This window comes from Schistocerca piceifrons, chromosome 3, assembly GCF_021461385.2.
Source record: "Schistocerca piceifrons isolate TAMUIC-IGC-003096 chromosome 3, iqSchPice1.1, whole genome shotgun sequence".
In the NCBI taxonomy this organism is placed as follows: domain Eukaryota; kingdom Metazoa; phylum Arthropoda; class Insecta; order Orthoptera; family Acrididae; genus Schistocerca; species Schistocerca piceifrons.
In genome coordinates, this window is record NC_060140.1 from 837444660 (window position 1) to 837588838 (window position 144179).

General features: G+C 42.0%; 1 protein-coding gene across 1 annotated transcript; it reads right to left on the reverse strand.

Moving 5' to 3' along the window:
- Positions 1–14764: 14764 nt before the first annotated feature.
- Positions 14765–107433, reverse strand: LOC124789103 (aspartate aminotransferase, cytoplasmic-like). Its single transcript, XM_047256392.1, has 8 exons — positions 107271–107433; positions 70583–70764; positions 57838–57946; positions 45507–45724; positions 34172–34322; positions 28194–28359; positions 15171–15313; positions 14765–15072 (listed from the first exon to the last, which is right to left on the reverse strand). Exons 1-8 carry the CDS (start codon positions 107431–107433, stop codon positions 14933–14935), a joined length of 1272 nt encoding a protein of 423 aa, XP_047112348.1. The 3' UTR covers positions 14765–14932.
- Between the last annotated feature and the right edge of the window lie 36746 nt (positions 107434–144179).

The window sequence follows — 144179 nt, forward strand, 5'->3', positions numbered from 1 at the left end:
TAATCTCAGAAGATTTCAATATTTCCGCGAACTGTACACATTCACTAGGGAAGGAAGGCTCTAAATTTGTGTCGTATGACGCTTGGAGTTTTGCTGCACGTTCAGCAATATCGTCAGGTGAAATGTTCTTCAGGTTATTGAAAACTGTGAAGGAGTCCAACAGTGTTCTATAGCTTTCCTTCCTCCTCACTAATTTGGCATACAAGTTGTCCAGTACTGGGAGAAATGTTTCGACTCTTAATTTTTCCCTTTCAGTTAGTCAAATTTCTTCAGAGTCCGCTTCTTCGACATCATGGTTCAAATGGCTCTGAGCACTATGGGACTTAACATCTGAGGTCATCAGTCACCTAGAACTTAGAACTATTTGAACCTAACTAACCTAAGGACATCACACACATCCACGCCCAGGCAGTAGCGCTTAGAACCGCTCGGCCACTCCGTCATCATGAAGTTTGCGTTTTCGTGATCTTTTATAGGTGCATTCATAGTCTATATCAGTCACAATCTCCATGGATTTATTTTCATAATAGTTGAACAAGCCACGAATAGATGCAATAAATCCTACATGTGATTCATATAATTCATGCACTAGTTTAGTATCAGTACTTACACTTTGCAATTTCAGATTTACACTGTTCAGTCTCTGGAGTATGTCCTTCCAAGCTGTCATCATGAATACTATTTCTAGTCTGCTGAGTTGATTCAATAAAGCTGAAGCCTCATTTCCCACAATTGGTTTTTCAAACGTATTATTGGTCGTCAGTGAAGTGTACCATATGCCATAAAATTGTGTTAAATGGATTAAGAATTTGCGCGTTCAATCATAAGTGGTGCCATACCCATTGTTTCTCACGATCGGAAGTTCAAATAAGTGCGACTGCGGTATGGAATGCAACGGGCGGGACAAAGCCAGTGAAATGCACAGGGCAAGTTTGCAAGTGAATGTAGAGAACGAACTTAGGAAAGAACTCGATTATATTATAAAATACGCAAAAACGCTTGAAAACTTGTTAATAAGTGTGAGAAATTCCTCAAAATCTAGCTTACAAGAGTTCTCAAATACCAGTCAAATAAGCAGCACACGACCAAAAACAAAAACAGCGGAACTTACTTTAAAACTAAGTAATAGGTTTAGTGTGCTTGAAAATAGCACAGAGGAGAAAGAACAATCAAATTGTACCATCATCCACACGCACAGTTCAGTGATCAACGCTAAATTGCGCTCACAAAGCAAAACAAATCGGCCTACTATTTGTAAACAAAACAAAAAACACACGTTGGAAAATAGACATGAAATCCTTATTCTAGCAGACAGCCATGGAAGAGGTGTAGCCGAAATTATGAGTTCTAAGAAAACGGGATTCAAGGTAACTGGCGTAATCAAACCAGGAGCGCCACTATGTGAAGTTTTAAATAGCTGTAATCAATCTATGACGAATGGCAGCACATGTATGATAATTGGAGGCGCCAACGATGTATACCACAATGAAACTAGACGTGCTAAAACAGTTTTAAAGCAAGTAATCTGTAAAATGCCTGAAGTGAAATTTTTTGTTGTCAGTATCCCTCTTAGGTATGATCACGTGGAAAACTCTTGCGTGAATACTGAGATTATTACCGCCAACAGACTTCTCGCTAAGATATGTCGAGGTTATCCTAATGCTACATATGTTAGGATAAATAGTGATTGCAGAGAGCATTTTACAGAGCATGGACTTCACAGAAACATGAAAGGGAAAGAAGCCATGAGTGCTGAAATATCGAATGCTATTAAAGACTCTAAAGTAGAACGAAACACTATTATACTGTCTGAAAACGGCCTTATTAAAGTATCAACATTAGTGGAAATAGGAAGAGCTGATGTCCCACAATCATTGGTAGCAACAGAAGATTCTTTGACGTTAGAAGAAGTAAAAACATCTGAAGTGTCGTCCAGTACAGCAGCCACATCAGCCAAATTGTCAGTAGTGTCGAAATCATCAAAAACAGCTGAACCATTATCATCAGCAGCAGATGTACCACCTTCCCCAGCAGGTTCAAAATCAAGTCCAGAATCTGTGACCAGTCCATCAATCAGAAGAACAGATGCAAGACCAGTGATACAAAATGCCACTCAGATATCATCAACAGAAGAAAAACCAACACCATCAAAGCATCATTTATCAGCTTCATATGCAGCTTCAACGTCCACAGTAACGTCAGTGCCAACTGTAGTTCAAGATTTAAACGAAAATACAGTTTCAGCTAAAGTTCCAGTATCAATTGGAACATCAGTTACAAAAATGGACTCAGCATCAAAACTGGCAGCATCTCCAACATCCACTGAATCATCAGCTTCAGAAACACCTCCAGCATCCACTGAAACAGCAGCTACAACTACAGATACAACAAGTATGGTGGCATGTCCAGGGGTAAGAAATACAAGGAGCAGGAAACATGTAATTATTAAGGGTTTTTGGTACCCAGCCTCAGCAAGGAACAACTGGTAACATTGGGAAACATAAGTACAAACTTCTCTCAATCTAATTTCAATAATTTAAAAATAATGAGCCTTAATGTACAATGCATTAAAAATAAAATATTAGAACTTGAGATTGCAGCCAGTGAAGCTAGTATAGATTGTATTTGCATTCAAGAACATTTGTATTTGCATTCAAGAACATTGGTGCATGAGTTATGAACTAGAAAATATTTGCATTTCCCCATAAAAATTAGTAAGTCATTATTGCAGGAAGGAAACAAGACATGGTGGTGTTTGCATTTATGTAAAACCTGAAGTAAAGGTTAAAAATATGACTGTAACTGAATCCTTGAGTGAAGAAAAACATTTTGAGGCTGCAGAAATACAGTTGAATATGCAAAAGAGTAAATTAATAATAATTTCAGTGTATAGATCACCATGCGGTGATCCTGAAATTTTTAGAAATAAGTTAGAGGCATTGCTCAAAATATTACATCATAAAAAATCAACAATAATTATAAGTGGAGATTTTAATGTCAACTTATTGACTGAAGGTGCATCCAAAGATCAGTTCCTGAATGTTTTACAGAGCTTCAATTTGTATCCACATATAACTAACCCTACAAGAATAACAAACTCTTCAAAAAGTCTCATAGATAATATCTTCACAAATATAGATGCCATAGATATAGATGTAATAAGTGTTGACCTAGGAGTATCTGATCACAATGCACTCATCCTTAAATTTCCCATAGCCCCTGTGACAAAAAATAGTTCATACCAAATGTACAAAAGAACCTTCTCCACAAATAGTTGCAGTCACTTCATAAATACACTGACTAACCAATCATGGGCAGAAGTACTGTTACAAACTAGCACAAACACTGCATATAATGTTTTTTCTTCCCTGTTTATGTTGAATTTTGAAATGTGATTTCCTAATAAACTTGTCAAAACAAACACATATGGGCATACATATGCTAACTCCTGGATCACAACAGGTATTAGAAATTCCTCCAGGACCATGATAATGCTTAACTATAGACTGAAAAGTTGGACTGACCCCAAGTTTAAAGAACATGTAACAAATTACAAAAAATATATAGAAAAGTAATTACAAAAGCAAAATTACTAAGTAATGATAAATCAATAAGAAAATCAGGCAATAAATCAAAAACTATTTGGGAAATTGTGAAAAGGGAAATAGGTAAGGGCCTCAAGGATCAGGAAATAGTACTCAAAAATAGTGAAAATATTGAATTGAAAGATGAAGCTCTGGCAAATTACATTAATAATTACTTTTTAAGTGTACCAGTGTCATTAAGTAAAAACTTTACTAAACATGAGAAATTAACAGCCCCAAAAGTAGACAGTAGTATGTTGTTAACTCCCACAAATGATAATGAAATATTAAAGGTGATAAAGAGTCTAAAATCAAAAATGTCTGCAGGTGTGGATGAAGTGCCTGTGTCAATAATAAAAAAAGTTGCCCAACAAATTATAAAGCCCCTGGTACATATCGCCAATTTGTCTTTCAGTGAAGGTGTTTTTTCTGAGAGGTTGAAAATCTCTAAGGTTAGACCTCTGTTTAAAAAAGGAGATCCATACAAGGTAGAAAATTGTAGACCAATATCCCTTCTCCAATCATTTTCAAAAATTCTAGAGAAATTAATGAAAAACAGACTCATAAATTACTTAGATGCTCACAAACTACTAAACTGCAATCAACATGGCTTTCGCTCGGGCCGCAGCACAGAATCAGCTATCCATGCCTATACCAAAGAGATTGTTAGGAGTCTCGACACTAAAAAATGTGCAGTGGGAATTAACTTAGATTTATCTAAAGCTTTTGATAAAGTAAATCACAAAATTCTGTTAAACAAGACGGAGGCAACAGGTGTAAGGGGAGTTGTGAAGCAGTGGTTTGAATCTTACCTTCAAGATAGAACTCAGGTGGTAGAAATCATCGCAGAACATAAAAATCAGAAAATCAAGTGGGTCTCAGATGCAAAGAAATTGGAAAAAGGTGTCCCACATGGCAGTGTTCTTGGTCCCTTATTATTCTTCCTTTATATAAATGACATAAAAAATCCTAATATTTCTATCAAAATAATGTTGTTCGCAGATGACACTAGCATAATTATAATCGATGATAACAAATCGTTAACCACCACAACTGATATAGTCCTGAAATATATTCAACATTGGTTTAATGCTAATGAGTTAACACTTAATCTAAGTAAAACAAATTATATACAGTATGGCAAAGCAACTCAGTTAAAACTAATGGATAAGAAGATAGAGTGTGTATAATCCACAAAGTTTTTGGGCATGCACATTGATCAAAACTTAAGCTGGAAAGACCATCTCAAGTACTTATCCCACAGGCTCAATTCTGCATGTTTTGCATTGAGGATATTATTTAGAGTATGCAGCACAGACTGTACTAGACTAGCGTATTTTGCTTACTTTCAGTCCATCGTGTCTTACGGCATAGTGTTCTGGGGTAAAACTAAATCAAGCTTAACAGATATCTTCAAATTTCAGAAAAGGGCTATATGAATCATAACACATAACTTTCCAAGAACTCATTGCAAGCCCATTTTCAAAGAACTGCAAATACTCACAATACCATCACTGTATATTTTTAAAAGCATTCTGTGTACAAGAGCACATATGAAAAATCTACGTACAAATGAGGACTGCCATAATTATAATACTAGAACTCGTAAGAATTTGTATATAGAAAGGGTAAGGACAAGGCAAACCCAAAAGCATGTAAGTTATTTTGGAATAAAACTTTACAATGCTCTGCCAGTGTACATGAAGGAAATAATAGATTAAGTAAAATTTAAGACTGAGCTTAAAAGTTACCTTTTAAGCAAAACTTTCTATGACGTAGATGAGTACTTTGATTGTGTGTAAATTTATTGCCAAAAATTTTTATTTATATGTCTAAATTTGTACTTTTAAAAAAATGCCTTGAAAGTGATATTCCATTATTATGTCTGTAGTACTTTTACTAGTATGATAAGTTTGTTGTGACAATTCCTATATCATGTAAATGATTTACAGGAAGATAATAAAATGAAATATGTGTGAGGGCAATGATAACGCCCTTCCAGTTTTCCTATAGACTTACACACTCTTCCTCTCTTGCTGACCAACGTGTTTTGGATAAAGTTTTTACCGTTTTGTTCCTGGTTTCATGAAAGAAAGAAGTGTATCCTAGCGCTGTGTAGAAGCAGAGGAAACATTATAAATGTTTTGCACTATATTTAAAAATGAAAATGCTTCCTGACAACAGCTTGCAGCAGTAGTGCCGACTAAATTCAAAGAATGCGTGCCTGCAAACCAGAGCAAGTTCTTGACATATTGCTTGCGTTGTCACATGACTGGCCTCTACAGTCAGTAATACCAATGGAATTTGTAGACAAGACTTGTAGTACGACCTCGGCTAAGTTTTCGGACTTGTGTCCAGGGTTTGGTAAAAGCAGAAGGAAACGTTCAACAGGTTCACCATTCTCGTTCACATATCTTAATATTAAAGGTAATTGGTCAGTATGTGAAATGTCCGCAGAAGAATCTACTGTTATAGAGAAATATTTGGCCTGTTTTATTTCACTTACGGTAATTCTTTTTATTCGTTCAGAAAGAAGCTCTGTTATTTCATCACAGATTGTTGAAGGAAGATAACTTGTATGTTCCTGCCCCGAATTTCCATTTCAATTATATACTGACTGGAATGTTTCAGCGTGTCCACGTATGGGAAGTCCACGACTTGGTTAGCTTCTTCACTACTGCAAACAAATTTTTCCAAATACTATGCCAGTACATTTTCTCCGTCTCAACATATGACTCGAAACGGTTATCAATCGTTCCAAATGACTTTTTTCTTGTTAAGAGTGGTAACTCAGAATTTTTGTGTTCAAGTAAATTCTCATGATGAGATAAAATATAAGAAATATTTTTCCAATCTACAATACCATTAGTAGCAATCGCGGCTTACCTCCGACCAATTTACATGGTGCACAAAAAACAGCACTGGTGCTACAGGAGTGTACTAAAAAATCACGCAAAGTTGATTCACCATTTAAAAGTTTACAGTAAAATACATTTTTGTTCAAATATCTGGTTTGTCGCCTATTAATGTTCTTGGATTAGACAAATCACCGTTACAATTTTAATTAATGCCACTTTGTAAGAGAATGTCGATTGTTGATTCATTGACACACAATTCCGCAGGATCAACACTAAGGAGGTTATTTCTTTTTGTTATTTCTGTCTCGACAATTAGTTTTTCGTGAAACTCGAAATCTGGGACAAATTGCTTTTCTTCATTTTTGTCTTTTGTTTCGTCTGTATTTACTTCTCTTACAACAGCTGCACTGGCAGAAACATCATCTGTACTACTTGCACTCGAAGTCGTACAAGCAACATTTTTTGCGAAAAATTTATGTACTCTGCCAAGCGTTTTTATAACATTGACTTCTCATTCTCGCCTTTCCTTCAATAATTTTCGAATGCCGCCCCACTTCATTTTACACGCTTCATTTTTTCACTGTTATTTATGTTAAGGCACTTAAAAATTGTTAACCAACAGTCAAAACAAAAGAAAAAATTGTAAACTGAAAGAAAGAAACACTGTATCCAGTTCCAATCGTACTACACCGCACATGAGCACAAAGCTTTTTACTTTAAACACGGCACATGAGCACAAAGATTTTTCCTTTAAACACAGAGCGATTAACTGACCAACTCGGATTACTCGACGTAACTCTGCTGTGAAAGAACGACAATTCAGAATAATTTAATTCCATTGTCGCCTGTTTTTCTGTTGTCAGTGAACACTAGAAGCACACCTGCCGGCTGGAATTCGTCAAGTAAAGAAAACGAGACAGTCCCTTTTTTTTACTTTTGTTTTCCGCGTCGCCGGAATTTTAGCTGGGACACAAATATGTTTTGAATATTCTAAAGACTGTCATTCTCATTTCAAACGCAAATAATTTTTGCAATTTCTTGCAATGAGGTGTGCTGGATCGACTCTTATCGCACTTATTGTTATAACGTTTTAGCGGTTTCTGTGGGCAGAGTTTAAGTAGTCCTGTTGGCTGTTGATGTGGTGTGTCGTTATAAACTAAAGTTGGTTTCTTATTCTTTTTTCGCCAAAAAAAGTAACTGAGTAAATAAATAAATAAAATTTTTAAACTGTTGTGAAGTGTATTTCACACATTATTAGATATTCTGCTAATGTTCTTTTAGTATAAACTTGTTTAAAAATGCAGAATATTCCCAATATCAACATGTTTTGTTAAACTGGTGTCATTAAATCAAAGCTCAGATATTGATAAAATCACTTACCTTGGTTCAGAAAGGGGTCCACTACTCAGGAATACACATTTTCAGTGAATTGCTAGCAACCATAAAAAACTTGGTTTCAGATAAAGCACAGTTTAATCAGAATTTGAAAAACTTTTTGATGTGTGATTTCTTGTACTGTATAGATGAACATCTTAACAGGGACTGTTAGACCAACTTTTGTACAAATGTCTGTTAGATTTCAGTTTTGACAGCATTTGGTCACAACATTCAAGATTAGGTAGTTTGTGTATGATAAATGTATGAAAAGTGCATAACAATGTTTCATTCTGACAGTGTATTAATTCTGTAAACATTAGCCATTCCAGTTTACTGTAATGTATTCACATATTTTGAAAATCTTTTCACAAATGATCACGGAAGTGAGTAATATATTCAGATGTTCTGTGTTTGTTGTGTTATACTTCCTAACATGTTCCACACCTACGAGAATGATTTCATTTTTGAGTCTATGGAACGAAATCAACCTAATCTAATCCAATCTGATTGGGCAGTGCATCTTTCTAAACAGTTGCACATGAAGTTTCGCTCCCAAATTCAGTATATCTTCAGACTTGTATCACTCTTGGTATGGAAGACTGCTGTGAGAAAATACAACGATGTAGCGCCTCGTCAATAAGCTTTAGTACAACTCAGAGACTATTTGATTGTATCAGTAGTCGAGACTATTTGTTTCTATCAAGAACATTACTTTCCTTGTACACAGGTTGAACACTAATATAACTGACAAACTGCGGGGATGAGTTCATGATTGGAAATGCAGGTGTCCAGAAATGGACAGAGTCCATGCAATGACAACAAATTATCCTGGAACACAGTACAGAGCTGCATTGCACCCATGCCATAATAAATGTTGGAAGTGTCCTCCACGAGTTGCAATTCACATGTTGCATCATGGGTAGCTGCACTCTTTCACACATTCCTGCCTCTCTCCGAATAGTGTCACATGCTTTTCAAGAGTCAGCACATCAGTAACAGGTTCAGCATACACTTTTTCAGATTCCCCAGAGGGAGAAATCCAGTAGGTGTAAGTTTGGTGGTCTAGCAGGCCATTCTACAGGGCCTCCGCATCCTATCCAATGTCAGAGGAAGATGATGTTGATGTGTTGGTGAACTGCTCCACCATGCAGAAACAACATAATCTGTTGTACTACCAAATTCACACTGTCAAGCAGCCCAGGATGAGTACTGCACCAAGTCCAGATATGTTCGACATGTTGTGGAATAATAACCAGTCCAAGCATGTGGTCACCAAGAATCCCTGCCTACACATTGATGCTAAACCAATGCTGATGAGATGCCTCAACCATTCCCCAAGGACTGACTGTAGTCCACAGATGACGATTATGCAGATTGATGATGCCAGTTCTGGTAAAAATTGCTTGATCAGTAAAGAGCACTGATGACAGAAATTCCATAACTTTGATGCTCTGGTGCAAAAACCATCGATTGACTACTTCCTGTCAAGGGAATTCCGTTGCTAGTAATCCTTGCACTCATTGCAGGTGATAGGAATATCAGCAGTTGTCATGCAGGATAAACATGATAGCACTTTGGCTTACACCGTGTTGGCAGGCCACTTGCCTGGAACTTGTAATAGGGTTTATCTCAGTATCATGTTGAATAAGGTCCTCTGAATCTGGTGTATGCACAGTCCACCGCCTCCCTGTGCACTGGTCTGTCTGAAAGGACCCATGATCACACAAACACCCATTAACGGCTTGAAGTGTTGTATGATATGGTTGGTGTTGAAGTATAACATGCCGTTTAGGCAAACGACATTTCACACTCCTTGTGTAGTACAAGGAAAGATAATCATGACAGAACAATATTACGTAGGGAATAAGTCGCAAACATATACTGTCTGAGTGTGTTTGTTTTTGTATGTACAGCCGTTAAATGGCAGGTGTGGACCATGAGAAAACAGCAAGAGGTGGTGACAAGTAAACAGCTTCACCTGCTGTGGGTGGAGCCTTTTATGTTTTGGTATTGCTGCTTGGCAGTGGCTTGATTTTCAAAGAGCAATCACACTCTCCAAAAATGAAAACAAGAGGCAAGATGGTCTTGGGAAAAATGAAATATATTGTAATCTTGACTGTCATGTTGAGCCTTCAAGGAGTATGTTGTGTTCTAGTCTGATTCACAACTCACACTAATGATCTGTACACCCTTTCAAGGAAGTATATGTCTGTAAAAGGAAAGTGGAGGATGTGCTTTTTCATGATATGACTTTTTTATCTTCTTTTGCTCAAATAACAGTTACAGAACATGAAAAAGTCTAGTCTTTTCTCGGCTACACACAGGATTTCAGAGGCACTTCAAGAGAATCAACTATGGCAGCTGGATTAAATGGAAAAGCTAAATACGTCAGATAGTACATCAGGTGATAGGTCTCATTAAGTGTTCTGACTCAGCTTCAGCTACAAGGAGCGAGGCAGCAGCTACATAAAACCCTAAACCGAAAGAAAAATATTTCATTGCCCGTGAGTGTACTTGCTTTTGGTATAGTTGTGTTGCCTCTCGATCATTTCCATCTGCTTGGCTGTACACAAACACCATATTGGCTTGTTCCTGATGTGAATACTGAACCATTCTGCTGCTTACAGTATGCTGCATCAAATGCACAGCCGGCAACAAACAAGGAATACACAGCACATAGTCAGAGGAATTTTCATTCGTCAGTGCCATCTACTGTGGAACAATACATCTCCAGACACATGTTTATAGGACTACTTTCCCTCCATTTCCAGTCATAAATCCATCCGTGCACCCTATTGGTTTTATTAATGTTAACTATGTATAACTCTGAACTACAGCAGAACTCACAGCATTAAAATTACATATACTTCAATTTTTAAGCGTACATATTGTAAATAAACTTATTAATCTTTTACCTTTGTGCAGATGTCTGACTGTCTTTCTTGGCCGCCTGTGATTGTCCTTCTTGGTCACATACTGACGCATCAAACCATGTTAAAATTCTTGGATGTATGCCATTTGTGGAGGGGGGGCAGAATGTTGTTACATCTCGAGGGGTGGGGGGGGGGGGGGGGGGGGGCAGAATGTTGTTACATCTCTGTTGCCCTCTGCTCGAATACCTTTGCTTAGTGTTCCCAAACCTAGATGATTACTGGGTTATGAGACTGCATGAGTGGAAGCCAGCAACCATGTGCATACAGCAGGATTAATACAATTCTTCACTGGAAATTCTCCATGGCCAACATAGGACCATTAATGGTAACAGCTGTTTTCAGTGGCTCTAGCAGGGTGTCCAAGCTTGGCAGTTCCAAGGATGGACTTGCAGTATGCTGAGTCTCACAGAAAGAGCGTTTGCATTCTGCCCATCTACAGTATATCAGTTCATGCCTCTGATTTCACTTCTCATTTTCTCCCACATTAACAGTGATGGCTGTTGCCAACACACCATAACAGGACACCTCACTGGGTGTCTACAGACAGATCGAAAAGTAGTGTATTGAAAAACTATACCTAGATGCTAACTCCTGGAAGATAAGACATGAGGATGCAGGATGTCTATGACATATAGTTATGATTGGCACCATTCACTACAAATGATGTGTTTTGTCCTAAAGTTAACAGTTTAATCAGTGTTGGTAAGTAGTGCACAACATGACAATGCAACAGAAGTTTTGTCAGACATGGTCAGAAACTTAATGAAACACATGAATAAATTTGTGTCCATTGAATCCAAAATTATTCCACTGTGGCATTAAAAGACTGATATACCAAAGCAGTTACACAAATCAAGATTATTTTCATGTTTTACGACTATAAATACAGTATACAAATTATAAAGTAAAATCTTCTATGTATTAGTTGTAAGATAAATTTAACATAAAACATTTTCTTTATTATTTACTCATTCAGCATTTACAAAACCAATCTACAATATTCTTGTAGTTCTGTACAGAATTACAATATTCTTCAGAAATGTCCTTAGAAATCTGTACTACACAACACATATTCTTTAGTCACTTTGTTGCTGAGTCAGAGAGTCTGTCTATCTGCTTCAGTTCACCCTAATCATTCGTGCACTTAACACACAAATGAAAGATCCATTGGTTGGATTTCATACACTCACATTCAGAACCGTCTGTAATGCTGTAACATAACAGAGTGGTGAAAAGTCTATGCAACTACAGGAACTGTATACACTAACAGCTCCTTGTCAGTGGCAAAGCATGCATATAAGTGCTGGAAGTGCCACTTCTCCGAGAATTTCAGACGAAGAAGAAGAAAAACAATATTTATGTGAAATGATGTTTTATTTGATCTGGACACATTTTAAAATTTATTCGTGAATATCCACCACGCAGCAGACAGCAGAACCACTAGCTCATTCAATACTGAACATTCTCATATTCAAGCTTTCATAACATCTTATACTTGATAAATTTCTGAAGCAACTGGGGAGCATTGAAAGAAATTGTTCCATGAAATCTCTGTTGGGTACAAAGGAAAGATTATTGTTTTATTTTATATGGCACTTCCCTCACTTTGAAAGTCATGCCTTGCCAGTGCTCCAGTCCATGCAAAGCAAACAAGCAATTTTAACTTAATACTTGACTATGTACAATAATTACACTTTTACTTTTAGTGCAAGAACAAATAAATTCTTGTATGTATCAACAAATTCTTGAATGACCTATATACAGTTACCTATGAGACAAAGATGGGAAATCTGTTGGAATGAGCGATATCTTTGGGATAAAGATTGTGGCATTATACACTTATGCTTATATTTCACCGTTTTCCCATCTCCACAAGTAGATTGAATTGGGGGGGGGGGACTAAGGGGTCTTACAGCCATAGAATGTTTATTTTTTTAAGTGTGGGCAAAATTGCTCAAAATGTTCCACAGTTATGGTTTTTGTGTCGCACCCATCCGTGACATAATGTCTTATATGGTAGCATATATTTTGAACTATCAAAAGTTCAATGTACTAAACAATAACTTGTAAAAACTGACTTGTTCTATATCCAGCAGTCTACTCATATATGGTGCTAATGAACTACTAATAAAATAAATAATAAATAAATGTTACGTACGCTAAAGTCCCAAATCCAAACAACAAACTATGTTTATTGGCACATGCTATTACTTTGTCGTACAGTGCCTTCTCCAACCTTTGAAAACACTAGTGGCAGAAAACTGCCCTATGATTGTCCACATAATGCTCTTCTACCTTGTTATAAAGTGGTTTTACTAAGGAGTACTTTAATGCCTGGAAGCTGACTGCACTTGAGACACACTGCGTAGGTGCCTAAAGAATGGTGCACTAGTACTCACAATACTGTTTGATGCCTCTTTACACTAATTTGTTTATTTATTTATAGTGATTTGATAACAGAGTTGATGACCTCCTTGATTTCTTCCTGTGGTATCACCGCCAGACACCACACTTGCTAGGTGGTAGCCTTTAAATCGGCCGCAGTCCATTAGTATACGTCGGACCCGCGTGTCGCCACTATCAGTGATTGCAGACCAAGCGCTGCCCACAGCAGGTCTAGTCGAGAGAGACTCCCTAGCACTCGCCCCAGTTGTACAGCCGAATTTGCAGGCAATGGTTCACTGTCTACATACACTCTCATTTGCAGAGATGACAGTTTAGCATAGCCTTCAGCTACGTCGTTTGCTACGACCTAGCAAGGCACCATATTCAGTTACTCTGAATGTATTCTGAAACAGATAATATTGTGAATCATGTACCGTCAAGAGCGACGTTTATCATTAATGGATTAAAGTTAAGTATCAAACTAATTACATCCGCTTTCTGAATTCTAATTCCTTGTCATGTTCCAGACCTCACGTCAGTATAGTTCTTCCCTCCTCATGCCAGCCTGCGTGAGCTAAAATGCGTGCATTTCGGCCTCCACTAGTAACACGGTGTTGGCTCTTCTGCCAACACAACACTTTCTGTAGCTTCATGTGACAGGATTGACTCCAAACAACAGTTTTTAGTCATTTTAAATACTTGTCTGTACCAGTAAAACGTTAATTTAACAATCAACTGTTGACAGAAAGTTGTTATCAAATGTTTGAGACAGCTCTGGTGGATCAGTAACAGTTCCATTATTCCACAAAAGACAAAATTATGTAAGATGTTGGGCATCCACCTCTTGTTGAGACATCTTTCACAGCAGATCATGTTATTTTAGTGTTACTTTGTGGGTTACCCATTATCTTATTATAATGAATTCTTCTAGCTTTTCTGTATGCATTCTGCAGCACTCTGCAATATTACAAATGGCAAATTTTTTTAGCTTGACTGTAACTGACCACTGTCTTTTGTTACAATTACCATTTCCTCTTGCATAATGTTCTGATGTCATTCTTTGGAATCTATATTGCCCAAAACCAAGGACCAAGGCCTCTCATGATCCAAAATATAAAATTCTTTATTCTACAATGTTGTTTTCTAACAAACTGAGGTCACACTGTCACCTATTACATAATATGCAGTCCACAAACAGTAGTTTTGAATGTGTTCTTTTGGTATTGATAGGTGATAACAAAATTAAATGTGGTATACATTTGCATATTTATAATATATAAAAATCAAAAGATTCTATTGTTACTATCTTAAACCACTTACAGCATTATGATATAAAAATATTACTGAAGGAGACATTTACAGACTCCACAATTTAGTGTTAATTAAACTTGCTTGTCCTAGAAGGCAGATTGTATGAAAATATAATTTTTGAGTTGGAATGAATTTTTGTGCAGTTGTTATAGTTACATTTTATATAGGGCCCAAATTTTGTTAGTTGAAATAAAACATTGTTTAAAATGTAACTTATGGAATAATGGTCAATTCACAGATTAACATAGTAGTCTGCTACTTAAAAATAAAACAATAAAGAAATAAAATGAATGTAGTATTTCATACTTTTATTCCTTTTGATTTGATAGCACAGCTATATTAATAAACGTGTTTCCATAACAAATTTACTTGAGAGCAATACACATGTAACAGGCAGACTGGTCACCATTCACATTAAAAAGGAACAATCACTGTAACTCAAAACAACACAGTTCGCTCTTGGATGAGTGTTGAATTTCTACCTTTATTTTATCTGTGTCACTGTATCATGGATAGCACTTGCAACATAATCCAGATTTTTGTTGTTGAGTCCACACATGTTGGCTCTTCCACTGCTTAACATGTATATGTGGTGCTTTTCCTTCATGTACTGAACTTGGTGTTCTGCAAAGAGAAACAAATGAATACTATTAAATTTATTTCACACATCCTTTTCTAAAATAAAAAGCAAATTTTACTTATTTTGCTTAAGTGTCATATACCTGTAAGACCTGTGAATGAAAACATCCCCACTTGTTTAGTTATGTGCTCCCAGGTGCCTGGTGTTTTCATTCCTTCAAGTTTCTGTCTCAGACTGTGTCTCATGTCTCGGATTCGGCCAGCCATTTCCCTTAAGCATGCTCGCCTGTAATATAATTATAGCATTAGCATTAATGTTACCGGTACAGACTGACAGACAAAACTAAAAAATTACAGTATGTATTTGTATCTAAAATTAATTTACTTCTAGATAATTTAGAGCACACCATATTTACACCAAAGTCAGAAATCCAAGTCTACAGTGAAACATGAAACCAATAGAAAAAAATGTTTTTTTAACATACTCATAATTAGGAAGAAATGAACAACTGGAGTTAAAAATAAAACTTCTGAAAAGAAGAAAAAGGCAATTTAAAGCTAAAAACTATGCCACAATAAATCTAGTATAACAGAGAAAATATACAAGGAAGGCAGAGAGTAACGAGACAGAATAAAAACAATCACTTACTGCAGCAAAATATGACAATTCACTATCTACTCTTATGTTTTTTAGGACCAACAGATGAGGCAGAAGAGAGAGGGCAGTTGTAAGATGAGAGGTATTAATAATGTAAAGTAAGAACAAATAAAAAATGAGGACAGACAAGTGATTGATATATGGCACATATACACACTTACAATGTTGGAATATAGCACTAACCTTAGAGCATCTTGTCCTGCTAGAGCATCCCAAGTATTTGGATTACTACTGAAATATCATACACTGTAATCAACTGTTTCTGATTCTTTGTTAGCTCACACACAATTTATTTGTTTGGCTTTGGATTCTGAACTAACCTCATTGTACTCCTAATATCTTTCTTTTTCTGTTTTCAGTAAAGTTATTTTCCAACCTTATACTTAGCTTGTCGGAGTTGGTAACATAAAGACAGCTATTCTTTACATGAGTACAAAGTACACCGCTTGTCCATTCATATTATGATAAACGGCATGCCTGCTTGACATTGATTAACAGCTTTTGGATTTCTGTATGATTATTTTTTTAATGTTTGAACATTTCAGTTAGGAGTAATGCTGCACACCTGGGAAAAACGACTCCTCTGTTTTATGTTCCATAAATGAGGTATGTAAAACACTGTCCGACTGACCTCAACAGGGTCACCTTCCTCTTTCATACTCATACTCCCAGACACACACACTGCCAACTACCACCACATGTCATTGACCTCAGATGTACTCAGCTGCTGTCAGACAAGCCATCAATGATCATGCAAGTGCTGTTGCTGGTGTTGATGTCATTCAGATAAGTGTGACATCACAAGAATGGAGCAGTGGAAGTCCCATGGTTACAGGCCCAATAGTCATTTGTATTATAATGCTTATCCGCCACCATAAATTATGAGCTTCTTTTTGAGGCGAGGCAAATAAAACACTTTACTAACACTATCCTTCAGTTTTCGGCATTCCTTCAATCTGCCATTCATAACAGAAATACGTCTGCAGAATACTATGTGGTACACTACATTTAACTGTATGAAATCAATTTTGAATACTATGCACAACATGTCCAGGACACTGAAGCAGTTCAGTTGTCATGGGGCACTCCATGGCAATGAGACACACGATGAATTTCAAGGAAACAATGATGCTGATATAGACTACTCACTTATGGGATACCGTCATAAAATAGTTCATTCAAATCAAAGTCATGAAAATTCTTATTAACTGTGGGAGGTTTGTTACCTTAATGTGCTAAAAACTGCGGAAACCTAGTCCAGTACCTGGCCTAGGTTAAAACAAAGAGCATTTGGTGCCCTGATCATGCAGGAGCAACAGCAAAAATGGAGCAAACTGAGAGAGACTCTGATGAGATTGTAACAGATTGGTAAAGCCCATACAAAAGTGTACACGGATGCTCAAAGAATTTAAACAGGAATCTTTGCATGAAAATTGACATTGTCCTCACAAAACCCTGTTGGGTAATTTTAGAGAGCTGGTATTCAAGGACTGCAGAAATTCTGCTGTGACCATTATACATCAAACAGAGATGATGAGAACAAGAGGGATTAGAGCTTGAATAGAGGCATACAGATCCCACTAATTTTTTCTTCATTCACTATGTGCACAAACAGTACAGCATCTCACTAATACTGGTACAAAATATCCTTTGCCACACACTGTACAGTGGCTCTTGTAGTACATACATAGATAGACATAGGTATTCGCAAAGCACTGATCAGAGCAGTAATGAACCAATTGTGGCCCTGATGTGCAAAAATAAGCCATAATCCAAGTAGCCATAGTGCAAAGTATATGAGAAAGGGAAAGGCATATATGTTTATAATTATTTGTAATTTTAAATAAGGGTACAACAGGTATAAAGAAAGATCACTCCAGCTTACTGGCATCACTTTGTCAGCATGCCTGATGATGAAAAATCAGATTATTGTCAAAACATTGTGTATGCTTGCAATTATAACTTGGTCATCTGCCTGGGAATGTTTAAGTTGTGGGAACAACAGCATTATGTGTTCTCTCACAATAAAGTGTAATCTATTCGTAACCATGTCGACTGATTTACAGGTATGTGCTCCAGTATCCACAGTATAGAACTACTACATTGGTGACAACAAGTAACCTGACAACTGTTCTGGTCAGCAATTCACTCACTTTGTTCTGCTATGCACTAACAATGCTGCCACTTTCTGCTATGCCACAAGTGTCTATTGCTCTACATGAGGGCATCATATTGATCTCATCTCAAGTACCATTAGTTCAGTGATAGCTTTAATCAACAAACAGTGATTAAAGCAGCCTCAAGCTATTGCAACCTTCACACCACAACAATGGCTGCCATCATCCGACTTATTATATTATTAGACTTTCCACAGGATCCAGCATCAAGCATGTTAAGCCAGGACTTGATTCTCAGTCTTTGAAGATTCTGACCGTTTCCAAGCTGATTGTGTCAACTGCATCAACCACACCCCAATTTTCAGCCACAAACATAGCCATATTGGACAAGGTACAGTACCACTGTTCTCATCTACCAGATACCATTACACTGGTTCTATATCAACACTGCAAGTGCTCCAGGACTTTTCTGCTATCATTCTGACTTATGCATTTAACAGTATTTCACAAACAAACAGCATGCTCACCCTTTGAAGACTTTCTCATCAGCTTAAACTGCCTCCAATCCATACCGAGCAACCAGCACTGTGGTTCACATTGGCAGAATGTGTGTTCAAATCACTGGAAATATTGGTCAACAATTTGAAATTTGTCACATTGATATGCCGCCTCTCTGAACATGCTGACATCATTAATGACATTATCTTCATGCCACCTGTACATGATAAGATATACCACAGCAAAATCAGCCATACCCCAGAACAACATTTACAATAGGTCATATACAATGAACGGTTTCAAGACACGTTTGTAATTCTGACTGTGAGCTCTCTAGGTACAAATCTCTTGCTGGACAATATGCTTTGGACTCTCTGGATAGTGAAATTTCCTCAGCAACAGCAACTTACTTTCATTGTGCATAAGGCAGAGCAGATAAGACAGAGAACTTGCCCTAGTAGATAGATTACAGATGGCCCTACAACATTACTGTGTAAAACTTCCAAGATACAGTACAACCACAGCACATCAAAATGCTGCAACCCACAACACACTCCAAGCCACCCTGAACAGAGTCAAGAACAGCTGACAGAGATGTCACCGCCGTGACTCTGGGTATACCCTGGTTGGCTGCATATGGCAACTCTGTGATGCCCAATCCTGTTGCCACTACTAACACAGCTGTGCTGGTACCACACACAATTCAGCAACATTGTGCACAACTGTTGGGTTCCCCGCTTGCATCCAAATGCCAAGTGTGCACCGAAGTAGGCGCATTGGGCCACATGTGGATGATAAGCCACCTTCACACATATCGAGCCAGATATGCATCCATTCTGATGGATAGCTATCACACGACCAACTGTATATACTAGATCACAACTTGGGACATGCTTCCTGATGGACACTGGTTTTGATGGTAGTATGATTCCCACAAACATGTTCACAAAGTCTAATGACTCATTATCAATTCAGCTTGGAGCTTCTAATGACTCTGTGCTCCCACTGCATGCAACTCAGTGAAAATCGTCACTACCCACTGACCTTCCTTCCCTAATGACATTATGAGCCAGTGTTAAGCATGGAATTTCTTTGAAATTTCCACCTCTCACCTGACCTTGAACAAGCAACTCGTATACATCATTTGAATCAACAATTCATCACTGGACTTTTCCTCCCAGTATCAACTCCACCAGTGCACTCCAGTTCACAAGCCACTTGTCTAACTAACAATATTGACAACAATCACTCAGCTACCATCAAAGAATGCACAACAATCATCAACACAATTGCGATGACACAGCAATAATACCTTGACACATCAACAGGTAGAGATTGTTTGCAGGGATAATGGAAACCAACAGCTTCACAGTATTTTCTGAGATCTCAAGCACACTCTTGAACAACAGAAGACACTTGTGGCTGCCTACCCACATGATGGCCCCAACCTGATGTATCACTGCCAAGCAGATGTGCCACTGACACAACGCAACTCGCCATTGCAAACACAGGTTACTCTGGTGCTTTCAGCCCCACATTCCAGTACACTGACTCAGCATTCCACTCTCTCCATGGCACACACACTCACTTGTCAATGAGCAATTTGCAATGGAACAACTCACTGCATACTTACAATACCTGAACTGCTGGTGCATCACAAGGTACTCCCATTAGCTACTGTTCTCCTGCAAGCAACAAAAATGATGATTGTAACCTTCAGTCAGGATTGTTCTCCCCTCTGACAGCTCCTGGGTGTCACCTTCTAAACTCCCCTCTCACTTTGGAATGCCTACAAAGTGCTCAGTTCTCGACTAATTATGGTAGTTACCCCATCCCCAACATACAGCATTTCACATGCTCATTCGTGGGTATAAGGGTCTTCAGAGTAATAGACTGCAAAACAACATACCTGTAAATATGGATGCACCTGGAAGACATTGATAAAACAGCAGTCACTACCCCATTCAACCTGTTTGAATTTTTGTTCATGTCCTACAGTCTGAAAAATGCTACCCAAATTTTGCTGAAATTCATTGACAGTTCCTCCTTAAATCAGACCGTTGTTATGCATATCCCAACAATATCTTAATTGTCTCCTACAGCAATCTGGACCATGATCATGACCTCAAAACTAGTTGTCACTGCCCTCTGAGAGGCTGGGGTCATCAAAAATGAAGAAAAATTTCAACTAGAAAAATCAGAGGTGACCTTCATCGGACATACTCCAAACACCGACATCACTAAACCCACACTAGAATGTACAGAATTCATGCAGCAGCTACAGCCTCCATAAACGTATTAATATGTACAATGATTTCTTGAAGTTCTCAGCTTTTATTATTGCCACATGTCACACACAATTTAAGATCCACTCACCAACCCTCTTGCAAGACCAGACACGTATGGAAAGATGATATTAGTATGGACACCGCAAATGCAAACCGCATTCGAATGAACAAAAGCCTGCCTGACAAAAACAGCAGCACTCATCCATCCCCTCCCACATGCACTCCTCGTGGTCACAACAGATGCAAGTGAGATGGCTACTGACACAGTCCTTCAGTAAGTATTAGATGGTGAGATGCAACCTCTTTGTTTGTTCTTGAAGAAACAAAACATCACAGCCAAAGTGGTCCATGTTCAACCAGGAAGTGTACATCATGTATGAAATGATGCAGTACTTCTGCAAAGACAGCAAAGGAAGACAAATAGTGACATACATGAACCATAAACCAGTAGGAGATGCAGTATGCAACCTGTCCAAGAACAACAATCCTCATTGCTTCTGTCACCTGAATTTCACCTCTCAATATACTATCAATGTAGATATTTGAAAGGAGCTGATAATATTGTTGTGGATTACTCATCGTGCATTAGCACCATCTCCTTCCATATAGACTACACCACCCTCACTCACGACCAAGTGCTTGACCCATCAACCACTGACATCATCAACAACAATACATCAAGATTATGCATTGAGCACCATACTATACCAGGCACCAATGATCACTTACTGTACATCTCACAAAATAGAATGAGAACCCTCATACCAGCCTCTATGTGCTGCACACTATTTGACCAAATTCACAACGTGGCTCACCCAGATGTATGATTGATCATACGGCTGGTTAGTGGCTTAATATCAAATGGGACTACTGTGCCCAGGTGCAGGGCTGTCTGACATGCTAGTGCAGCAAGATCAGGTGCCAAGTACAACTGACACTCTGTTACATTGATATAACATGCACCAAATTCTGCATGTACATTAGTATCTGACTGGTCCACTTCCTGAATCAGAAGGCTTTAAATATATATTATCAGTCATCGATCGTGTCTCTTGATGGTTCAAGGTGGTATCTATCACAGATATTGTGGCTGATTCCGCTGCCTGTGCATCCATGAATATGTGGGTATGCTTCTTTGGTTGTCCTGACACAATCACTACCAACCAAGGATACTAACTTGAGTCAGCTCACTGTCAACTCCACAGCACAAAATGAAATTGAATGACATCGTACCATCTGTGAAGTAATGGGCTGGTGGAACACTGGAACCGAATGCTTAAGATCATACTCTTGTGCCACACAGACAGCTGGACAGAGGTACTACCCTGGGTCTTGCTCAGCACCTGTACAGCCTTTAAGGGGGATCTAATGGCCTCTCTGACAGAAGTACTGTATACAGAAATGCTCACCCTTCCAGCAGACTTCAAACTACAAGCAACCACACCTGTTCTGACTGAACTCCCGGCTCTGGTACAATGCGTGAAACAACACAACTGTGCCTCTCAAACTGTACCTCTGACAGCACATACAGGGTTATTACAAATGATTGAAGCGATTTCACAGCTCTACAATAACTTTATTATTTGAGATATTTTCACAATGCTTTGCACACACATACAAAAACTCAAAAAGTTTTTTTAGGCATTCACAAATGTTCGATATGTGCCCCTTTAGTGATTCGGCAGACATCAAGCCGATAATCAAGTTCCTCCCACACTCGGCGCAGCACATCCCCATCATTGAGTTCGAAAGCATCGTTGATGCGAGCTCGCAGTTCTGGCACGTTTCTTGGTAGAGGAGGTTTAAACACTGAATCTTTCACATAACCCCACAGAAAGAAATCGCATGGGGTTAAGTCGGGAGAGCGTGGAGGCCATGACATGAATTGCTGATCATGATTTCCACCACGACCGATCCATCGGTTTTCCAATCTTCTGTTTAAGAAATGCCGAACATCATGATGGAAGTGCGGTGGAGCACCATCCTGTTGAAAGATGAAGTCGGCGCTGTTGGTCTCCAGTTGCGGCATGAGCCAATTTTCCAGCATGTCCAGATACATGTGTCCTGTAACGTTTTTTTCGCAGAAGAAAAAGGGGCCGTAAACTTTAAACCGTGAGATTGCACAAAACGCGTTAACTTTTGGTGAATTGCGAATTTGCTGCACGAATGCGTGAGGATTCTCTACCGCCCAGATTCGCACATTGTGTCTGTTCACTTCACCATTAAGAAAAAATGTTGCCTCATCACTGAAAACAAGTTTTGCACTGAACGCATCCTCTTCCATGAGCTGTTGCAACCACGCCGAAAATTCAAAGCATTTGACTTTGTCATCGTGTGTCAGGGCTTGTAGCAATTGTAAACGGTAAGGCTTCTGCTTTAGCTTTTTCCGTAAGATTTTCCAAACTGTCGGCTGTGGTACGTTTAGCTCCGTGCTTGCTTTATTCGTCGACTTCCGCGGGTTACGTGTGAAACTTGCCCGCACGCGTTCAACCGTTTCTTCGCTCACTGCAGGCCGACCCGTTGATTTACCCTTACAGAGGCATCCAGAAGCTTTAAACTGCGCATACCATCGCCGAATGGAGTTAACAGTTGGTGGATCTTTGTTGAACTTCGTCCTGAAGTATCGTTGCACTGTTATGACTGACTGATGTGAGTGCATTTCAAGCACGACATACGCTTTCTCGGCTCCTGTCGCCATTTTGTCTCACTGCGCTCTCGAGCGCTCTGGCGGCAGAAACCTGAAGTGTGGCTTCAGCCAAACAAAACTTTATGAGTTTTTCTACGTATCTGTAGTGTGTCGTGACCATATGTCAATGAATGAAGCTACAGTGAATTTATGAAATCGCTTCAATCATTTGTAATAGCCCTGTACTATATCAAAAACATTTGTTCACAAAGCGCTGTAAGGGTGTGGATTTGTGGTGCTCTGTGATGACACCATTCACCCACAATTACAATTTCCTTACACAAGACCATTCTGAGTCATCAAACAAGGGCTGTAGACCTTCAGCATCACCATCAAGGCCAAAGTTACGACAGTATCCCTTCACAGACTTAAGCCAGTGTGGGTATTGTGGGAACCTGTCAACACTGATGTGGAGGATACAAACACACCACCACTTAACAATGCTGACACAACTTTGTGACCATTCCCTTCACTGGCAATCATCACTACTGATGTTTATGAATTTGAGCCAGAGCACCTCGTGAAAATAATCAATGATGAACTCATTACTGATGCATGTCAGGACCTTCCAAGCATGCTAACAACTTCATTCATCCATCTGCTCTCACATGCCTATCGACTACCCTCTTATGTCAAGTGTGCAACCCTTTCACTGCACACACTTTCGAATGGCATCCTCACCATCACCACACCTATCCAAATCCCCTATAGGCAAGCAAACCCCATGATTCCACCGATACCTCTCCTTTCATCTACAGCATTTCTAATGCTGCAGCAACATCCGCTGACAGCACTTGACTATATGCCACCTCCACAACATTACAGACTGTGAGAAATGGTCCAGCCATGCCCTGTGCAGGAGCCGGCCACAGCATGGTTGGTCACACGCTCCTACATTCTCACTGCACTGCACCACAGTTGATGAGGGTCAATCACCTCTCCCTTTAGTGTTCCACACTCTGGGAGGGGGGGGGGGGGGGGAGAGTTGTTTGTGGGAACAACAGAACTGTCAGTGTCAGCAACTAAAGAGCTGCAGCTCCAAAGTGGAACATCTGTGGGACTGGAGATCAAAGACAGCACTATTCAACCTTAGTATTGTGTAGACTTATTTTATGTGTTCTATTGTAATAAAGTGTAATCTCTTCGTAATCATGTCAGCTGACTTACTGGTACATCCTCCCATATCTGTAGTGATCTACCACAAACTCAATATATCACCATTCTGACATTCAAAATGTGTTGCATATGGAGCTCATTTCAATCCATTGAGTTAAAGAAATTAACTATGCCTCAAACAAATCATCAAAAAATCAATCAGTCATGGAGCTATAAGTGGTAAAAGGACAAATAAATAGCAAAGTAAGTTTAAAATTGCCCACATGGTTACATTGTTGATCAATATCAGCTTGAAAATTTTAAAAAAATTGTGTTAAGAGTGAGACTTAAAAAGATTAATTAGTAAATGTAAGGATCAGCTATAAATGTAAAATTTACAGCCATTATGCAGTAACATATTATATGTGCTAGTGACTGGATTATCTCAAGAAGTAATAATCATAATTTCTTGAACTGTAGGCCATGCTGAAAAGTAATACTTTTGAATTTGTTAGCTGAAAAGTCTTAAAGCTTTTTAAATAAAACGCCCTTTATTAACATTCTACATCTTTATTCTTCGTCTCTGAATATTTATTTCTCCACATAATCACTCTGGTGATGAAGACATTTCTCCCAATATGAGACCAGGTAATTGATACCATCACTGTAGAACATTTGACTTTGCTGACAGAACTACAACCCCACCTCTGGAAACAGACGAAAATTGGATAAAGCCAAGTCAGGACTGTATGGAGGATGGCTGATGACAGTGAACCCAAGGTGTCAATTTATTGTGGATGTTGCAGCACTCGTGTATGGTCTGGTATTGTCATGCTGAAAGAGAGTGTGCTCCATGTGTAGATGAACTCTTTAAATTCGTGCTTTCGGTCTACTGAGGGTCTCACAGTACCTTGCAGAGTTTATGGTGGTGCCTTTAAGCATGAATTCCAAATGCACCATACCTTGAATGTCCCGGAACACTGTGGCATGACTTTGCCTGCTTATGGCATGGTCTTGAACATTTTTGGCATCGGTGATTCTTTCTGGCAGAACTCCACTGATGCTGTCTTGTGTTGGGGCACCAAATGCTGAACTTAGCTCTCATCACTTGGCACAGTGTTGTTAAGGAACCTTTCACCCTTACTCCCAAAACACAAAAGAAAATGATGACAGATGTCCAACGTCCTCTGTTTCATGTCAAGAGTGAACATTTGAGGCACCCACCATGCACTTAGTTTGCTGTACTGCAGTTCTGCAATGATGGCAAGTACACACTATCATGATATGTCATACTTACCTGACAGCTGTGCCTATGTCCTCTGTTTCATGTCAAGAATGAACGTTTGAGGCACCCACCATGCACTTAGTTTGCTGTACTGCAGTTCTGCAATGATGGCAAGTACACACTATCATGATATGTCATACTTACCTGACTGCTGTGCCTATGTTATTCAGTGATTTCCTCTGATGAGTGCATCAGCCTGCTTCAGATGAGTCTCATCAGTTGCTGTAAGCAGTCATCCATTCTGAGCTCTGTCACACACACACCCTCCATTACAAACATCAACAACCCGATGTCTCACGTTACTAATGTTGATACAATCATCACCATACGCAGCTCTCATTATCCTATGTATTTAAATTGAAGATATGTTTTCTGCAGTGAATAGCATGCTCGAACAGTCCACGGGTGTACTGCTGGTCCATAGTGTCCAAAGGGCACAATATTTTGGCGATCAGACATGTTGCCATCGTCAGGTGTGCTGACAAACTGAGCTCCTGAGGGTGGGCGGCCATCTTAAATCCCCTCCTCTCACAAGACGTTCTCTCCACGGTCCGCACCCATGTGTCAGCAGTCTGTGAGATGCTAGAGTCGGCGTCTGTGGTGGCGTCGGTGTAATTGCCTCATCTGCCCTAGCTGCCCATTCGTTTCCTTTGCTGTGCATCTTTTTAATTAGACTCAGTGCTGGTTACCTTGCCCTGCTGAGGTTGTAGCCGCAATCTCGATTGATGCGTCTGTCCCTGGTACAAATTTCGATAGCCTCTCTAATGACAATGTCCCAGTATTTAGATGTCTGGGGCAAGACCGTAGTATGTTGGTAGTCCATTTAGTGATTTTTAGACAAACAGTGCTCTGTGACCGCCGACTTGTTGGGGTACCCAAGTTGAGTGTGCCTCTGATGTTCTCGGCAACAACCTTCGATGGTGCACACTGTCTGTCAATATAAGTCTGCCCACATTGACACGGAATCTGGTATATGCCGGGGAGCTTGTCCTTCCCTGGGGCCAGATCATGAATGTGTCATCCACATAACATAGAAATCGAGTAGGTTTCCATTTGGATAATACCAAAGCTTCCTCCTCAAAGTACTCCATATAGACTTCGTTACACACCTGAACTCCACACATTCAAACATCAAATTCACTAAGGTGACCGAAGCAGAAGGAAGGTTACCATTCCTGGACGTCATGGTCAAAAGAAGAGCGGATGGCACTCTGGGCCATGGGGTATACAGGAAGTAAATGCACACCGACCTGTATTTGCAAGCAGATAGCTGCCACCACCCTGCGCAGAGGAATGGGGTGCTAAAAACACTGGTGCACAGGGTGCGCACCATCTCTGATGCAGAGAGTCTACCCCAAGAGCTGGAACACCTCAAAACTGTATTCCGGAAAAAAACGGTACTCCAAATGGCAGATCAGACATGCTCTCTGCCCCACCTCTACAGTACAGCATGTGGGGATGGAATAAGTCACGGAGAAAGAGATAGACACTGCCTATATACCATACACTGGCACACTATCGGGGAAAATAGGACGAATATTGAGGAAACATCGAGTAGGAACTGTCTTTTGCCCACCAAATAAAACGCAAGCATTATTGGGAAGTGTCAAAGATGATCTCGGTTTGGGGATGGCTGGCATATACCAGATTCCATGTCAATGTGGGCAGACTTATATTAACAGATAGCACGCACCATCAAAGGTCATTGCTGAGAACATCAGGAACACACTCGACTTGGGTACCCCAACAAGTCAGCAGTCACAGAGCACCCATTGTCCAAAAATCATGAAATGGACTACCAACATACCAAGGTCTTGGCAAAGACACCTAAATACTGGGACAGTGTCATTAGAGAGGCTATCAAAATTCATACCAGGGATGGACTCATCAATCAAGGTAGAGGGCTACAACCTCAGCAGGGCATGGGAACCGACATTGAGTCTAATGAAAAAGATGCTCAGCAAAGGAAATGAATGGGCGACTAGGTTGGACAAGGCACCGACACCAACATCTCACCGACCACACTGACGCGCAGATGCAGACCGCAGAGAGAACACCTCGTGAGGGGGAGGGGATTTAAGACAACCGCCTGCCCTCAGGAACTCAGTTTGTCAGCACACCTGACGATGGCGACATATCTGATCACTAAAATATTGTGCCCATTGGACACTATGGACTGGCAGTACACCCGTGGACTGTTAGAGCAAGAAATATGCTGGGAGAAACTGATGAAAAGCATGCCGTTTCTCATGCACTGACATAGTTATGTTACACACTGCCTTGTTACATGCTAAAATTCAGAGCCCTCCCATGGCAGAGGGTTGTAGCTTGCACCAGCAAAGTGGGAAAGCTGACCAAGTAACAGAAGACTATATCACACAACATTACGCTAGAGTAGACACAGTCAGCAATCAAAAAATTTGTGTTAACTGTAAAAGCTTAAAAGCAAAAGTTAGGTATGCCTCTAAGTATGATATGGAAATTCCTTAACATTATATACTCAGAACACAGATTTCATGTTTGGACTACTATCCCTTACCATTCCTCCTGCATATTTGGGTCTTGAAGCATTGTGGAAACGATCTGTGCACCATGTCTTGGAGGACTGCAGTACAGGGCTCTCACAATAATACGAAACTGTGATCTCATCTTCTCAATCTGATCTGGATCATGCAAAACTACTGTTAAGTTGCCAATTCGTTCACCTAGAACAGTGATAAAATGTTTATTTGCCTACATGAAGAAGCATGCATGCATGAATCAGTCGCAACTAATTAACTAATTAATTGAGGATCAGGTACTAACTTATAAATCAAAGATGCCCATTTTGCAAAGCTTGGTTCTTATTGGGATGATGATGTATTTACAAACTGAAACAACAAGGACTTCACCATCAATGATGTGAAATGCCATACAAATAAAACTATTTGGCAGCAATAAGAGTACAGCCCTCCAACAACTGAGTATTGCTGGAAATGATATAAAATGGACATCTTTATTTAAATAAAGACAATCAATGAAAGCATTAATGAGATAGTTATATTACCAGGCATTCAGTGATCAAAGACTTTTGAGACAAAAACAGCTCCACAGAAGACAGGACTTTTATTATACAAATAGGTCATTTGTGAGATACGAGGAAGAGAAACTTCTCAGCATCAAACACAATTTTAAGTGTGTACAGAGTGAGTCACCTAAAACTTACAGCACAAATATGGTGGAAATGAAAAGTGTTATTGATGTGCAATTTTCACAGAATGGATTGGTAGTCAGTCACTCATATTAACATCCAATAAATATAATGTAATAACGATAGAAGAGGTAGAGGGTGGTCTGAAAATGGAAGAAATATAATGTGGATAAAACTGGAGGAGGCCGTGCAGAACATGAAAGAAAGAAAGGCAAAGGGCATGGATGAATTAAATGAGGAAATTGTCATAGCAGCAAAAGGGATTAGGACCTAGTGGCTGTATGGAATTATGAAAACTCTTTGGAAGGAACTGAGAACTCTAGAGAACTAGATGAAGAAAATAATTGGACCTGTCTTCAAGAAGGGAAGCCAAACTGATTTTTAAAAACTGTCAGGCCATTACCCTTATGTGGCACAATGCTAAAAAGTTTTACAAGACTATGGAGGGATGAATCTGTAGATTAGTGGAAAAGCAGCTGAGAAAAAAACAGTATGGCTTCAGAACAGGCAAGTACACAGTTGGTATCATTGTTGCAGAAAGACAGCTACAGAAATACTACAATGAGCATGGGAGATATACCGATGCTCTTCTTGATTTAGAGGCATCATATTATAAAAAAATGTGTATGTATGTAGTATGTACGTTCCACATCTCCTAAACTACTGGACTGATTTCAACCAAATTTGGTACATGGATCATTTACTGTCCAGAAAGAAAGGCTGAATAGGTATTAACCACCTACCTATCAAAGGGGTGGGGTGGAAAGGGTGTTCAATCCATAATGGGCAAATCGCAGACTTGAGAATGAGTTCACATAGCCATTTGCAACAAACTTTATACATAATTGCAAGCCTTCAGGAAACTTTTTCTTGCTGACACTCCCCCTCAAAACAATGAAAGAAAAAGAGTTTATCATTTACTACATTTCTACTGTTGGACAGTAAAAGTGCCACATCAGGCAAGTAATTTTAGTTTACTACTATTTTTACTAGTAACTCTATTCACAACACATTTTAGAGATAGTATTCACAAATACCACTGAATATACCAAAATTATACCATTGTGTGTGACACATAGTTCAGGAGGTACAGTGTCATAAATAATGAGATGTGTGAAAAACTGCTGCATTATGCATGAAGTTTTAAATTATGACTGCTTTACTACTAACTCTATTTTGATAGCACATTTGGCAGACAGTATACACATATGCTCAATGTAACTGCAAAATTATCTCATTGTATGACACATAGTCCAGAAGATAAGACATCATGAATATTAGGTGCCTAAAAACGAAACTGCAGACCAAAATTCACTAGAGTTATGAGTGAATGTGTGAAATGTGTTAAACACATATCAAATATATGTGACATATGTGTAAATGGATGAAGCCATGAGTAAAAAGCTCCTCCTAAACTCCTGGATGAATTTCAACCAAACTTGGTACATTTCTTACTTACTGACTGGAGAGAAATAGTTTGTGGCTAACAATCACCAACCCGATGGACAGAAAGAGTGGGGGAGGAGGAGATGGAGAAACAGAGAGAGGGGAATGAGGAATGGATGCAGACTGGGATGGAGGAGGAAACGAGCAGAGAGAGGGGGAGGAGGAGACTGTCAAAAAATGGAGATGAGGAAATTGTCAGAGAAAGAGGGGAAGAGGAGATTGAAAGAGAGAGGGGGGAAGAGTGTATTAATAGATGAGATGTGGAGATGGACATATGAGATGAGAAGATTGACAGAGAGAGGGGGAGGAGGAGATGGACAGAGAGAGGTAGAAGGAGGAGATGGGCTAACAGAAGACTGGAATAAATACATAACCAGGTAGTACCAGGTACTCAGCTAGTCCAAGAATAAAGTTTGAAATGCACTAAGAAAGAAATGGCTAGAGAAGGTGACTTTTCTGATGAAAGCATTGCACCAGGGAAATGTAAGTTGAGTGAGAGGGAAGGATGTCTGAAGCAGAGAAACAGCCTTAAAAAGAAGTCCACTGTCTGAATTATTACTTGTAATAGTGGCAGTAGGTGGTACAATGACACAGATGGTAAAAGAGGTAGAAGAGAGAATGAGCCCAGTGTTCTCTGCTGATGATTAGATAGTGTTACGGATGAACAAGTACAAAGTAATTGATGTTTGACAAGAAGGTGTTCAAGAGTATGGCCTACAATTTAATGCAAAGAAGTGTGAGCTGTCAGTCACAATAAGAAAAGGATACATCTACAGTAAACATGACCTGAGAGGGGAGCAGTTGAGAATGTGAAAAGTTTCAAGAACCTGGGAGTGTATTTTAGCTAAATGGAAGAAACTATAAAGAGAAATATGAACATGCAAGATAGAGATGGCAGGTAAGTGGAAGGCCAAGGGAGAAGTGGCTAAAACCAGCAGAAGGAAGTGTTAGGAAGGGAGAAGAAGACTGTGCCAAGTTACTGATGGAGGTAGCTAGGTTTTCTATTTAAATGTTTTTGTAGCGGTTATCGACTGCAAGAGTCAACCGCCTCATCTTTGAGAACGAACTTCTTTGAAAACTGTTGATCTCAGTATGTTCGGACTCTGTAATGGAGCGGATGTGTTTGTACCGACATGATCAAAATAAAGTTAATTCATTATAAACAAGAGAATACTTAATGTTGGGTTCGATATTACCGTACGTAATATCTCGATCAACATACTGGTGACCCCGATGCTCATGAACGCCGCTTACGATGCCAGAAATGTGTACTGGAACATCGCCATGGACAAACAATGCAGCAACCCTTTGTCGGATTTCTACGTCCATCGACTTCGCATCGCGCCGCATCTGGATGCAGTGTACAGTAAGCACAATTAGTGTGTAAATTCCCGACTCTTGTGTGAATCGTTCTTTTTGGTAACTTTCGTCACCTTCTCACACATCGACAATGCGACCGAAGTGTACATGGTGCCCGTCAAAATCCACTCAACGCGTCGGTAATTTCACTTCCGGACAGTGCAGTGCTCCTTCATCGATTAATTTGGACAATTTTGACTTGCTTTTGTGTAATGAATTAACTTTGTGCAGTGCTTCGACATCACACAATCATGCCAAACAATGGATTGCAACAAACAGGGACTATGTTGCAAATCCCAGTTCGCACGAACTACGGCCAAATCGCATGCCTGGTCGAATTCACAAACGCCTGTCACGGCTACTGCATCTTCTGCGCCGCGTGAAAATTCATTCAACCCGATTTCCGCACAACCCACCTTCCAGAGTTCGAATGTTCGCGCCAACTTTTCCACCACTTCTCCGCGCTTGTCCCTCATTTGCAGCATTCAACTACCAATATTTCTCTCGGACCAACTTCCAATGTGGTTCATGGCTGCAGAGTATATATTCTCCTCTTATGGCATCACCGACGAATGTGAAAAATACCTCGTACTCTTCAGGCACCTAAAGGACTATCATTATATAATTACGGACATTATCTGTGACAATTTGAGTGACAAGTATACCAGAGCAAAAGCCACTTTAATTCAGCATCTGTCACCAACATCACAGGAACAATTTCATCAAGGACATCCTACCGATCAACGACAATTCACCAATTACACTGACAACAATGCGGGCTGTTCCTCAGTGCAACACTGCACGGGCCACACCTCCCTCTACACAGCATCCGAGCCGCACTGACTCTGCTCGACCGCTACCGACAGCAGCATCACAGCCACTGCCTGCTGGCTCACTGACCTCGACCCAGTCAAAACAAACAGCTGCGTGACATATGATCCCGCCATGACTACCGCACCCGCATCTTGTCAACAGCTCGCCGACACTACGCATGCTTACCACCCGGCCGTTCACTACTCGAACGTGCCTGCAACTTGTTCACCCATCCCAGAAGACGATTTTAGCCGTATCAATGCTTCATACAGCAGTGAATGTGTTCTTACTCCGCTGCCGATGAGTACTGAGTTTTACATTCGCGGTCACACACACGATCTCTTCTACTCGAACTGTTACGTCAATACTGTGCCGCTGACCTCGTCTTGTATGCCAGGTTACCCTTTGATAGAGACAGATTCTAATTTCGACCCCATCCTACTCAGTGATACACAGCAGACTGCTTCATGACATACATTTTTGCCTGAACAACTGCAACAGCTACGTGAGCAAATTGCGACATACAACTTGTTGGTACAAGATCAGTTACACAGGCTGCAGCTGACACCGACCGAGCACGACATGCAACGAGATGCTTCATGACATACATTTTCGCCTGAACAACTGCAACAGCTACATGAGCAAATTGCAACATACAACTTGTTGGTACAAGATCAGTTACACAAGCTCCAGCCGACACCAACCGAGCATGACATGCAACGAGATGCTCCTGTCATTGTTCCGCCTCCAACTGCTGACGATCCTTTGCCGTTACTACCAGCTACAACTAATACCCTGCCGATCACGCTACATGGATCTATGTGCCAGATGGCACAACTGTCATCATCACGCCACCTCAAGTGGAAATTCTACGTTACTGATGTGATACGAGCAATTTATTTACGCCGCTGCCACCTTTCCTTGGTAGTTCCAGACACTTTGTTTCTGTACCACGGCATAACCAGCCGCATTCCAGTGCCACTTGCTTTGCCACCCTCTTCACTACCTCCGCAATGTACGACCAACACATCTGCCATTTCTGCTTCGACAAGTGAGCACCTTTCCACTCTGACACACGACCATGCAGCAGTTTCGTGCGAGCAGCTTGTAGCCTTACGACTCAACTGCAGCGCCAACAGCCACAGCACACACGCAGCTCCAGTTCCATCGAACTGTGTCGCCTCTCCGCCACGGACTAGTAGCTCATCCGCCGATTCGACTTCTTCACGTTCACATTACGTCTCATCGCCTTCCTGCTCCGCCCATGGTTTCGCTGACCACGTCTGCCTTCCACCACCTCTCGCCGTCGCCATGCCTCATGCACGGGGCCCTCGGCCACGCCCCCCAACCTTCGATCACGGCTGTTTCTCACATCAAAACACCGATCTCGATCCCCACATTTTGATTGGCAGTACTACGGATTTTGCCTTCCAGATGCAGCTACTGGCCAGCTATACTGTTTCTCTGTACTTTTAACAGAGAATAATGAATACAGTCAATTCTAAAATATTCAGTGAAATTCAATGCCATCAGCTTCAGCTTCTACATGATTTTCATTGACTTAAGTATATTTTGTTTCTTTTTAGTTCTATATATATTGAGTTTTTCTAAAGTATCAGATCAGTGATGTCATGAAGGTGTAATCCATTCACTTCTTCATTTCTCAATTTTAGAATGAGAAAAGGAAATATTTTAAAAAGTTTACTCACCATACAATCCACAGGACTTGGAGAAAGATTGAGCACAAAACAATTCAAGTTCCCTTTTAACAAAATGACGAACAGCCCATGCATCTTGGTCAACATCACCTGAAGCCAGGCCTTGGTAGGCTGTGTCAAAAAATGGAAAGAGTTTTCTTTCCTGTGGAACAGATGATGCAATCGTCAGCAAGAGTCATGTAGACACTCTAATTCATATACAACCAGTTTTGAAACAGCAACCTTTTGCTCTATCTCTTTCAGTATTTGTTCTCTCTATTATGGTTTACTGGAGGACAGAGTTGATGACAGTGCATCCATAATTTTTTTCTGGTATTGAGTAAGAACTGTTAAAAATATCTTTTTCGCCTTTTTTCACACCAGATCTCCAGTTGTTTTCCAGTTCACCTTTATCTCTCCCCATATATTTATATTTTTATTTTCATTTTCATTTCAGCCTCATGTTACACTTTCCACCTTCTAATACCATGTCACCCTCACACCATCCCCACGACGACCCCATTAAGTTTTATTTACATTCCCTCCACAAACATGCCTTCTCCCTAGCCAGATTACACTCCCATATTTTATTTTCTCAAGCTTGTCTGACATTTGGCATTACCCCCAAAGGCCTCACACTTAAAAGTTCCCATCTCTGGCTGTAACCCTTCTTTCCATCAGTCCCTATACCAGTTCCAAACTTTTTTCACACCAGATCTCCAGTTGCTTTCCCGTTCACCTTTATCTCTCCCCATATATTTATATTTTTATTTTCATTTTCATTTCAGCCTCATGTTACACTTTTCACCTTCTAATACCATGTCACCCTCACACCATCCCCACATCAACCCCATTAAGTTTTATTTACATTCCCTCCGCAAACATGTCCTCACCCACCTAATCCTTCACCTACACATCAACTCAGCCAATGAACACACCCGTCAACTCCTATCCTTAATAAAAGTCCTCAGTCTTTCCTCTCCCACATCCACACCGGCTGTTCAGAGCATCCTCCTACAGGCCAACCGTAAATTAGAACAGCATGCCACCCTCCACCTCAAAAAACTATCCAATCTCCTGGTTTCCCACCTCCGGAAAGGCAACTCACTCACCCTTCACAACCTCTCCAGCAAACCTCAACCTCCTCTCACTGCACACAGACCCAGTCTCTCCCATCTACTCAATCTCCCACTTCCAGCGCCACTCCCCCCAAAACCTCAAAATTCCAATCAACACAACCTGGAACCACAACACCCTAATTCAGTAGTTAACCTTTCCTCCAAACCTCTCTCCCAATCCGAAACCTCTGTCCTATCCAAAGGCCTCACCTTCAGCCCCACTCCCAGATTCAACCAAACAGCCCTTGTCAAAGATTTACTGTCCTACACCCATACTCTCTGCTGGAAATATCACTTTGCCACAAAGAAAAATGATCCTAATCCTACTCCTAATGATCCAACTCCCCAAGACACTATCCAAATTGAACCCTCCCTGGAACAGTTCCGTCCTCCGTCACAGCGGGACCCTCCTCTTCTTCCTCAAAATCACCCTCTCCAAACCTTCCAGGAATTTCTGACTTCCAGCCTTGCCTCTCAATCCTTCTTAAAAAAACCTTAATCCTACTCCCAACATCACCACTGCTGAAGCCCAGGCTATCCGTGATCTGAAGGCTGACCGATCCATCGTCATTCTTCCGGCGGACAAGGGTTCCACGACTGTGGTACTTGATCGTCGGGAGTATGTGGCTGAGGGACTGCATCAGCTTTCAGACAACACCACATACAAAGTTTGCCAAGGTAATCCCATTCCTGATGTCCAGGTGGAGCTTCAAGGAATCCTCAGAACCTTAGGCCCCCTACTAAACCTTTCACCTGACTCCATCAACCTCCTGACCCCATCGACACCCCGCACTCCTACCTTCTACCTTCTTCCTAAAATTCACAAACCCCATCATCCCGGCCGCCCCATTGTAGCTGGTTACGAAGCCCCCACAGAATGTATCTCTGCCTATGTAGATCAACACCTTCAACCCATTACATGCAGTCTCCCATCCTTCATCAAAGACACCAACCACTTTCTTGAATGCCTGGAATCCTTACCCAATCTGTTACCCCCGGAAGCCATCCTTGTAACCATTGATGCTACTTCCTTATACACAAATATTCCACATGTCCAGGCCTCGCTGCAATGGAGCACTTCCTTTCACGCTGATCACCTGCCACCCTACCTAAAACCTCTTTCCTCATTACCTTAGCCAGCTTCATCCTGACCCACAACTTCTTCACTTTTGAAGGCCAGACATACCAACAATTAAAGGGAATAGCCATGGGTACCATGATGGCCCCCTCGTACGCCAACCTATTCATGGGTCGCTTAGAGGAAGCCTTCTTAGTTACCCAGGCCTGCCAACCCAAAGTTTGGTACAGATTTATTGATGACATCTTCATGATCTGAACCCACAGTGAAGAAGAACTCCAGAATTTCCTCTCCAACCTCAACTCCTTTGGTTCAATCAGATTCACCTGGTCCTACTCCAAATCCCATGCCACTTTCCTTGACGTTGACCTCCATCTGTCCAATGGCCAGCTTCACACGTCCGTCCACATCAAACTCACCAACAAGCAACAGTGCCTCCATTATGACAGCTGCCACCCATTCCACATCAAACGGTCCCTTCCCTACAGAATACGTCTTTGTGGCAAACGAATCTGCTCCAGTCCGGAATCCCTGAACCATTACACCAACAACCTGAAAACAGCTTTTGCATCCCGCAACTACCCTCCCGACCTGGTACAGAAGCAAATAACCAGAGCCACTTCCTCATCCCCTCAACCTCAGAACCTCCCACAGAAGAACAACAAAAGTGCCCCACTTGTGACAGGATACTTTCCGGGAGTGGATCAGACTCTGAATGTGGCTCTCCAGCAGGGATACGACTTCCTCAAATCCTGCCCTGAAATGAGATCCATCCTTCATGAAATCCTCCCCACTCCACCAAGAGTGTCTTTCCGCCGTCCACCTAACCTTCGTAACCTCTTAGTTCATCCCTATGAAATCCCCAAATCACCTTCCCTACCCTCAGGCTCCTACCCTTGTAACCGCCCCCGGTGTAAAACCTGTCGCATGCACCCTCCCACCACCACCTACTCCAGTCCTGTAACCCGGAAGGTGTACACGATCAAAGGCAGAGCCACGTGTGAAAGCACCCACATGATTTACCAACTGACCTGCCTACACTGTGAAGCTTTCTATGTGGGAATAACCAGCAACAAACTGTCCATTCGCATGAATGGACACAGGCAGACAGTGTTTGTTGGTAATGAGGATCACCCTGTGGCTAAACATGCCTTGGTGCACGGCCAGCATATCTTGGCACGGTGTTACACCGTCCGGGTTATCTGGATACTTCCCACTAACACCAACCTGTCAGAACTCCGGAGATGGGAACTTGCCCTTCAGTATATCCTCTCTTCTCATTATCCGCCAGGCCTCAATCGCCGCTAATTTCTAATCTCAATTTGCTGCCACTCATACCTCACCTGTCTTTCAACAACATCTTTGCCTCAGTACTTCCGCCTCGACTGACATCTCTGCCCAAACTCTTTGCCTTTACAAATGTCTGCTTGTGTCTGTGTATGTGCGGATGGATATGTGTGTGTGTGCGAGTGTATACCTGTCCTTTTTTCCCCCTAAGGTAAGTCTTTCCGCTCCTGGTATTGGAATGACTCCTTACCCTCTCCCTTAAAACCCACATCCTTTCGTCTTTCCCTCTTTCCTGACGAAGCAACCGTTGGTTGCGAAAGCTAGAATTTTGTGTGTATGTTTGTGTTTGTTTGTGTGTCTATCGACCTGACAGCACTTTCGTTTGGTAAGTCACATCATCTTTATATATATATATATATATATATATATATATATATATATGTGTGTGTGTGTGTGTGTGTGTGTGTGTGTGTGTGTGTGTGTGTGTGTGTGTGTGATCTGTGACTCAGCATCTCAGCTGTATGTTCACTAGTAGCTATCCCTTTCATAATATTGTTACACTTAACCCTATACAACATTGGGCTACGTTAGTAATACACAGCTTGCTACTGTTAACAGTTCTCTGCAAGCGTAAAATGCAAGCGTTAAGTCCTGCATTAAGCAAGGCGAGTGCAATTGTCATTTATGCAAAACAGATAGATCAGCAGTAGCAAATCACCCACTGCGACCAGGGGACCCCCAAATTTGTTTGAGGTTTTACCAAGATATAATTGTTGCTATGATATGATGTACAGGAGACCATAGAAATGCAAAAGCACAAAAAAAAAATTCAATGGAAAAGAGGAAGGACTGAAATTATTCATATTGTGGGCCTTAGTGCTATGTACAACAGACAGCACCAACTTTTCTCCACTAAAAGCTCCACAGCGTAAGTCGGCATGACTACATGGTCTTAGCAGTGGTCTGTTGATGTCACAACATGACCAGTGCAAGGAAACATATTAACAGTTTGGCTTGCTGAGCTTGCTTGAGATTGCTACTCCTTTCTGGGGTGTAAAAAAGTCTGATGAAGTCTCCACCATTGGAAGGTGAAATGGTAGGTAGAGAATTATGTCTTTGACCATGGCCTAAGGCTCATAAAACAAAAATCACAAATAATTCTCTGCAACTTAAGAGCAAGATATTTTAGTATACTTAGAATTGTGTGGTATACTGATATTAACATTACTGGGGGTGAATTCCCTAAAATCTGACATGATTCATTTGTTTTATGGGAAAGATATGCACAATAACACAGTCATTAGCACCTTTTTCATGAGTTAATATACAGGGCGGTGCACAAAATACGTAACCAATTGTTTCTTTCACAGTTTACGACGTACATTAGATATCCCTCTGGGATCTCTACAGCAGTACCAGCAGAGCTTGGAAAAACAAATGAGCTAAAAATGACGTTTAATTCACGATACTGCCGCTAGGAGACTAGTAAGCAGCAATGGCTGACAATGGAAGACTGATGACACAGCAACGATCGGCAATTGTGTTACTTTTTCATGAAATGAAAAGCCTTGTTGTGACTCAGAGGCGTTTTCGACAACAGTTTAACACACGATGGGTCCCTTGCACGAAGACCATCCACAGGTTGTAAATTAAATTTGTACAGGAAGGAACAGTATTGGAAGCAAAGTGACCTCGGCCTAAGCCTGTTTGTTCGCCAGAGAATATTGAAGTGGTACGAGTTGCTGTACAGAGAAGTCCCGGGAAATCGTGTAGAAAGACAGCAGTGCAACTGGGAATATCCAGACGCTCCGTTCAACGCCTTCTTAAAAGTGACCTCCATATGTACCCATACAAGATGACCTGTGCACAGAAGCTCACTGAAGAACACAAGCAGCAGAGACTACTGTTTGCTCAGTGGACGGGGATAGGGAAGAAACGCCATTACACTACAAGTCAACTCGCCCAACACGAAAGAGGAAAGAACCACAACGTTTATTATGGCAAGTAATTCCAGAGAAATGTTGATTTCATCTTCTAAAACATCGCTCTGGAAAGAAAATTTCAACTGTAAAAGTGTTAAAAATGATATGTCATGTGCAGCTGTTGAACATAAGGTAGGCCAAAACAACCTAGTAAATAAGTCATCGTCGAAATTTATGCTCCTGCATCAAAATGTACAATCCTTATCAAATAAAGTTAGTGAGATAGAAATATTGTTATCAGATGAACTAAAAGACGTGTCAGTTGTATGTGTTAGTGAGCACTGGTTATCAGAAAATATGTTACACCACAGAAGGATAGAGGGCTTTACCCTTCCATCGTTTTTTCTTCTTCTTCTTCTTCTTTTTTTTTTTTTTTTTTTTTTTTTTGTAGGAAAACCTTCATGCATGGAGGAACATGCATATATGTTAGAGAGGACGTCAAGCACGATAATTTAAAGTTCACTAACCAGCTAGGGGATGAGCAAAACTTCGAAATTTCTGCTACACAACTGACAAATTTAAATATAATTGTTATTTGCTTATATAGAAGCCCAGATGGAAACGTAACTACTTTCACTGAAAATCTTGAGAAGGCACTTAACAGTATAAAAATAGTTAGTAAAACAACCATCATATGTGGTGACTTTAATATAGATTTCAACAAGAACTCAAAAGACAGATTAAACCTTGAGGCCTTATTAAAAACCTACAATATACATACAACTATCAAATCCCCCACCAGAGTCACCAAATCGTCAAGCAGTGCTATAGATCAGATACTAATAAATACAGATAAATATTTATACAAATCTGGAAATATGAATATAGGTTTCAGTGATCATTATGCACAGTTTATTGAATTCCCAGTAGAGACTGCAGGAAATACTGAACAACAAATGACAAGAAAAGGTAGAAATTTTAGCAAGCACAACCTAGAACACTTACTAAAAAAAGAAACATGGAATGATATAGACAACTATGAGGACACATGTAAAAAGTTTGACATGTTCATGGAAATATTCTCCCATTATTTCAACATTTCTTTTCCAGTTAAAAACCAAACATTAAAAACTAGAAAAAGAAATGTTACATGGCTGACGAAAGGCATTAAAATATCATGTGCTGAAAAGAGGAGACTTTATGAAATCTCAAAAACACAAAATGTTACAGAAGAATTTCTGGTGTATTTCAAGAATTATGAGAGAGTGCTTCACAAAATCATATAAGAAGCTAAAAAAGCAACAAATGATCACCATATAAAAATGGCCAGGAACAAAATGAAAGCCAAGTGGAAGATAGTCAGAGAACAAGTAGGAAATGAGACCTCCCAAAATGTAAATCTCCACGTAATCCAAGATGGCAAAAAAATTACAAATCCAGACGAAGTAGCCAATGCTTTTAATACATACTTTGCAAATATTATTGAAAAATTACTCTGAAATAAAATCTTCAAATAAAAATCCTGCTACAACACCATCAAATCAAAATAGAAACTGCGACTCCCTATATCTTACTCCAACCAACCCTAAGGAAATTATACTATCAATTAGAGAGTTAAAAACAAAATTTTCAACAGGTGTGGATGAGATTCCAGATTATGTCATTAAAAATGTGGATGACCTCATTGCAATACCTTTAGCCCACATTTTCAACAGTTCATTAACAAATGGAGTCTTTCCTTCCTGCTTAAAGACAGTGAAACTGAAACCACTGTTCAAAAAGGGTAAGAAAGAAGACACAGCCAATTATAGACCTATTGCCTTGCTATCTACATTTTCGAAAATACTAGAAAAAATTTTTCATAAGAGGTTGCTAGATTTTCTAGAAAACTGCAAAATATTATTCACAACCCAATATGGCTTCCGGAAAGGCCGATGAACAGAAACAGCAATATATGAATTTCTGGGTGAAGTACTCGAAAAAATTGATAGTGGACAAAAAGTAACTGGCATATGCCTTGATCTGTCTAAGGCTTTCGACATCATAGACCACACCCTATTGCTGCAGAAGCTTGAAAGAATTGGTATCAGAGGTATGCCTAACAACTGACCACAAGCAAGTAGTAGAAATACATTTTCACAAAGAAAATAAATCAACAAGACACTATTCTGATTATAAAGCAGTAAAATATGGAGTACCACAGGGCTCGGTACTGGGCCCCATCCTATTTTTGATATACACTCCTGGAAATGGAAAAAAGAACACATTGACACCGGCGTGTCAGACCCACCATACTTGCTCTGGACACTGCAAGAGGGCTGTACAAGCAATGATCACACGCACGGCACAGCGGACACACCAGGAACCGCGGTGTTGGCCGTCGAATGGCGCTAGCTGCGCAGCATTTGTGCGCCGCCGCCGTCAGTGTCAGCCAGTTTGCCGTGGCATACGGAGCTCCATCGCAGTCTTTAACACTGGTAGCATGCCGCGACAGCGTGGACGTGAACCGTATGTGCAGTTGACGGACTTTGAGCGAGGGCATATAGTGGGCATGCGGGAGGCCGGGTGGATGTACCGCCGAATTGCTCAACACGTGGGGCGTGAGGTCTCCACAGTACATCGATGTTGTCGCCAGTGGTCGGCGGAAGGTGCACGTGCCCGTCGACCTGGGACCGGACCGCAGCGACGCACAGATGCACGCCAAGACCGTAGGATCCTACGCAGTGCCGTAGGGGACCGCACCGCCACTTCCCAGCAAATTAGGGACACTGTTGCTCCTGGGGTATCGGCGAGGACCATTCGCAACCGTCTCCATGAAGCTGGGCTACGGTCCCGCACACCGTTAGGCCGTCTTCCGCTCACGCCCCAACATCGTGCAGCCCGCCTCCAGTGGTGTCGCGACAGGCGTGAATGGAGGGACAAATGGAGACGTGTCATCTTCAGCGATGAGAGTCGCTTCTGCCTTGGTGTCAATGATGGTCGTATGCGTGTTTGGCGCCGTGCAGGTGAGTGCCACAATCAGGACTGCATACGACCGAGGCACACAGGGCCAACACCCGGCATCATGGTGTGGGGAGCGATCTCCTACACTGGCCGTACACCACTGGTGATCGTCGAAGGGACACTGAATAGTGCACGGTACATCCAAACCGTCATCGAACCCATCGTTCTACCATTCCTAGACCGGCAAGGGAACTTGCTGTTCCAACAGGACAATACACGTCCGCATGTATCCCGTGCCACCCAACGTGCTCTAGAAGGTGTAAGTCAACTACCCTGGCCAGCAAGATCTCCGGATCTGTCCCCGATTGAGCATGTTTGGGACTGGATGAAGCGTCGTCTCATGCGGTCTGCACGTCCAGCACGAACGCTGGTTCAACTGAGGCGCCAGGTGGAAATGGCATGGCAAGCCGTTCCACAGGACTACATCCAGCATCTCTACGATCGTCTCCATGGGAGAATAGCAGCCTGCATTGCTGCGAAAGGTGGATATACACTGTACTAGTGCCGACATTGTGCATGCTCTGTTGCCTGTGTCTATGTGCCTGTGGTTCTGTCAGTGTGATCATGTGATGTATCTGACCCCAGGAATGTGTCAATAAAGTTTCCCCTTCCTGGGACAATGAATTCACGGTGTTCTTATTTCAATTTCCAGGAGTGTATATAAATGACCTAACATCAACCAACCAGTACCATAGCACTATCCAGTTTGCAGATGACACAAACATATTAGTCAGTGGGAAGACTGCAGAGATACTACAGACAAGACTGTCTGAGGCATTAACAAATGTTGTAAACTGGTTCAACCAAAACAAACTACTAATAAATAAAAGTAAAACAGTAGCATTAAATTTTCATAATGTCAAGAGAAAGACTGAAGAGGATATAAGAATTCAGATGTCAGACACACATATTGCAAGTGTGCCTAATACAAAATTTCTGGGAGTCTGGCTACAGGATAATCTTAGATGGGAAACTCACATTGACAACACATTAAAGAAGCTAAGTACCATGTGTTATTTAATGGGAGTGCTACAAAACTGCTGTCATAAGGACTGTCTAATGACAGTTTACTATTCTAATATACATTCTGTCCTAAAATATGGGATCACTTTCTGGGGTAACTCGCCATCCTGCCTAAAACTCTTCAGGATGCAAAAAAGAATAGTGAGAATCATGGCTGGAATAAAAAGGAACAAACCATGTAGACCATTATTTAAAAGGATGGGGATTCTTCCCCTTCCATGTATTTTCCTATTTGAAAGTGCAATGTTTATAAAGAAATATACAATAACAAATCCTAGTATCCTCCCCAAAAATGAAAATGTTCATCATCATAATACAAGACAGAAAACTGACTTTCATGTACTAAAAAGGAACATTACACCATGGAAAAAATTATCTACAATAAATTGCCAAGAGAAATTAAAGACTGATGTAAAAAATTTTAAAGCAGCATTAAAAGAATATCTGTTGACAAATTGCTTTTATAGCGTGGAAGAGTTCCTCCAAAATCCTCGAGAGTCTAAGTGATGATTATGCAAACACTGTAACCATTAATACTGGCCTATAAATACATTCAGATGTAATTCTCAAGTTTCTAATGGGGTTCAAGTATAAGTTGTATACCGACTTGCCCAGTATATGAAGTAAAATTCTGTGAATGTAATTCTCTAGTGTACATGTCCATTCATAGTGTAGAAGAGCTCCTCAAAAATCCTTAGAGCTTAAGTGAGGATCACGCAAATATTGTAATCGTTAATATTGGCTTATACATGTATTCAGTTGTAAACTTCAAGTTTCTAATGTGGTTTAATTATAACTTGCACATTGACTTGCCCAGTATATGAAGTGCTGTAAAATTTTGTGAACATAATTTTCTAGTTTCTAAAGTGTTTTAATTGTAAGATATACTTTGACCTGTCCAATATCTGACGTGCTGTACTGTACATGTAAGATTTACTGGACCAATAAATACAATACAATACAAACTCTCAACAACGTTCGGTTTTCAGACGAAACACATTTTCATTTAGACGGTGTGGTTAACAAACAAAATGTACGCTTTTGGGCCACTGAAAATCCACAAGTGCTTCATGAACGACAACATTATGCTCTGAGGATTACAGCGTGGGCAGCAATTTCCAGTCACGGACTTACTGGACCCTTTTTCTTTGAAGTAACTGTGAATAGCGAGCGTTATTTGAGCATGCTTCGCAATAGCTCCATTTCACAGCTTCTTGCTATTGCCTTGCCCTTCAACATGCAGTGGTTCATGCAAGATGGAGCAAGGCCACATACTGCAAACACTGTGTTGGAGTTTTTACACGAACATTTCGACATGCTGATCATTTCACTCAGGTTTCCAGGTCACTTCAATGACGGACAAAATTGGCCCCCGAATAGTGCAGACCTCAATCCATTTGACTTTTTTCTTTCGGGGTACCTAAAAGAAAATTTTTTTCCGAAACGTCCATGTGATTTAATGGAGCTCAGAAGACTTATTCTTCAAGCTTGCAATGAAATTACTGAAGACATGTGCCATAGGGTAATCACTAACTTCAGTGTTCATTTGAAGGAAGTTAGGAAATGGTGGACATACTGAGCATGTGCTGAGTTAGAACAAATCTCCATGGACGGCTCTTCATTGTAGTATATGTTCCTTTCAGACTGTATTGACAATAAAGTTTATATTCAAAAACAAAATAGTAACACATTTCATGCGCCACCCTGTAAATTCATGGAAAGCATAGCAACTAGAATATTAAATAGTTAAAAATATTAATAACCATAATAAGTAAAAGAAAACTCTGAAAATCGTATCTGCACAAAAAGATGCTCAATATACTATAGCAAGAAAAAGTTGTTGGATGAATGTTATAGCTCCGTGTTATATAGATCTGTGAATGACTAAAATATACGTCAAAGAATATGTTACGCACCTGAATAATGTCAGCAATCCTATCCCATTGTTCTTGTGTTGGATCACAGCCAGTAGGATTGTGGGCACATGGATGTAACACCACCACAGAATATTTGGGAGCAGATGACAAGTCTTCAGTTAGACCCTCAAAATCTAGTGCCTTATTCAGAGGATGCCAATACCTGTACTCCTTCAAGTGTGTGAATCCACTTCGAGACATAACTCTGTGATGGTTATCTGAAATATTATGCAACAGTTACAACTATATGGAAATTCAGGCAATTTCAGTAAATTTGAGAGAGGAAATCTTTTCAAGTGAACAGCTGAGTTGTAGTGTCATGTTACCACAATGTTTCCAAAGGTTTCCTACTGATACCTGTAGGGCTTTTGCTACATGTTTTGCCACCCTGACAACTGAAAACAACAGCACAACAATGGAAATCTCCTGTTACACTATCAATCATTAAACTATCTTATTTACTCGAATCTAAGCCGCACTCGAATCTAAGCCGCACCTGAAAAATGAGACTCGAAATCAAGGGAAAAAAATTTCCCGAATCTTAAGCCGCACCTGAAATTTGAGACTCGAAATTCAAGGGGAGGGAAAAGTTTTAGGCCGCACCTCCAAATCGAAACAAAGTTGGTCTATTGTAATATGAGACACAATTTAGGTCGAATGAATGACAATACAGCTACAATAGTTTGGTTCGAGACGTAGCAGTTAAGCTTTACCAGGTAGCCATTGCTATGTGTCAGGAGCTCCGTCCGTATTTATACGGGTACCCTTCCCTTTTCATTTTCACGTGCTTCGTCTGGTTTGAATTGATTGCTTATTTTTCTTTGATGTGATAAGCGCAGTTTTCTTTGTTGTAGGTGTTTACGTCACTCTAAGCTGAAAATGCATTACTGTACTGTGTCATGCATTGTTTGTTGCATTCTGATAGTGCGTGTTTACGGCCTGTCGAAGCTCGCGGCATGGCTTGCTTTTGTGCGCGCTACCGCCGCTAACAATTAAAAAAAAAGAAGAGAGGAATCGTCTCATTAGCGAAACAATGGCAACAGACTGCTATTTGTTGTTACTTACACTGCTGCTTTCTTTGATAATGATCAACAAGAACCAAATAATAGACTGCTTATGAAAGAAGATGTTCTGAACGAGAGTTTAGCCAAACATTTTCTCCGTTTGAAAATCTTTGCAGACGCCTCTTTAGTACATTACATTCTGCACAGAAATTTGAGTCATCTTAGATTTAAAAATCTAGTCAATTGCCGTGCTTCATTTCTGACTGTATCACTATTACGCATAAGAATAATACGAATATAAACATGACATGATATGTATATTCTTCCGCATTTGCTGTTGTCTCACTCTACTTTCGTAGTTTATTAGGCAGACAGAATTTAAATGAGATAGCAGCAAACACGAAAGAATACGTGGCAAAATGTTTATATTCGTATTATTCTTATGGGGAAGAGAATACTGCATGTGATTCACAATTCATAAAAGTTCCTATTAGCAACCATCTCTTCTCACAGGTAGGAAAAAATTCAGAACGTAGAGTTGACCATATTGACAAACTTCCCTAACAGTCTTTCCAGTCGGATTTTCGTAGTACATTGAAACGCTGCAACATTCGAAGATGAACAGTACGGAATTTGTATTTACTTCGATGGATAACGTATGAAAATGCAGTGGTCGAAACTCAGGGCGGAGGAAAAAAAGCTCGTTTTCCACCTTTTTTTAAAATTTATTACTGACGCAGAGGTTTTGGCGCCAGTATTTATCTTTGTGTCTGCAAAGCACGCCTGTGTACCGCTACATATATTCGATGGCAGAAGTTAGTTGTGGCGGCACCTACCAACATTTTTCAGAACTTCCGCTTACTTTGCACTCGATTCTAAGCCGCAGGTGGTTTTTTGGATTACAAAAACTGGAAAAAAAGTGCGGCTTAGATTTGAGTAAATACGGTAAGGTGATCAGATGTTCTTATTTTCAGGAGCTGGTCCTACATTTTCATCCTATGACCTCACTTCCTTTAAAACTGATTGAAGACAACAAAATTCCTCAATTTCCGATCTTTTGTCCTCAATTTTTGAAATTACCCAAAATAATTGAAAAGGAAGAATTTGATGAAGATTTTAAACTAGAGCTAAACTCAACTATACCAGTGCAACCAAATCTGGCATAAATTACTTATTTTATTTAATTGCAAGAAAATCAACTAATAAAGACATGGACCTGTTTTCTGGTGCAAATGAATTTTTCCTTGAATTTTGAACTTATGCTGTACTGATTGGAGATGTGCTGAAGCATCAAACTAGGTCATCTGGAGAGCTATGGTGTTATTTTGTTTGTGTTTTAATGGAAGTATTTGTAGAATGAGGAATAAATCTCATCTTCTTCCGGAGGTAGAGAGGTCCTTGTGATTAAATAAATAACTCTTGCCTTGTTTGTATTTTCTATTGACCGTTCTACAACTTTAATTAATCAGCCCAGTGGCACAGTGTTCTAAGTGGAAGGTTTTTGAGCACTCGTCTGAGCTCTGTCTTTATTCAAATCCGGGTGAGGCATGGATGTTATGATTGTCTCAAGGCACTGATTCTTGCCCTTCCACGAAGTCAGTGGCGCTAAATTGGGGACAGGAGACTGCTTATAGCCCAGTGAGTTGCTCACTATGGTAGTTAAACCCAAAGTCAAAACTCTCAGTAGTGGCTCCTTTACTTTTGAGGTAGGTACAGGCAGTGTGTTTACTTTTGTCAGAGTAAATAAAGACTTATTAAGTAACTGTTCTGTAAGCTTTTGAAAACGATTTGGTGTTTTTATTTTTCCTCTTTTACATTTTTTCTCCTAATATTCTCAACTCAATTTTTTCATTATTTGATTTGAAATTAATTTTTTCTGCCCTTTGCCACCGCTAAATTTTGCCACCCTAGGGAGCTGCCTAGTTTTGTCTAATGGTGAAACAGCACTGCATACCTGTACTCCTTCAAGTGCATGTCTCCACTTCTAAGCATAACTCTGCGATGGTTATCTACAATATTATGCAACAGTTTCAACTATATGGGGATGCAAGCTATTTCAGCAAATTTCATTGACGAAATTTTCTCAAGTTGCCAGATCAGTTGTCATGTCATGCTGCCACAGTGTTTCCAAGGGTTTACTAATTGTCATCTTCCTGTGAAGTCATGTGCACTGACAACCTATGATAGACATTAGTATGAGAATACAAAAGTCCATTCTGAACCCAGTGAATAAAAAAATCCATTCTGAACCCAGTACAGCTATACAGAGCCTGTATGCAAATTATTTTTACCTGTAGCGTTGTGGATGTGAATTTCACCAATCATCCTGAATTCATTCAACCATAAATACCATTAGGGAGTATATGAATCCCCACGTAGGTATCAGAATTACAATAACACTGAAGGGATTTTGGTAAGATGCTGAAACTAATTGCAGCTAATCTGCTTTTTGCCTACAATATTTATCTACAAAAGTAAATTTACATATGTCCGCCTGTGTCTGTATATGTGCGGATGGATATGTGTGTGGGTGTGTGTGTGTGTGTGTGTGTGTGTGCGAGTGTATACCTGTCCTTTTTTTCCCCGTAAGGTAAGTCTTTCCGCTCCCGGGTTTGGAATGAGTCCTTACCCTCTCCCTTAAAACCCACACCCTTTCGTCTTTCCCTCTCCTTCTCTCTTTCCTGATATAGCAACCTTGGGTTGCGAAAGCTTGAATATTTTGTGTGTGTGTGTTTTTTATTGTGTCTATCAACATAGCAGCGCTTTCTCATTTGGTAAGTTACAATATCTTTGTTTTTTATATATAAAGTAAATATTCTGTATGCTTTTAGTCTGTGGAATAAACATCAAAGGTAAAAAGACCTAGGACAAACTTTAGCATTGACCCTGATGTATGGCTGGAATGGTTACATTAGCTGAGTAATGAAGATCCTGACTGTGACATTGCTGACTCAGAGAAAGAGGATTGTGTACATGGAAGTGGTCATGATTCAGGAACAGATCAAGAAGTGTCAGAAAATGATCAGTTCATACTCACAGGAAGAAGTAATTCAAGAGGATGTTTTGTATTTTATTTTATTTTAGGAGAAAATGCAATAGCTAGATGTAGGAAAAGTAAAGGTCATCCCAGTGTTAGAACAATATCTCACAATATTATCATTCATTTACCTTGACCCAAAAATGAGGCTCATACAACAAAGACAGAAACAGATACTATGAACTTATTTTGGATGAAAATATAATACCCATTACTGCAACATGTACAAATATTTACATCGATGAAGTTTGTGGTAGCTTTTCTAGGGAAAGGAATGTTAATGAAACACACATTATAGAGACCATAGCATGCATTGCTTTGTAATATCTGTGTGGATCTCTGAGATATTCTAGAAAGAGTTTATGAAAGTTGTGCGATAACTCAAAGGGGGACGAACTTGAATCATGCTTCTTATGCATGAGTGAAAATCGATTCAGGCTGCACTTGAGATTGTGACAATGCTCGCCTGCTTTGTTTACCTCTTCTTTTGTTGTCCTCAGTGTCTCGTACTGGCTGAAAACTGGAGTATGGAAGTACAACACTGACTACTTTAAATAATGTAGCTGACAGGTACACATTTGTATTTCACAGTTATTTGCTTTCACTTTTTACAATCCTCCATATATACATTTAATATGGCCAGTGCACTATTGTTTTAACTTTCGATAAGCCTCATTAATAGGCTGCAGGTGAACATCCACATTCTGCTACCTTGGTTTCCTGTTGAACATCTACGAGCAGTAAAAACCTAACCACAAAGTACACAGTTCTTGAAGAATAGAAAGGTACGTATGGAGCAGACACTGCCATTGTTTTAACACACAGCCTATTGGCGTAACACTTATTTCATTGTTAAGCTGATGCATTGTTGTCGTTCTAACCAACACAGGTTCCTCATATGAAACTTAGGCGTGGACTGTCTCGGGCAGTGCAGGATTAGCCGAGCAGTTTTAAGGTGCTGCAGTCATGGACTGTGCAGCTGGTCCCAGCAGAGGTTCGAGTCCTTCCTCAGGCATGGGTGTGTGTGTTTATCCTTAGGATAATTTAGGTTAAGTGGTGTGTAAGTTTAGGGACTGATGACATTAACAGTTAAGTCCCATAAGATTTCACAGACATTTGAACATTTGACTGTCTCGGGACCAGAAATCGGGCCCTTATGTATCCTACAATAATAGGTGCTGAAACTACATATTGTTCAAAGTTTGATTTACAGAAATTAAAATGAAAACTTAACTCATTAAATTAACTGAATACATCGAAAAATTCTGTCTTTTTAACAGTTTCTTCTACTATAAGAGTTAGGCCGAATTATTTGTTTAAATCGTGAAATTAACAAATATAGTAACACAAACAATACTTTTGACAAAACTATTAATTATTTTTGAATTAATGAAGGGCTTGCTTTGCTAACATGTTTTCAAATAGAGCCAAATAGATATTTTTACTAGTATTTTGTCTTCCAAATGTTTACAATTATTACATAATTTATACTTGTTTATAAGTCAACAATAGAATTTAAGTTAAAATACAATTACTGATTTCACCCTATAACAAAAGATACTAATTAGGCATAATCAAGATAAATTAGAAAATCAATTACATAAAACTAAGCACAAAATTAGATCTGATGTTATATTCTTTAAAACTGAGGGCCAACCTTTCTCTTTTATGGAAATGCAGATTATATTCACATATGTTAATGGTAATTAGTTAAAATTGAAAAAAATGAATTTAAAGGAGGCAGATGGCTAAACAAGAGGGGAAGTAAAAATATCCCAGCTTGCTTCATCACAAGATGTCCAAGACTTGACAGTATGTTTGATAGAGGTGTTCATGGAGAGAATGACAAACTGGCTGCTATCAGAGAGGTACTGGGGTTATTTACGAAAAATTGCCAAAAATATTTATTGTCTAATGTATACCTTATTATATTTGTTTATTAATTGTATTATATTTGGATTTAAATAAAAAAGTCCTAAAATCATTCATATACACTGTTCAAAGTGTCCAGAAACATCTTTTATGTTGTGAATGATACTTATCATCTGTGTGAGTGACCATGTCAGGAAATATTGCACAAATAATTGTGAGTTAAATTATACCCAAGCTGGTGTCAATTCTTTTTATTATCCATCTGGAAGCCTAAGAACTTCACAGATGGAAACTCATTCAGTATCTTCCAATTGATCTCTACTTCTGGTACCTCTAAGAAAACATCACTCACGGATTAGGCCTAAAACTTTATCTAACTGACTGTCTGACTTCTGCCTACAAGGCAGTACAAGGAGTGATCATGGGACACATGATCAACTTGTCACCAATCACTTCTGTCATTATTAGCAATAGAAAAATCCTGGTGATGCTGCTACTTCTTCTTTATTCAAGCAGCTCCTCATCTGTCCTCACAATTGCTGAATTGACCTCGTATCAGCCTCCCTATATCAGAAAGAGTCTGAGAAGGTACCTTGGGGCCAGGTGTTCCTGCACCAAAGGCTGCGATGCTTACCATTCAGCTATGTAAGTGGTCTTTAAGTACCTGTAAGTCACTTTTATCATTTTGTAATTGCATATCATGAGCTTTTGTAAGATTAAGAATTAAACTGTTTGCTGTCAACCAGTTGTAAGTCTATTCCACTACTTTATTGGGCACGTTATTCTGGAGCAAAACCAAAACTGGACAAAATTAATTCATGGTGGCCTCAACCAGCAGTATACAAGGTGTAATCAATATTTAAATCATGACATACATTGATCTCCCAGTTATTTCTACTCACTCATTGAGAGATTGATGATTTTATAAACTGAAATTTATAAACCAATATAATGGAAGGAAACATTCCACGTGGGAAAAATTATATATAAAAACAAAGATGAGGTGACTTACCGAACAAAAGCGCTGGCAGGTCGATAGACACACAAACAAACACAAACATACACACAAAATTCAAGCTTTCGCAACAAACTGTTGCCTCATCAGGAAAGAGGGAAGGAGAGGGGAAGACGAAAGGAAGTGGGTTTTAAGGGAGAGGGTAAGGAGTCATTCCAATCCCGGGAGCGGAAAGACTTACCTTAGGGGGAAAAAAGGACAGGTATACACTCGCACACACGCACATATCCATCCACACATACAGACACAAGCAGACATATTTAAAGACAAAGAGTTTGGGCAGAGATGTCAGTCGAGGCAGAAGTGTAGAGGCAAAGAAGTTGTTGAAAGACAGGTGAGGTATGAGTGGCGGCAACCTGAAATTAGCGGAGATTGAGGCCTGGCGGATGACGAGAAGAGAGGATATACTGAAGGGCAAGTTCCCATCTCCGGAGTTCGGATAGGTTGGTGTTGGTGGGAAGTATCCAGATAACCCGGACGGTGTAACACTGTGCCAAGATGTGCTGGCTGTGCACCAAGGCATGTTTAGCCACAGGGTGATCCTCATTACCAACAAACACTGTCTGCCTGTGTCCATTCATGCGAATGGACAGTTTGTTGCTGGTCATTCCCACATAGAATGCATCACAGTGTAGGCAGGTCAGTTGGTAAATCACGTGGGTGCTTTCACACGTGGCTCTGCCTCTGATCGTGTACACCTTCCGGGTTACAGGACTGGAGTAGGTGGTGGTGGGAGGGTGCATGGGACAGGTTTTGCATCGGGGGTGGTTACAAGGATAGGAGCCAGAGGGTAGGGAAGGTGGTTTGGGGATTTCATGGGGATGAACTAACAGGTTACGAAGGTTAGGTGGACGGCGGAAAGACATTCTTGGCGGAGTGGGGAGGATTTCATGAAGGATGGATCTCATTTCAGGGCAGGATTTGAGGAAGTCGTATCCCTGCTGGAGAGCCACATTCAGAGTCTGGTCCAGTCCCGGAAAGTATCCTGTCACAAGCGGGGCACTTTTGTAGTTCTTCTGTGGGGGATTCTGGGTTTGAGGAGACGAGGAAGTGGCTCTGGTTATTTGCTTCTGTACCAGGTCGGGAGGGTAGTTGCGGGATGCGAAAGCTGTTTACAGGTTGTTGGTTTACTGATTCAGGGATTCCGGACTGGAGCAGATTCGTTTGCCACGAAGACCTAGGCTGTAGGGAAGAGACCGTTTGATGTGGAATGGGTGGCAGCTGTCATAATGGAGGTACTGTTGCTTGTTGGTGGGTTTGATGTGGACGGATGTGTGAAGTTGGCCATTGGACAGGTGGAGGTCAACGTCAAGGAAAGTGGCATGGGATTTGGAGTAGGACCAGGTGAAACTGATGGAACCAAAGGAGTTGAGGTTGGAGAGGAAATTCTGGAGTTCTTCTTCACTGTGAGTCCAGATCATGAAGATGTCATCAATAAATCTGTACCAAACTTTGGGTTGGCAGACTTGGGTAACCAAGAAGGCTTCCTCTAAGCGACCCATGAAAAGGTTGGCGTACGAGGGGGCCATCCTGGTGCCCATGGCTGTTCCCTTTAACTGTTGGTATGTCTGGCCCTCAAAAGTGAAGAAGTTGTGGGTCAGGATGAAGCTGGCTAAGGTGATGAGGAAAGAGGTTTTAGGTAGGGTGGCAGGTGATCGGCGTGAAAGGAAATGCTCCATCGCAGCGAGGCCCTGGACGTGCGGAATATTTGTGTATAAGGACGTGGCATCAATGGTTACAAGGATGGTTTCCGGGGGTAACAGATTGGGTAAGGATTCCAGGCGTTCAAGGAAGTGGTTAGTGTCCTTGATGAAGGATGGGAGACTGCATGTAATGGGTTGAAGGTGTTGATCTACGTAGGCAGAGATACGTTCTGTGGGGGCTTGGTAACCAGCTACAATGGGGCGGCCGGGATGATTGGGTTTGTGGATTTTAGGAAGAAGGTAGGGGTGCGGGGTGTCGGTGGGGTCAGGAGGTTGATGGAGTCAGGTGAAAGGTTTTGCAGGGGGCCTAAGGTTCTGAGGATTCCTTGAAGCTCCGCCTGGACATCGGGAATGGGGTTACCTTGGCAAACTTTGTATGTGGTGTTGTCTGAAAGCTGACGCAGTCCCTCAGCCACATACTCCCGACGATCAAGTACCACGGTCGTGGAACCCTTGTCCGCCGGAAGAATGACGATGGATCGGTCAGCCTTCAGATCACGGATAGCCTGGGCTTCAGCAGTGGTGATGTTGGGTGTAGGATTAAGGTTTTTTAAGAAGGATTGAGATGCAAGGCTGGAAGTCAGAAATTCCTGGAAGGTTTGGAGAGGGTGATTTTGAGGAAGAGGAGGTGGGTCCCGCTGTGACGGAGGACGGAACTGTTCCAGGCAGGGTTCAATTTGGATGGTGTCTTGAGGAGTCGGATCATTAGGAGTAGGATTAGGATCATTTTTCTTCGTGGCAAAGTGATACTTCCAGCAGAGAGTACGAGTGTAGGACAGTAAATCTTTGACGAGGGCTGTTTGGTTGAATCTGGGAGTGGGGCTGAAGGTGAGGCCTTTGGATAGGACAGAGGTTTCGGATTGGGAGAGAGGTTTGGAGGAAAGGTTAACTACTAAATTAGGGTGTTGTGGTTCCAGATTGTGTTGATCGGAATTTTGAGGTTTTGGAGGGAGTGGAGCTGGAAGTGGGAGATTGAGTAGATGGGAGAGACTGGGTTTGTGTGCAATGAGAGGAGGTCGAGGTTTGCTGGAAAGGTTGTGAAGGGTGAGTGAGTTGCCTTTCCGGAGGTGGGAAACCAGGAGATTGGATAGTTTTTTGAGGTGGAGGGTGGCATGCTGTTCTAATTTACGGTTGGCCTGTAGGAGGATGCTCTGAACAGCCGGTGTGGATGTGGGAGAGGAAAGATTAAGGACTTTTATTAAGGATAGGAGTTGACGGGTGTGTTCATTGGCTGAGTTGATGTGTAGGTGAAGGATTAGGTGGGTGAGGGCAATGGATTGTTCAGTTTGGAACTGGTATAGGGACTGATGGAAGGAAGGGTTGCAGCCAGAGATGCAGCCCCGCACCCCTACCTTCTTCCTAAAATCCACAAACCCAATCATCCCGGCCGCCCCATTGTAGCTGGTTACCAAGCCCCCACAGAACGTATCTCTGCCTACGTAGATCAACACCTTCAACCCATTACATGCAGTCTCCCATCCTTCATCAAGGACACTAACCACTTCCTTGAACGCCTGGAATCCTTACCCAATCTGTTACCCCCGGAAACCATCCTTGTAACCATTGATGCCACGTCCTTATACACAAATATTCCGCACGTCCAGGGCCTCGCTGCGATGGAGCATTTCCTTTCACGCCGATCACCTGCCACCCTACCTAAAACCTCTTTCCTCATCACCTTAGCCAGCTTCATCCTGACCCACAACTTCTTCACTTTTGAGGGCCAGACATACCAACAGTTAAAGGGAACAGCCATGGGCACCAGGATGGCCCCCTCGTACGCCAACCTTTTCATGGGTCGCTTAGAGGAAGCCTTCTTGGTTACCCAAGTCTGCCAACCCAAAGTTTGGTACAGATTTATTGATGACATCTTCATGATCTGGACTCACAGTGAAGAAGAACTCCAGAATTTCCTCTCCAACCTCAACTCCTTTGGTTCCATCAGTTTCACCTGGTCCTACTCCAAATCCCATGCCACTTTCCTTGACGTTGACCTCCACCTGTCCAATGGCCAACTTCACACATCCGTCCACATCAAACCCACCAACAAGCAACAGTACCTCCATTATGACAGCTGCCACCCATTCCACATCAAACGGTCCCTTCCCTACAGCCTAGGTCTTCGTGGCAAATGAATCTGCTCCAGTCCGGAATCCCTGAATCAGTACACCAACAACCTGTAAACAGCTTTCGCATCCCGCAACTACCCTCCCGACCTGGTACAGAAGCAAATAACCAGAGCCACTTCCTCGTCTCCTCAAACCCAGAATCCCCCACAGAAGAACCACAAAAGTGCCCCGCTTGTGACAGGATACTTTCCGGGACTGGACCAGACTCTGAATGTGGCTCTCCAGCAGGGATACGACTTCCTCAAATCCTGCCCTGAAATGAGATCCATCCTTCATGAAATCCTCCCCACTCCGCCAAGAGTGTCTTTCCGCCATCCACCTAACCTTCGTAACCTGTTAGTTCATCCCCATGAAATCCCCAAACCACCTTCCCTACCCTCTGGCTCCTATCCTTGTAACCGCCCCCTATGCAAAACCTGTCGCATGCACCCTCCCACCACCACCTACTCCAGTCCTGTAACCCGGAAGGTGTACACGATCAGAGGCAGAGCCACGTGTGAAAGCACCCACGTGATTTACCAACTGACCTGCCTACACTATGATGCATTCTATGTGGGAATGACCAGCAACAAACTGTCCATTCGCATGAATGGACACAGGCAGACAGTGTTTGTTGGTAATGAGGATCACCCTGTGGCTAAACATGCCTTGGTGCACAGCCAGCACATCTTGGCACAGTGTTACACCGTCCGGGTTATCTGGATACTTCCCACCAACACCAACCTATCCGAACTCCGGAGATGGGAACTTGCCCTTCAGTATATCCTCTCTTCTCGTCATCCGCCAGGCCTCAATCTCTGCTAATTTCAGGTTGCCGCCACTCATACCTCACCTGTCTTTCAACAACTTCTTTGCCTCTACACTTCTGCCTCGACTGACATCTCTGCCCAAACTCTTTGTCTTTAAATATGTCTGCTTGTGTCTGTATGTGTGGATGGATATGTGCGTGTGTGCGAGTGTATACCTGTCCTTTTTTCCCCCTAAGGTAAGTCTTTCCGCTCCCGGGATTGGAATGACTCCTTACCCTCTCCCTTAAAACCCACTTCCTTTCGTCTTCCCCTCTCCTTCCCTCTTTCCTGATGAGGCAACAGTTTGTTGCGAAAGCTTGAATTTTGTGTGTATGTTTGTGTTTGTTTGTGTGTCTATCGACCTGCCAGAAATTTATAAACCGTTTGTTGACTGTGTATAATAAGAGCAGTTGGGCTTTTAGACCAATTTTATCTGCATCTGTGTCACTTATATTAAAAATACTTAAAATATCCTTTAAAATTTGTGAAACTTCTTGACAGATTAAAATTGTGGGCCAGCCCAGGAGTCACACACAGATCCTCAGCCTGTTCTCGTGCACAGTTTTAAACTCCTGGAGAAGTTCACAACAGTACATACTCCACAATGAAGTGAAGGGTTAATTATCTAAAACAAGCCTGGTAAACAGATAATATAAAAGAACTAGGGGAACCTGAAATACACAAGAAAATGAATTTGACGACTTAAAAATTACATGTCAACTGATAATGTCTAACCAGTAAATAGTTTTTAGATAAAAATAAATACAAGAGAACAATATTCACCCCAAGTTTGTGCAGGAATGTAGGCAGTATTGTAATTCAGTACTCTGGATAAGAATTCAGATCCAATACGTACACATCCCGTTCCCCCGAGGCTCTGTATGCCAAAGGCCTGGAGACAAAATATTAAAACAAAACTATAAACTACCACAATTTGTAAGGAATATTGTAGTTAATATTGTAGTGTCTGTTTACATTTTCTACATTTACAGTTTACTCTTTTGGCAACATGCATTTACATTGTGAATAGTGTTTTATTCATCTCATGACGTACATTTGCAATCCATTTGGTTTGTGTACAGGAGGCACATCACAAATTTATAAAACAGTTACAGTGATTTTTACATTCATAAATAATAGCACTATAATAAATAATAAAACTATAAGGATATTTCAATGTGTACCACATTGTATCCAGCTCAAATTTCCAGTTTCTCCTGCATGAATTCATCCACTGCATAATAACACTTCAGTGTCAGTACCTATATAGCTTTTGTCCAAGTGAACCTAAATTCATCTGCATCAACTTGTTCCCTTTTAATTTATTACAAATTTTCATTCCCATGTATTGAGGTCCCTAGGCATACAGTCTGAGGCTGTCGGTGGGTAGCATAAAATTTTCTTTATTTCTAGTATCATGTGAATGGACAAAATGTTTTTTCTCAAATAATTCATGTCTGGTGTACTAAAGTATAATAATCTCATACATGTATAAGGATGGCAGGGTTAATATTTTAAGTTTCCTAAATAATGTTTGACATGGTTCTTTGTGATATGCAGTGCACATATTTTGATTGATTTTTTTTCTGTATTTTTAGTATCCACATTATGTTTGTCGAGTTACCCCAAAAAAACAATACCATACCTAATAATGAATTTGAAGTAGCTTGTATATGCTACTTTTTGTGTGCCCATGTCAGTTGCTGTTGATAATATTTGCATTGCAAATGCAAATCTGCTCAATTTGATTGCCAGGTATTCAATATGTGCCTGCCAGCTCAAATTTTTATCTACATTTAAACCTAAGAATTTGACTGAGTCAACTTCTCCTATACCTTGGTTGTTGTGTACAGTCTTAATCTGCTCACATTTTGACTGTTTGGTTTTGAACTGCATAACGTGAGTCTTAGATATGGTTAGATTCAACCCATCTAGCTGAAACCAAGTTTCTAAGGTACTGAGGGTACTGATTACAGATTTGGGGATTTTTTCCAAATCCCGATCTTAAACTGAGACAGAAGTATCATCTGCAAACAGAACTGATGGGGAGCTGATATTTAATGGCAAGTCATTAACATAAAAGAGAAATAGGACTAGGCCTAATATGGAGCCTTGTGAAACATGTTGAGATTTTTTTTTTCAGTCAAAAAAATAATATGTGCCACTTGAAGAAATGCAAACACTTTGCTTTCTGTTGGATAAGTAGGGTTTAAGCCATTTTAGGGCACTGCCGCTAATGCCATACTTTTCAAGTTTGCAAACAAGCAATGTATGTGTGGCGTAGAGCGCCATAAATATCGATATTTGTTCAGTGTATAAGTGTGCTATCTTTGAGGAGAGGGCTTTGGGAGGATGTTGGCCGCTAATGGCAGTTAGCCTCTGGACTTGTATCTGTGTAGAAGCGAAGTGCTAATAAATCTGTATCTGAGAGAACTCTAGTTGTTTACCTATAACTATATCCTATTCCCTCACTGGTGACCCCGTTTTTTGTGTAATACGCATCCGAGTTACAGCCCAAAGGTTATTTACGTGCCTACCGCATCGGGTTTCTTCGATCGCGAGGGCCGTTGTTCAGCTTCAGACAATGGCCTTTCAGCACTCACCGCTGCACGGATTTCAGCAACATCTCTCCAGCACTCCTGCCGTCGTAGTGGACATGCCACAAGACTCTTCGGAATCCTTCAGCCCGAACATGCAGTGGAATTCATCGAGTGCCGTCAGTTTCTTCCAACTGCCAACGGTTGCGGACTCTGGCTTTGTTAGCCTAGACCTTTCCACGTGTTCTCCCCAGAGTGTTGTTCGGAACATTCCTACTCCCATACTGTTCGAGCATCCGTCACTTCTCAGTCTCCCCCCCGGCGTCAAGTGAATTTCGCGATACCCGCATTACGGGACGCCAATATTTCGGACTCGCTATCTTCTGCATGCTCTACTTCCGTCCGAAGAAATAGGCGCACCTCCGCAGTGACTGCAAATCCCAATCTGCCGAAACTACCAGACTTCAAACCCACTCACCTGGAGTTCTGGTTTAACCTGGTTGAGCAAACATTCAATGTCTGTGCTTTGGACAACGACGCACGCTTTGCCTGCCTCACGAACCATCTTCACAACTGTGTCAATTTAATTTATGATCTGGTCAAAGCACCCCCCCTAGCAGGAAAGTATGCTGTGGTGAAGCAGACGATACTGGAGTGCGTCTCGAAAACCAGGAGAGAAAATGTGCGACAGCTCATCTACAAAGAGCATCTCAGCGACAGGTCTCTGTCCCAGCTGTGGCGGTGCATCCGTCTTCTCATTGATGAGCAAGTTATGCCTGATGACACGCTTGCAGAAATCTGGACAGAAAAGCTGCCTTTGCCTGTCCAGACTGCAATCTCTGCGTATGAAGATAGGCCAGTAAATGAACGTTTACGCGCCACCGACAGAGCATACTCCGCCAGGCAATGTGAGCTCTGTGCACTGCATTCTGGACGTGACCGAACTAAGAAGCTTTCTGACACCACGCCCTTGTCTGGTGCTGCTAATAACAAATTTGTTAAACTAGCCGCCCTGCCTGCACCTTCAACTCCCCGCAACGACAGTGCATCGGCCTCTGTGGAAGACTCTGGTCACATACTCTGTCACCTAGCAACTACCCACAGGAGCACAGGCCTGCCCAACCTTACTGTTTCTTCCACGCAAGATTCGGGGAGCAAGCTCGCAAATGCCAGTCACTGTGTTCTTACCCAAACTCCAACCGCAGGTAGGGCTGTGTAGCCACCTCCTGCGATGTAAACAACGGGCACCATCCAACGTTGCATTCTGTTTCGGACAACAACAGTAAGTGTGGTTGAGTCTATGTTCGTGATTTACAATCAGGTGTACATTTTCTGGTAGACACTGGCACAGACGTCTCTTTGCTGCCGGTTTGCCTACCAACCAATAAAGTGCAACCACACAAAACAGTACCTCGTGCAGTGAACTTGTCTACCCTACAGTGTTCGGGTTCTACTCTGTATACAGTGAAACTTTCGCCCGAGTGCAAGCTGGAGTGGACGTTTTTAGTGTCAACAATTGAAGAACCCATTCTCGGAATTGATTTCCTCAAGCACTATCAGTTGTCAGTAGATTTTGTGCAAAACACTGTGTTTTTACACCCCACTAAACAAACATACTCCTTTAGCTCCGCCGAGTGACAGTTCGGCTAACACCAAACATGTGTGCTGTGCTAAGAAGTGTTTAAACTTATCCTTGGAGCAGCAATCTTGGACAAACAAGTGGCTAGTGGAGTGTGCCAAGTCTTCGAAGTTGCGGATGGAACGTATGGAAATGCTGCTGCCTCTCTGCAACATACACCACGAGCTGGCCTCCACACAACAACGCCTCGTGACACTACAAAAAGACGACTTGTCGGCTACAGACAAGGTCAGTCCGTGCCAATCTGGTGTTCCCGTGCCCGTGCACGGTAACGACAATGTTGTAAACTCTGTAAACTGTGTCAGCACCCCCTCTTTTAATGACAGTGTATGCCTGAGTGCTCATGTTCCCTGCGTTCCGAATGGACAGTTAACTTCCCAAGCTCTTGGCAATGAACTACGGCCATATGCTGTTCGGCCACGCCCACTCATGCCTACAGCGTTTGTAGCGGCACGGCCCGCTACCAAGAACTAGTGTACCAACCTCGCCCATGTTAACACACGTGCGGCCTTTACGCAGCCTACGAGTGGCTGGCACACCTTACTTCCGTGCCCTCAGTGCCACAGCTTTGCCCGTCTGCCACCACCTGCTCCACTTCACGGACATCTGACTGTCGTGCCGCACCACGTATTGCAGTAGTCACTAATGGCACAGTTCATCTGTTACGTCTAACCGATCGGCCGCCCATACCGCAACGCCCATGCCGCCTCAAGCCGGAATTTATGAAAATTGCAAAAGAACAATTAGATGATCTATTACAAAAGGGAACAACTGAACCCTCTTCCAGTTGCTGGGCTAGTCCTATCCTGTTTGACCAAAAGATAGACGGTACTTGGCGTATGGTCGGAGACTATAGGCGTTTAAATGCCCGCACCATCATTGATAAATACCCGGTCCCACACATTGTGGACTTCAATCAAGCGCTCGCAGGTGCAAAGTACTTCTCTGTTTTGGACTGTAAGTACGCATTTCATCAGATTCCTATGGCTCTGGAGGATATTGAAAAGAATGCCATAACCACTCCCTTCGGACTGTTTCAATACAAATTTATGCCGTTTGGGTTGAAAAACGCCCCCCAAATGTGGCAGCATTTCATCAATCAAACTTTATCCCATCTAGACTTTTGTTTCGTATACATGGACGACATATTGGTTTTTGCTTCTACTTTGGAACAGAGTGAGGAGCGTGTTCAAGTCGTGACAGATATTTTAGTAGCTGCTGGTATGGAACTGAACAATAAAAAGACTCAATTGCACCAGTCATCCGTCACATTCCTAAGTTATGTTGTGTTGTCGGATGGTCTGACACAACCACAGGACAAGATCAAGCATGTTCTCGAGATGCCACGCCCCCAGACCTATAGGGAATTACACAGGTTCATCGGAACAGTTAATTATTACCGTAAACATCTGCCAGCTGCTTCTGCGGTGCAGGCTCCTCTCACAGATGCTTCGCTGGCCACAAACTTCTGGCACCCGCCAGGTCCCATGGACACCAGACATGGACAAGGCATTTAACGAACTCAAACAGCTGTTGGCCTCTGCTGCCACTATTGCTCACCCACGTGCGGACGCCACAATGTTTATCACTACTGATGCTAGTGACAATGCTGTCGGCGCAGTACTGAGTCAGACGTACAATGATGTTACGAGCCCCCTGCAGTTTTACTCAAAAAAGCTAAACAATTCGCAGAAGAAATACTCAGCATTCAACAGAGAATTACTTGCTGTTTACGAGGCCATAAGACACTTCAGAACTGATGTTGAGGGACGAGATTTCTATGTGCTCACTGATCACAAGCCATTGGCTCCTGCCATAAAAAATCCTGCGGCTGATTCGCCCCCACGACACTTTCATCACATCGATTACATCTTGCAATTTACAAATGACATTCCCTACATCCGAGGAGTGGACAATGTGGTTGCTGATTTTCTCTCACGAGTTGGTGCTGTCACAACCTTAATTGACCGAACCGACCTACCTCGGTTGCAATCGGCAGACCCCAATACCATGCAGTTAATTTCGGACCACAGCTCCTCTCTCCAACCTGTACGCTCTACTTTCCCTGACATATCTGACTTACTGTGGTGTGATGAATTGACTGGTATGTTGCGGCCATTCATTCCTAAGCCCCTTCAACGCCATGTCTTTGGCAAATTACACACATTAGCACACCCCGGTGTCAAAGCTTCCATCCGTCTGGTATCTGAAACGGTTTGTCTGGAGAGACATGTGCCGCGACTATCAGTCTTGTGCCAGGGCATGCGTGTTGTGTCAACAGAACAAAGTTTCCAGGCACACTTCCCCACCCCTTGACTGTTTTGCCCAACCGCCAGGCCGGTTTCACCATGTTCATGTGGACCTCGTAGGCCCTTTGCCCCCCTCCGAGGGTTTCCGTTACTTGTTTACGGTATTGACAGGATGACTCGGTGGGCTGAGGCTGTGCCTATTCTGAACATTACCTCTGACACAGTAAGTCGAGCATTCTTAGATTCGTGGATCTCTAGATTTGGCTCACCTGTTTACCTCACCACTGACCAGGGACAACAATTAGAGTCTTCAGTTTTCTCCGACTTATGTAAAATGTTTGGTACTGTCAAAATTCATACTTCCACATGGGCTTGTCGAGCGATGGCATCACATCTTAAAGTCTGCCTTGCATTGCCATGACTCACTATGGACAGAAGCACTGCCCTTTGTGCTTCTTGGCCTTCGTGCAACTTTCAAGGAAGACCTCAAGGGTTCTGTAGCCGAGTATGTGTATGGCCAACCTCTGGTTTTGCCTGGAGAATTAGACACTCCAACCCCATTTCCACAGCCCTCTGAACTCCCTTCACTTCTCGAGCGAGTGCGCTTGCACTGCAGCAAAATTCAGCCGTCACCTCCGGCTACTCATACACCTCCGCGCGTGTATGTACTGCACACGCTAGACTCTTGTGAGTACGTGTTTCTCACAGATGACTCAATCAAAGCCCCGCTTCAGTCGCCCAACACAGGTCCTTACAAGGTCATCAAACGCTCCGAGAATAACATGGATCTCCTCATAAAAGACTCTGTAACCACGGTCTCACTCAACCGAGTGAAACCAGCTTTCATTGAGCCTCAGGTGAACCTCCCTGATTCTGCCCCTATTTCTCCAACTCCTGCTTCGAGTGGCCATCCATCTTCTCATACCATACATTCTGGTAATGATTCTCCACAGCATGCTTCTCGGCCGAGCACTGCTTTTTCTCTGCGTTCACCTAATTCGAGTGGCCAATCTTTTCGAGGTTTCACTCCTCACAGCCCTCGCAGTCAAACTGCCAACCACTCGGATTCTACCATTGTGTTACCATTTTCATGTGACAGCTCTTTGTCACGCCGTTCAATCCACACTGGCTCCTCATTGCTTTTGGTCACACTCCCTCGTCCATCAGCTGATCGCCCGAGGTTGTCACCCGTGCAGTCCAGTGCACCTGCCACCCCCCTCTTCGCAGATGCTTGCCCCTGCCATGGCTTTCCCACACCTCCCTGCCTCCCTACCAATGCTCGTACAGGTGCCACCCAAGAATTCACAACACACGTACACCCTGATGACATACATAAATTATCTGTTGTCGTAGATGGCGATACGGTGTGTGTGGTACTCACGTGTGACAATGTTGTGGGAGGAAGGGCAGAAACTCATGTGGTGTGCCGCTTTAAAATGAGCACAAGTGCTGCGTATGGCAATTTACGTGCCTTTGTTAGGCCTTCTGGCAAGGTGATTCTCCGCCTGCCTGCTGACGAAGTGCTACACCCCCACTCCAGGATGGGACATCGTCTTCAGCCACCGGTGTCGCTTGCTGACTTCGCCGTCAACATACCGGGTTTCACCCCCCGGTCTCCTACCAGTCGAACACTTCCGTCTGACGCGGAAGAACTGTACCGCCTCACGTGGAAGAACTGTACGATACTTTCCTAACTTCTCACCCCCCCATTCACAGGGACGTACTCCATACTGCGCAGGGGCGGGGTGTCTATGTGTGGCGTAGAGTGCCATAAATATCGATATTTGTTCAGTGTATAAGTGTGCTATCTTTGAGGAGAGGGCTTTTGGAGGATGTTGGCCGCTAACGGCAGTTAACCTCCGGACTTGTATCTGTGTAGAAGTGAAGTGCTAATAAATCTGTATCTGAGAGAACTCTAGTTGTTTATCTACAACTATATCCTATTCCCTCATATGGTTTACAGAATCAAACACCTTTGTGAGGTCACAGAAAACTCCTGCCACCTTATTTCTCTTGTCTAATGATGTACTTATTTTCTCTATGAAACTGTTTTCTGCATCTATGGTGTTTTCCCCCTGCTGAGAACCAAACTGATTTTTTAGAATAACATGCAAATCTTTTAAATATGGATTTATAGAGTGTAACATATTTAATGAAATCCATATCTTTATTTTATTTTAGTTCTCCGTGCAGTTGGCTTTTCCTTGCACTGGAAATTTTTATGCCCTGGGTAATCCACTTTACTTATTTGTTATTTTATTGCTGTAGAGTCTAGGTGGAAATGTTTCATTACAGACAGCAAGAAAACTATTTAGGCATTTCTCAAAGTTTTCGTCACTTGAGTTACAATGATCAAAAGGCCATGTTTTCTCTTTTAGTTTCTCACTAAATGTTAGTAAGTTTTCTTTGCTAAAGTTCCTGCTCATATGGGTTTTCATACGTGAAATGTTCCTGTCTGTCTATGGCAGCTCAATGAACAATGCACAATGATCTGAAATACCAAGATCTAGACAAAATTTGTGTACATCTTCATATACATAATTAGTTAGAACATTGTCAATACATGTTGCTGATTTCCCATTGTCTCTGGTAGATTCAAAGAAATTCAATGGCCCTCAAGCACATGCAACAATATATTTGGTGGCATCTTCAATGAAAGAGTCTTTGGTGGTTAGGGACCACAGTTGTCCCCCTACCTTGTTGATAATCCAGGTTCCATCCCATCCATTTCTCTTGATATTTGTTGCAAAGGATCCTCAATGACATGCACCACAACTTGGTAGATGGGGTCACAGTTGCTTCTGCTCCTCGTTGTCAATCCAGATGTCATCCGATCCCATTCCTTTCCTACATGCTGATTAAAAGAGAGAGAAATTTTGCAACAGTTCTTGTTGCACTGAGTGTGGTGCTAGTGTAAGAATTCAGGTTCTGCTATAAGCAACAGTCTCATGTCCAACACCTCTGGCTCTTGATTGCACACATGGGGGTCAGCTCTGGAACTGAGAGCCAATGCTTTGTTAACTATAAGTGCCAACTGTATCTGCCCAATGCACCAGGTATCAGATCCTTGTTACAGGCTTGCTCTCTCTTGAGCTGTTCTTTGGTTAAGGCAGTTTCCTTTATTTTCTTGTGTTCTTTAATTCTAACCCTGCAACAGAAACTGGTGCTATGGCCTGGGCTTGTTAGGATTATTTCTGCACAATATTTCTCTGTACCCTGTGCCATGTTGCTGATCTAGGCTTATGATTGTTTGTGTCTGTATCCACTCCTCCAGAGCTTTTACTGTTCTACATTAATGAACTTTTGTCAATACAAACATAAAATCCCTGATATTCGTTATTGATTGTGGTAGTTTCAAGTTGGGATAAGACGCAGAAAATAACTTTCAGTAGTTTAGAAGTGTGAGTTCTATAAAGAAAGGACAACCCTAGTGAATGAATGAATTAGAGGAAAGTAATGATAATTGTTATGTTGCCAGTCATACGAATAGTAGTATTAGAAGTTGGCTGACTGGTTAAGATGTCAATAACAGGTTTGTACTGGTAGGAATTATTTTTCTTTAACTTGTCTTTTTTTAGCATTACTACATAGTACCCAGCAAAAATAATTTATTATACATAAATATGTGGAGCATATCATCTATTTTTTATTCAGATGAAAGGCTGTAATTATGAAGAAGAAGTGAATACATAAATAAAGCCTCTGAAGGTGTCAGAATAGTAACAGAATTTGATATATAGTGTCCTTGATCTAATCTGCAGTGTTCAGTGTTCCCTTAATACACTGACAGGTATGGAAAGTATGCACTATGGAGCATCAGTCTGATATTTACAGAACTTTGTGTAGATGTTTATCACTTAACAGGTGTTAAATGATTAAACTTTCATTTCACCCAGAACTCGTGTCCACTACCAACATCAGTAGGAGGTGTGACCCCCAAGAGCTTGATACTCTGTTGTATTCTTTGTGGCATGGATGTAAACATCTTTAGAATCTAACTTGAAGAACTATTTGTCATCCCTGAAAAAGATGCTGAACGTGTTCATGAATATTGCCGGTTGGAAGTTGTTATGAAAGTATACACCTTCCCATCACATCCTAGACATACTTATGGGTGACAAACCAACTCAGGGGATTGGGCAGGCCAGCCAAGAACCTCTACTTTCCTCAAGACATTGTGCTGTGAACTGCAGTGTGGGGTCTTGCATTACCCAGCTGAAATATGCCATTTGGTGCACTGGTCATGAAGGGTGTTACTACAGGACTATTCTTACCATTCACTGTGAGCATTCCATCTACCTTCAGTAATTACTAAATCAGTCCTTTTGTCATATCCAATAGCTCTCTACACCATGGTTACAGGTGTTGGAGTGATATGGGTCTCGAGAACTGCTGGTTCCTGTGACCTTAAACAAGGCTGTCTGTGGACAGGTTGGTGGTGATCTGACCTCCATCAGCAGAAGTGAGACTCATTTCTGGGCACCACAGAGTGACACTCAATGACACCTCACTCTGGTTCTACACAATGCAATTCTATGTTAAAACTTCCTGGCAGATTAAAACTGTGTGCCCGACCGAGACTCGAACTCGGGATCTTTGCCTTTCGCGGGCAAGTGCTCTACCGTCTGAGCTACCGAAGCACGACTCACGCCCGGTCCTCACAGCTTTACTTCTGCCAGTATCTCATCTCCTACCTTCCAAACTTTACAGAAGCTCTCCTGCTGTGAGGACTGGGCGTGAGTCGTGCTTCGGTAGCTCAGATGGTAGAGCACTTGCCCGCAAAAGGCAAAGGTCCCGAGTTCGAGTCTCGGTCGGGCACATAGTTTTAATCTGCCAGGAAGTTTCATATCAGCGCACACTCCGCTGCAGAGTGAAAATCTCATTCTGCAATTCTATGTTATCTCTAGTATGGAGGCAGTACAAACAATGCACAGGAACTCCAGATTGCAATCCATCTTGCAGTACACTGTTCCCAGTGGTTCCTGGTGACACTCTGCCTGTAACCTCTGTTAGGATGTCAGTTGTTGCCATTTGTGTATTCACAGAGCAAATCAAACAGTCTTATGATCTCCTTGTGGTGCAGTTTTTCTGAAAGGACCTGCAACTTCCCTCCTTGTCACACTGCTGTCCTGAGTCCACCTCATCACCAACTGTTGTGCAGATACTGAAATGCTCCCAGTGACCCAGAGAGGTAAGCCATTTAGCCACTCTCACATCTGACAGTACAACATACACACAGCAGGCAATGAGCACACAACAGCAAGCCAAAATACAACTCCCTTCACCACATCACACAGCATGTTCCCATGATCCCCAGAGTGGAATAAAGCTGCTTGCACAGTGACAAGAGGCCAGTGTTGTATTCAGTTCACATGCATACAATGTACGCACTGGCTCAATGGCTACACTCTTATTTATGGCCTATTCTGTGGTCTTATAATATTTTTTTTTTTTTTTTTTTTTTTTTTTTTTTTTTTTTTTTTTTTTTTTTACTCTGGCTGGACTTGTCGTAACAGTACAAGAGATTTGGGCTTCATTAACAGAATTATAGTATTTAACAGTGTCCATTATTTGTGTAACTGCAGCCAATCAAATGTTTGTGTTGTGCAACCAGCCCTCAATCTATACCAAATTTGTAACTAATTCTTTTGTTCAAATAAAGGGAATGGAAGCAGCATTCCAACACATTGCACTGGAGCCAACTGTTTTTGCTCTCTATTGGTAATATGTTCCCACGTACCTCATGCCAGTGATTCCACCTTTCTCAGAATCTGAAAGAATGCATTAAATGACAAGTGTGTGTTCTCTGGGCCTGCTATATTTTGGTGTCTCCACTTGGAAAGTTTCTCTAACATTAGACAGACTCTCTCTCTCTCTCTTTTTTTTTGGGGGGGGGGGGGGGGGAGGGGTACTTTAGTCTGGTGACTGATTTTAGCATCACAAGAAAGAATAAGCACTACAGACCATCATAAGCAGGTTCCATCATTTTCTACAGTTTTTGTTGTTGCTAGACCTGAGTCATGAGACAGTCTTTTTTTGTGCAATATTTGCAAATATTTAAAGTTCTATACACTTAGTGCTGTATAATACACTGAAGCTATTTGGAATACACTGTCATTCTTCAATTACAGATTGTTAAAGGAAGTAAACTTCCACTTTTCTTAAAAGTAGTTATGTATTCTGTGGACTGTTAAGCCATACTATCTGATCACCTGCACCATCTTGCATCTTGTAAGAAAAAAAGGTCTTTTACTTTAGAGAATGTCAAATTTTCAAGTTAAATTAGTTTCTTTAAAGTCTTAGCAATTTTACCTACCTTGAAAATTGAAATTTGTGGTAGTTTCCTAAATGTATTTATTTGGTTTTTATAATACTTCTGCTTAATTTGATTTATTTTACTGGTTATTGTTGTATATTAGAGTAATAATGTAACAGATAGGTGATTAAGTATGGTACTGACAAGATTTTCTGAACTGCAAGGCTTTTAAATTTCAGTGGAGTTATTGTTGCTAGGTACATGATCATGGTATATCTTGTAACATGTTTCCACATTTGGAAAAGCCTAAATTTTCTGGAGTAATTTTTGTAATTTCAGAAAAAGACTGCAGCACATCAAAAGTGAATGAGACCATTTAGAACCAGAATAAGAAGATATACTAAATTTCTATTGCAGGTCTGGAATGTGTCCCAAATTGTAACACTTTCCCCTACTGAAAATATGCTCATATAATGATAAAGTTTTAATCAACATATTATACAGGCATGGAAATACTTGACTATCAGATTCATAGTGTTTGGTCAATGTGTTAAGGCTTCAGCACTTTCCATCCCCCCCCCCTCTCTCTCTCTCTCTCTCTCTCTCTCTCTCTCTCTGTGTGTGTGTGTGTGTGTGTGTGTGTGTGTGTGTGTGTGTGTGTGTGTGTGTAATAGAGGGGGAGAGAGGGGTCTATATTACTACATTCAAAAAATGTAGCTGTAGGTGAGGACCATATGCAGTGAGTTTCTGCCTCTGAATCTCACTAATTTAAGATGCCATCCACTCCACAATGATTTTCAGTATATGGCTGCAGATGTTAAAAGACTAATACCTGTTTCACACTCACCTTTCCCTGCCTCACAACATCACTTTCTGGTCCCAACAACAGGGCAGTTGCTGCTTGGCTGAATGTGTCACAGCCCAGGAATGTCAAGTACTCATGGTTTCTTGTCTTGTCTTGACCCATAAGCTGCTCAATTCGCTGCACCCAGGGCATCACCCAAGGCTGTCCCTCATTGGTGCGATAAGCTGTGGAATAGAATCACAAATACTTTCTGGGAACAGAGTAAATGAAAATATTGCAGACATGGTCCACAAACTCAACATGCATCATCAATCTCGTGAGCATCTGATTAGAGCGAAACCTGTTGTACTATGTGGATGAGTATGTTTATAGTAGTTTTGTTTCTTAGTGTAATTTACTATTTGGTGTATCGTACTTGTTAGTAAGGCTTGGAATTTTTAGAAAGTACTGATTTGCGTGCTGAAGAAGATGGGCTGACAAAATTGGAAAAAAATGGACGTCACCAAAAATTCTTCTTTTGAAATTAGTGGAAGAGCTGATGCACTGGAAGCGGCTCAATCATATGTGTCACCTATCATGAGTGTGCCACTTGAGCAGACAATGCAAGAAGATGCTGCTCCATTTAGAACAGGATAATTCTGCGGTGAAGAATTAGCTATACCTCTGTTATGGCATTGTGGATCAAGTGATGTCACGCCTTTTGGGAAAAAAATACCAATTGTGTCAGCAGGCCAATTTTAAACAAGTAATGCTATGTCATTTTCATTTCATTGCAAGTTCAGTATTTCCGAATGATTTTTTTCTGGTATTATTTTGTATCATTGCATTTTACTGATTTCGCTCCAGTTGATACCATTTATTTATATTGATAAAAAGTCTACTCACCATGTGGCGGCAGAACACACACGTAAAAGAAGGTCGTAATTAGGCAGCCTTTTGAGCCAGTAGCTCCTTCTTCAGGCAGAGGGGTTGAAAGGGGAGGAAGTTGGGTGAAGGAAAACGACAGGAGAGGTCTACGAAAAGGGGTAGATTTTGGGAAAGTCACCCAGAACCGCGACTCGGGACAGACGTACCGCACGGCATAAGAGGGAAAGACTTATTGTTGCGGACTGCATCAGACGAGATTGGAAAACCTTAGAGCTTAAAGATGGAAGACAGAGTAATGTGCAAGACAGAGATTACTGCTTAAACATCATGCATGAAATAATAAGAATGAAAAGCTAAGTGCATTGTACATAAGAGAGGTGGAAGGGGACGGCAAAAAATAGATGGGTAAGACAACAAAAGATGTAAAAAACTAAAATGGAGTGGAAGTAAGAGTATTTACTCTGAAGAAATGCTGAGATGGAAGAAACTAACATAAATTAAGGCGAGGTCGGTGGTGGGAATCAAGGACATACTGGAACGCTAGTTCTAAACTGTGGAATTCTGAGAAATTGGGATCTGGCGGAGAAATCCAGATGGCACATATGGTGAAACAGACACCAAAGTCACGATTGTCATGTTGAAGACAATGCTCAACAACAGGATGTTACATGGTGCCAATATACACCCTCTGTCTATGTCCATTCATCCTCATTGATGCTTTGGTGGTCATCATGCCGATGTAAAAGGCCGAACAGTGTTTACATATCAGCTGATATACAATGTGTCATTTCACAGGTGGCTCTCCCTTGATAGTACATGTTTTGAAAGTTACAGGACTGCTACAGGTGGTGGTAGGAGTGTGCATAGGGAAAGTCTTCCACGTCTACGTCTACACGATTACTCTGCTATTCACAATAAAGCGCCTGGCAGAGGGTTCAATGAACCACCTTCAAGTTGTCTCTCTACCATCCCACTCTCGAACGGCACGTGGGAAAAACGAGCACTTAAATTTTTCTCTGCAAGCCCTGAGTTCTCTTATTTCATCGTGATGATCATTTCTCCCTATGCACGTGGGTGCCAACAGAATATTTTCTCAGTCAGAGGAGAAATCTGGTGATTGAAATTTCATGAGAAGATGCCGTCTCAACAAAAAACGCCTTTGTTTAAATGATTGCCACTCCAATTCATGTATCATGTCTGTGACACTATCTCCCCTATTTCGCAATAATACAAAACGAGCTGCCCTTCTTTGTACTTTTTCGATGTCATCCGTCAGTCCCACCTGATGCGGATCTCACACCGCACAGCAATATTCCAGAATAGGCGGACAAGCATGGTGTAAGCAGTCTCTTTAGTAGACCTGTTGCACCTTCTAAGTGTTCTGCCAATGAATCGCAGTCTTTGGTTTGCTCTACCCACAGTATTATCTATGTGATCGTTCCAATTTAAGTTGTTTGTAATTGTAATCCCTAAGTATTTAGTTGAATTTACAGCCTTCAGATTTGTGTGACTTATCGCATAGTCGAAATTTAGCTGATTTCTTTTAGTACTTATGTGAATAACGTCACACTTTTCCTTATTCAGGGTCAATTGCCACTTTTCTCGCCATACAGATATCTTATTTAAATCATTTTGCAAGTTGTTTTGATCATCTGATGACTTTACAAGACGGTAAATGACAACATCATCTGCAAACAATCTGAGACGGCTACTCAGATTGTCTCCTATGTCGTTAATGTAGATCAGGAACAATAGAGGGCTGACAACACTTCCTTGGGGAACGCCGGATATTACTTCTGTTTTACTCGATGACTTTCCGTCTATTACTACGAACTGTGACATTTCTGACAGGAAATCACGAATCCAGTCGCACAACTGAGGCGATATTCCATAGGCACACAATTTGGTTAAAAGACGCTTGTGAGGAACGGTGTCGAAAGCTGATAGGTATTCCTGCTTAAGGGAAGTCCCTCTAACAAAGGAACCACTTTCGACAAAGATTAGGTATCCGAGTAATGAGGGAATTAGTATATTTCATCAAAATATACAAGGTATTAGAGATAAAGTTAGTGAACTGCTTATAGATGTTGACTCTGAAATTATTGGTATGTCTGAACACTTCTTAAATAAGGAGATAATTCAGAGGCTTCCTTTACCAGGATGCAGGTTGGCTGGCAGCTTTTCAAGGAGCTCTTTGCGGTGTGGGGGAGTAGCCATGTATGTGAAAAACGGCATCCCATTTGAGTCAATTGATGTTTCAAAGTAATGCACTGAAAAGGTGTTTGAATGTTGTGCAGGTGTGGTTAAATTTAATGGAGCTTAACTTCTAACTGTTGTTATTTACAGATCCCCAGACTCCGATTTCACAACATTTTTGCTAAAGTTAGAGGAGGTTCTTGGTTCACTTTATAGGAAATACAAAAAGTTTGTTATATGTGGCGACTTCAATATTAATTGTATAAGTGATTGTGCAAGGAAGAGGATGCTGGTAGACCTCCTTAATTCATATACTCTTATGCAAACCGTATTCTTTCCAACGAGAGTGCAAGGGAACAGTAGAACAACCATAGACAACATTTTTGTTCATTCCTCATTACTAGAACGGCATTCTGTTAGCAAAAAGGTGAATAGCCTTTCAGATCATGATGCACAAATTTTAACTCTAAAAGATTTTTGTGCTGCAACACGTGTTAAATATAGTCATCAGCTGTTTAGGAAAGCTGATCCAGTTGCTGTAGAGACCTTTGTAAACCTTATCAAGGAACAAGAGTGGCAAGATGTTTATAGCGCTGATACAGTAGACGATAAATATAATGCTTTTCTCAAGACTTTTCTCGTGGTGTTTGAAAGTTGCTTTCCGTTAGAACGTTCAAAACGGGGTACTAGCACAAACAGGCAGCCTGGGTGGCTAACTAGAGGGATAAGAATATCTTGTAGAACAAAGTGGCAATTATATCAAAACGTTAGAAACAGTCAAAATCTAAATGCAGCAGCTCATTACAAACAGTATTGTAAGGTGCTTAAAAATATTATTAGGAAGGCAAAAATTATGTGGTATGCAGATAGAATAGCTAAGTCTCAGGATAAAATTAAAACCATACGGTCAGTCGCAAAGGAAGTGGCTGGTCTGCAGAGACAGGTCGAGGATATGGAATCAGTGCGTAGTGGGAATGTCCGTGTTACTGATAAGTTGCATATATGTACAGTATTTAATAATCACTTTCTGAATATAGCAAGTGAACTAAATAGAAACCTAGTCCCAACAGGGAGTTATATAGCGCTCTTAGAAAAAGTGTTCCGAGACTGTTACCTGAAATGCTCCTCCATGATACTGACAAGAGGGAGACTGAGTTAATAATTAAATCACTAAAGACCAAGAACTCTCATGGATATGATGGGGTATCTAGCAGAATACTGAAGTATTGTTCTATGTATGTTAGCCCAGTACTTAGCCATATCTGTAACTTTTCCTTTAGGAGTGGTCGGTTTCCTGACCGATTAAAGTACTCGGTAGTGAAGCCACTTTATAAAAAGGGAGACATTGATAATGTTGACAATTTTAGACCTATTTATATGCCATCGGTGTTTGCTAAAGTTATCGAGAGGGTTGTATATACAAGGTTACTGGAGCATTTAAATTCACATAATTTGCTGTCAAATGTTCAGTTTCGTTTTAGAAATGGTTTAACAACTGAAAATGCTATATTCTCTTTTCTCTGTGAGGTTTTGGACGGATTAAATAAAAGGTTGCGAACGCTAGGTGTTTTCTTTGATTTAACGAAGGCTTTTGACTGTGTTGACCACAAAATATTACTGCAGAAGTTGGACCATTATGGAGTAAGGGGAGTAGCTTACAGTTGGTTCGCCTCTTACTTTAAGAACAGAAAGCAGAAGGTAATTCTCCGCAATATTGAGAGTGGTAGTGGTGTTCAGTCCCAATGGGGCACTGTTAAGTGGGACGTTCCCCAAGGGTCGGTGCTGGGGCCACTGCTGTTTCTTATTTATATAAATGATATGCCTTCTAGTGTTACAGGTGATTCAAAAATATTTCTGTTTGCTGATGACACCAGCTTGATAGTGAAGGATCTTGTGTTTAATATTGAAACAGTATCAAGTAATGTAGTTCATGAAATAAGTTCGTGGTTTGTGGAAAATAATTTGATGCTAAATCGCAGGAAGACTCAGTTTCTACAGTTTCTAAGTCACAATTCAACAAGAACCGATATTTTGATCAGACAGAATGGGCATATTATAAGCGAGACGGAACAGTTCAAGTTCCTAGGCGTTCGGATAGATAGTAAGCTGTTGTGGAAAGCCCATGTCCAGGATCATGTTCAGAAACTAAATGCTGATTTATTTACCATTAGAACAGTATCTGAAATAAGTGACACTTCAACACGAAAAGTAGTCTACTTCGCATATTTTCATATGCTTATGTCGTATGGTATTATTTTTTGGGGTAATTTTTCTGATTCAAAAAGGGTATTTTTGGCTCAGAAACGGGCTGTTCGAGCTATATGTGGTGTAAGTTCGAGAACCTCTTGTCGACGCCTATTCAATAGTCTGGGAATTCTCACAGTTTATATTTTCTTTAATGTCGTTTGTTGTCAGCAATATTAGCCTATTCCGAAGAGTTATCAGCTTTCACTCAATACTAGGCAGAAATCCAATCTGCATGTGGAATGCACTTCCTTGACTCTTGTGCAGAAAGGAGTGCAGTATTCTGCTGCATCCATTTTCAATAAGCTACTACAAGAACTCAAAAATCTTAGCAGTAGCCCAAACTCTTTTAAGTCTAAACTGAAGAGTTTCCTCATGGTTCACTCCTTCTATTCTGTCGAGGCACTCCTGAAAGAGCTAAAAAATTAAGCAAATTCCAGTGTTACATTGTTGATTTTCTTTATTTAAACTTACGACTTATCACCTGAATATGTTTTTTTTACATTTCATTTTATCTCTTTCTAATATCGTGTTATAATTTCATGTATTGACTCGTTCCATGACCATGGAGACTTCTCCTGAATTTGGTCCCACGGAACAATAAATTAAAAAAAAAGCCTTCTGGAAATCTAAAAAAATATGGAATCAATTTGACATCCCCTGTCGATAGCACTTATTACTTCATGAGTATAAAGAGCTAGTTGTGTTTCACAAGAACGATATTTTCTGAAACTGTGCTGGCTATGTGTCAATAAATCGTTTTCTTTGAGGTACATCATAATGTTCGAATACAGTATATGTTCCAAAACCCTACTGCAAATCGACGTTAGTGATATAGGCCTGTAATTCAGCGGATTACTCCTACTTCCCTCTTTGGGTATTGGTGTGACTTGAGCAGTTTCCAGTCGTTAGGTACGGATCTTTCTGTGGGAGAGTAGTTGTACATAATTGCTAAATATGGGGCTATTTTACATGCTCTGAGAGGAACCTGACTGGTATACAATGTGGACCTGAGGCCTTGCCTGTATTAAGTGATTTAAGCTGCTTCGTTACTCCGAGGATATCTACTCCTATGTTTCTCATCTTGGCAGTTGTTCTTGATTGGAATTCAGGGATATTTACATCGTCTTCTTTGGTGAAGGAGTTTCGGAAAACCGTGTTTAATAATTCTGCTTTAGTGGCACTGTCATCAGTGACTTCACCATTGTTATCGCACAGTGAAGGTATTGATTGCGTCTTGCCACTGGTGTGCTTTATGTATGACCAGAATATCTTTGGGTTTTCTGCCAGATTTTGAGACAGAATTTCGTTGTGGAAATTATTAAAAGCATCTCGCATTGAAGTACACACCATATTTCGAACTTCTGTAAAACTTTGCCAATCTTAGGAATTTTGTGTTCTTTTAAATTTGGCATGATTTTTTCGCTGCTTCTGCAACAATCGTTTCTACAACTACCTTACTGTGTTTTACCTGCCCACTTTTAGACAGACATTCCTTCTGTGGTTCCCTGAGACCCTCTAACCTAGAAAACCAGCCAGTCCCTTCCACCACAGCCCCCGCTACCCGTGTAGCTGGCTCCTGTGTGTAGTGGACTCCTGACCTATTAAGTTGAACCCGGAAACCCACCACTCGATGGCACAAGTCAAGGAATCTGCAGCCTACACGGTCACAGAACCTCCTGAGCCTCTTATTCAGACCCTCCACTTGGCTCTGCACCAAAGGACCACAGTCAGTTCTATCGATGATGCTGCAGATGCTGAGCTTTGCCTTAATCTCGGAAGCAAGGCTGGCAGTCTTTACCATTTGCGCTAGCCACCCAAAACCAGACAGAATCTGCTCCGATCCAAAGTGACACATGTCATTGGTACCGACATGAGCCACCACCTGCAGTTGGTTGCACTCTGTACTCTTCATGGCATCTGGAAGCACCCTTTCCACATCCAGAATGACTCCCCCCAGAATGCACACGGAGTGCACACTGGCTTCCTTCCCCTCCTTGGCAGCCATGTTCCTAAGGGGCCCCATTACGCGCCTAACATAGGGGCTCCCAACTACCAGCAATCCCACCCTCTGTGAATGCCCAGACGTTGTGGGCTGAGAAGCTTCCTCTGGAACAGGGTGGACGACTGCATCCGGCTCAGCGACATCATCAGCTACAAATAATGCCCGAAACCTGTTTGTCAAAAGAACCAGGAGGCCCTACGATCAGCCCCTCATGAAGTTTCTCACTGCCTGCCAGACTTTGGAATGATCTTCCACTCAACCACAGGTGAGGGGTCAACCTCAGTGCATGCAGTACCCGGGGCGGCCACAGCAGTGCACTGATCAGAGGACACGTGGGACATGCTCGACATCCCTCGTGTCCCTGCATCTGATAGAACATAGTGACACCCCTTGGCAGCAGCCTCAAGCTGTGTGACAGAAGCCAAAGCAGCCTGGAGCTGTGAACAAAAGGTCGCCAACTCAGCTCGCATCTTCACACAACAATCACAGTTCCTACCCATTACTTCAGTTGCTCCTGTTTGAAGCTCGCCAAAATATGTAAGAAGCGAACGGTGTACTCGCCTTATTAGTAGCAGGAACTAGCGGTGCTGCTCTCGCTGACGGTCTAACTGACAGTGGGGATGGACACAGGTATAGGAGCAATTGGGGTGCAATATGGGTGAAGAAGCAGCATAGCATCTGACAAGAATATTGCAGAGATTGGGAGGGCGATGAAAAGCTATTCCAGATGCGGTGGTTAAAAATCACACAGAATCGATCTCATTTCAGGACATGATTTTAGAAGTCATAGCCCTGTTGAAGTAGCTGATTAATACATTCAAGAACAGGATAGTATTGAATGATCAAGTGGTGTGCTCCAAAGCTATTTCTTGGAGGGATCAGCAGTACCAGGATTGGATGTGATGGCCCAGGAAATCTGCTTTTGAACTAGGCTGGCAGGGTAATTATATGCAGTGGAGACTGAGGTGAGGATGGTGCTGTTTTGCTGTAAAGAGTCTACATCCAAACAAGTACATTTACCTCAAATCCCAAGGCTGTGTGGGAGGTAATGTTTGACATGGAAAAGATGGTAACTGTCAAACTATAAGTGTTGTTGTTTGTTGGTAGGTTTAATGTGGATGGAAGTGTGTACCTGGCCTTTGGTGAGGTTGAGATCAACATCAAGGAAAGTGGCATGGGATTCCAAACTGGATCATGTGAAATTTAATTGAGAGAGGATATTCAGAAACTCTCAGAATTTTAACAGGTCAGTCTCACCATGTGTCCATAAGGTACAGATGTCATCAGTGTATCTAAACCAAACCAGGGGCTGAAGACTTACGGATCACAGGAAAGCCCAGTTCAAGTGATCTATGAAAAAGTGGGCATAGGAAAGAGCCATCCTGCTTCCCATAGCCATATCCCTGATCTCTTTGTAAGTCTGCACCTCAAAGGTGAAGTAGTTGTTGGTAAATGTAAAGTTGATTAAGGTGAGCAAGAAGGATGTCATAGGTCTGGAATCAGGTGAGCACTGAGTGAGGAAAGAGGAAATGTTCAGCAGCTGGCAGACCCTGTACATGGGAATGTTGGTATGGAGGGAGGTGGCATCAATGGTGACAAGCAAGGTGTGTGGTGAAGTGGGATGGGCAAAGATTTATATCTTTTATAGAGGAGGGGGGTCTTTGTACTATGTGTTGCAGGTGCTTATCAACTAAGGCAGATATACATTTGGTGAGTGCTTTAAAGCCAGCAACTACAGGACAGTCAAGATGATTGGGTTTTTGGATCTTAGGAAGAAGGCAAAAGGTGGGGGTGCATGGTTTCTTTTTTTGGGGGGAGGGCATAAGAATTTCTATGGATTGAGGTATTAGTCCTCGTGAGGGGTCTGAGGTTTTAAGGTGGAACAGCAGGTCAGTTTGAATCACGTGGGTGGGATCTTGATGCCAGACATTGTATGTAGAGGTGTCAGACATCTGATGTAGACCTTCACTAAAATACTCTTTTTAGTCAATTACTACAGTGGTAGATCCTTTGCCAAACTTCACCTTAAAAAGCCATCCTACCTCCTCCTAAACTACGTGAACATTGGTGTTTCCCTTCCTGTCCCTCAGCAGTTCCCTAAGCAGCCACACCATCAATCACCACTCCTGTCACACAAATCAAACTTGGACAACCTCCTTAACACCTGACAGCCTTCACCACTGCCTCCCAGGCTAAGAATAATGTTACAGTTATATGCGTTTGTATGTAATTAAGTGGCAGACAAAAGTTGGCAGCACTTCTGCTCTAGAGTCTTTGGAGAGACAAGTACTAGAAACTAGGTCTTTGACGATGTGTTATTTTGTGTGGCTGTACAATGTGAAATAAACGTAATTTTAAGTGAAGTAGACAGATTCTTTTTAAATCTAAAACAAGTAAAAGTAACAGGTTATGGATCCAGTTTCGCTTAAGAGTCGTAAGTGAATTAATGACTCAAAACAGTGACGAAAAGTTAACAAAATACGATAATGTGTGCTTGAGAGTGAAAACTGTTGTTGTAAAACCTTTTGCTGAACTGTGTTAGTGCAAGTAAGCTCCAAAAACGAGAGTTTTTACGCCCAGTAGAAAATACAGTAGTCAGAATTTGAGGTTAAATTGTCGTCAACTGAGTTTTTTATTGACAGGAGGTTAGTTAAGCCCAAGCCACTGGAGGACAACGCAGCAGATGCACAAGCAAAGAAACACAAGGAACAGTTCGATTTGTATCGAAATACAAATAGTTATGCAAAGTGTATGATAACTGGTGCCATCAGTGATGAAGTATATCAAAAGGTAATGGACAAGGAAACAGCTAGTGATATGTGGGATGCCTTAAAGCGGCAGTTTGAAGCTTCATCCAAGGGTGAGAAGTTCAAAATCTGCACAGACTTCTGCTGGATACCAGGTGATGATGTTTCTACCCACATAGCAAAATTGAAGAGTTCGTGGAATGAGTTAAACAGTGGTCTTAAAGCTAAAAACGAAAGTGTTTTACTAGACCTTATATTAGGGTGCAAAACGTTGCATATACTGCCAAGTGAATTTGAAACTTCTCAGTCATATTGGATGTTGTTAACACAGGACGAAAAAAGAAAATTTGATGAGTTGACAGTGCTGTTATGTATGTTTGAAAGGAATTTCTTGAAGAATCCAAACAGTGACAAAACACTGAAGGAAGCATTAATGGTGAATGTAAGTAAACAAAAACCAGATGGCAAAGGCAAGTTCATCAAGAATGGCCCAAGAAAAGGTGACATTTGCAATTATTAAGCGTAAGGTCCATTGGGTAAAGGACTCCAAAAAGTGGATTTCTGATGGAAGACCAAATAAAAATCGAAACAGAAGTCAAGAAAGTTGTGCTGCTGCTAGTGCTGTGCTAATGTCTGTCTGTGAAGAGGCCTATACAGTTGAGGCAGATTCAGCATCGTGGTGGGTTGATAATGGAGCTACAAGGCATGTAACAAACTGTTCACAGTATGTTACAGACTTTCTAAAAATTGACACTCCATGTGGTGCAAAGGCAGTCGGAAGAGAAACTCTAATGGCAGTGGGAAAAGGCAATATTCAGTTATCATCTCTGACTGATGGGCAAGATGTGATGTTGTTGGATGTGTGGTATGTTCCACAATTATCTAGAAATTTGTTTTCAGTGTTAACTGCACAGGACCAGAATCCTAATAGTGAATTTAAGCCATCAACAAGAGTGTGTTGGCTTACAATTGATGACATGGAACCCATGAGCCCTTTGGTACCTTGTACAAGGCAGACAGTCAACCAAATTTGCCCAAAGAAATTGCTGAAGTAAATGCCATTGAAGAAACTTCATTATTGCAGCTGTATCATGAGAGGTGGGGACATCAGGACAAACACCATGTCGAAGGAATGTTAGAAAGGGAATTAGGCATAAATGTTCCCTTGGAGAAGTCACTTTACGAGCCATGCATTTACGGCAAAGCACATTGCTTACCATTTGGTCACAGAGAGAAATCAACCTGCCCAGATAAACTAATGTCAGCTGATGTTGAGAGGTGACATGAGCCCCCTCTCATATTTCTATCTTACGATTTTCCTCTCCAATTGCATGTGGTGAAAAGTTGCTATTCCTTCACACGCGGACTTCCCTCGCAGCGTCTCTCGTCACCTGGGTGGTCCGGTGACAGGCTGGCAATGCTGATCTTGAAAGGGTAAGCCGACGGGTGTGAGGGAGTCGAGTGAATGCTTTCCAGACGCCGACATTGTAGAATAGCGGCGGAGACACGCTTGCAGGGGCCTGAAGTAGCAGCTGGGCTAGAGGTTCCGTTACTTTGCAGAAACTTTGCGAAAACACTTTCTGGCGGGCTACCAGCGAGGTGTGGGAATGACTTGTGTACCCAGGCAGTTTTGGTGGGCAAATTCCCGCGCTTCCTGCAAAATCGTAACTGTGATTGGCTTGCTCAGGGCATAGCTCCGTGACGTAGCAAAATCGGCGCAGAAATTGGCGCCAAGACTCTCCATTGGTGGAATGGTAGTGCTCCGGCAAAAGAGTGGAATTTTCCGCCGGTTTTCGAGTTGCTGATTGTAACAGTTAACCACGGCCACTGTCGTGGGGGCGGGAATGTTCTGTGTTTGGTTTGTACGGCTGCTCTTGTGGGGAGTCGGCCCTCACCTTTTGGTCGGAGTAGGTTACAAGACTGAGCTCTGGCTGCTCTGGTCAGCCTGCCTTCCGTTGGCTGTCTAATATACTTTTATTTAATTGTAACTGTTTGACAAAGTTGCTGAAGTTTCGACTTCAACATAACTTTCGGAGTACAGTTGGCAATTGAGCGTTCTGCGTACAAGAGGCCTATGTTGTCTGTCTTGAGCAGTTTTGGCTAAAGTTGACTGTATCGGAGTTACTGGGTGACTTTGCTTGTTAAAATCAATCACTGTACCGTCAGTGATTGTGTGGCGAGCCTTCTTCGTCTCCCTCAGAGGCGCATTTGTATTGTTAGGAAGTCTTTAGTCTGGAACAACCAGGCCAGGATAATTTGTTTCAGGCTATACTCGCGACATTATCATCACCACGACGGGACGTCGAAGCAACCAGCCATCGCCTCCGGTATGCCAGATCATGTCTGTGCAGTTAAGAAGACAGCTTGGTAATGTACGTCCGCAGCACCAGCAAAGCAGGCAATTTTGCTAGGTGATAATCCAAGCTTAGCAGAGTGCGCCTGTTTGTCTTTTCTAACTTTGATCTGTCTTGGGTGTTCATTGTCTGAGTTCTCACTAATGTAGCAGCAATTAATGCTGGGTATGCTGTGTGTCTCTCTTAAGACTTGAGTTGCAAGGAATTGGCTCCACATACCACTTCGTCATAAATGTCACAATCTAGTTTCGGGACAACTTCACCTTCACAGCATTTATTTGAGTATCCAATTGGAGCCAATTTGATGTATTGTAAATGTTTCATGTGTTTTTGTTTATTATTTTGAGTTATAATAAATCATATTGTTATTTTGGACAGAACTTTCATTCTGTTAATCGGTAGAGCAACCCTATCATTTCGCACTACGTTAATGAAACTTTCCTTTATTTAACTTATTTATCAAATTAAATTATTGCAGGTGCCAAACTGTTTTCTACTCCACTTGCAGGGTCGATTACAGTCGGTTCGCATTTCTTTTCAATCCATGTGCAACAGCAGAAGTCGGAGTTAGAATAGGGGGGGGGGGCGCTTAGAGCATCATTTACATATGTAGATTCTAGAAGAATTTAGTGTTAAATACACTGCTAGCCCCGGCACCTTGCAATGTCTGTGGACCTTTCAATGAATCTTCTAAGAAGAAGAGATATATGGTTGTGTTCAAAGACAGCTACACAAAATTTCAGTATTGCTTCCTTGTAAGGCAAAAGTCTGAAATTAAAGATGAATTGAAATATCTTCTTCAACATTCAAAGATGCTGGGTCATACAGTCAAAGAGCTGCTGAGTGATAATGGTGGAGAATTCGACAGTAAGGAAGTTAAGGACATACTGCAAGCAGAAGGCGTTACTCAGAGGCTGACAGCACCCTACAGATCGCAACAAAATGGTGGAAGTGAGCGGAACATGCGAATGATAGTTGAAATGGCAAGAACCTTCAAGTATTCAAATAAAGAAGCTAATTTCCCAGCAGCCATATGGGCAGAATTGGTTGGAGCATCAGTGTACATTTTGAATCGAACTGCAAAATCATCTGTGAAAGGAATTAGTCCATTTGAGCTGTGGTTTGGCAAGAAGCCAAGAATAAAATGTTTACTTATAATAGGCTCTACATGCTATGTCCACATTCCAGTTCAAAGAAGATTGAAAATGGATAAGAAAGTTCTCAAGGGTTATTTCGTGGGGTATGATGGAGATGAGCATTACAGAATTTGGGTGAAAGAAGGAAACAAAGTCATTCTCAGCAGAGATGTAATCTTCCATGAAAAGCCTACAAGTTGTGAAGAACAAGTCAAATTATCATTGCAGATGTTGAGAAAAGTAATCAGGGAAAGTATGTAGCTGAAGAAAAAGATGAGGTCAACTCAAACAAGGAAGAGTCTGAAGAATCGGAGACTGAAGAGGGCAGTGGTGATACCAGAGAAGAATAAATCTTTTTCCAGCCTTATCGACAACTGCGAAATCGTTCAACATTAATGAAACCTTCGTGGTTAAATGACTTTGTAATGTTCAGTGAAGAGATGATTAATGAAACAAATGAAGAACCATAATCATATGAAGAAGCTGTAAATAGTATACAAAGTGTTTACTGGAAGCAAGCTATGAAAAATGAAATGAAGTCACTACAAGAGAATCAGACATGGGAACTGACTACTCTACCAAAAGGAGCAAGAGCTATACCATGTAAGTGGGTTTTTCGTGTGAAGACTAATCCTGATAGAAGTGCTGAGAAATGTAAACCAAGACTTGTCATCAAGGGATTTAATCAACGCTATGGTGTAGACTACAGTGAGACCTGCAATCCAGTAGCTAAGTTGAGCACAATTCGTTCAATGTTAAGTGTTGCTGCAGCTGAAGAGATGTATCTAATAATACACTTTGATGTGTCTACAGCATTCTTGTATGGAGAACTAGAAGAAATAATATTCATACAACAGCCAGAAGGGTATAATGATGGCAAATTAAGGCGAACTTTGTATGGACTTAAGCAAGTCCCAAGATATTGGAGTAAACTGTTTGGAGCATTTCTTATGTCAGCAGGTTTCAAGGTAAGTGATGCAGATCCATGTTTACATATCAGAGAATACAGTGGCAAGAAACTGTTAGTTGCTCTTTATGTAGACGATGGGTTAGTTATGGCAAGTGATCAGCTGGATGCCAGAAAGTTTTTTGATGAGTTGAAGGCTGAATTTAAGATCACTGTGAAACCAGCATCACATTTCCTTGGACTTGAGATAAAACGTTTTGATGATGGTGCAATCAAGATAAGTCAACAAGCCTATGCAAAGAAGATTCTGGAGCGTTTCAGTTTTCAAAAGTGCAAATCTGTCTCAATACCAATTGTAAAGGAACCAGATACATTACAGGTAGAAGGAAAGAATGCAGAGAAGTGTAACTTTCCCTATCGGCAAGCAGTTGGAGCACTGATGTACCTGATGCTTGGAACGAGACCTGACCTGGCTTAAAGTATGAGCTTCCTGTCTCGAACTCTTGACACGGCATCAACAGAAGATGTAGTGTGACTAAAGTGAGTACTCCAGTACATAGCAGGTACATGTGACCTAGGCATAATCTATCGTCCAAATTTGTGCAGTGGCATATTAGATTGCTACAGTGATGCAGACTTTGGAGGCTGTAACAAAACCGGACAGTCAACATCTTGTGTACGTATTACACATGCAGGTGGCGCTATCTCCTGGCTCAGCCAAAGGCAGGTAGTGACTGCAACATCTACAACAGAAGCAGAGCTGGTACCTGCAACAGAAACTGTGAAGGAGATAATCTATCTGTGTAGACTTTTTAGAGGAATGAGAAAGCTGAGTGAAGTTCCAGTCCTTAAGGTTGACAATCAGGCAACAGTGAAACTCGCACAAAACCCCGAGTTCCATCAATGCACTAAGCATATAAAAATAAAGTATTTCTTTGTCTGAGAAAAGGTATTGGAAGGAGAGTTAGGCATTCAACATATTTCAACTGAGGACCAGTTAGCAGATATATTGACGAAGCCGCTGGCAAAACCAAGACTGTTAAATTTATAAGATGGGTCTTTCATGTTGATGCGTTCCCTTTTTTTTTTAATTAAATAAGGGAAAGTGATACAGTTATATGTGTTTATATTTAATTAAGTGGCAGACAAAAGTTGGCAGCACTTCTGCTCTAGAGTCTTTGGAGAGACAAGTACTAGAAACTAGGTCTTTGACGATGTGTGTCTTTGTGTGGCTGTACAATGTGAAATAAACATAATGTTCAGTGAAGTAGACAGATTCTTTTTAAACCTAAAACAAGTAAAAGTAACAAATAACCCATAATCACAAGAACCAGTCACAACAGTGCAGTGCCCTTAACCTCTCATCTAAAGCCCACAACTTTCCAACTTTCAGACCATGATCCCAACTTGGTCCACCACCACTACCTCAATATCATTCCTTACAAGCCTTCCAGGTACTCATCACATCTAGCATTATTTCACAACCCTTCTTCAGGTCCCTGAAACATGACCCTAACCTGTCCTCTGCAGAACTCAGGCTCTATGTTCCCTAAAAGCCGATGACTCCTTCATTATCCTGCCAACAAAGAAAGGATCTACCATTGTAGTAATTGATCAAAAGAAGTATTTTAGTGAAGCTCTACATCAGCTGTCTCACACCTCTGTGTACAATGTCTGCCATCAAGATCCCATCCCTGTAATTTAAACTGACCTGCAGTCCCTCCTTAAAACCTCAGGCCCCTCACAAGGACTAAATCCTCAAACCGTAGAACTTCTCGCCCCACCCAAACCACATGTCCAGACCTTTTACCTTCTTCCTACGATCGACAAACCCAATCATCATGACTGTCGTATACTTGCTGGCTTCAGAGCACCCACGGAACATATATCTGCCTTAGTTGTTCAGCACCTCCAAACCACTGTACAAAGACACATATCCTGTATCAAAGATACCAACCATTTCCTAGATCGTCTGATATCCATGTCCATCCAATTTGCACCACACACCTTGCTTGTCACCACTGATACCACTTCCCTCTATACCAGCTTCCCCTACATACATTGTCTGCTGCTGAACATTTCCTCACTCAGCGCCCACCTGGTTCCAAACCTATGACATCCTTCCTAATCACCTTAACCAACTTTATACTTACCAACAACTACTTAACTTTGAGGGGCAAGCTTACAATCAGATCGAGGGATACAGTCACGGGATCCAGGATAACTCTTTCCTGCGCAACCTTTTCATGGGTCACTTGGTGGGGACTTTCCTGGGATCCACAGGTCTTCAGTCCCTGGTTTGCTTTATATACGTTGATGACTTCTTTACCATATGGCTTCATGATAAAACTGACCTGTTACAATTCCTAGAATCTCTGCATACCTTCTTCCATCTAAATTTCACATGGTCCTAATCCAAATCGCATGCCACTTTCCTTGATGTTGAACTCTTCCTCATCAACGGTCAGCTACACACTTCCAACCACATTAAACATACCAACGAACAACAACACTTACATTCTGACAGTTATCATCCCTTCCCTGTCAAATGTTCCTTTCCACACTGCCTTGGCATTCAAGGCAAATGTACTTGTTCGGATTCAGACCCTTCACAGCAGTACACCACCATTATCACCTCAGCTTTCACTGCATGTAATTACACTGCCAGCCGAGCTCTAAAACAGATTTCCCAAAGCATCACACTAATCCCAGTACTGCTGATCCCTCTGAGAAACAACTTTGGAGGACACCTCTGTTGACTCAGTATTATTATCCTGGTCTGGTATTAATTAGCTACTTCAACAGGGTCATGACTTCTAAAATGATGCCCTGAAATGCGATCAATTCAGTCGGATATTTTGCCCACCACACCTAGAATAGTTTTTCGTGGCCCTCCCAATCTCTGCAACATTCTTGTCAGATCTTATGCTTCTTATACGCCCATCTCCCTACTCTATGGCTTCTAGCCCTGTGATCAACCTTGCTGGAAGTCTTTTCCTATGCGCCCTTCTACCACCACCTGTAGTAGCCCTGTAACTAGCGAAACATATATACTACTGGCCATTAAAATTGCTACGCCACGAAGATAACGTGCTACAGACGCGAAATTTAACCGACAGGAAGAAGATGCTGTGATATGCAAATGATTAGCTTTTCAGAGCATTCACACAAGGTTGTCGCCGCTGGCGACACCTACAACGTGCTGACATGAGGAAAGTTTTCAACCGATTTCTCATACACAAACAGCAGTTGACCGGCGTTGCCTGGTGAAATGTTTTTATGATGCCTCGTGTAAGGAGGAGAAATGGGTACCATCACGTTTCCGACTTTGATTAAAGGTCGGATTGTAGCCTATCGTGATTGCGGTTTATCGTATCGCGACATTGCTGCTCGTGTTGGTCGAGGTCCAATGACTGTTAGATAATGGAACCGGTGGGTTCAGGAGGGTAATATGGAATGCCGTGCTGGATCCCAACAGCCTCGTATCACTATCAGTCGACATGATAGGCATCTTTTCCGCATAGCTGTAACGGATCGTGCAGCCATGTCTCGATCCCTGAGTTAACAGATGAGGACGTTTGTAAGACAACAACCATCTGCACGAACAGTTCCACGACGTTTGCAGCAGCATGGACTATCAGCTTGGAGACCATGGCTGCGGTTACCCTTGATGCTGCATCACAGACAGGAGCGCCTGCGATGGTGTACTCAACGACGAACCTGGAATGGTAAAACATCATTTTTTCGAATGAATCCAGGTTCTGTTCACAGCATCATGATGGTCGCACCCATGTTTGGCGACATCGTGGTGAACGTACATTGGAAGCATGTATTTGTCATCGCCATACTGACGTATCGTCCGGCGTGAGGGTATGGGGTGCCATTACTTACACGTCTCGGTCACATCTTGTTTGCATTGATGGCACTTTGAAGAGTGGACTTTACATTTCAGATGTGTTACGACCCGTGGCTCTACCCTTCATTCGATCCCTGCGAAACCCTACATTTCAGCAGGATAATGCACGACCGCATGTTGCAGGTCCTGTACGGGCCTTTCTGGATACAGAAAATGTTCGACTGCTGCCCTGGCCAGCACATTCTCCAGATCTCTCACCAACTGAAAACGTCTGGTCAATGGTGGCCGAGCAATTGGCTTGTCACAATACGCCAGTCACTACTCTTGATGAACTGTGGTATCATGTTGAAGCTGCATGGGCAGCTGTACCTGTACACGCCATCCAAGCTCTGTTTCACTCAATGCTGAGGTGTGTCAAGGCCGTTATTACGGCCGGAGGTGGTTGTTTTGGGTACTGATTTCTCATGATCTATGCACCCAAATTGCTCTGCATTTCTTCTTGGTGTAGCAATTTTAATGGCCAGTAGTGTACTATCAAAAGGAGAGTCACCTGTGAAATGACATGTGTCATACACCAGGTGTTATGGAAACACTGTTCAATCAGCAAATTATTAACTATGATGAATGGACATAGGCAGAGCGTGTGTACTGGCAACATATAATATCCTGTTGCAGAGCATACTCTAGAACATGACAACTGTGACCTCATTACCTGTTTCACCACACGTGCCATTTAGATTCTTCCTCCAGACACCAGGTACTCAGAACTCCGTAAGTGGGAACTAGTGCTACAAATGTCCTTAATTTACATTAATTTCTTCCATCTCAGCATTTATTCACAGTAACTACTCTTTTCTTCACTCCATTTTAGTTTTCTACATCTTTTGTTGTCTTACTGATCTATTTTTCACCGTCCCTTTCCCACCTCTGTCATGTTCAATGCACTTAGCTCTTCACCCTTGTTAACTCATGCATGATGTTTAAGAAGTAATCTCAGTCTTGCATATTACCCTATCTTCCACTTTTAAGCTCTCAGGTTTTCAAATCTCGTCTGATGCAGTCCCCAACAATCAGTCTTTCCTTCTCATCGTATGTGGTATGCATCCTCTGACCTACATTTCTGGGTGACTTTCCCGAAAATCACCTCTATTCCTGGATCTCTCCAGTCCTTTTCCTTCGCCCCTCTTCCTTCCCCTTCACCCCTTATGTCTGAAGAAGGAGCCACTGGCTCCAAAAGCTTGCTTAATTACAACCTTCTTTTATGGGTGTGTTCTGCCACCGCTTGGTAAGTAAATTTTTTATCTAACCACTTAAATTATTTTGTCAAAATTTGATTGTTTTCATTGTTACATTTATTTATTTATTTAGCGTATGGAAATACAAACTGAATTGCAACTTACACTGATGGAACTGTTTTACAAAATAAATAGATCTAGAGAACTAAATCTACAAAGAAATCAAATTAACATCTAAATTTTTGGTCCATTCAAGGGCTTCCTCTCTCACTTGAAAGAAATCTTCTAGATATCCAGAGGAAGTTCATTTGCTACATCTTGTTACAGTGTGTTTGATGATCTTATATTCGTTGTCATAGTCTCATTAAAAAGATGAAAACTTTCACCGCTAGTGGAGGTTTCCTACACAGATGCAATGGCCTTTACGAATCTTATTAATTGTCTTCCAAACATATCATGGTAATTCCATGCAGCTGATCGTGTGTCAGGTCTTATGATGGTCTGATATTTCTCGTGGGCAATGCTATTCCACGTTTCTGACCACTTTCTGCTCATGCTGAAGTCCAGTGCTTGCAGTGATTTTGCAAATATGACAGGTGACGGCCTGGATTTTAGTTGGCGCATTCTAAGTGCAGGATCAATGTCGTGGATTTGGAGCTGGAGAACTTTAATTAATGTTTCATATTCCTTAAGAATTCTTTATTGAAAGACGTGGTGGCATAATGAGGCTTAGACGACGTAACCAGTGAAGCCAAATAGATCTGATGCAGTTTCTCATTGTCCTCATTTCATTTCAGAGAAATTAATTCAAACGATATTTCAAACACCATTGTGGGATCTTGATTCAATGACTGACGAAGTTTCTCCTTTCTTTACTTCTACTCACACTGTTTCTTGGAGACCCCATCTAAGTTGGGAACAGCAATGTTATTCTGTTCTGTAAACTATCCCTGTAGCTTATGCTAGCGATCAGTAATGGAGGAAGCATTGCTCTGTTGTTATATGGTGAGGATTGATTTACTTGCTTATAATATTAGCACAATGAGTAATATCCATCTGAACACAATGACACATTGTAGTGCTATGTAATCTCACTGACTTCACTCATTTCCAAGTTGAGTTTTAATTGATTAAGATAAGAAAGGAGGTTGGAACAACCTGTCCTGCAAAGAAATTCAAATCAACAGGAAGATGTTCAGTTGCACAATTCCACATACACAAAATCATAGTGGGGCTGCTCTCTCAGATCTCTTCGGTGTTTCAATTGGCACCATAAGGCCTTTTAATTATTGTGGTCCATCGTTTGATGAGGAAAATAGTAATGTTATGAGATAGAATTTATTGTATAAGAAGTGAGGTTGGAGGAACACAAGAAGAAACAGAAACAAATTAGCACTGTTATGGCATTGTAAGTACGAATAGATAAGCTGTGAGTTTACAGAGATTGTAGAAGACAAACTAGAATTACACTCCAAGTTCACTTGAATGGAACTGGAATGAAGACAAGGTAAAGTAGCACAGTTGGGTTTATGTATGGAAAGTCAGCATAACAAAAGTTGTTGGTCTCTTCAGATGACCACAGGAGTACAGATTGCTTTGGAACACAGTGAACTTTTCTTCATCATGAGGATGATGACAATGGTGATGACTGATAATGGCTGAGATGTTGATATCTCTGGAGCAGCAGAGGTGTCACCTGACAGAAACAACCCATGGGTGAGGAGCTGCTTGCTATAACTTTCATCATGATGGTAGCTTTTAGTTATGCCACCTAGTTCTTCCCCTGCTTGTGAAGCAAAAGCAGTTGGGGTGGCATCAAATGCACAATGGAACTTCTGCGATGAGGTACCCAAATGCTGTAGAAATATAACATTAATATTCTAGTATCATGCAGTCACCAGCTACTTCAGCTTTCTAACTCAATGTCTGCGCTCTGCAAGGAGCCTACATTTGACCCACAGGCACTCCTCCGAGGCTATTTACATATTTACATGCCTTGGTAGTGCAGTGTACACTGTGGGCACACTATGGATTACAATTTGTTGACAGGCTAAATGCTAGCAGGTGCCACCAGGGGCGCACCATTGCTCATAGGCAGTGGTCACAAGTGAGTTATGTGTTACCCTCTTTGCCATAGCCATCAACAGTATTATGCCTACGATAAGAAGTCCTGTACACTGCTCCTATTTGTGGACAATATTGCTGTTTTCTGCTCCCACTCCAGTGTTGCAATGGAGATCCATCAGTTGCAACTTACAGTGTGGTAGTTAGGGGAGTGGGCTGCAAAGATGGGTTTTTGGTTTTCTACTGATAAGTGTGTGTGTGTTCATTTTAAACATTCTTGTCGTACTTTTAATTTACCTGCTTTGAAGATGGGGGACATCATTCTACAGTTTAGAGGAACAGTGCAGTTTCTGGACCTCATTTTTGATTCCAGATTGTCATGGTTGCCACACCTGCGAGACACGAAAGCCAGAACCCTGAAGGCACTGAACATCCTCAAGTGCCTTAGCCTGAGGTCTTGTGGAGCAGACAGGTCCCTTCTCCTCCAGTTTTATAGGGCTTTTGTACGTTCGTGGCTGGACTATAGGTGCATGATGTATGGGTCAATGAGGACCTCTTATTTGCGGATACTTGACGCTGTCCACCATGCAGGGATTTGACTGGGCATGGGTGCTTATCGGATCAGTCCCATACCCAGCTGAGGCTGGGAATCCGCCACTTACCATCCGGCGGCAGCTCCTCCTGGTGCGCCAGGTGTATAAGTTTCTTGCAGCTCCAACTTCACCCGTTCACCATATTGTTGCTCATCTGCCTCTGGACTGTCTCTTTTACCACCGTCTCCAAGCCACAATGCCGTTAGGGCTCCGTGTTGCTACATGTGATGGAATCCCTCGGTGTGGAGCCCGTCCAGCCTCAAATCCAGGGTTTTAACCACCTGCCACCCTGGTTTCTGGAGAGGCCTAGAATGATTTTAGATTTGGTGTGGTACAAGAACGATTTCACTCTTGCTTCCGTTTTTAATGCAACATTTTCTGGTATTTTATCTGAGCACCACAACTATGTAGCTGTTTTTAAGGGTGGGTTGAAACAGGGGGATTCCGTTGGTTGCTCTGTTGTTGCCCGGATTGAGTCCTCAAGGTCTGACTGCCTCAAGCATTTACTGTCTTTGATGCAGAATTGTCAGTGACCTTGCGGGCACTGGAGCAGATGAGATGCTCTTCCTGTCCTAAATTTCTTGTCTGTTCCAATTCACTAAATGCCCTTCACTCATTAAAAATCTTTGTATCCAGCAGATAAAATAGTCCAGACCATCCAGGATGTCCTCCTCCAGCTACAACTACTGGGGTAGATGGTTTTCTGCTGGGTTCCAGGGCACATAGGCATTGCTGGGAATTAAAGGGCAGATCTCGCTGCCAAGGAGGCGTGTCTTGATCCACAAGTATTTCAGTGTGACATCCCCCTGCACGCACTCACCTCGCTGTTGAGCTCACGAGTCATGCATCGGTGGGAGGGTGAGTGGCTGGAAATGACTGACAATAAGCTCCATTTAGTCAAGCCCACAACATGTGTATGGTGTACTTCCTTCCAGCCCCGTAGATGGGACGAGGTTCTCCTCACTCGGCTTCGGATAGGCTACAGTCCTATGATGCATGGCTTCCTGCTCCGGCGAGAGGATCCTCCAATGTATTTTGCTTGTGGCGTCCAGGTCACTGTGCGCCACGCTTTATTTGATTGCGTTTTATATTCTGACCAGGGGGCTACAGTTGACTTGCCAGCGGATTTGCTATCTCTTTTAGGAAATACTCAACGAATGTCGTTAAAGTTTTAAAGTTCTGTGATTTGTCCAATGTTTTTACCAAGATTTAAGGGAGAGGGCCTTAATTTGTTCACAGGGTGACTGGCTAGCCCATATTTTACGTAAGTGGCCAGCCAGTGACCATTTCCCGTGGCATCCTTGACGCTCCTTTCTCGTTTTCCTTAAGTTTTATTTCCTTATGCAGCGTTTTTCATCTTTTCCCGCGATCTTTGCGTGTATGCTTCCATTTTACTAAGTTTGTCCACATTCGTTTCTTTTAATGTGTGTCAGGGCGCTGATGACCTTGACGTTGAGCTTGAGCGCCCCAACACACACACACACACACACACACACACACACACAACAGCGATGGTGGCTGCATTTGAGGGAACTGGCTTTCATCCATGGGTCACATTGTCTTCCCAGTGCCTTCGATACGCTCCTGCCTGCTGTGTATTTAAGTAGGGTGGCCACTCAATCTCAAGCAGGCAGCTCTTGACAGAGATCCAGGCCAAGTGCTGGCCACATCCCACAGCTCATCCATCAGAGCTTCCTGCCGAGTCTTCACCTCACCACACGAGCGAGATCAGTCCATCCACCGCCAGGGATAATACTGCACTATGGGAATGGTATTGCCGCTGTGAAACTTTAACTGTCTACTTGAGCTAGTATGATTATCATGACTACTGATACTATGGACTTTGACTATGTTGCTGCGGTCTGATCAAGGGCAGTCGTCTCAGTCGTTATTCTATTTTATATTGAACTCGGATTTGTTGTGACACTGTAATAAAAGTATTTTTCAAGGCTCTCTGGAAAACATCACTCAAGCATCAGTCATGTGCATGCAGGTATAATTAAAGATACAAAAGATGGGGACAAGGACAAAAGCAGCATTTCGCAGTGTAGTTATCTGGCACAATAGCAATTGGGCCACAGAAGCGGAATAAAGCACCAAGTGATTAAAAACACACACACACTCACACTGTAGCATGTTATCCAGAAGAAGAGGCACGAAGTGTTGCACCACATTCGTGAGGAATGGCTGGAAATGGTTCGGCTGCATCTGGCTCAGCCAGGGCGGCAGCGAGCAGGATATTGCACCAGCTCACTGCCCCCCATGCCTCTTCTTCTGCGTAACTTGCAACAGTGTGTTGTTTCTCTTGAATCACTTGGTGCTTTTTCCGGTTCTGTGGCGTAGATGTTTCTCATTTGTTGCATTTCCTTCCTGCAGTGTACACCCTTCCTGTGATATTCTGCACGTCATCTTTACCATTTCTTCAGAGCAATGTTAGTGTTTTCTTTTCTCTTCTCGTGTCCCAGTATTAGTTTCCTGCATGGTATTTTTCACGTTCCATCAGAATTTTTTCTCTCGATTCTGGTGCTTCTGTTTGTGTGCTCCTACACTCACTATACAGTCTGCTACCTGGGCACCATGCATGCTCAGTCGCACTCATCATTCTGTCGTTTTTAACGTTTGCAGACCTTTCATCTATTCTTGTTCTTAGCACCAACGGCACTTCCACCACCCCATCCCAGCTCTCCCCTCTGGGCACGCCTTTTGCATGTCTGCTATGTCTAGGGTAGTTCCAGTTTATAAAAAAGGGGTTAAAGGCTCTGCCTCAAGTTACTGGCCAATTTACGTAGTCCCACCTTTTTCTAAAATTCTGGAATGCACGATTTACAAACAATAATCTGATTACTTTGATAATATAGGAATTATTAGTAGATCTCAATATGGTTTTAGGGAAAACATGTCAACAAATGATGCGATAGATGCTGCTGTAAAATACATCCATCAAGTACTTGAGGATAAGGACTTTGCTCAGGTCAGTTTTTGTGACCTAAGCAAAGCCTTTGACTGTGTAGAACATACACTACTACTTGAAAAATAGGACTTACATGGTGTTAGAGGTAAGAGCCTTAAACTATTAAGATCATTTTTACAGAACCGTTAGCAAGCTGTCTGTGTTGGAAAAGAATTGTCCAGTGTAGAAGTAGTTAAGGTAGGTGTCCCACAGGGATCTGTACTAGGCCCTTTCCCTTTAATGACCTGCCGTCATGTATTAAATAAAAAACTGTACTATATGCAGATGATACAACTTTTCTGAACACCAGTAATGACCTCAATAGCCTTAAAACTTGTATTACAGAGACAGTTGCTCAAGCATCATACTGGTTTAAAGCAAATGGATTTTTGCTTAGTGAAAATAAAACTCAGCAGATAGTATTTAGTCTAAATGACAAGCTACCATCGGATGATCCTAGTTAAGTTTTTAGGGGTATATTTGGATGACAAATTATCTTGGGGTCAACATGTCAAGTATCTTAGCGGTAAGTTGTCTAGGATAAGCTATCTGTTAAGGTGACTAATGGATTTTGTACCTAAAAATTATGTTAGAATATACTATCTCTCATTCTTCCAAAGCATAATAACCTATGGTATCATTTTATGGGGAAACTCCAGTTGTGTGCTTGACATCCTTCTACTGCAGAAAAAAGCTATTAGGGTAATAACGGGCTCATGATATAAGGCACACTGTAAACCTGTGTTTTCTTAGCAAAAAATTATGACAGTAGTAAACCTATATACATACTATGTCTTAATCTACACAAAAAAGAAGCTACCTGAAACTAAATGCAGAGAAAATATACGTTGCTACAACACTAGGACGAATAGATGTATTTATACTCCATTCTACAGACTCTCAAATCACTGAACATTTATGAACTAATGAGGCAGAAATTATTTAATAAACTTCCACTAGCTAAGCAAGATTTACCAGAGAAACCATTCAAACAAGCACTGTATGACTGGTTAGTTGCCCACACATTCTACAACATATAGGATTTTATCAATTGTAATATTATACTGTAATAACAAACCGATTACTATTTTGCAACAGGAATTATATAGTAATATAAGTATGACTTTGTAGGATTTCACCAATCGTAATATTACCCTGTAATAACAAACCTATTGTTCTTTTGCAACATGAATTATATTGTATTATATGTATGACCTTGTCAATTGTAATATTATACTGTAATAACAAATCTATTGCTCTTTTGCAACAGGAATTATATTGTGTTACAAGTATGACTTTGTAGGATTTCATCAGCTGTAATGTTGCACTGTAATAACAAACCAATTGTTCTATTGCAGTCACTTTGTCTATTGCCTTAATGGCCTAAAGACAATAAAATTATTCTATTCGATGCCATGCATTTGTGTTTCAGTGACCACTGCCCGACTGGCTTTGTGGTGGCTGCATTGGTGGAGTTCTGTCTCCCAATGACACTGGCATTCAGCTGGTGCCATGCTGTCTGTTGGCACTGTCATGTTCCCAGTGGCAACATTAGTTGAGTCCTATTTCCCAGTGCTGCTGGCACCTGCTGACACTGCACCTTTATGTCACACATCATGCCAGCAGCCACACTAGTCGAGCTCATTTCCATTGCAAAGTCAGGCCAACAGCTGCGTTCCCAGTGTCACTGGCAGCCTGTCAGCAATCTTACCATTGTCCCATTGGACACCTTGGTCAAGCATGTGTCCCAGCGCCACGAGTGAATCATCAATCATCCCATCATTGCACTGGCAGCTGCATTGGTTGAGCTCTATGTCCTGCCACCACTGGCGCTCTGTTGACATCTCGTCTGCTGTCAGTACCACTGCTCCTCCAGTGGCAATGGTCAAGCTCTGCTTCTCAGTGCCCCCAGCACCTGCTGAAACCGTGCCATTGCATTGCATGTCGTTCAGCAGCCTTGGTGGCTGAAACCTGGCTCCCAGCTGCTGACAATCTGCCAGCCTGTCAGCATCCTCTGTTCCTAGCAAAGTATGTGCACCTCACTGACAGGCTCCGGTCAGTTGCTGTGTGTGTTCCCTTGAGCAACTGATTAGTCGCCTCTGCCCCCCCCCCCCCCCAGTTGTTCCTTCCCGGACTGCTCCAACAGGCAGCTGCATCAATCTACATCTCTGGTCCCACAGTTTCCCAGCAGTTTTTCATTTCAGGTTTTCGTTGCAGATATGCCAGGGCTGTCCACCTCTGTAGATGTTGCTATGCGGCCTCAGGTCGGTTTCAACCCACCCTTAAAAACAGCTACATAGTTGTGGTGCTCAGATAAAATACCAGAAAATGTTGCATTAAAAACGGAAGCAAGAGTGAAATCGTTCTTGTACCACACCAAATCTAAAATCATTCTAGACCTCTCCAGAAACCAGGGTGGCAGGTGGTTAAAACCCTGGATTTGAGGCTGGACAGGCTCCACACCGAGGGATTCCATCACACGTTGCACACGGATCCCTAACGGCATTGTGGCTTGGAGACGGTGGTAAAAGAGACAGTCCAAAGGCAGATGAGCAACAATATGGTGAACGGGTGAAGGTGGACCTGCAAGAAACTTTTCAATTGGTTCAGGACACCCATAGCTGAAGACAGAAGAACCACCACGAACGGAACTGGAGGTGGGAGCGAACTGCAGAAACAAGGGAAATGGTACTGGGATTCCCACATTCCGCTAGTATGGGAATATACCGATCCTGCTAATTCCCATGCACACAAAGGGAATCATTGTGGATAATAGGCACAGTGACTATAGACTCACAAATAATGCCAAATAATTCGAATAAATAACAAAATATAACAGAAAAAAATTTGTCTTTCAAAGTGTTTCGAACCGTTACTATAAATTCACCATGCTTCCCAGCCCTTCCCATTCACAATTATACTATCAGTGATATGTCAAACAGATTGCTTGCAATTATACCTACATTAAATTTATGTATATGTATAATAACTGTCACTCTACGCCTTTTTTTTATTCAAAATGTTCTAGGCTTACTTGCGTTTCTTAATATGATTACTGTACTTGAACAGAGAAACGTATGTTATAAAAAAAGTGTAATTTAACTGAATGATTTTCACATATTTATTATTTTGAATGTGAATAGTATGCGTTGTTTTATTGTTTGGTTAATGTTTATAAAGCAAATGTTACGCCATTTCGGAATAGGACAGTCATCTAGAAACGAAGCTTTATTTTCGGATATCTTAAGCTTCATGCTATTGCTTGTCAAAACGATTTCGACACTTTTGAAAGTGTTTCACGAAGTGGTATGTTGTGTTTCAGTACCTGTGCCGAGCCCGAATCTCGTCCGACACAGAGCGGAATGAAACATCACTGTTTCGATACAATCAGTCCGTTCCAAACACAGGTGGACTGAAACAGCCTTATTTTGAAACAACGATACAGTTTCTGTGTCTGGCTCGAGATCGAATCTGGTCCGGATATCCGAGACAGGGGCGGAATGAAACACCACTGTATCGAAACAGTGAACCACAGCCGTTCCGAAACACTGAAACAGTTCCGCGTATCGATACACTGTATCGAAACATAGAAACAGTGGCCAAGTCTAGTGTCGCGACTGTTGTGTTAGACTGTGGTTAAGCTGCGTGCACAACCAGCTCCGTTTCATAAAATCTGAATGTGAATTGTAAAAATGGAATAAACTATTATGGTACACAAAGTACAATATAAACATCAAGCTGAAACTCGCAAAACTGCGAAAGTAAAACTATTCGAAAGGTGTAGAACTGTTCGCCAGAGTCAGTCTACCGTTATGGTGTGAGATCTATGAAACTGGGCGCTCTGAACTGCAAGTGGGATTAATATTACTGTCTTTCAGATTCTTCGACCTGTCTAAACAGATATAGTGAATTATAACAGAAGGAAGTCGCAAAATTACTATTCGGGTTCCCGGGTTCGATTCCCGGCGGGGTCAGGGATTTTCTCTGCGTCGTGATGACTGGGTGTTGTGTGATGTCCTTATGTTAGTTAGGTTTAAGTAGTTCTAAGTTCTAGGGGAATGATGACCATAGATGTTAAGTTCCATAGTGCTCAGAGCCATTTGAACCAAAATTACGATTTTTAGTTCAAGTAAACATGTACAGGAGATTTGATGAATAGGCAATACTATGGATAAATTGTTTCTGAGCTAAAAACGAAACGTCTTATTATCCCCAAAATCCTTTCCATAAAGCCAATCACTCATGTGTCATGCAAGAACTGCGTGTAAACTGCACTTCATCATTTCAAGCGAAAAAAAGATAATGTCACTTGTACAGTTAAATGCCATGACACTTTTGCATACAACAATGCAAGTGATAGGTATCATTGGATTACTGTTTCTGCAGCTTTACACCCGTCTTCAAGAACCTTAAGGCAAATTAGGACCAAAAATTTAAAAAAAAGGATATCTCAGTTGCAATAATGCAATATTGTAATCAAAGTAGCGAAGTCTGGAAAAATGGAAGAGAATAATTTTCAGTATTGCATCATGGAATATAGGGACACAGACGGACGAAGAATATCGAATACACTATCTGTAAGTAGAGTAATACCACTTTGTTGAAGTCGATTAAATGAGATGTTTGCTCATGAACAGAGCGCAGTGCTTTCTAAACAGTCAGAGAGAGTTCACAACGTCACTCTCGCTGGTTAGTGTTGTTGTTATTGTGGACGATAGCCACCAATGAGCCCCCCCCCTCTACTCTGACAGTGAGGAGGTGTGGAGCACAAGGTAGGAAACAAAGGAGCAGTGCTGAGGTTCAATGGGGTGAAGTGGCGATCGGTTGATGTCGAGTGTTGTGTATGGTAAGTTTGCCTGACCAGCAGCATCGTGGCTGGCCTGGAAGGTGAGCTTGGCTGGACTGTTTCTTGCAGGTGTGAATCTCTTCTGACCAAACACGTCATGCCTGGGATAGAAACCACGAAGAACTGGACCGTTTCTCATAGGCGATGAGACGCAGATGCACCAGTTGTACCATTAATGACACTTTTGCAAGACATGACTGAGCTTTTTCTCGAAGTCACATTGGGTGTCAAACAGATGCTGAACAGATGGTATATCTGTGGCTGATGTGGGAAACATACGATGTGTCCACACAGGACAAAGGTGGTGCGACTGAAGAGAGAAGGGATGGGGTGTCAATGGTGAGGATATCAGCATGTGGAGGCTACATGTACCAAAGGGACTCTGATTCGATCAAAGTGATGGTGTGTGTTGAGAGGATGTTCTGGTTGTTGTGAGTCGCTAATTTATTAGACAGAGCGAACTTTGATGGGTGAAGCCTGTGTAGTGACTGTCTGTGACAGGCTGGAAGCCGAGATGAGGCAGTCATTACTAGTGGAAAAGAGAGAGGACTCAGTGATGTGCAAAATGTTGAGGCGACTAGGATAGTCTCCTCGAATAGATAAACCTGTTTTGAGTACTACTGAGTAGTCACAAATGAAGCGTCACTCACACACAGATGTGTCAGCATATGGGGTGTGGTTGCACATCACGAAGTCATTTGTTTTGACAGACTGCCAGTCACAGTGCCAAGCTGTGCTTGGGTCGTACACTGTGTGGTGCTGATAGAAACGGAATTACCTGGGTGAAGCAGAGTCAGCTGTGTATGGTGGCTGTGCCAACTGCAGTGGAGACATACATTGTTTGAAATTGATAGTAGTGGCTCTGCCATGGTGAAGCAGTCTCAGCCACATGTGGCCTTTGTATGAAGGACACAGTTGAAATCACTGATCACAACAAAGTGATAATAGCACCTGGAAAACAAAAGGGCCACGTCATCTGTGAAGAACGTGGACAGCTGCAATGATTTGTGAAGCCATACAGGGTGTAGATATTGACAAAGTGTGTGTCGGAGATGGTTACAGCTATGCCCCAGCCAGATGGGTGGAGTATTGTGTCTGTGACTGCGGTCTCTTCACATGTGAAAAAGGCCACTCTGCACCTTGAGTGATTGCCTACAGATGTGTATGATTCATAGCTATAGATTGTTAGTAGTGTGGCAACACGAACTTCCTGAAGATGGGTGGCATCGATGTGAGAGGCATGAAGTATATCATACCGGAGCTACAACTTTAGTGCGGTGCTGATCATGTTGATGTTCAATGTGGCGAACCATTATATCTGTTCTAGTAGTTGTGGATGCATGTCTACCATCGCAGGGAGCAGAGTGGGAATGGGACTGCAAGGAGGATCCTTCCCACCAGCCATCATGTGTCGATTCTGATATTAATGGGCAGTCTTGTTCAGGAGGGCAGACAGACCCTAGTAGGAGACATTTCGTCTTCCATGCCATTACTCCATAGCGCTGTGCCAAGCGTCTGTCCAATGTTCATGCAAGAGAGATCATGAGGGTTTGGCAGCGAGACAGGTGTCTCAACCTGCACACTGGTCGCTGCTGTGTTTGTGGCGGCCTCCACTGGTTGCCCTTCCAGCAAAACGTGTTGGTCATCACTAGTGCATGGGACTGTCAGCAGGTCGGACTGCGTTTCCATCGTCTTGGATAAGAGTTTTGTGGGGACTCGTGGGCGAGTGGCGATGATTTTTACGCCGACGCGGCAGACATTGTTTGAGCACATGTTTCTCAGTGTGCAACGATCAGGTTTTAAAGCCTTTGTTGGTACAATGAAGGAGTAAAGTGTGTATTGTGGTACCTATCAGGCGAGTTCTGTGGTGGCCATGTCGTCAGATGGACTGAAGTGCGGTGAGATGGCAGGACATGATAATCGGAGAGACCATGCAACTGGCTGGGAAAAGCTGTAGGCGTGGCAAGGACTACTGTGTAAGTTACTGGTAGGGCAGTCAGCGTGGGTTTGCACGGACATTTCTGAAAATGTGAGCTGGATAGTTTCGGAATTGTACACCTCGTTCGGCAATATGATCCTGTACGCTGCCATTGGGTCAGAGTGCCGCAATGACGACGTGTGCAGGTTCTGGAATGGCAGTTTGAATATCTGTATGTTCGTACCCTGAGACCGGCGTGATAGACCATATCGGGCCTTACGTTGCCGTCGGAATGACAGAAATGTAGTCCACGGATCGCCTCCTGTAGCGGCCTGTCGCACGCTGTGTCGTTAATCATCTTGACGTACTGGTTCAAAAATGTTCAAATGTGCGTGAAATCTTATGGGACTTAACTGCTAAGGTTATCAGTCCCTAAGCTTACACACTACTTAACCTAAATTATCCTAAGGACAAACACACATACACCCATGCCCGAGGGAGGACTCGAACCTCCGCCGGGACCACCCGCACAGTCCATGACTGCAGTGCCTCGGACCGCTCGGCTAATCCCGCGCGGCGACGTACTGGTACTACTAACTATGGACAGGAGGATTCCTATTAGACCTTGCGGTGGTATTTTAACGTAGTCACGAGGAAATCGTTCGACGTCAAGCGCATAGGGATGGGCGAAGTCTGAACAAAAGATGAAACGTAAAGTCGTTTTGAAATAGCTGTACGCCATGTTGACCTATAAACAACACGGACGGCACTTAGCAGCGGCCGAAGTAAACCCAACACGTGACATATGCCAGCTGGCGGAGCGCTGGTGTATTACCGCCCCGTAGTTATGCCGGCGGCAGGCTGACAGTTGAATCACTTGCTTCCCACGTTCTTGCAGCAGCTGGAATGCAGTTTTAGTTGCAGTTAATCGAAGAATACGCTTAATCTCCCTTGTGGTTAATCGCCTGTCTCTTTCATTTGGCTCTCGGCCGCGCTTCCTTAGGAACAGAGCTGCGCGATTCTCTTCATCAAATAGTCACGTAATATCCTTATCAGTAGGGCCTGCTTCTGCACACACTCATCAGACTAGCAATGTCTCTGTGACTGCATTCTTCGCTCGGCGAAAGTTGGCAAATTGTCGCTGTTCTATCGTAGTGTCTCATTGTGACCTTGTATTCCAGTAGTTCGCGCAACCAGTGAGAGGGGACGGGGGGGGGGGGGGGAGGAGGAGTGGGAGGAGTGTGTGAGAGGTATAAAGGGGAGCGCAGACATCTCAGAAGAAAGCAGAAACATGCGCTTAGACAAGTCAAAAATTTTATATTTCTGTTACAGTCAGCGGGTGCATTTTTTGTAGAGTTGGCAATATCAGGTTTGCCTTGTGCGTCACCAAGTTATTGCGAAGACAACACATTCTTCAATCTGCGCTCTGCATTACGCTTGTTGTGCTCTATAGAAGGAAACAGCACTTTCATTGCTTCTGTAGGCTGAGTAACAATGTCTGCTAAAAGAAGATTGTGACTGTATTAGGGATGAATTCACGTTTGTTGAAAAAGACAACGTGCAGTTACTACAGTTTGTTATGTGTCATGGCGTCCTCAGTTACGTCTCATTGTGGACTGTGCGTCTTGAAAGTCATCTAAGAACAGCTCACCCAGCGTTGAAATATAAATACAGCATTTTTGTTGGAAAAAGAAATTCTTTAAATCGCATGAAACTAGACTAGCCATTATGAAAACTAAAACTGCAGTCGCCTGAACATGGAAAGTGATCTTGATGTCTTGTAACTAGTTTGAAACCCAACATTCGAGAAGACACCTAAAGGAAAATAATTTCAGCCATCTCATTGTCGCTCTGAGTTTTTCTTGCGACTTTCATCAGCTAAAACAAATGTTGAATGGGGAAAAGTGTTGTTCACGTGAAAACACTATCGTTAGGTATTTAAGTAACACAAACACGTTACTGTTTTGGAGGAGGAGGAGAAGATTAGTGTTTAACGTCCCGTCGACAACGAGGTCATTAGAGACGGAGCGCAAGCTCGGGTGAGGAAAGGATGGGGAAGGAAATCGGCCGTGCCCTTTCAAAGGAACCATCCCGACATTTGCCTGAAGCGATTTAGGGAAATCACTACTGTTTTGGCTACCAAGACTTTTGAAAGACTATAGTTTTATGTTACTCTACATTTTACTAAAGTGTGTACTGCATATTATTGTAAATAAAGTATCTCGAACAAAGTGGTAAATAAAATAAATAACATAAAATAAACACACTCGAAGACGAAAAAACATGCACCACGAAGGAATTATCCGAATGGTCTGAAATCGGTAGATGTGATGTCTAAGTACTTCGGAGGAACATAGGAGTGTTACTTCTGACGTCATAGCGTGATGTCACTTTAGGTCACGGCTGATGGTTATCGAGCGACCCATAAAGGAAAAACAGTGTATCACAGACATTCTGAAACCTCACGTGTTATGCCTCGTGTGACAACTTCGTGTTGCCATTTTTCAACAAGACACGCACTGGGTATTTGTCTCCATGAACTGTCTGCGTAATGTTGAGATATTCCCATGGTCGGTAAGATCTCCAGATCTGTCCTCAGTAGAACGTACAGCAGTGGAAATGAGTAAGGCATGGATATTTGCAGGAAAATTAACACTGTCGGTTGGGACAGTTGTGCATACTGTATATGGAATAGTATGAAATGCAGTCAAATGTCAGCAGTACAGTGTATAACAAGACGTCAACGATTCAGTTGGTAGAGGGTGAGCTCGGTGTAAATGCAGTCGGCTCTGTGCTTTATTAGTGAGAACATAAGGGCGTTCACTCTGCAGATGGGAAACTGACACCATTAGTGACAGTGCGTGTTGCGTACCTAAACCACGACTGCGACAATGTCACGTGGAAAACAATTATCATCAGATGAGAAGGCAAAAATTGGTGCGTACAAGGAAATGGGACACTCTGATCAACCAATAGCCAAGAAGTTGAAACGTTCGAGTGCGGTTTTGATCATTTCGTTCCACTGGGCGCACTATATGGACAGAACGCAAAATTTGGGCTAAGCAGAAAATTGTCTGGGAAACGGTTCTTTTGCGGAAAGCAAGGGCAACAAACCGTTATTCTTCTCAATTTCTTGCTGATTTATAGTTGTCAGTAACAGCCAGGCGGGTACAACAAATTCTGTCAAAGAAATTATCCCAGAAACCTGTTCTAAAACCCAAACGTGAGTTTGCTGGAAAACGTATGTCACGGACATCAGAATGGGATAAAGAGATCTTCATTGATGAAAAGACGTTCAATGTAGAAGGGCCAGATGAATTGTATTGCTATCGGCATTATCTGAGAACAGAGTACCAGGTGAGAACGAGCAGAATTTTGGTGGTGGAAGTCTTATGATTTGGACAGACCACTGCGCTAAGGGTAAGTCACTCTTTGCTTGGGTGAACATTAGAATTGACTGTAACATGTACACTGAGATGCTAGAGGTAGAATTAATTAGAACCTATGTGAAAGAAGGGGACGATAGTCTAATAGGATAATGGGTCTGTGCGTGTTTTTGCTACAACCAAGAAGTGGTCCGAGGATAAAGATATCGGTATCTTGCCCTGGCCTGCAGTAGCGCGGATCTGAATCCCATGGAAAACCTTTGGGGACTACTTGCAAGGCGTATTTATGGATTGGAAGGCAATTTGAGGTCGGTTGTGAACAAAGTGCAATATGAGAAGAGTGGGCGACAACTTCATTGCGAGAACTACAAACTCTAACAAAACCCAGACCGACGAGAAATTTTTCTGGTGATTAGGAAGAACGGAGGTTGGACAAAGTATAACACAACAGGACAGTGAGTGCCTTTATACCAATTTCCGTACAGGAAATGCAAACGCCTTACGTTGTTACTCGTGTTGAGAAAGAAACTATGTAATTTTGTCATGATTGCTTATGTCTCATATGTATCTACAAGTTTCGTAGTAAATTCGACAGAAGTATTGTTCAGATACTGTATTATTACCAATTTCCACTACTGTACGTGGGACCAGCAATACCGAGGATGTCAAGGACTTGTTACAACAGTTGTGGGCCACTTTGCCTCAGGAGAGGATACAACGATCTTATGACTCCTTTTCTAATCGAATTAGAGCATGCTTCCGGTCCAGAGGGAGTGCAACGAGATATTGTTAGGTGGGGTCATATTGCCCAGTTCTTTAGAATTTTGACTCGATTTTGCAATCAGTGCAGTAACTTTACATACCCTCTCAACCCTCGATGTTTTGTTTCGTTTCCTCGACCCCTTCCGGATGCTTTTTAAGAGGCAGTGTGTTGAGGAGCGGTGCGACCTGCCAGGTTAGCCGAGCCCGCTAACGCGTTGCTTCCTGGACTCGGGTAGGCGCGCGGGCCCCGAATCGAATCCGCCGGGCACATTAACGACGAGGGCCGGTGTGCCGGCCAGCCTGGATGTGGTTTTTAGGCGGTTTTCCACATCCCCTAGGTGAATAACGAGCTGGTCCCCACGGCCCGCCTCAGTTACACGGCTCGCAGACATCTGAACACTTTCGCACAATTCCATGGATTACACTAGTCGCAGACAGTTGGGATACACAAATTCCGTCCCGGGGAGGACGGGGTAGCGGCAGGAAGGGCATCCGGCCACCTCTTCAACTAACATTGCCACATCCGATTAACCATGCCGACCCTGCGTATCCGCGGGAAAAACGGCACAAGCAAAAGAAAGAGTGTTGAGGAGCGGTGCGTGACGGAATACTGCCTACAGCCTCTGGTACCGCCTCGTTTACCTAAGACCTCTGCCGGACTCACCGCCGATGCCGAGGTCGACCTTGCTGGGGTGGGTGTCGCGCGCGAAGCCCGCCACCACGCTGAAGATCTCGAGCGGCGGCGCCGAGTCGACGGCGCGGAAGACCGACGCGGACGCCGACGCCTTGGCGGCCAGCGATCGCAGCGCCCGTCCGCTCGGCCTCATGGCGAACACTGCCGCCGTTCGCGGGACGCGGCCGCCACGTGCCGCGGTTTATCTGGGGAGGGGGCATCGCGACCGACCGCGCGTGGCCTTGGCGCCGCGCAGTTCGCTGGCCCACTTCCTCCGTCAACGTATTCTCGGCGTGTCGACACTGGGAAATACACGTGGCCATACCGCGTTTCGAGACCGGCGCCATGGAGTGCATATCGAGAAAACCAGGTGGCGTCCTTATTGTTTCTTAGATTAGATTCAGTTCTACATCTACATCCATACTCCGCAAGCCATCTGACGGTGTGTGGCGGAGGGTACCTCGAGTACCTCTATCGGTTCTCCCTTCTATTCCAGCCTCGTATTGTTCGTGGAAAGAAGGATTGTCGGTATGCCTCTGTGTGGACTCTAATCTCTCTGATTTTATCCTTATGGTCTCTTCGCGAGATATACGTAGGAGGGAGCAATATACTGTTTGACCCCTCGGTGAAGGTATGTTCTCGAAACTTCAACAAAAGCCCGTACCCAGCTACTGAGCGTCTCTCCTGCAGAGTCTTCCACTGCAGCTTATCTGTCATCTCCGTAACGCTTTCGCGATTACTATATGATCCTGTAATGAAGCGCGCTGCTCTCCGTTGGATCTTCTCTATCTCTTCTATCAACCCTATCTGGTACGGATCTCACACTGCTGAGCAGTATTCAAGCAGTGGGCGAACAAGCTTACTGTAACCTACTTCAGCCGGCCGGAGTGGCCGTGCGGTTCTGGGCGCTACAGTCTGGAACCGAGCGTCCGCTACGGTCGCAGGTTCGAATCCTGCCTCGGGCATGGATGTGTGTGATGTCCTTAGGTTAGTTAGGTTTAATTAGTTCTAAGTTCTAGGCGACTGATGACCTCAGAAGTTAAGTCGCATAGTGCTCAGAGCCATTTTGTAACCTACTTCCTTTGTTTTCGGATTGCATTTCCTTAGGATTCTTCCAATGAATCTCAGTCTGGCAACTGCTTTACCGACGATCAACTTAATATGACCATTCCATTTTAAATCACTCCCAATGCGTACACCCAGATAATTTATGGAATTAACTGCTTCCAGTTGCTGACCTGCTGTATTGTATCTAAATGATATGGGATCTTTCTTTCTATGTATTCGCAGCACATTACACTTGTCTACATTGAGATTCGATTGCCATTCCCTGCACCATGCGTCAATTCGCTGCAGATCCTCCTGCATTTCAGTACAATTTTCCATTGTTACAACCTCACGATATGCCACAGCATCATCCGCAAAAAGCCTCAGTGAACTTCCGATGCTATCCACAACGTCATTTATATATATTGTGAATAGCAATGGTCCTACGACACTCCCCTGCGGCACACCTGAAATCACTCTTACTTCGGAAGACTCCTCTCCATTGAGAATGACATGCTGCGTTCTGTTATCTAGGAACTCTTCAATCCAATCACACAATTGGTCTGATAGTCCATATGCTCTTACTTTGTTCATTAAACGACTTTGGGGAACTGTATCGAACGCCTTGCGGAAGTCAAGAAACACGGCATCTACTTGGGAACCCGTGTCTATGGCCCTCTGAGTCTCGTGGACGAATAGCGCGAGCTGGGTTTCACACGATCGTCTTTTTCGAAACCCATGCTGATTCCTACAGAGTAGATTTCTAGTCTCCAGAAAGGTCATTATACTCGAACTTAATACGTGTTCCAAAATTCTACAACTGATCGACGTTAGAGGTATAGGTCTATAGTTCTGCACATCTGTTCGACGTCCCTTCTTGAAAACGCTCTTCTAGAGACCTACGGTACACCGCTGCAAGAAGAGCGGCAAGTTCCTTCGCGTACTCTGTGTAAAATCGAACTGGTATCACATCAGGTCCAGCGGCCTTTCCTCTTTTGAGCGATTTTAATTGTTTCTCTATCCCTCTGTCGTCTATTTCGATATCTACCATTTTGTCATTTGTGCGACAATCTAGAGAAGGAACTACAGTGCAGTCTTACTCTGTGAAACAGCTTTGGAACAAGACATTTAGTATTTCGGCCTTTAGTCTGTCATCCTCTGTTTTAGTACCATTTTGGTCACAGAGTGTCTGGATATTTTGTTTTGATCCACCTACCGCTTTGACATAAGACCAAAATTTCTTAGGATTTTCTGCCAAGTCAGTACACAGAACTTTACTTTCGAATTCATTGAACGCCTCTCGCATAGCCCTCCTCACACTACATTTCGCTTCGCGTAATTTTTGTTTGTCTGCAAGGCTTTGGCTACGTTTATGTTTGCTGTGAAGTTCCCTTTGCTTCCGCAGCAATTTTCTAACTCGGTTGTTGTACCACGGTGGCTCTTTTCCATCTCTTACGATTTTGCTTGGCACATACTCATCTAACGCATATTGTACGATGGTTTTGAACTTTGTCCACTGATCCTCAACACTATCTGTACTTGAGACAAAACTTTTGTGTTGAGCCATCAGGTACTCTGAAATCTGTTTTTTGTCACTTTTACTAAACAGAAAAATCTTCCTACCTTTTTTAATATTTCTATTTACGGCTGAAATCATCGATGCAGTAACCGCTTTATGATCGCTTATTCCCTGTTCTGCGTTAACTGTTTCAAATAGTTCGGGTCTTTTTGTCACCAGAAGGTCTAATATGTTATCGCCACGAGTCGGTTCTCTGTTTAACTGCTCAAAGTAGTTTTCAGACAAAGCACTTAAAAAAATTTCACTGGATTCTTTGTCCCTGCCACCCGTTATGAACGTTTGTGTCTCCCAGTCTATACCCGGCAAATTAAAATCTCCACCCAGAACTATAACATGGTGGGGACATCTACTCGAAATATTTTCCAAATTATCCTTCAGGTGCTCAGCCACAACAGCTGCTGAGCCAGGGGGCCTATAGAAACATCCAATTACCATGTCTGAGCCTGCTTTAACCGTGACCTTCACCCAAATTATTTCACATTTCGGATCTCCGTCAATTTCCTTCGATACTATTGCACTTCTTATCGCTATAAGCACGCCTCCTCCTTCACTGTCCAGCCTGTCTCTGCGGTATACATTCCAATCTGAGTTCAGAATTTCACTACTGTTTACATCTGGTTTCAGCCAACTTTCTGTCCCTAGTACTATGTGGGCATTGTGACCGTTTATTAATGAGAGCAGTTCTGGGACCTTTCTATAGACGCTCCTGCAGTTTACTATTAGCACATTAATATTGTTATTCCCTGTTGCATTTTGCCTACTCCTACCTTGCCGCGTCTCAGGAGGCGTCTTGTCGGGCCTAGGGAGGGAATCCTCTAACCTAAAAAACCCACATGTGCACTCCACACGTACTCCGCTACCCTTGTAGCCGCTTCCTGCGTGTAGTTCTCGTTCTATAGACCCAAAAATGAGATGATTCTCGTCGGTGCGGAACAAGTCAGAAAATCTAAAATAAAAAAAAACATAAAACATCTGAATCTCAGTGCCCTGACCATTTATTACGATATTGTCGAAATGCACTGAAGCGCCAAAGAAACAGCTATAGGCATCTACATCTATGTGCTTACTCTGCTGTTCACAATAAAGTGCCTGGCAGAGGGTTCAATGAACCACCTTCATGCTGTCTCTCTACCGTTCCACTCTCGAACGGCACGCGGGAAAAACGAGCACTTAAATTTTTCCGTGCGAGCCCTGATTTCTCTAATTTTATCGTGATTTCTCCCTATGTAGGTGGGTGCCAACAGAATGTTTTCGCTATCGGAGGCATGCGTCTTCAAATGCAGGGATGGTAAACAGGCATAATACGGCGCTGCGGATGGCGACGCCTATATAAGACAAGTGTCTGGCGCAGTTGTTAGATCGGTTACTGCTGCTACAATGGCAAATTATCAAAATATAAGTGAGTTTGAACATGGCTTTATATTCGGTGACCGACCGATGGGACACAGCATCTCCGAGGTTACAATGAAGCGGGGATTTTCCCCTACGACCATTTCACGAGTGTACCGTGAATATCAGGAATCCGGTAAAACATCAGATCTCCGAAATCGCTGAGCCCGCAAACAGATCCTGCAAGAGTGGGACCAACGATGACTGAAGAGAATTGTTCAACGTGACAGAAGTGCAACCCTTCGGCAAATTGGTGCAGATTTCAATGCTGGGCCTATCAACAAGAGTCAGCGCGCGAACCATTCAATGAACCGTCATCAATATAGGCTTTCGGAGCCGAAGGCCCACCCGTGTGCCCTTCATTGTACGAACAAAACTTTACGCCTCGCCTGGGCGCGTCAACACCGGCATTGGATTGTTGATGACTGGAAACATGTTGCCTGGTCGGACGAGTCTCATTTTAAATTGTATCGAGCGGATGGACTTGTACGGGTATGGAGACAACCTCATGAATCCATGAACCCTGCATGTCAGCAGGGGACTGTTCAAGCTGATGGAGGCTTTGTAAAGGTGTAGGGCGTGTGGAGTTGGAGCGATGTGGGGCCCCTAATACGTCTAGATACGACTCTGACAGGTGACACGTATGTGAGCATCCTGGTTGAGCACCTGCATCCATTCATGTCCATTATGCGTTCTGACGGACTTGGGCAATTCCAACAGGACAATACGACACCCCACACGTCCAGAATTGCTACAGAGAGGCTCTAGGAACACTCTTCTGAGTTTAAACGCTTCCGCTGGCCACTAGACTCCCCAGACATGAACATTATTGACCATATCTGGGATGGCTTGCAACTTGCTGTTCAGAAGAGATCTCCACCCCTTCGTACTCTTGCGGATTTATGGACAGCCCTACAGGATTCATGGTGTCAGTTCCCTCCAACACTACTTCAGACATTAGTCGAGTTCATGCCACGTCGTGTTGCGGCACTTCTGCGTGCATGCGGGGGCCCTACAAGATATTAGGCAGGTGTACCAGTTTCTTTGGCTGTTCAGTGCATGGGCGTAGCCTTGGGGGGGGGGGCTGTTCAACCCCCCCCCCTCGAAAAATTGACGAAGCTAAAAGGAAACGGAAGAATTGACCTTAAAAACGATCTTTATTTCAAAGCTACCGCGTTTTCAAACTGAGGCTATGCCAGCGTGGCGTAGTGCGCAAGGGGAATACGGCAGCGACGAGCCAGCATTGGCGACAATATTGCCACAAATGGCTGGACTGAGCCTCAAAGTAATGCGGTTTGTCTGGGGCCCTGGAAATTCCAGGTAGCGCAGTCCCTCCATCAGGGCTACCCTAGTTGTCACAGTTCCGAAGCTGGGCACAGCGAGAAGTCATTCATCCACACGGCAGCAATTTACTACTACCATCGGCATCCCGCTTCCTGGAAACTGCAGAAATTGTTACTGACGTGGTGAGAATTTTTTTAAAATGTTTATTTTAAGTAAAGTTATGTAGAAGGGAAACGACTAGTGTCTGCAATATCATAATCTGTTTTTTTATATGTTTTCTTACTACATTTACATTTGTATAGCTGTGCTACGGAAGGTACGACATGGTAAGTGAGGCACTTGGTACTGAAGTACCCCATCACCTCCTCCCCGTCGCTTCCATTCACGGACATAACGCGAAAAAAGGACCGCATTTATGCCTCAGTAGTTGGCCCGACTTCCCTAATCATTATTATAATGATCCTCTGAATACATATGCGTTGCACTCTCAGATATACTTCCGTTATTTGTACTCAGAAGTTCTTTGTTCATATTCGGTGATCCTACTGTTTGTTCAACTGTTCATTTCTGAAGTTAAAATTTTTTTACGCGAAAACAAGATCATCTTCAATGTGACCTACCTCAAACTTTACTTGAGTTCTCCAGTCATTATTTCGTTTTGTCACCAATTCCATTATCGATTTTGAAATGTCTTTGTAACGTCACGAACCCGATTTCTTTTTAATCGAAATCTACATTTCGTTTTTCATGCAACCCTGTGATACGTTTTTCCCACAAAACAAACTGACGATCGATAAATATAGGACTTATTTCCCATTGTCTGTACCCGTTTTTGCATAATGTTCCTTTTAATAAGATTTCCTGCATTTATCAACAACAACAACAGCGGTACAGTTCACCAAAACCAAGATGTCTACCATCCGCTCTCGTCTTAGTCCTGTCAATAAGCTTTTGTATGTCTTTTTCCTTCGCCGTGTCAAATTTACTTCGTTCATAACACTTTCACTACAAATAAACTTTTCAGACGTCGTGCTGACTCCCTCTGACGAACGTAAGTAAACAATGCTCTGCTTATAACTGTTGCCTCCCCCACTGCCAGATTTATTATTCATGAAAATACTCACAGTGTGCAAATACGAAACTGAGTCGAATTGTTGTAGTCCTAGTTTTATTATTAACATTCATCTTTTCCTGAAGTTTTCTGCATGTCTTTCACAATGTTCATTGCACAGTTCACAAACGCTGCATTCATTCGGCTTGTAAAATCTCTTGTTTTGGCAGTGCTTGTGTGCGTTGCGTATTGTGTTACTATAAGAGTTCACATTGTGTCTGTTTCCATTCTTCTGTCATTGTGGCATCGATTGAATAGAAGCAGTGGCTTACCGTGTGGATTGAGCGCCCAAGGCAGTTAATACTAGGAAAAGCTAATGAATGGAAACTCAAAAATTTACTGTCACTAACCAAGCGTTTTCCATAAAATTGTTAACTGGCGATATTTACTAACGAACTAGGTTTTTCGACACTTTCTTTGACATTTTGGCAATATATTTAGATGCTCCACAACTTTCTCCTCGAAAGTTTTTCGTCAAATTGGCCAATCTCAGATATTGCACGTATTATGGCGACGAAACGAGTGTTTATCTGCACGTGAAAAACTAGTGTTTTTTAATGCAGCTTTTCTGCACCGCAAAATGTAATCAGATTGTAAAGTTTTCTTTCCCAATCGATACAGAACTTAATACACGACAGATCTGGTAACCTTGACGTTTTCGATTAAATGCTTAAGTTCGAAAGAATTTGAGAGGAACCAGAGAAATGTCCGAAATTTTGATGTTTTTTTTTTTTTCATCAAGACTGAAGCTCCACTCAAAAGTCGGGCAAAGCTCGGATTATGCATAGTATCCGAGGCCTATTTGAGTGATTCAGTTTTCAGAACTCCACAGATTTTTGGATGGGAGAACGCTAATTTTCTTGTCCCGGTAGCTGTTGCCCGTCATTTAGTGAGTGTGGTTAACTAAAGTTAAATCAGTACACTTGCAATCTGACTAAAACCAGCAGAATAAAATTAATAATAACCAGTCGCATGTTTGCTAATTTTTTATTTTAGTGTTTTTTATAGGGTGATCTGCATCGCAAAAAGGGAGGCAAAGAAAAGAAAAGCAGAGAATACAAATAAATCTAAGGGCTTGGAATATTGGAAAAAATGGTGTTCACAAACTGGTACATTTAAAGACGTATTTTCAACTGTCGAACCTGCCAGTCATAATGTGACGAGTGGAGACAGTAAAGACGTAATGATTGCTGAGGTCTCATTATCAGAAAGAGCTACACACGCGGAGGTACTTTTGACCACCTAGCAGTCGTCTTGCACACTGCCTCCCAGCATTAATCAACCGCCGGCCGAAGTGGCCGTGAGGTTAAAGGCGCTGCAGTCTGGAACCGCAAGACCGGTACGGTCGCAGGTTCGAATCCTGCCTCGGGCATGGATGTTTGTGATGTCCTTAGGTTAGTTAGGTTTAACTAGTTCTAAGTTCTAGGGGACTAATGACCTCAGCAGTTGAGTCCCATAGTGCTCAGAGCCATTTGAACCATTAATCAACCTGCAACATCGAGGGTGGCACTTACAAGTGATGTCTCATCTGCTTCGAATGGTTTTTCTACATTAGACACAGGTTTATATTCAAATCAAAAGTTCACAACTGGATGATTGTCTAAAGGAACAAATTTTAAAAGGCGCTTGGGTACCGTCTAATGATTACAAATTTCCTGTTTCGTCAAAATGAAACTTAAGCTTTCAACTGAAATGGTTGGACAGATTCCCTTGGTTGTCGTATTCTGATTTAAAAAATGGAGCCTTTTGCAAAAATAGTGTCATTATGGGTCATTCATGTGAAGGCAAGGGAAACAATCAGCGATTAGGAAAACTCGTGTGTGAGTCTTTTTCAAATTGGAAAAAAGCGTTGGAGGTATTTCAAACGCATGCACAAACTTCCTATCACAAGCGAAATTCAGAAATGGCAGACAATTTTCTTAAAACTGTTTCCTCAAAGATGTCTACAGTAATCGAGCAATTGTCTTCAGAGAGAAAACGACAGCAAGAAGACAATGAAAGGAAACTGACGTCCATAGCAAAAGCTATAATTTTTTGTGGTAAACAAGGCATTCCTTTAAGAGGACATACTGACTCTAGACTACTTTACACATTATTGGAACGTCAGCGACTGCTAATGAACGATGGCAACTTTCGAGCGTTACTGCGTTATGCTGCTGAGTCTGGAGATAAACATATTTTGGAGCATTTGTCAACAGCTCCAAAGAACGCTCTTTATACCAGCCCACAAATTCAAAATGAAATTATTGCAATTTGTGGTGAAATTATACAACGTAAAATAATTGATGAGCTAAAGAAAGCCAGAATATTTAGTAGTCTTGCTGACGAAACTACTGACATTGCACACGTAGACCAAGTTTCACTTTCCTTACGGTATGTAAGGAAATGTTCGTCGAATATATTCCAACTATCGATGTTACTGGATTCGGCCTTGCAAAGCTAATCATTAAAGCATTGAAAAAGCACGGACTTGACTGTTCCCATGTAGTTGGGCAAGGCTATGGCGGTGCTGCAGCTTTGAGTGGACACTTGCATGGTGCCCAAGCGTATGTTCGTAAGGAATGCGCCCATGCTCTTTATGTACGTTGCAGTGCACACTCGCTTAACCTTGCAACCGCTGACGAATGTTCACGAGCAGAAATCAGAATTTGCGTGGGGATTGTGCAGTACGTTGGATCTTACTTCAGTCATTCTGCTCAACGCACTGCCGTATTAAAAGACGGAATTCGCGAACTGTTGCCAACTGGACATAAAAAAAAAAACTTGCTAGCACTATGTGAAACACGATGGATCCACAAGCACGAAGCAGTCATTTGTTTCAAGGAAATTTATCCAGCAATTGTCGCCGCCCTCGAAAAACTACAGTCTAGCCATAACAAGACACGTCAAGACAAGCAGTCCAACTGATAAACACACTTCGTTCCTCAAATTTTGTGATAAGTTTAGTGGTTCTTCAAAAAGTGATGATCTACACACTATCGATATCAAAACAGCTGCAAGGAACCAATATAGACCTTATTGCAACATTTCACCATGTTGACAATGTTCTTAACGCCTTGCAGTTGTTGAGAGTCACTGCTGAAGATGAATTTACAAAGGTTTTTGCAGAAGCAAAGCTAGTGTCAGAGGAAAATGGTGCTTCTCTGCAGGCGCCATGTCTTACTGGGAAGCAGTTGAACCGCTCTAATACGCTTGCGGTGGATGCAATTACATATTACAGAGTGAATTTATTTATTTCATTCATCGATCACGCAATTCAACAGTTAACTGAAAGATTCACAAAGCATCGCAAATTAATATGTGCTCTTTATGGTCTATCCCCAGAAAATTTCGATAAAATCTCTGACATTGATGAGGCGATATCAATGTATTCGTCACTTCTTCCGGGGAAAAGCACATCAGTAATAAAAGCAGAATTTGACATTTAGAAGGCACAGATGACTGCAAAGAGAGTTAGTCAAAAATCTGCTTTGGAGTACTTAGATCTGTGTGATTCAAAGTTGTATCCAAGCATTTACGTACTGCTTCAGATTTTGGTAACAGTACCAGTTTCAACAGCTGCTCCAGAAAGAACATTTTCCAGCTTAAGGAGTTTAAAAAATTATCTTAGGAGCACAGTTTCCGAAAATAGGCTCAACGGTTAGACCGTAATGAACATCCACTACAGCATAGAACTTGATGGGTGAGAAGTCGTAGATTCCTTTTCGAAAAAAAAATAAATAAAAAATAGACAACTTGTTATATAAATGTGTATTTGCTAAAATAAAAAATTATAAAACTGTTACTTTGTTTGTAACTCTGCTATTTCCATTCTGAACAATACATACACAGTATACAGTTCATTTGTAGTAGCTATAGCAATACATGAAGAGACTGGTTATGTATTTATGACTTAAAAAACTTAAATTCTACTTACGCCTTTGCTGCGCTTCTTCCTAATATAATATCTCTGCCAAATCTGCTGCTAGCAACAACAGTTATTGTGCAGTTTGTTGCTACTGCTGATGTCAGTATGTGTTAACGTAAGTTCTACTATAAAAGTATCCATACAATATGTCTTAACAAAAGTTGTACTGCTATCACTGTTGTTGTTCTCTCTCTTTTTCATTGAACGAATTAACGTGGACTACATTTCGTAAATACAGAACTTTCAATGAGATCTATTAAGTTCACACAAGATAGGAAGCACTAAAGTTTATTCACACTAATTAAGATTTATGCAAATTTATACAGTTTAGTACTCTAACTGAAAACTCCATAAACTATTCTAAATGCACCTATAATCTTGTAGAAGTTTTCTTGCCAGTAGCCGGCCATTGCCTAACTTAGCAAATGGCTCTGAGCGCTATGGGACCCAACATCTGAGGTCATCAGTCCTTAACATAGCAATCTAACACTATTACAGCATACATAATTTAATTTCAGATTCATTACGAACTGATAAGGATTACATTTGAACATTCACGTTTCTATTCCGCGTTTTTTTTCTGTCATTTCTACCACAGTACTAAGCAGAGTGGCGTAGTGCCTGAAGCACTAGAATCACATTCAAGAGACCCAGATACAACCCCAGAGCTGAACACACAGGTATTGGTTTTCCATTGTTTCCCAGTTCACTCTAGGCGAATGCCGGAATGGTTCCTTGGAAAGCCCACGCCCGCTTCCTTCTCCCCCGTAAAAAAAAAGAAAGAAAAAAACGGCCAAATCTCCGTCTCTGATGACCTTAGCTGTCGACCATACATAAACACTAAACTTATTTTCTTACTCCTACCATAGAAGATGTCGATGGGCCTATGAAGTGGAAACCGAACATTTGTTGTCCGCACTGAGCAAAACGGAACTTCTTTTCTTCACTTCTCTCTTTGTGATGGTCATTGCGTTACTTGTCGAGCTCACTAACTCGTTGTTCTATGAATTTAAACCACTTGTTGGATGGACGTGGATTGCGCAGATGTCCACTGCCATCTCTAAGCAATGTTTACTGCCATACAAAAACATCTTCATGGAGATACCATCGACGAAAGAATTTTACTATTTCTGATTAATGATAATATTTATTAGTTAAATGATCCACATACAGGGCGGTCCATTGATCGTGACCGGACCAAATATCTCACGAAATAAGCGTCAAACGAAAAAACTACAAAGAACGAAACTTGCCTATCTTGAAGGGGGAAACCAGATGGCGCTATGGTTGGCCCGCTAGATGGCACTGCCATAGGTCAAACGGAAATCAACTGCGTTTTTTTAAAAATAGGAACCCCCATTTTTTATTACATTTTCGTGTAGCACGTAAAGAAATATGAATGTTTTAGTTGGACCACCTTTTCCGCTTTGTGATAGATGACGCTGTAATAGTCACGAACACATGTCTCGCCGGCCGGTGTGGCCGAGCGGTTCTAGGCGCTTCAGCCTGGAACCGCGCGACCGCTACGGTCGCAGGTTCGAATCCTGCCTCGGGCATGGATGTTTGTGATGTCCTTAGGTTAGTTAGGTTTAAGCAGTTCTAAGTTCTAGGGGACTGATGACGACAGATGTTAAGTCCCATAGTGTTCAGAGCCAACACATGTCTCACAATTTTAGACGAACAGTTGGTAACAGGTAGGTTTTTTAAATTAAAATACAGAACGTAGGTACGTTTGAACATTTTATTTCGGTTGTTCCAATGTGATACATGTACCGCCATCTAGCGGGCCAACCATAGCGCCATCTGGTTTCTCCCTTCAAGCTAGACGAGTTTTGTTCTTTGTAGTTTTTTCGTTTGATGCTTATTTCGTGAGGTATTTGGCCCAGTCACGATCGATTGGACCACCCTGTATATATAGTTCTATTACAACTCTACATTATTACAATGTTCATTTGTTGAACCCCCCCTCCCGAAATCATATCCTGGCTACATCTATGGTTCATTGCATTACTTGTAACAAATTTCATAAAGGCATAAGAGGGCTCTGTCCTCTCCCCTCTCCTCTACCTCCTGTACACGGCAGATATGCCCCAACCCCCCCCCCCCTCCAGTACACCTCTTGCAATATGCTGATGACACCACATTCCTCGCCCTCGCTCCTACCCTCCAACGGTCCCAACGCCTTCTCCAGAATCACCTTGACCTTTTTGCTGCATGGTGTAACCAGTGGCTCCTGAAACTCAACCCTTCCAAGACCCAGGCAATCATCGTAGGTCGTACCACTCGCCCCTTCCGGCTCCTGGATTTCTCCCTTACTGTCTGCGCCCGTCCTGTCCGCCTCACCCCCACCCTCACCTACCTTGGCCTCACCATTGACCGTCACCTCACCTGGGATCCCTCATCTGCGCTCCATCCAATCCAAAGCCCACAACCGCTTCCCTCAAACTCCTCTCTGGCCGGACATGGGGGTTGCACCCCTCTACCATCCTCCACACCTACAAATCCTTAATCTGTCCCATCCTCTGTTATGCCAGTCCTGCCTGGATATCTGCCCCCCTCCCCCCCCAAATTCTATAAGTCCCTCCAGATCCTTGAGCGTCATGCACTCTGCCTTGCCTTCCGTATACACCTCCCGTCCCCCTCTATGATCTCATTCCTTTCCCCCATCTGCTCCTATTCCTCTAACATATCTGCATCCTCTACACCTCCCACCGTCTTGAACCCCCTCACCACCTCGTTGCTCCTCTCCTCTCCCATCCCCGCCCCCTGCCACGTCTTCACCGTTGTGTCCCCCCTGCCCTCCATCTCTACACCCTACATCTCCTTTCCCAAGGTGGCTTCCATCAACTCCCCCTCCCAGATGATGCCCTCTCTCCCTCCATTTATCCCTCCTATCAACTCTGATCCTCACTCCCGCTCCTTTCCTCTGTCCTTTCCCTGGGCTCCCTCTTCCCCCCTTCCGTCCTGTTTTCTCCCCACTAAACCTCTCCCTACCTCCCTTCTCCCCCCCCCCATTCCCCTCCTCTGCCTACCCCACTCCCTGTCGCGTCTGCCCAGCGCCCCCCACCCCTCTTATGGGTCATCATCCTCCATCAGCTCCTTTCCCGGCTCGCCCCCTTTTTTATTTTCCCATCATCTGTCCAGTTTCCACCTACCTGCTCTCGGCTGTGGTATGTCACATTTGCCAACTTTTTAGTGCAGTGTTCCAGTGACTGTTCAGTGTTGTTCAGCTTTCTCGTGTTGCGAACAGAAGCCATGCTATCGCTGGGTGTGAATTTTATGTCTTTTGCGAACAGAAACCAGACTGTCGCCGTGTTTTTTTTTGTCTGTCTATTGTTTTACCTGTCTGCTTTGTATGTATTTTCTTAGCGTCATCATCCCTCTGTTCTTTGTTTTAAGTTCCACGATTTCTTTTCGCCATGTTACTCTTCAAGTCTCCGATTTTATCGCCTGTTTTTATTATTTATTCTCTTCATGGTTAGGTTAGTGTTGTTTAACGTCCCGTCGACAACGAGGTCATTAGAGACGGAGCGCAAGCTCGGGTTAGGGAAGGATGGGGAAGGACATCGGCCGTGCCCTTTCAAAGGAACCATCCCGGCATTTGCCTGAAACGATTTAGGGAAATCACGGAAAACCTAAATCAGGATGGCTGGAGACGGGATTGAACCGTCGTCCTCCCGAATGCGAGTCCAGTGTGCTAACCACTGCGCCACCTCGCTTGGTACTTATTCTCTTCATCTTTCTAACAAAGTCTGTAGGCTGAAGAGCGGCATACTAAGCTGAAATTCAATAACGGAAAAAAGGAAAGGCATAAGTATACTCAGATGAAGTGGTTAGAATACAAAGTTCCATGAAGAGGCTACGACATGATGTTCTTTAATTTACACCACAAATGAGTCTTATTACATCCTTTGGCACGCTAAAAACTTTTGCTCGTTGTGAAGAGTTATCCCAGAAAATAATCCCATATGACATAATAGAATGAGAGTAAACAAAGTATGCAAGTTTTCTATATTTATATCGCCTACATCTGACATCATTCTCACTGCAAATAACACTTATTTAGGCGCTTCGGCAACTCTGTGGCATGCCCTTCGCAACTGAATTTACTATCGAGTTGTAATTCCAGAAATGTAACACTCTCGAGCTCTTCGATCCGCATATCTTGACATGTTATACAGATGCTGCAAAGAAATCTTTTACCGGCTCTGAACTACATGTAGCGGGTATTTACAAAGTTTAATGATAGTGCATTAGCTATAAACCATTTATTAATGCCAGTGAAAATTTAATTAACAGCCATTTCTAAACTTGTACTTCATCGTGGCGAAACTGTACTCGAGCAAAATAAGTACACCTAACTCCGAACGAGGCATCTACATCCAAGCATATGACCCTACTACGCTAGCCACCTGACAACTTTGAGCTGAATTGTCGGCCATGTTTTTCCCAAAGTAGAGTATATTCGTACTTGTTAGGCTACACGTGAGTCACAATGTGAGTGGAGATTTCTAATTTAATGTACTGAAGAATCCATCATAAATATGGATGATTGCTCAGCTATGAAATGAGCTAATCATTGCAAAAATGGTTTCCGCATGTTTAGATATGCATTTGACCCTGAACGAAAGAAAGAATGTGGTTGCAACCCAAAAGCGTCCAGCTTTACCAAAAAACGTTCCTATTTCTATAATTACCAGGTATACACTCATTTAAAACGTAGTATGTCTACTGATCATATGCTTTAGTAGAAAGTATATTGTATAAAATCATCTGCCTTATATCAACTGTATATTGTATAAAATCACCATACGACTAAATAAATAAAGTAGAAAGGCAGAAATGCACGAACCAAACAAAATACGAGCGTTGGAACTTCAATAGTGGCAAATATTTATTCATAACCGATAGAAAAGAGTTACATGTTTGTAGCAGTTACTGTCTTTCAAAGTAGTCACCAGCGTTGTGTAGAACTCGTTGCCAGCGATGTGGAAGGCATAGTATACTGTTAAGCAGAGCCTGTTCCGTTGATGGTGCGAATGGAGCGGTCTACTGCCTGTCGAATCTCTGGAACAGTTCTGAAGCGAATGCCACAAAATGGTTCCATCATCTTCGGAATCAAATCAAAATCAAAAGGACTTGAGTCCGGGTAGTATGGTGGATGGTACAGTACTTCCCAGTCCCATCGATCGAACAAAGCAACCACGGCTTGCGCTGTATGCGCCCAATCATTGACGTGCAAAATGATGGGGGGGGGGGGGGGGGGGGGGGTTGCGCAGAAAGCGTCGCCCCTTCTTTCGCAAAGGTGCTAGCAAGTGATGCTCCAAAAACGAACAGTAATACTGTGCATTGACGGTCTGCCGTGGAGGAACGTAATGCGTTAGGATAACACCATCACTGTCGTACACGAGAAATACCATAACTTTAGACAGCTCCATTCGCACCATCAACAGAACAAGCTCTGCTAACGGTATACTACGCCTTCCACATCGCTGGCAGTGGGTTCTACACAACGCTGGTGACTACTTTGAAGGACAGTAACAGGTGCAAACATGTAACTCTTTTTATCGGTTGTGAATAAATAGTTGCCACTGTTTAAGTTACAACCCTCGTACATTAAAATGGGGTATCTCTGTCAGAATGTTATAGATACTAGTTCTGCAAAGGCACCAACTCTATGGGCTACCCATTCAACAGAAACAATGGAATCACATCTTGAATTACTGTTGTTGTTGTTGTTGTGGTCTTCAGTCCTGAGATTGGTTTGATGCAGCTCTCCATGCTACTATATCCTGTACAAGCTTCTTCATCTCCCAGTACCTACTGCAGCCTACATCCTTCTGAATCTGTTTAGTGTATTCACCTCTTGGTCTCCCTCTACGATTTTTACCCTCCACGCTGCCCTCCAATACTAAAATGGTGATCCCTTGATGCCTCATAACATGTCCTACCAACCGATCCCTTCTCCTAGTTAATTTGTGCCACAAACTTCTCTTCTCCCCAATACTATTCAATACCTCCTCATTAGTTATATGATCTACCCATCTAATCTTCAGCATTCTTCTGTAGCACCACATTTCGAAAGTTTCTATTCTCTTCTTGTCCAAACTAGTTATCGTCCATGTTTCATTTCCATATATGGGTACGCTACATACTTTTATTTCCTTCACTGCTTGTCAATATACAGATTGAATAATATCGGAGAGAGGCTACAACCCTGTCTCACTCCCTTCCCAACCACTGCTTCCCTTTCATGTCCCTCAACTGTTATAACTGCCATCTGGTTTCTGTACAAATTGTAAATAGCCTTTCGTTCCCTGTATTTTACCCCTGCCACCTTCAGAATTTGAAAGAGAGTATTCCAGTCAACATTGTCAAAAGCTTTCTCTAAGTCTACAAATGCTAGAAACGTAGGTTTGCCTTTCCTTAATCTAGCTTCTAAGATAAGTCGTAGGGTCAGAATTGCCTCACGTGTTCCAACACTTCTACTGAATCCAAACTGTCCTTCCCCGAGGTCAGCTTCTACCAGTTTTCGATTCGTCTGTAGAGAATACGCGTTACTATTTTGCATCCGTGACTTATTAAACTGATAGTTCGGTAATTTTCACATCTGTCAGCACCTGCTTTCTTTGGGATCGGGATTATTATATTCTACTTGAAGGCCGAGGGTATTTCGCCTGTCTCATAGATCTTGCTCACCAGATGGTAGAGTTTTGTCATGACTGGCTCTCCCAAGGCCGTCAGTAGTTCTAATGGAATGTTGTCTACTCCCGGGGCCTTGTTTCGACTCAGGTCTTTCAGTGCTCTGTCAAACTCTTCACGCAGTATCGTATATCCCATTTCATCTTCATCTACATCCTCTTCCATTTCCATAATATTGTCCTCAAGTACATTGCCCTTGTATAGGCCCTCTATATACTCCCTCCACCTTTCTGCTTTCCCTTCTTTGCTTAGAACCGGGTTTCCATCTGAGCTCTTGATATTCATGCAGTTGGTTCTCTTTTCTCCAAAGGTCTCTTTAATTTTCCTGTAGGCAGTATCTATCTTACCCATAGTGAGATAACCCTCGACATCCTTACATTTGTCCTCTAGCCATCCCTGCTTAGCCATTTTGCACTTCCTGTCGATCTTGCTTTTGAGACGTTTGTACTCCTTTTTGCCTGCTTCATTTACTGCATTTTTATATTTTCTCCTTTCATCAGTTAAATTCAGTATTTCTTCTGTTACCCAAGAATTTGTACTAGCCCTCGTCTTTTTACCTACTAGGTCCTCTGTTGCCTTCACTACTTCATCTCTCAAAGGTACCCATTCTTCTTCTACTGTATTTCTTTCCCCCATTCCTGTCAATTGTTCCCTTATGCTCTCCCTGAAACTCTGTACAACCTCTGGTTCTTTCGGTTTATCCAGGTCCCATCTCCTTAAATTCCCACCTTTTTGCAGTTTCTTCAGTTTTAATCTACAGTTTATAACCAATAGACTGTGATCAGAGTCCACATCTGCCCCTGGAAATGTCTTACAGTTTAAATCCTGGTTCCTAAATCTCTGTCTTACCATTATGTAATCTACCTGAAACCTGTCAGTATCTCCAGCTTGAATTACTAAATGACCTAAATTATATGCAGAATCTTATAATTTCTAATATTCTACTAATTTCTAAGATTCTAATAGTTTTTGCAGTCTCCTTAAGGAATGTATATTCAAAAGTAAAGTTCGTCGATATATTTCCATTGTTAACAGTTACTAGGACTTCTTCCCGTTCCACTCACGTTATGAGACAGGGGATGAACGATTGATCAGATGCCTCTGTGCTCATTGCAATTAACTTAATACCTGCGGGATACATAATGTGAGTTTATCAACAAAAGTAAAACAAGGGGAATACGATGAGTTACAATGAATTCAGGCGATGCTAAACGAATTAGATTGGATAATCAGACACTAAAAGACGAGGATGACTTTTTCGTCATGTGGACAAGAAAATAAGAGACGAAATCAGTGGTACAAGTGACAAAATTCAAGCTGGAAACAGGCAAGAGAAGCATCTCTTAAAAAGGGAGATTTATCAAAACTGGATGTACTCATCACAAGTGAGTTATATGCGATTCTTACTTATACAACATCGTCTAATTTTTTTCTGTCTGCAGATCACTACTTTTTATTTCCAAATTAACGGTTTCTGGTAATGCCAACCATCTTCAGATCTGTTAAACAATCCAATAATTACAACTGGATTTTAGTCCTATGTGAACAAAGCTTAAAAATTTTAATTACTTACGATACTTCAGTTGTATAACATACCACATTTTGTAGTTACAAAGTTACCTGTCGTAAACGAACTATCAGTTCACTGTCATATTCTAAGAACATATTTGAACGCTGTCGCTTTGTGTTAAGATATTAAAAGAGACGGAATTGGTGGAAACGCCTGCAGCCCTCTATCAGTACAAACGGATTTAAACTGAAATAGTTCATACATTAAAATATATAAAAACCTTCCTCAGGAGTTTGTAGCTTTGCGGACATATTCAAGTTTAAAACATTTTTTTATTGAATTTTATTTCACTGTTTAACAGATCTGAAGATTGGCGACATTGCCCGAAACCGCTAAAGTGGTACAGCAGAGTCCCGCTAGTCCGAACCCCGGTAATCCGAAAGTTCGGTTAATCTGAACATGAAAAATGTTAATCTAAGCATGGAAAATAGTGCGGTAAACTGCTGTACATACACACTATTTTAATTTGCACAATACAGTAAACAGGTATTAGAAAAATTGGTAAGAAAACATTAGATTTAAACAATGCATAAGAATGAAAGAAAAGCTGTCGAACTTACTAAAATACAGTGGACTCTTTATCGCTACTGTTTAGATGACAAAACTCTGTCATTGTGTTTTTGCGTAATGATGACAGTCTGTTATATGACGCATAGTTGCGCCATCGTCTCATAAACATCAAATCAGCAGGTGTAGCTGTGGACTGTTGCTCCAAATAGCGTGGCGCGAGGTCAAGGGCTTCCGCTGCGTCACTGCGACACCATTTCTGTGTCGCTTTCAGGCTCATTGTCACTTCCGTCACAGCAGTCCACTTCTTCCTGGTCACAGCAGCAACTAAATCAGCGTCAGTAAGGTTCTCCACACATTATCCATCCGCTGTCATCCACTCATCTACGTCTCCTTCACTAGCTAATAAAGCCATACGATCTTTGCACATTTTAAAACCAGGAGCATGGTCTTCCGCTTTTGATGCCAGGCTTTTTGCTGCCAGTGCCCTAAAATTAAGACCAGTCTCATCAGCGTTATAAATTTGTTGGGGAGAATACTTTCCCTCTCTTATCATTTTTTCAAACTCACCCAAGTATTCCTTCGCTGCATCACAGTCAGAAGAAAGCTTCTCTCCAATAAGAGTTAGCTGATGGATTTTCAAAGTCTGCCGAATTTCGAGCGTTTTTCCCGAAGACGTTGCACAGGACTGTTCAAGCTTCACTCGCTTCTTCTTCCAATCACAAATGCTTGCCTTACCAACACCCAGTTCCGTAGCCAGTTCAGATACATTCTCACCATTGCCTATCCGCTTCAAAGCATTCAGTTTTTCTTTGAGAGTTAACGTTGTATGTTTCCGTTTACTCAGGGCGAAAATGCGTACGCCACTAAACCTGAACGAATAAAATGCAACTGTTACGCGTGCCAGCGATCGATAACTAACATAACCAAGCGCTTTGCGAGCCAATTGGCAGTGCACTGACCTCAGACGCTACGAAGGTCTCAACAATGCACAACAATAACAAGGGCAGGAAGTGAGAGGTGAGCCATTGTTACCACACTCGTTTCCATTTGTTACCATGGTGTACCTACTTACCTGCTTGGTTTATTTCATTCTAGAAACTTGTCACCGCAATTCCAGCTAATCCGAACAAATCGGTATTCCGAACAAGGTTCTGTCCCAATTAGTTCGGATTAACGGGACTCTGTTGTTGTTGTTGTGGTCTTCAGTCCTGAGACTGGTTTGATGCAGCTCTCCATGCTACTCTATCCTGTGCAAGCTTCTTCATCTCCCAGTACCTACTGCAACCTACATCCTTCTGAATCTGCTTAGTGTATTCATCTCTTGATCTCCCTCTACGATTTTTACCCTCCACGCTGCCCTCCAATGCTAAATTTGTGATCCCTTGATGCCTCAAAACATGTCCTACCAACCGATCCCTTCTTCTAGTCAAGTTGTGCAACAAACTTCTCTTCTCCCCAATCCTATTCAATACCTCCTCATTAGTTACGTGATCTACCCACCTTATCTTCAGCATTCTTCTGTAGCAAACGGGACTCTACTGTAATAAAAAACAGCGATGTGCAGACTGAAAAAATTAGACAGTGTGGTATGAAAAGTGTGCTAACATCGAATATAAATTTAAAAGTTAGAACATCTCTACTGGAGTGTACCCTTTATACGGAAGCAATGCGTGAACGAACAGCTGTACAAAGATGAGGAACAGAAAATTCCGAAATGTGGCGTTTCAAAACAATGTTGAAGATAGTATGCATATTTCGAGTGACTAACAAAGAGGGGGAGAATCGAATCGAATAGAAAAGAGCTTTGTGGCAACTACTGAAAAGGCTGCTGCCCCTCTTCAGGAGCCCTATATCACTCTCATCTAACCATAGATACGCCTCCGCTGTGATTGCACGTACGGTGCGGCTACGTGCACCTTTGAGGCTCGCAACCTACCACACAGTGGCAAGTTCCACGATTCAGGGCGGAACAAACTTCATAAAGGCGTAAATGACTGTGAGGCTGTTGTCATTATACCAAAATGCTGAAAGAACTGTCAGGAAGAGGTTATTCAGCCGGCCGCGGTGGTCTCGCGGTTCTAGGCGCTCAGTCCGGAACCGCGCGACTGCTACGGTCGCAGGTTCTAATCCTGCCACGGGCATGGATGTGTGTGATGTCCTTAGGTTAGTTAGGTTTAAGTAGTTCTAAGTTCTAGGGGCCTGATGACCACAGAAGTTAAGTCCCATAGTGCTCAGAGCCATTTTTGAACCACGTATTATTCGTCTTACAAGCTTCTGTGTAAAAGTACTTTCTACCTCAATGAAGAGTTGTCCAAGAATTTGATGCCGTAAGACATCCAGTGAACTGTTCAATACAACACTGACTAATTTAGAGGTACCCCCGAGTTATTTCGATTTATGTCACTTCCCATGTTGTTTTACTGGTTGTACAATAACTTGCTATTAGCTTCTATTCAGGCTTGTATATCTGCTAGTTGTTCGCCTCTCTAGCGACATTGCCTCTGAACTAGTCACGAGAAATTTTACTTCTAATCCGGTAACGTACCTTTTGAAAGAGTTGGTGAGACAGATATTCTTGTAAACTTTATTCAAGGACATCGAACAGTTTATTTTGATATTCCTGAGACCTATAGAAATATGTACACAAATAAATAATTTTAACCGTTTTAGTTAACTGTCATATGCGCAACGTTATTTATGGAATAGTTATCTTGCTGCACAGACATAATAAATCATGGAAAGAATGCCTTCTGAGAATGATCTTCTTGCGCCGAAATACCGAACAAGTTGTAAGTGCTGATTGTAAATGACTTATTATCCATCTTTACATGTGTTTGTATCCACGAACATGTGATGACGTCATAGCAACAATACCTTTTTTTTGTGAGCCACTACCGTATATTACGGACCATAAGACGGTACAGACTATAAGACGCACCATAATTTTAAGCAAGCTTTTTAAAAAATAACATTTTTACGATTTTCACTATTAGACTGCAAAGTCAATCTAAAAACAAATTCTTAGTTTTAACTGGCCTGTAAAATTCCTGAAAATCATCTGAACTTTCTTCTTCTTCATCTTCCTTTTCAGCGTAATCATTGTCCGCTTCATATACAAGATGGTCTTCACTGGTATCGATAGCGTTACTTACGCCGCACGTCTTGAGAGATTTAACTATAATGTCTTCTCTCACTCTAGACCACGACTGTAGTATCCACTGACACACTTGCTTGATTATAGGTCGTTTTAATGCTCCCTTCGGTGTGAATTCGTGTTGTGTTTCATCCATCATCCATATGTTCCACCGAGCGAGGTGGCGCAGTGTTTAGCACACTGGACTCGCGACCGTGCAAACCCGCGTCTGGCTGCCCTGATTAAGGTTTTCCGTGAATTCCCTAAATCGCTTCAGGTAAATGCTGGGAGGCTCCTTTGACAGGGCACGGCCGACTTCCTTCCCCATCCTTCCACAATCCGATGGGACCGATGACCTCGCTGTTTGGTCCCTTCCCCCAAATCAACCAACCATTTGTTCCATTCCTCTTTCATATACACTTCAAATGGTTTATTCATCGAGACATCAAGAGGCTGCAATTGTGGGATAAGTCCCCCGGAATAACAGAAAGCTCTGTATTTCCCTGTCTCAATTTCTCAGTCGCAGAATTTTTTCAAATGACTACTAAACTGATCTAGCAGAAGAAGAGAACACTTCTTCAATAAAGAACCTATCCTTCTCTGCCATACTCGGTTAAACCATAATTTCATACCAGTCTCGTCTATCCAGTCCTAGACATATACTTGTACAACAACACCGAGTAGTATTACAGAAAGTTGTGGCATTGTTTTGCGCTTGAAAATGGTCATTGGATTATGGTTACTACCGTCAGCACAATATGAAAAGACAACAGTGTAGTCCATTTTTTCACGTCTATTTGTTTGTATAGTTACAGTTTTAGCACATTTGATGGCAACAGTTCTGTTACTCGGCACATCAAATGTTAGAGGAGTTTCGTCCATATTCGCTATTTGGCTTAGTTCCACAATGGTTTTCTTTCGGTGTTGAATAATAAAGCGATGGAAAGATTATATTTTCTCTTCATACCCGCCTTGTGGCATTTGCTGAGATGTTTTGGTTTTGGTTCGCATGCTAACTCCGCGACGCTTCATAAACCCTGTAGCACCAACCAACTCCACCCTTAAAGTCTGTTAGGTTCCACTGTAGCGCTATCTTACGTGCGTGTATTTCAATCGTTTCTGTACTAATTCCAGTGCCATTTGGGCGGTTTCCTTGAATCCATTTCAATATGTCGTTTTGCATTCGGTCTTCTATTTACACATTTAGTCTTACTCATTTTTTTTCAGTTCTTCTTTACTAGCCCGCCAATCGCGAATGGGTTTTTTTTCTGTTGGTGGAGGGCCGAAACGCTTCTCAGTTGCTCTATTTCCATGTTCTTCTGCATATGCTGTTACTTTCAATTTACAGCTCACATCATATGAATTACCTTTCATTCTTTCCATCACGACACTATCTACTAACAAAATATTGAACTGTTACGGATAACACAAATGGCTTTCAAGACCACTGGCACCGTATACTGCAGTGACGCATCACACGCATCAGTGTTGTGGGTTTGTGATGGCGGGGCGGAAGCGAGACGCTGCTGTGAATCCCAGCAACTCGTGTTCGTCGCATCGGTGCACTGCTGCTGCCAGCTGAACCAGTGTTCGCAGACAGAGATAGGTTACCTGCGGCAGCGATTATATGGCCATTTTTATGACTGGCGGGAATTTTAAATCAAACACTAGACATTTTCATATTAATTTCGAGTATAAGACGTACCTGAATTTAGGAGGCAATTTTTGAAGAAAAAAGTGCCTCTTATAGCCTGTAAAATACGATATTTTTGTATATGCGTCGTCTTCTATTGTACGAGGGTAATCCCAAAAGTAAGGTCTCCTTTATTTTTATATAAGTACGTAGACCTGTTTGTTTCTACAATTGTTTACATCAGTTTACAGCTTGAACATTTAGCTATTTTTCGACATAATCACCATTTCTGTCGATGCATTTTTGTAGGTGCTGTGGCAGTTTTTGTATGCCCATGTCATACCAGGTCGTCGCCATGCTGTTACGAAAGTTATGAACCTCTTCCTTCACCTCGTCGTTGGAGCTGAATCGCTTTCCGGCCAAATGTTGTTTTAACTTAGGGAACAGGTGATAGTCACTGGGCACCAAGTCAGGACTATAGGATGGGTGGGTGATTGTGTTCCACTGAAACTGTTGCAGGAGAGCAACGGTTTGCCGAGCGATGTGTGGGCGAACGTTGTTACGGAAAATGTGTAGGCCCTTGCTCAACATTCCTCTTCTCCGGTTCTGAATGGCCCGTTTGAGTTTTTTCACAGTCTCACAGTACCTGTCAGCGTTAATTGTGGTCCCAGTGGGCATAAAGTCGACCAACAATACCCCTTTCCGATCCCAAAAAACGTTTGTCATGACTTTACCGGCAGACTGTGTTTGTTTGAATTTCCGCGGCTTTGGCGAAAAAGGACGCCGCCACTGGCGCGATTGTTGCTTGGTCTCAGGTGTAAAGTGGTATGCCCAGGTTTCGTCACCCGTGACAATTGAGTCCAGAAACAGCATGGCGGCGAGCTGGTTATGACATAGGCATACAAAAACTGCCACAGCGTCTACAAAAATGCATCGACAGAAATGGTGATTATGTCGGAAAATAGCTAAATGTTCAAGCTGCAAACTGATGTAAACCATTGTAGAAATAAACAGGTCTATGTAATTATAAAAAAATAGGAGACCTTACTTTTGGCATTACCCTCGTAGTCTTAGTTTCTTCTCCCTTTCTGGAAAAGGCTAAGAAACATACATTTAATTGTTTAGTATTAACAGTTCATAACTGTGTGTCGCATTCCTCAACCAACAACAGTTCTTTACCGCGGTACACGCTAGCATCTGTACCCGATAAACTTTTTTTTGTTAAATATATATCGCCGTTTTCATTCGACCTACGCAACTACATTTTTTGCGATCTAGGCTCAAATTCTTTCGAATAAATATTAACGTAATACCTTGCCTGAAAAAAGTGAGAGAGCCTAAAGACATGGTCAATGTCAACGTAACTTTGTACAAATCACCATCGATTGTTGTAAATTATTAGCGTTTCAATTGTCTGTGGTGGGGGAACGGCCACCAAAGTGCGTTAGTGTCGTTCGTATTTAGCGTTGTTACCAACCCTAGTAGGGTACAAAACGGAGTGAACAGCCTCAAATGTTGAATATCACTGTTAAGTACACGGAGAAGCTGCGATTTCGTGTGAGACAACGTTATCAGCATCTGGATGGGTTTCAGTGGGGCCTCATTGTGGGTCTCAATTGGGCCAGCTGGTCGAATCGTGCAATACCTAGATTTGTGGGACATTCTGTTGTAACAGTGGCTCTACGTTGGTCTGCATGGGAGGCACACTAGTCGTCAAGGTTGCGGTCAACCACGTGTGACCACAAGGGAGGACCGCCGTATTGTGTACCAAGCACAACCAACTTCTCCACATTTGCTCTTGCCATCCGAAAGAAGCAATGGACTCTGAATCATCCTACATCATTCGTCGGAGGGCAGCAGCGACGAACTAGACAGTTACCATCCCGTGCGTAGACTGCCGTTAACACTACAACCCTGTACAAACAGTTGCGACTGGCGTAGTACCCGGAGCATGGATTGTTAGTGAATGGTGTCGCATTCTGTTCAGCGATGAATTGCGGATCTGCACTACCTCGGATGAGCATCGCCAGCCAGCAGAGTGGTGACCTGGGGAGAGGCCCATTCATCGAATGTTTGGTTGGTTGGTTGATTCGGGGGAGGGATCAAACAGCGAAGTCATCGGTCCCATGGGATTAGGGAAGGAAGCCGGCCGTGCTCTGTCAAAGGAACCATCCCGGCATTTGCCTGAAGCGATTTAGGGAAATCACGGAAAACGTAAATCAGGATAGCCGGACGCAGATTATAACCGTCGTCCTCCCGAATGCGAATCCAGTGTGCTGACCATTGCACCACCTCGCTCGGTAGCACAGCGGTGTTACACCTGACGTTACGGAGTGAGGAGCTGTGTTGGTGCCATTTTTCAATAGGATAACGCTCGTCCACACATGGCACGTGTCTCTATGAACAGTGTGTGTGATGTTGATGTACTACTGTAACCAACAAGATCCCCATATCTGTTCTCAATAAAAACATGTGTGGAGTCATTTCGGACGTTAACTCTGTCGCAGTGCCACTGTCCAGGATATCAAGAACTAGATACAACAGTTGTGGAGCAGCTTGTCGCAGGAGAGAATACAACGACTCTTATGACATCTATCCCAACTGAATCAGTGCACGCATCCAGGCCAGAAGGGCAACAACGTCTTAGTGACAGGTGGGCTCTTACTACCAAGTTCTTTATATATTTGACGCGGTTTTGTAAACACTGCAGATCAGAAAACATCTCAGCACGTGAAGTTAGTTTCGTTTCCTCCTCGGCTTCTGGGTGCTTCCCTATATTTGGCAGACATTGTATTTCACCGTACCCACCGTGTCTAATCGAATTATTAAACGCTTTGATTTCTTTCCGATAAGCGTATACGTAAATGTGCTTTGTAGTTTCAACGCGAGCTATATAATTAGGCATGTTTTCAATAATGCACTGGTTTATGCAGGTTGCTCCTGATACGTATAACTTTCTTTTGGTACAATTTGTATGTTGCTGTTTCCCTAGAGCTACACTCCTAAAATTTGTTTTCCAATGTAAAATTCACTTTCTCTACGACTAATTTAGTTCGTACTTCCTATGACAGTATCCACTCGAGCTTTGTAAATATTTTTGTTTTCTTTGCAATATACCTCGCGATTTAGTCTTGAATCATAGACCTCTAGGTATATTCCTAACTATAAATCGCATGCTCCATTTGTATTGTATGCGGAAAAACATATTTTGTAACACACACATTAGCAGTTCTGTTATTACTGTTCATCGTCATGTTCACTGCTGCTGTCATCTTTTCCCAATAACCGTTTTGTAACTCGAACTATGTAATAGCAGTAGTAGTAGTAGTAGTAGTAGTAGTAATAGCTTTATTCATTCGTAGATCTCTTTTGACAAGGATATAGGACATGTCAAAGTATTTACAGTAGTTTATGTTTGTTTACAACAACCGCCTCGATTTACTCCTGATAAGTCTCACAAGAGTGTATTCCAGTCTCCTCTTGGGATTTATAGTTGAAACTTACGTTGCGACACATGATTAGCTATTTTTATGTGCAGTTGTTCTGCATATCCTCTTCTGCAATCAAGATGAATCCATTTTTACAAAACTCGGACAGAATGTTTCCCTTCACGTATGCTTTTTATAGACGTGTGAATGGGTATTATAGTCGTTAACTTGAGCTACACAGCTGAAGTTTTTTTATGCACAAAATTCTCGTGCCCTTGCTGCGCAGGATTAGTACTTTGCGAAATGATTTTTTTATTATTGAAACGATACTTCTTTATAGAAGGAACTGTTGTTTTCGTTTAGTCCACAGGATAGACAAGTTCGTGAAAGTACACAAAATAGCCGGCCAGAGTGGCCGTGCGGTTCTAGGCGCTACAGTCTGGAACCGCGTGACCGCTACGGTCGCAGGTTCGAATCCTGACTCGGGCATGGATGTGTGTGATGTCCTTAGGTTAGTTAGGTTTAAGTAGTTCTAAGTTCTAGGGGACTGATGACCACAGCAGTTAAGTCCCATAGTGCTCAGAGCCATTAGTACACAAAATACTGACGAGATATACAAATCCAAACGTCAATGCTTCCTAACCATAAGGCCAGTCTTCCTGGAGGAGAGTGGTGAAGTTCTTATTCAGTACCCACCTTCCACCTTTAACTGAATTATCAAGCAGTTAAGCGTATGTTCTGCTCTGAACTCATAATGCACGGAGTATAATTTTGTTATTCCTTTACGTATTCAGCGAACTATTTTACCTAATTTTAAAAACTGGAGTACAGTACCATAGTCGTGGTAAAGAGCTCACCAGACACGTAAATAAAACAAAGCAGCGTTATGCCACAAGTAGGACACACGCCGAAGTCGACCCGACTTTTCTCGATGTGTGTTTATATGACGTAGTGCAGGTCTTGAAACTTGTCTCAGTTAAGTATGCAGCAAATGTATCAACCGCATGGGTAAATGCAATTTATTGTATTGGTGCGTTTACGACTGTGCTGCGGACTGCGATCGAAAATTGTTTCACGCTGTAATCTTTGCCTTACGTTCGATTGTTTATTTATGGCGTCGTCACAGCGTCGTCAATGACAGTCACTATGTTTACATGGGCTCCCGAAACCAGATTTCGTAAACCGATTTAATAGTTCCGCTTCTGGTTGGTCATGTAAACACTTCAAACTCGATTCTGGAAATCCGATTCCAGCTGCCGGTTTTCTACTTCCACAGTCGATTTTCGCTCCTGTATAAACGCGCAATAGTTTTTGAAACGTGCTTGGGCTGTTAGGTTACGTCTTGTTTTCAAAATATTCAACTAATATGGGCGGAGTGATTTATTGTGCAATGAAGGAGAAACAGAAATATTAGACTGTGCATGAAGCAGTCTACCTCTAATATAATATTCAAGTGAAGACATACGGCAAATTGTGCTGACTAAATCATAAAATTGAACGGCTGTTTTTCAGACGCCATATTTAACTGGGCCAGCAAATCCGCTTCAGACCTTAATATGTAAACACGACAGCGACAAACGGTTTCCGAAATTCGGTTTTCGTCTTTCGAAAGATGTGTCGCATGTAAACGTAGTAACGGTGGTTTGCAAATCATATCGTGTATTCTCCCCATTCCCTGCACAAGTGGTATATTGTGTGTTAATATGAATTAGTGACAAAATTACTGACATTGTATTGTAGAGACTTAGCTTTTTTATTGTGAAGCCTTATCCCAAGTGTTATCGTTTTAAAAAGTTATATAACAGTCTCCGTGGCTTTGGTACCATGGTGTAAAGCATTTGCAATCACCAAACCAAATTATTTAATACACAAAGGTATCACAGACCTCGGCTGCGAGTAGGCATTGATTGAAATCAATGGTAAATTTGAAAATTTGTGCCGAACTTGGACTCAAAACCGGGTCTCCTACTTACTGGGCAGACGCTCTGACCACTTTTTTTGATACAGGGTGTCCCATTTATCTTGACCGCCCTAAATAACTGTTTGTCCAGATGAAAATTACAAAATGTTTCAAGCAAATGTTCTTTAACCGTCAGGGGGACATCAATCAGCATGATTGCCTTCGTTCTAGCTTTGTTTTTTTACAAACATATGAACAGCGGTATGACTTTTTTAAATGGCACCCTGAATTTTTTATTCGGTAATTCATTTCCTCTCTTAAAGACGTATTCAGAAATGTGTCACAGTGTACCATTCACTGACAACGCTATTAATTATTTTCTGACAACTCCAGTAAGTGGACGAATTTGTGATCCCAGGCTCATAGTCAATGTTGTTGAAGTTTTGTTTGGTTCGTGCATTTCTGCCTTTCTACTTTATTTATTTAATCGTATGGTGATTTTATACAATATACAGTTGATATAAGGCAGATGATTTGTCCGAAAATAATTACAAAACACAACATTGACTTTGAGCCTGGGATCACAAACTCGTCCACTTACTGGAGTTGTCAGAAAATAAATGAAAACGAAGTAAAAAAATTACACAAAATTGACTTTGACTCTCCTGTACCATTGCCCAGGAGTAGAACATTCAAAGTCGCTCAAAGTTGTGACCCTGGACTAGGGTGACCAGATGCAACTGTTTAAAAAGGAGGACAAACAGTTTCAAAAAGGAGGACAAAGGAAGAAAAAAAGAGGACACATCAAACGGGTCAACTCCAGATAAGGATACCACCCGTCAGCTTTCGACAAGTCACGTGACTGTCGGGAATTCCCGGTAAAACTAGTAGTTAATTGTTACTGTTGGTCAGGTGTGGTTAACTGAGCAATATAAAAAAATTTAAAAACATTGATTGTGGTGACAGTGTGGCGTCAATTGTTTTGTTATGTCAACAACACGGAATTGTTTACAAAGCGAAAAACGTAAGACCATTCACCTCCCTTCATTCGACGCACCGCTACCAACATCTACGATTCAAGCAGCAGCTGACGACATGTAAACTGCACTTAAACCTTCTGAATACAAATAAATTGAATGACTATGAAACAATGAAATAAAACCATGACAGTTAATCTGTCGAGTTATTTCTTACATTTATTGGCCACTGAGACGTACGTTACAGCTCCACATATCTTACATTCCGTTTCAAATCACGGAAAACCTAAATCAGGATGGCCGGACGCGGGATTGAACCGTCGTCCACTCGCATTCGGGAGGACGACGGTTCAGTCCCGCGTCCGGCCATCCTGATTTAGATTTTCCGTGATTTCCCTAAATCACTCCAGGCAAATGCCGGGATGGTTCCTCTGAAAGGGCACGGCCGACTTCCTTCCCCATCCTTCCCTAATCCGATGAGACCGATGATCGCGCTGTCTGGTCTCCTTCCCCAAAAACAACCAACCAACCAACCGTTTCAAATGCATTTCTCCCTTTCTTAAAGCTGGATGTTTGCAGGAAAGGACATCAGAAAATGTACACTTAAGTTTAGGTATAGCCAAATATTTTACGTAACTTACTCAGTTAAAAGTTACACTCACAAGTCACACGTGCACTACAGGAAGCCAAGCCACTACAAAGTGAAGATACGAAACGAAAATTTTAAATAATCGATATTTGCATTTGCTTATAGGTAGATCAACGGTAACATCGACGATTCTGGTGCCACCTACTTACACCGCCTTCGTGCGAGTTTATCACGATGGCTGTGCCAATAGTTAAAGTATTTAAGAAAAGAGCAATAGAACGAGACGAATTGTAAATTTAACTGTATTACCCTCAACTTTGCGAAAAAGCTGGACACTGTAAAAATTCCCCGGACTCCGGACAAAGAGCTAAAAAGGAGGACATGTCCTGATTAATCCGGACGTCTGGTCACCCTACCCTGGACACCGATACACTGGTGCACTCGTTGAATGGAAGAATTATTTACTGCTTACAGTGTTGCCTGCTGGAGAGAATTGCAAGCAACAGTATACGTTCCTGCATGCCCTCTGGAGTTGTTGGAATACCGCGATAGACAACGTCTTTAATGCATACCCAAAGAAATAAGTCCAGAGGATTTAAGTCAAGAGACCTGGCAGGCGAAGTAACTGTTCCTCCTCGACTAATTCATCTTGCAGGATGCGTTTGGTTCAAAACACAATGTGCACTCAAGGCATTATGTGCTGGACTTCCATCGTGTTGATACCACATAAGCATTCTGGTTCTCAGCGGCACTTCATCCAGAAGAGGAGGAAGAATTCGTGTGAGGAAGTTGGCATACGCTGTGCCTTTTAGACTAGCATTAATGAAATAAGGGCCAATAATTGTAGTTCCAAGCATCCCAGTCCAGACGTTAACTCTCCACTGACGCTGATGTTCCACCTGTCTAAGCCATCGTGGGATGTCGCTAGACCAATAATGCATGCTCCTTCTATTTACCTGTCCTTTGTTTGAGAATGAACATTCATAGGTAAACAGAACATTTGGGAAGAAGTTCGGGTTGCCGAGAATTTGCTGCTGTGCCCACTAACAGAACTGTACATGATTCTGGAAATCATTCCCATGCAATTCTTGATGTAGGTGTACATGGTAAGAATGGAGCCGGTGACGTGTAAGAATGTGATGTCATTGGTTTTAGGAATGCCAATCTCGTGTTCAAGCTGTCGTGTGCTCACATGTGGATTCATAGCGAGATTAGCCGAGCGGTCATGGGCGCTGCAGTCCTGGACTGAGCGGCTAGTCCCGGCGGAGTTTCGAGTCCTCCCTCGGGCATAGATGTGTGTGTGTGTGTGTGTGTGTGTGTGTGTGTGTCGTCCTTTGGATAATTTAGGTTAAGTAGTGTGTAAGCTTAGGGACTGATGACCTTAGCAGTTAAGTCCCATAAGATTACACACACATTTGAACATTTTGGATTCATAGCAACGGAAGCGAGAACAGTAACTTCGGTAGCTTCTTCTGTGCGAGTGCTACGACAATTGCGTTGTGGGTTGAAACTTCCCGTTTCCTCAAGCGTCGCAACAAGACGAGAAAGTCCGCAGCTCGTGGTCGTGCAGTTGCGTTCTCGCTTCCCGCGCCCGGGTTCCTGGGTTCGATTCCCGGCGGGGTCAGGGATTTTCTCTGCCTCGTGATGACTGGGTGTTGTGTGCTGGCCTTAGGTTAGTTAGGTTTAAGTAGTTCTAAGTTCTAGGGGACTGATGACCGTAGATGTTAAGTCCCTTAGTGCTCAGAGCCATTTGAACCAAGACGAGAAAACATCCGTCGTGAAGGTGGGTTCTTTTCAGGATATTGCCCTCCGTACGTTTCCGCTGCCTGCGTAGCATTTCGCCTGCCTTAACAACAACAATTAAAGAAATGTCGATCAGTTTGTAGGAAGGACAGCCTTTACTGTGTACCTACTCTACACAACAGTATTTAAAAGGACTTAACTACTGTACTAAAAGTACCTGTACATAAGAAAACAGTATTGCAATTACTGTTCTGCTAACTTACATTCCACATAGATGAGTAGCATTTCTACCTTCTCTTCGTTGGTGTACATTCTAATCACACACCTCTTCAACGGACGATGGTTGACGGAATGAGGGGTGTGCATTCTACTTATGTTTACATTTGTCCTTTGTCAACGTCAGAACGTGGATGTGTTCCATTTACTCGAGTACCTGCGCTAAGTGCTGGGAACGTCAACGTCAATGTTGTGTTATGTAATTAATAACGTTGTGTTTCAGTGAATGGTACACTGTGAAACATTATTGAATAGGTCTTTAGGAGAGGAAATGAATTACCGCATAAAAAATGCAGGGCGACGTTTATAAAAAGATCCTACCGCTGTCCAGATCTTTGTGAAAAACAAAGCTACAACGAAGGTACTCATGCTGATTGATGTCCCTCTGACGGCTAAAGCAAACAGTTATTTAGGGTGGTCAAGATAAATGGGACACCCTGTATAAAAAATCTCATTTTGTACGTTATTATTCGCTACATTTGTTCAGAGCGGTCGTCTCATGACACCCCTTCAAGTTCATCGTTGTTCCTTTTTTTTTATTTCATTGTGTGCGTTATGCCCTCTGACCGAACACGCTGAGCTACCATGTAGGTTTTCGCTGAGCTAAAGGAAGACAGTGGTCATTGCATGCGCACGGACTACCTAGCACGCCTCTCGTCAGACCCATATTCGCAACTTGTGTACACACTACTAATAAAGCGACCCTGCCTATTATTCTCATTACTCGCGGCTTTTCGCTGATTCCCGTAATAGTATGCATCTTCACTGAACAGGTCACTGGCCGTCTCGATATTTGTGAAAGGCGTATTCAGGTAGCTTGTTTATAAATAGAGCTATTTATAAGCACATTTCGCTTTGATACTTGACAAGGTTCAAATGGTCCAAATGGCTCTGAGCACTATGGGACTTAACAGCTATGGTCATCAGTCCCCTAGAACTTAGAACTACTTAAACCTAACTGACCTAAGGACATCACACAAAACCCAGTCATCATGAGGCAGAGAAAATCCCTGACCCCCCGGGAATTGACAAGGTTCTAAAATATGCGTACGATCTGATCTTCTTCTATCTAAAGTATTTAAAGGTAATGAATTGCTGAACGTCGTATAAGGAAAAGTAGGCTGTATACTGATACGAATCAACGCACATCCCGCTGTAGAGTGAAAAATTCATTCTAGGGCATACACTGTTCGATAGAAAAATTAAGATTAATTCGATTACATGGTTTCATGAAGTTTCTCAGATAAACTTTACTTCCTCAACTTGAGTGAATGCCATCCAGCAACTATAAAACGAAACAATTTCGTCAATTAAAAATACACCGTATATTTAGTCGCGTTAATAAACAGAATTACACCGACAATGTATCACACGAACAGGAGTCAGTAAATAGGGTTGAAAGTTTCAGTTTTTTGGTGTACAAATGGGTGAAACCTTGAATTGAAAGAAATTTGTTACTGAGGTGCTTCAAGAACTGTGTTCCGCTACCCGTGCTGTTTGTATGATTGCTAGTTTTGGAAACAAGCAATCAAACATCTTAATCTATTTTGCATATTTCCACTGATTTATGGCGTGGTTTTCAGTGGTAGCAAATATCACAGCTACAATACTAGAATTTATTACTCATTACTAAAAATCCTTAGTGGCCCAGAAGGAACTTCAATAAACAAATACAAAAGCCTTTGATTATTTGCTCAATAACGTAAAATGTCTGAGGTAGGATAGCAAGTTCTAAAGCTAGCTTTAAATCATTTCTGTTGGAAAAGTTCTTCTCGTCCATAGATAAATTTTACTAAAAATTGATATAACGTGTAAAAAACAAAATAAAACCTTCTCTTTTTAAGTATATGAAGAGTTACCTGAGTGGTATTGTAGAATAATATGTATATTATTATTTATTTTACGCCAATTTGCTGTTTAGTAGCGCTTAAATGGCAGTGTGTAGTTATACTCGCAAAGAATTCATGCTGGTTCTCTAAGGTTATTAGAGTGACGATTGTTTTGAGCACTCGAGAGGCTTGCATTGCGAGAAATCGACAACCCAGTCGACGGAAAAAATGCCCGCACTTACGAGCTAGGAGCAGTGAGACTTTCATTTATCCGGGCCGGCGTCGTCATTTGTCATGGTTAAGCATGCTCCCTGCGCGTCGCGGACGCGACGGGCGCATATGGGAGCCCTGTGTAGCTGCTGCAGACGACGGCGTGGCGGTCGGCCCACCGTCCCCAGGCGCGCCGAGCGTGAGAAATTGCCGCTGCTCACGAACGCCGAGTGGCAGCACATGATGAGATTCCACGCCTCCATCTGCTACAAACATCAGGAGTTGGGCTGCACGCGTCGCGACCTCACCGTCCTTTGGAGCCGCCACTTCGACCACTTCCTCGTCAGCTTCGTACTCGAGTACTACTTCGGGCACGGAGTTGAGGGTGTCCACGTCCGCGAATTCGCAAAGTTCTTCGTTAACATCACGCGCGGCTCCATCGACGAGAAGGTACGTTCCTGTTATTATTATCTCTCTGTTTTTACTGTCGTAGAAACAAGTTAGTACTACTGACCTATAGGTCCTAACCTTCGTGTCGAGGAAAAAAAAAAAATTGTGTACGTACCACTTCCCAATTTCTTTCCACATGAAAGGTTAGGTTTTAACGCCAGAGGACTTTTATTTGTTTATTGACGCTCACAAATTATGCAGACTCTTTGAATATTTTGTATGTTGTTTACTACATAAAAGCAGCTACGTTCGTTTCATAACTTCAATACTTCTGAAACTGTTGAGGTGTTTTAGAGAAACTTCTGCATGTAAATACGTGGTGTATCATGAAGAATAATGTTTCACAACACATACTACTGACAATTTCGTATAAAAAGTTCATATGTAAAAGCGTCGGTAATTCGATATGTTTATGGAATTATGACTGTTTTGTATATTATGCATAGAAGAAACCGCACACAAATGATAAAAAGAGGACCCAGAACTCTTATTGAAGCAATTTATTGATACAAAAACTCACGATCATGTCGTCAAAATTAAAATCAAATTTTCAAATAAGTCCACCGCTGATCTAAATACATTTTTAGAACTTGATTTTAGTGTTGACAATTCCGCTTCTCTGTAATAGCGTTATATTTAGTGCTTTACTTTTGTATTATTCTCACAGTGTCCCACCGACGTCCTGTCAAAACTGAAATGTATATAGAGGATAAAATATTCTTTTGTACGAGAGGCAGTCACAGAGCAGAAATAACTATGGAGCGATCACAGCGCACTGCGCAAGTCGCCAACATCAAACCGGAATTAGGCAGCTGACATTAGTATTCGCTGTTATTTACATTTTGCAATCACTGCAAAGCATAAACTTCATATTACATGTATTTGCCTTGTTTTCACGCTTTTATGTATTTGCAACTGCAAAGTCGCTGAAATTTTGCTGCTCCGGATGCAAATCGAAATTTGTCGGAGAACGAAATGTTGCTTTTGATAGATAAGTGCCAAAAGGTCTAATTTCAGTTTAATGAAGACATGAAATCGTATCACTAATTTATGTGACTATAAAGGCAATATATTTATGAGACATCTGCTAGATAAATTCCGTAACGTCGAAATGAGCTGCCACTCAATCAGTTGAATCTGTACACACTCCGACCAATGTTCACAACAAAATACGGTTTATGTATGACGCTCTGAGTGATTTATTTCCTGTCACTCAACTTTACAAACCAGTGTTTTTGTTACATACCGGTAGTGTAAAGTTCCCGTGATGTGGCGAAAAGTTATGTGCGATTAATATTTAATTTCCATGAAGATGAATAAAGATTGAAAATATTATACTGGAAAGTAAAAAGGGAAGAGTAATATTCAAAAGGTGGTACATTGCTAACGTTCTATATGCCATAGCTCCTCCAAATTCGAAGTTTTTCGGAATGTTTTCACATTGGAGTAGTGGGAGGCCATTTTGCTATGACACAGCAGCATAATTTATGAAAACAGAGACTGGATAATACCATCAAGTACCGTAAAAGATCAAATTGATAGCGGCAGGCTATCTCTCTCTTATTTTCCTGTAACGTGTGAAATAGCGACACCTGACATGTGACACTTGCCACAAAGAAAAGAAATTCCCGTG

What these genes read in the sequence shown, in the direction of transcription:
- LOC124789103 (XM_047256392.1), bottom strand. Translation starts at nt 107,433, where the DNA reads ATGAGGCCGAGCGGACGGGCGCTGCGATCGCTGGCCGCCAAGGCGTCG. An exon ending in GGTCGACCTCGGCATCGGCG is followed by an intron (nt 70,765 to 107,270) that starts GTGAGTCCGGCA and finishes TCTATTCCACAG; the next exon opens with CTTATCGCACCAATGAGGGA. An exon ending in CATTCCTGCACAAACTTGGG is followed by an intron (nt 45,725 to 57,837) that starts GTGAATATTGTT and finishes ATAATATTTCAG; the next exon opens with ATAACCATCACAGAGTTATG.